The sequence below is a fragment of the Prunus mume genome, linkage group LG2, assembly GCF_029339155.1.
Source record: "Prunus mume cultivar Tortuosa linkage group LG2, ASM2933915v1, whole genome shotgun sequence".
Lineage (NCBI taxonomy): Eukaryota > Viridiplantae > Streptophyta > Magnoliopsida > Rosales > Rosaceae > Prunus > Prunus mume.
In genome coordinates this window covers 37246555-37349748 of record NC_142699.1, presented here as the reverse complement: position 1 = coordinate 37349748, position 103194 = coordinate 37246555, and the positions used below count along the sequence as shown (strand labels likewise).

Here is a 103194-nt window from a genome sequence, read left to right as displayed (position 1 = left end):
CCCTTTTACTTTTGGTGCTTATGGTTTCCTGTTCATGCAGAATCAATTGTTCTCATGGTCTCTCTGTAGCACTTGTGCTGTAAAGAGTCTTCTTGATCATCTATCTGTTAACTCTAAGTGAGATGGGCTTGAATATGTAATATTTATTACCCACTATCTTGCTGGATTTATTTTTCCTGATTATCGTATGCAAGAACCTCTATTTAGGGTGTGTTCTTTTACATAAATTGTATTTACCTTATTAATAATGAAATTCTACTTGTTCTAAATAATAAAAAAGGCTTAATTACACCAATGTCCCCTAAAGCTTCAGTCAAATCCCATAACTCAAAATGGCCCACTTTCATCCCGTGATTGAGGTTTGGTGACCCACTTTGCCCTTGTCGTTAACTCCTTAAAAAAATTTGTTAACTTTGATGACGAAGCATGGGTGTTTTTGTAATTTCATACACATGGATCATTATCCACAAATTGAGTGTGAAGAGTGTGAAGGTGTGTGAAGAGTGTGAGGTATGTGTTGTATCAATGTACATGTGAAGGTGTGTGAAGAGTGTGATATGTAAATTCAGGGAGATAGAGAGAAGGTGAGCTCTCCATCCTTAGCCAAGAAGTGAAGTTGGTTAATGGTGTATATAGTTTGAAGCTCTAAAGAAAGAAGTATAATATAAGAGAAGAAAAAATTTGAGTACTTTCCCCTTCAACACTTTCAATCAATAAAACTCCATTTGCTCATATATTTTCCCTTATTACAAACATCTTTTACCCTAACCACTGTTAATATGCCGTCAACTATTAATACGTAGACTACAAATGTATTGTTACTACTCAGGGCTAACAATTCCAGTAACAAAAGCAATTAAATAAACTTTTTTTCTCCTTTTATTTTTGGTTTTCTTAGCAAACTTCTTGTCCAAAATAGGAAAACACTTTTGTAATGATGTTATTATCTTGCTAAAATGACGATCGAACAACCATACGTTGTTTGAGAACTTCATCATGTTTGATATTTGTCATGACAACAACTAGATGTCTATAAGAGAACCTCTGAGTTATGCTCCATAGCCCTTTAAGTTGGTGTCTTTGCAGTTCTATGTTTTGGTTGTCATTTTGGCCTTTTGAGATCTTGATCGAGACCTTACTAAAATTTGATATCAGAGCATTAGTTTAGCTCCTTAGAAATATAATATTATAATGGTAAAATACCTTGAGGATAGTCACCCAATACAACGCATAAAAAAAAAACAAATATTTTATAACTTGTTAAAATTTTGTTAATTACCATAATGACCAGTTAAGAACGGTGAACCCTTTGCATGTTTGGACCTTGATGGACATCTATTAGAATAAAATGAAGGTGACAAGAATTAAAAAGGTCAAAAAGTTGAATACCAAGTAGAAATTAGGAATCTAGAAGAATTATTAAAATGACCATAAGTAAGTAATTATCCAAGAAGAAAACTCGAAGAACATAATAGCATAATAAGAAACTAGTATCATTTAGAAGTTTGTAAAGAATCTATAGAAGCATTTCAAGAGCATTTAGGCATCTTAAAAGAAAAAGGTAGACTTAGGTAGACTTAAATAATAGGATTAACTAAAGTAAACCCCCCAACCTATAGGGGTCATTGCAAACTCATACTCAACCTTTGTTAACCCGTTTGACTAGTATATGAACTTTGTGAATCCTTTCATTAAACATCCTCCTTCACTCAGTCCATTAGGAACCTCGTTAAGTGATAAGGTGGCCCCATTGACGTGGTTTTTTTGTTTTTGTTTTTGTTGTGATAATGTGGAGCAATTTAAAAGGTGACCATGGTGGCTCAAAGTTAGAGGTTGTCACGTCGGATTCGCGCCCAAATGCAGTTGCACGTGTTGCAATCCCCAAAGTCAATGAAGCCCTAATCCTCAAATTAATCCCAAACTGTCGACATTTGAAGTGAACCCCCGGTCGACATTTGAAAGCGAACAACAACTGAAGGCTGCTTTAAAAACATTCACCAATCAGGGCATCGCGTATGTAACGTCCAAAAAACAAGTTTATGCTCTTGCTTGGTGTCACTATAAGGGAAAAAAAAGGGAGAGGGAAGAGGGAGAGGAAGAGGGAAATGAAGAGGAAGATGAAGAGGAAGAGGAAGAGGAAGAGGGAGTTAAAGAGGAAGAGGGAGATGAGGAAGAAGAAGATGACCCACTAGGACATAAAACTCCGGATTGGCGAAAATGGAAATGGCAGGGCGAAATAGTATACTTCAATACTTGGATGCTAGCACAAGATCAGATATTGAGGACGCGGCTAAAGAGAAGAAAATAAAGTGCAAGGAACATAAGACGGTGGACGCATTCAAGAAGTAAGTGGGCTAGCTTAACTGGGTTTGGGGGAGTAATATGTTGTAGGTTTGTCTTCCTTTGTACTAGGAGTTGTCTGCTTAGTTTGGTTGCTTTAGATTTGCTTAAGTGTTCAGTCTACTGAAGTTTGTATTTTCCTTTTCTCCTTAAGTTTATGTAGGTTTGGGTTGGTGGCACTAGTTACAATCCACATCCATATATCCCATTGTAATATATTCGTATGATAGTAATGATATGTTTGTTTTGTTTATGTATTTGAATGGAAACCAGAAGGAAGAAATGTGATAAGATAACCAAGCCCAAGAGATTAGCTAAAAATAAAAAATACATCTTAAAAAGTTGCTGCAATATTACAGCGTCTGGCTTTACCATTGCTGCATGCATTATTGTTGAACTCGTCTTTTAGGACTTGTCCACAAGCCCTTTCCCTCCCTCCGTCCTCTACTCTGATCCCTCTACCACATATGAGTCTCAACGTACGTTTTGAGTTTGAATGAAAATTTTAATTCTCCTTCAACTACCACACAAACTAATGTTAGAGTAAATGGAAGAGAAAATCTTTTAGCTGAGAAAATCTCTTGCTTTTAATATATGATGATGGTTTTTTTTCTTTTCTTTTCGCAAGCTCAAACATAATTCAAAATGGAAATTGAAAGCTATTAATTAATAAGTTATAGTTAATGGTAGTGGACAGATATGGCATGGGACTGAAGTATAGTTGGTTGGCAATGGAGACTCTGGTTGATAGGGATTCGGTCCACTGTAGAAATAAATTTTGGCTAACAAATTACTAATGCATCAATGAACTTGACATCACTATTGACCAAAATCGATTCAAGCGCATATGTACAGAGAGACTAAGAAGAGTATACTGCAAAACTAGATTGTATATCCATTATAATTAATTATGTTGACACACACATATCAGCCCACATGTAGATACACACACCAGCTGTAGATGGTACCTACATACTTAGTAGAGTACGTAGGTACTCGAGTATATGCATGTAAAATTGGATTTAATTTAACATATTTTTCGCAGGTCAAGACCTCATGAAAGTCCTGTTGAGTGGAAGAGTGACCTTTCTCAAAAATACAGAAGAATAATTTGGAGCATTTTAAATGTTCCTTCTCAAGAGTAATTTGGAACAACTATTATATCAACTCAATATAATTTTGAAGTATTTCATACCATTTTCTTTATTCATAACATGTTGATAATCGTTTTCCCTTACCTCATCAATACTCTCTTCCGAGTTATATTAGTTGTATTCCTTATCATCAACATACTCTATTCCTAGTTATGGATTTAAATAGCTAAGAACCCATTAAGATTTGTGGAAAACATTGAAGATTACAAAAACCATAACCTAATCTTCCGAATCGGCTATGTAATTTATGGTACTTGTTACTAGATGCTTTTTATTAGGAATCTCATTCCGGTCTCAACCCAAGTCTTCCAATCATACAATTAGTGGCCAATTAATTAAAAGTGTTAAGAACGGTAACGAGCACTCAACATGTATAGATAAATAAAATTAACAATATCAAAGAATTTGAGTATTCATAACTAGGCTACATCGTAGCTCTAGTAAAAGAAATTAGTTTATGAAGGGCTTATTGAGAATCGTGATGATTGATGAAGACAAGGAAGGCACCGAATTCTCCAAGTAGAACGCCAAGGTTGCGCAAGCTCTTCGTATTCTCCTTTGGATGTTTTGGCTATGAGTGTCAAAGATTGATGACCTAAACTCCCTATTTATAATACTCCTACAAATCCTACCCACCTAACATATAATTTCAATTATTATAAAAGTATGATTCCTTTTAATATAGGGTCTTCTTTATTTCTCCTTGACTTGGTAAGACTTGAATAATCTTGAACTAGGAAATTTGACAACACTCCTTGCAACAAAAGGAATGACTTGGCTTCTTTTTAATTAATCTCCAATCTTCTTCTTATTGCCTATTTTTACCTCAATTTCTCATATTTCATAATTCTTTCACAAATCTCACAAACAAATTAAAACAACCAATTTAATCTAAGGAAATTAACAAATAAATAAGCAAAGGAGGCATAAAATATAGATAAAATATAGGCTTATCAAATACCACAAACCTATCTTTTGCTGCTGCTCGAGCAAAACTGAAAAAAAAAAAAACCTTAAAACAAACAAACTAAACCAAACCACTTTCGTAGGTAATCTTGATGGCACTTAGTATGTGCCACAAGCCTTTAAACCTCTAGGTGTCCCTAGTAGGAGGAGTTGTGTCTCCTAAGAGTTTACAAGTCACGACACTCATAAACACTCATTTCAAAACAAATTCGTTAAAGCAATACTTCCAACAAATTAATAATAACCAATGAATGCCAATTACAAATCAAAAACTAAAGTTATGCCACTACAAATAAAATGCACCATAGTGTAAAGTGTAAAACCAATACTCCAAGCATTCGAACTTAAAGATAACCACATTCGGCGTGTGTACAAATTTGCCTTGACTCTAGGCCTCACTATATAACTCTCAATTTTCTCACGGAACTTAAGGTTGCACTCTTACCCTATATATGTTAATGAAGTTAGGTGAAGAAATCAAAATATAAGAAACATATGCATCCAAGATGAATAAAGGTAATTTCTAAAAATAGATCTCATGGAAAAGAAATCAAATACTAAGAACCATAGATAATGTACATATCTCCACTTCCAAGGAAGAAGTCCCCAAATATCCGTTAGGGCTTTACTATGATTGTAATGTAGGGCTAGGTTATGGGTTATGATAGAAAAGATAGGAAATACTCGAACTTGAGACATACCAAGGCATTTATCGTGTTATATGGCTTGGCTCTTCAAATTTACTTCACAAAGGCGTCCAGGAGTTTTTATATGCTTCACTTTTTTTTGAATATATATCTTTTTCATATTTTTCTTGAACTTTAAGCACATATTTCCTCAGTACACGCTACCTTTTTTCTTGTCTTCATGTGCCATGGCATCAACCAAGCTATAGGGTATGGCTAAAAATAGGGTGAAATGGGTAAGGAAATATTAGTTATCAGTCACTTGAAAGAGATTAGTTCTTAGGTTTCAATTCAAAAGCCTAATTGAGATCAATCTAAATAAGAAAGGAAGAAAATAGCGAATAAGAATAATCCCAAATGTTCTCTCAATAATGACAATTCGGCTCAAGTTTCTCACAATGGTAGTCTCCATTATTTCTCCACAATCATCCAAGTATAACTACCTTGTCCATCAAAATACTTGAAGCATGACTATGTGAAGTGCTATGATTATGATGCATAAACTTTCATGGCAACACTTTAGTTTAAGAAATATGATCAAACATTACATATACATCACTACTAGTAAGAGAAAGTAAAAGCTTTAACAAATTTTTTTAGGTCAAAGTCAAAGAAATTTTGTGATTTTGCAAACAAAGATGCATGAATTTATGAGTCCTAATTGCTTAAGAATAAATAAATTTCATCAAAAGGAAAAGGACACACCTGGAATAACTCATAGAAATCTATGATCGTAAATCGAATGGATCTGAAATGATTTGGAATGTAATAAATTTTTTTTTTGGAAAATTGACCTTTAGCGACGAAATATCTGATGAACACCGTTGCTGAAATGCTTTAGCAACGAAAAATCTTCAATTTTCTGCCAAACAACAGCTTGGCTTTTTTGGGTTTTAGGCCACTTTTTTAGCTTCAAATCTTCCTAAAACGTTATGTAAACCACTTGAGACCCCCAAACCTATTTCAAATCATCACAATAACCATTCTAAACATGTTGGTGGCTTCAAATTTACCTAAAAAACATCAAAAAAGAAAAGAGGCAAAAAAATTTGATTTTTACCAAATTAAGAACATAATAACCTCTTTTTCTATTTTCTGGGTTTTAAAGTCATCTAATGACCAAAACAACTTCTGTAACAGATCTGGAACATGTTGCAATCATCTTAGGGCTAGAACCAATCTTGATATGTTCTTTGAAACACAAAATCCTTTCTTTGGAACCCAAAATCTTTTTTTTCCCTTTCTTGTTTTCCTTATGACTCAAAATTCAAATAACAACAAAAACAACAAAATTCCACACCCCCAAACCTAAACTAAGCTTTGTCCACAATGTTTAAAGTAGATGCATGTAACAATTAGTAAATGCACAGAAGGATGGAAACTAAAGAGAAAAATAATAATAACAAAGAAAGGAATAAAGGTACCTACTTGGGTTGCCTCTCAACAAGCGCTTGGTTTATAGTTCTCGACTTGAATTTTGGAATGATTATCACTCGAGATCATGGAGATCGAAGGTCTCCATTTGTTGATTGAAATTTTCTTTCAAGTATCTTTTCAAAGTGAGGGCTGGTGAGACAATAATGCTTGGGATGGCCTTGGTTTCCAATGAGTTCATCATTTCGAGCATGTGTGCCTCCCCTCCTACCTCTATCTTATGAACCAAACTTGCTTTTAGAGGATCTATTGGATAGTCCAGTATGAATTGTCGTTGAACAACATGATCTACTGCTTCTAAACAGAAACAATACTCCAAATCAATGGGGTACTTAGTTGCATCAAAAACTTTGAATTCCACCTCTTGATCGGCTTCTCGTAGGATCAAAAACCTTTTTCTATGTCAATTATCATTCTTCCAGTGATGAGGAATGAGTGGTTTAAAATAATTAAATTGTCAACATCTTCTTACATATATAAAACTATGAAATTAGCTGGGAATATGAAGCGATCCACCTTCACCAGTACATCCCCAAGAATGCCGTGAGGATATATAAGTGATCTATCCGTCATCTGCAAAGAAATAGTAGTTTTCTTAATTTCCCCCAAACCAATTCTTTTAGCTATAGATAAAGTAATTAAATTAACACTAGACCATAGATCACACAATTCTCTTTGAAAAGAAATAGTGTCAATGGTGCAAGGAATAAAAAATCTCCTTGGATCCTTTCACTTAGGTGGTAGTTGCCTTTGTATTACTGTGCTACACTCCTCCGTCATTTCACCATCTCAGTATCTTCCAAAGGTTTATTTTTACCTAAGATTTCCATGAGGAACTTTCCATAGTTCAGCGTTTGCTCTAATGATTCGCTAAATGGAATGGTAATTTGCAATTTCTTGTAAATTTCAAGAAATTTGGAGAGGTGTACATCCTTATTATTTTTCTTAAGGCGTTGCGGAAAAGAAATTGGTGGAATGTAGGATTTTGGAGTGAGATTTGTGGATGTTGATTGCTCAGTTTTTGCTGAATTTTCTGTGGAGCTCACGGCAGCGAGTTGAGATGATCCGGCTGTAGAAAGACTATTTTCATAAGCTTTTTCAGTATTTCTCAACTGCTAGTGGTGCTTTTGTACGTCCAAATCTACCACTGTTTTGATGGGTCTCCCATTTCGAAGTGTGATTGCCTTCACATATTCTTGAATTTTTGGATTAATCTCAGGTTGGCTTGGCAATACTCCTTGGTTTCTTCCACTCAATATATTAGCTATTTGGCCTACTTGCACCTCTAAGTTCCGAATAGAAGGGCTCTGATTCTGAAGTTGGGATTTTGGTTTTAGTCATAAATTGGGTGGTAGACATAGTTAACTGAGTAAGAGTATCTTCCAAATTTATTTTCTTCTCTTGAGGAAGAAAACTAGGTGGTGATTTTTGTACATTTTGAGTATTGCTCCATGAAAAATTGGGGTGTCTTTGCCATCCCGGATTATACGTGTTGGAGAATGGATCATTGCCGGGACGTCTATAAGTATTCACCATGTTGGCTTGTTCTTGCAAAAATTCTAGAAAATTAACTCCATGAGGACACAATATGGTGGCATGATCGAGAACAGCACAAATGGAGCAGATCTCTTGTGTTGGTACTCTCCCAATCATAGCAAGTAAGGCATCCAATTTACTAGTTATATCGTCAACCTGCTCTTTAGAAGCAAAAGCATTAGAACTACCAGATTCATAAATTCCGGCATGCTTACCTCTTGCATCAGAATGTTGTGTTTCAATTTCTATCATATGAAACAAAGTTTGACATTCAATTGATCCACCTGCATAGTTATTCACTGCAGCCTTACTTGAAACGGTTAGTGCCTTGTAAAAAATACGCATGAGAACTAGAATAGGCAAACCATAGTGAGGACATTGTATTAAAATATTATTGAACTGTTCTCAAGCTTCTGAAAATGACTCAACGGCCTGTTGACTAAATTGCATGATTTTATCCCTTAGTGCATCAATAATCTGAGTAAAAAAGAACTTCTCCAGGAACTTGTTTTGAACCTCTGTCCAGCTAATCAATAATCCAGTCCGTAAGGAGTTTGGCCACGTCTTTGCTTTATCTTTCAATGTGTAGGGAAAGACTTTTATCCTGAGATGTTCTTCTGTGACTCCCCCTATTAAAGCTATGTTAGAAACTATGTTAAAAATATCTCTAATATGAGCTAAAGGATCTTCATAACTTAATCCATGGAAAGAATGCATCATATTAAGTGGATATTTTTCAATTTATAATACCTGGTAGGTGCAAGGAGAACAATGTTTGAAGGCGATGTCAGAATTGTTGGGATATCGAGGTCTCCCAGTGTTTCATTTGGGACAAGATCCATCTCTTCTTCTCATTGTTGATTCTTCTTTTCTCTATCTCCTGCGAATTGCTCGAAGCTTTTGTTCAATCTCAGGTTCCAATTCAACTAGTTGGCTAATTGAAGAGCGGGTACTAGTCATTCACCGTATGCTAAAAAACGAAGTTGTTGTACATGCAAACAAGGACAAAGGATTGTTTAAATAAGGAAAGAAAATAGAATTGAAGAAGGAAACAACACCCAAACACAATTAGGGAAAGAAACTTAAATTTTAAAACTCAAATAAAATTGGAAAGAAAATTTTATTTTAAAAGGAAAAGGAAGAAGAATTGAAAAAGGAAGTGGAATCCTGATTTGAAGTGGGAATTATATGTTGCCAGGATCCAAGTGGCAGATTTGGAATTGCTGCATAAACCTTCTTTGTTTTACACGGCCTTGTTTCCTTTTCTTTTCCTCCTTTCTTTTATGCTAGGCTATCTTTCTTTTGCTTTTGTTGTTTGTGGTCTAAAGCTTCTCACGTTCTCTCCTTTTGTTTTGTGTTTTTTTTTTGGTGATGAATCAAATGGGACTGCAGAAGTATCTGGAAAAAAAAACTTAACTGATTAAATATTCAAAGTACAACTAGAAAATAAAGCACACTAATATTAACAGACTAAGTCGACCCCCGGCAATGGCGCCAAAATTTGATGTGATTAATTGCAGGTGGAAATATCGCTCAAATTAGTAGAGTATCATTCCAACAAGGATCAAGTTAATCTATTAAATACTAGAGTAATTTATTTCTAATTATATTAGAAGAACCTAAATATGAAGAACAAGTTTGTAGATACACATCAGGTAAATTTAGGGATATATAGGCTAGACTTCTAGCCACAGATTTATAAATTTTAGGAGTTATAAACTTTTTTGAAGCATTTTCATTATTTTTACATAGTTAAATATTTACTATTAGAACAGATTGTCAAAATATTGTTTCTCATTATAATAAATTAATACTAACAAATAAGAAGCCCGAAGTTGGGTTAGTTTTGTAGATTCTATTACATGAAATAGATTTAAACCAGTATTTGAGCATATTAAAGATATGATAATACTTTAGCAGACATCTTATCCCATATTATTAATTAACATGTATGTATTATTTTGGAGCACCATCCTCTGACAGAAAAAATAATGGTACACCATCACAAGGTGGTAATCCATTAAGTATAAGTATTCAAGCAAGACCAGTAGTAAATACGTATTATTATAATGGAATTCCAGTGCAGGAAATTAGAAATCTTGTTTTAAAATATCATACCCAAGCATCATTGGCAGAAAAACAAAAAGTTCTTTTGGATAACTTTTGGAATATTAGAACTAATAATGAAAGCATGAGAAAAGAGCATGAAAAACTTATCAAAGCCTTGAGCAAGATATTTTAGTTTATAATTATGATTATAAAATAGCAAAAACCACAGTTTTTTGTTTTTGTTTTTGTTTTGTTTTTTTTTGTAGGAAAAACATGAGGAGCAAAAGAAAGAGTATGAGGCAATAGTAAGAAATTTTAGAATTATTAATTTAAGATGTCAAAATTTGAGCATGGTTTTACAAGGAAAATAGGCTAATGAGCCCAACTTACTTGAGCACTATAAAGAATTTTCCCTTGAGCAAAAAACTAAAAATCCATATTTTCTTCAAACCCTAGCTTGAGAAAGGTATAGATTTCTACTAGAAGATTTTAAGGGTCAAGTGATTATATTAGAATATGAGAAAAATGCAACCCTTCAATTATATATATATCCAAGCATTTCTTTTCAATTTGAAAAATAATCCACAACCTAGTATCAAAATTATTGCAAAAAGTTGTTCTCATTATACTATTTATTTAGCTAGTATTAACATGATAAAATATAGAGAACTACATTTAGAACATAAACAGAAAACTTTCTTAATTACTCTAGGATTCTTAGCCGAGTATGGTTCCTTAAGTCAACCTTATGTTGAAAGTAGTGATCACTTATCTTCATTTTCTTCCAAAATAAAAGAAGTAATAAATTTTTATTTCCCTCTTTGGAAAAATGTAAAATTAGATTTCACTAGTATACCTCCATAATGGTTTAAAGATAATTTTTAACCCAGATAGAGCATGACATAGTATAATTATTTTTCATGATGAGTTGCTTAGTCCAGCAGAGTCTTTAGATACAAATATTCCAACCAAGCAAGATGTGTGTTCAATTGAGATTTTAACATACTATTGTGAGATAAATAAGTCTTGTGGTATTCAATTAAGACTTTTAAATAATCTAAACGAATCTTGTAGTATTCCATTAAGACCATTAGGATTTTTAAAAGAGAGTGTCAAAATCTAGTGGTATTTAGTCAAGACTTTAAACAAGTAACAAAAAGTCATATTGTATTCAAAAACTTGCTAATTTTAAAGGATTTTTAAAAATGTGGAATTGTGTGGGACTTTTTAGTAGGAGGTTGTTTTGGAATGAGTTGATGGTGGGGAGCAAAGTGGGTCACCATACTATGATCAAGGGGGAATGTAGGCCATTTTAAGTTTGGATGACAAAATGAGATTTGACCGTAATTTCAAAAGACATTGCTGTAAATAAGCCTAAAAAATAAGTGAAAAACAAGACAAAACTTAATAATTTACCAATTCTGGCATATATTGTTCATTCCCCATTTGGCCTTCATTGTTTGGGCGTCCTGCAATAAGAAGATAACAAACAAAGGATTAATAAGATGGTAACAATGGTTAGAAAAAAGATCAATTAATTAAAAACAGGACAAAACCCAACGATTTTTGTTCCATTTTTGTCCCTCCCTCTCTCTCTCTTTTCAACTGGAATAGAGAAACCGAAAGGTTAAAAGGTAAAAAGGCGGTAAACTAAAAGCACAAAAACCTTGTATTAAAAAGAAGAAACAGAAAACCTCGTTCCCGATCACGGATTCTAACAAAATCCTTAAGATTCTGCCACGTGTCCATCCAATAAAATCAGTGTCCAAATCCAAACTCCCAACTTCAACAAACCTCTCACTCAGTCAGCACTCAGATTCTATCATTCTGGGAGAGAAAGAGAGCGATTGAAGAAGCAGGCGCTACCTGGATCACCAAGAAGAAGAAGCCATAAGCAGCTATGCATCCGATAAATGCGATAATGGTGACTCGGCTGCTGACTCGGAACTCGGGCCTCGGATCGGAGGTTGGCGGCATACCCTTCGGATCGGTCTGGTGGTTCATTTACGCGGGGCTCTCGTGCTTCTTCGTCCTCTTCGCCGGTATAATGTCCGGCCTAACCCTAGGACTCATGTCGCTCGGCCTCGTCGACCTTGAGATTTTACAGCGTAGTGGCTCTCCCACCGAGAAAAAACAAGCAGGTTCGTTTCCGTTTCGGTTCAATTTCGGTTTCGTCTCGCTCGTAAATAGCCGACTTATCGGAGTTATTGACATATTTGTGTGCTTTTGTGCTCAGCTCTTATATTGCCGGTGGTTCAGAAGCAGCATCAGCTGCTCGTTACTTTGCTTCTGTGTAATGCGGCTGCTATGGAAGTAAGTAATTTGATCAATTGCAGTCTCTCTGGTTCTCAATGCCATTGTTCTTGGATTGGATTTGGTTTTGTGATAATGAAATTGATTCTTGATACCAGAATCTGCTAAATGTGTCTGATTGAAAATGAAAAGGTTCAAGATTCAATATGAGTAGTATTCTTATTAATGCCAGCTTTTAACTTTGATATTTGCAATCTGCAGGCTCTTCCTATATATTTGGATAAACTTTTCAATCAGTATGTTGCTATCATCCTCTCCGTGACTTTTGTCCTGTTTTTTGGAGAGGTATGCTGTTTTCCGAATTTTTTGATGATTTAGCACTTTGGTTTTAACCTTTATACTCACGCATGATGGGTTTGAATTGGAATTTGGTTTGCTGGTTTCCTTTATTCTTCCAGGTTATTCCACAAGCAATATGCACTAGATATGGACTCGCCGTTGGTTCCAACTTTGTATGTCTTGTACGAGTGTTGATGGTTCTTTGCTATCCAATTGCTTATCCAATTGGCAAGGTATATTTTCAGGCAGATAGTTGATATTTTCATGAATTTGATATGATACCTGCTTTCAATGTTGGTTTTGTAATGTCATCGCTACTCAGTTAATTGTATATGCGGAGGAGTTTTTATTGCTTAATGTTTATGCTTGCTCTGGTATGATCCCCACTTTACGTAGTCAGGAATCCTGAATTTCGATTAAACGGTACTCCTACAACTCCACTATCTTTGCGTGTATATTTGATTAATAAGGACAGGAAACAGAGAAAGGGATGCTTGTTTTATATGTTCGTCCAAATGATGAGGGATGCTTGTTTTATATGTTCATCCAAATGATGTAATTGTTTGATCCACCTGAATAAATTTTGTTCATCTCATCTCGTTTCTCCTTATAATGGTTAAATAAAACTTGTTTGTCATGCAATTGAGCTCTGATGTATATTAGTTCTCATATAATCTGAAAGTGGCCTAGCCAAAGGAAACAAAAACAAAAGAACAGAATTTAATATGCACTAGAAATTGAAAGTTTCTCTTTGATATAACCTTGCCATTCAAATAACGAATTATTGATGATGCTGTTTGATTTGACTTCGACTTGTTGACACCAAGAAGTTTATGTGTTCCAGATCTTGGACTGTGTTCTGGGACATAATGAAGCATTATTTAGGCGAGCGCAGTTGAAAGCTCTTGTCTCCATCCACAGCCAGGAGGTAAAGTGAATCTCTTCAGAATCAATATGTTATCAGTTGGGTAAAATTATCTGACTGTGAAACATATGATAACATTTTTACTTGTTTTCTCTTCTTAAAAATTCCAATATGTTATTGTCACATATAGGAGGGCAAGGGTGGTGAACTTACACACGATGAGACAACGATAATTAGTGGAGCACTGGATTTAACTGAAAAGGTACACATTATAATGGAACTCACATGTCATTTTAGAGGCTTAACTGTTGTAGTTTTCTTTTTTTGCAATTTCTAGTAATGCAGCCATCCAATGTATCAAACAGGAAGCCATTCTTGTTTATTAAACTTCTAATTTAAGTTGAAAATGTCAAAATATATAGAAAAAAATTAATTGTACTCTTTCTTTTGAGGTGGAATAATCAAGCAATACTTTTCATCTCATTTTCATTTTAAAGGTGTCTGAATTCTCTTAATCTTAATTTGAGTTAGAGAAATTAGTAGCAGCTTTAGGGTGACAAGTTGTGATATTAAATTATTCATATTGCATCAGCATGAAATTGTTTCCTCTTAGAAGCTTACTTTGTATTTATTTTTCCTATTTCATTTTTGCTTTGAAGTGATATAAATCTTGATACACTTTCTATCATGTAAACTCAACTTATTTATTTATTTATTTATTTGTCAACAGACTGCTGAGGAGGCAATGACGCCTATTGAGTCAACCTTCTCCTTAGATGTCAATTCAAAGTTGGACTGGTAAGCTTCGCTCCTGAATAAGTCACATTTACCCTTCTTAGTTAATTGTCTCATTGGTTCCTGTAAGAATCAAATGGGCATTATGCAGCCAACATCCTTTTGCATGTATCATGATCGTGATCTAAAATAAGCATAGTGTAACAAATGAGAATTAGGATTCAACCTGTAAAGTTGGGAGACACTGTTAATGATGCTCCGGCTCTATTATTTTCAGAAAGACAACCCATCAACCATTGCTATGTTCAATTTGTCATCTTCTACTAGTAAATTCTACTTAAGATAATCAATAAGTATCCTTTCATATACAACATGCTAGACATGTGATTTGATTGTATTTCTGTTAGGTTTATTAACTTCTCTATCTTTTTTTTTTGCAAGTTTATTTGCAGCTGAAATTGTACAATGAATAGTGTAACTATATTTCTGTTCTTTCAAATTAATTACTCAGGGAAGCAATGGGGAAAGTTCTTGCTCGGGGACATAGTCGAGTTCCTGTCTATTCTGGGAATTCAAGGAATATTATTGGACTTCTGCTGGTGGGTGTTAAAACTTAAAATCTTTGGAGTTTCATATTATGTATCTATTCTAGATTGTAAACTCACTAAATCTGTGATCTGTAATTCTTGTGTTTTTATCCCCTTATTCTCTTTTGTTCGGGGATTAGGTGAAAAGTCTTCTCACTGTACGACCTGAAACAGAGACCCCAGTCAGTGCTGTTTCCATCCGAAGAATTCCACGGTGTGCTTCAACTTCTTTAAATATGCTAATGTTTTTTCAATTTCTTCAATTCCAGTACTGAGTGTGGAATATTCTGTTCTTATGTGTGGGTTGTGTTCCCAGAGTTCCTGCAGATATGCCACTCTATGATATATTGAATGAGTTTCAAAAGGGCAGCAGTCATATGGCTGCTGTGGTGAAGTCTAAAGGGAAAAGTAAGGCTCTTCCACCGATTGATGCAGAGAAAGAAGACAACAGAGTCAGTGACACGGACTCCCAACTGACTACTCCTCTGCTATCCAAGCAAGATGGAAAGCCAGACAGTGTCATTGTTGACATACCCAGGGTACCAAGATCCCCTCATAGCAATAGGGAAACTTTTGCATCCCATGGTGACGGAGCAACTAATGGATTTCCCCAGTTGTCAGAGGATACCGAGGATGGTGAAGTTATTGGTATCATCACCCTGGAAGATGTATTCGAAGAACTCCTGCAGGTAAAGTACATGCAATTAATATTGTCTTCCTTTCAGTTGATGAAAATTGTTCAATTGACCGCAGACTTTATACTATAGTGATGACTTTGTTGACAAATGCAGGAGGAGATTGTGGATGAAACTGATGAATATGTTGATGTACATAAAAGGTATCACAAAGTGGCAACTGTAAATATTTGGTTGATATTATGTATGAGAGTTGCACGAAAGCAGATTGATCTTCTTCTTCTTTGCAGGATACGTGTTGCTGCAGCTGCAGCTGCTTCATCAGTGGCACGAGCTCCATCAGTTCGGAGGATAACTGCGCACAAAGGACCCGTGAGTGAACAGAATAATTTACCCATTTTCAATCTGTTATTTTCATTTGTCAGCATGGTGACATAAATTGAGGGGGTGGGGAGGGGGCATCATTCAAGCAACATTTATGTTTATAATCCTCATTCAAGCAACGTTTATATTTATAATTTAAGTTTGCCTGCGGGATGGGTTTTTTCGGCCTTTCTAAATATAATTGCATATCATTCAAGTTTCTCAAAATATAGCCTCTCCGCACGTGCTTTCGCACTTGCGAGAGCCTTTTTTAAAAAAAATTTTAAATTGATGTTAGAATTAAAAAAGATAATGGGTAGTTGCGTTCCATAAAAATAGGATCCATTATCTGATTTTTCTTTGATTTTTAATTTTTTTAATATGAAAAAGTGTGAATTTACCATATTACCCTCGTTTAATTAATCATTTCAATTCTTAATGTTTGCATTAAGCAAGGCCTTTTGCTTTATATATATAGATGACAATGGTGCTGCAGTTGATTCCATAAGGAAGTATAGAGAATGAAACACTTACATAATATGAGATATCGATAGCCACCTCATTCAGGTCATCACAGTAATGCATGCCTTCTTTGGAGCATTATGTCCTGTTACTTAATGATTGATACAGATAGAGACTGATATGACAAGTAAATTTCCTGATTATAATTCCACTTCGTGACTGGCTTGCATCCTCGTTCAAATGTTTGGTTTGCTTATTCTGAACACCTAACTTTGATGATGGCTTCAAATGATGGGGCTGGGCTGCTGTTATGCTGTTAAACTTCAGTTTTTTTGATACTCAAGTTATGTCTAGTGGTTGAAGCTAACTAATGTATAATCTTCTTGTTGTGATGATGACCTCGGCAGGCCAAAGTAAGCAAGGATTAGCCCCAAAGATATCGGCTTGTGATTTGTCCTCCACAAGGCTACAAGGAGCTTCTGGTGAACCACTTCTTTGAAATAAGAGATGATTCATCGAGTTGATTTGTCATATCCTGAACCCTTTGCTCCTCAGGGAAGTGGCTTTGACCTCAATCTACCAAAAAGTTTTTCTGATCTTTTTTTTTTCTTCCTTTTGTTTTTCGAGGGTGGGGGGAGAGGCGGGGTTCTACATAGATGGATAGGATATGATTTTATGTTCGTTAGCTCATTGAGCTTGTTAATTTGAACTCTTTTTTGGTTAATATCATATGTTAGGTTCGAGCTGCCTCTTAGGTTGGCTCTACTTTTTGTTTTGTAAAAAACAGTATCTGGAATCGTAAATAAGTTATGTTTTCCAAGAGTTCACAGTATTATTTCCTTTCTACTTACTAATTCACTGAAATATTGAAATGTGAGGGTTACAATGGTTTATTCCATGGCCCAGCTACAAAAGGAATAAAAAATCATGAAGAGAATTTGTTCCCTTGTTCTAGTTTAGTTTGAACGAAGAGATTTTTTCTAGAACCAAAAAATAATCCAGGTCTTGCCTTGTTTATTATGGGATTTGAACTCGAAACCTCCTCCAACAAAATGAAGACCAATGTCAGTAGATGAAATGATCGTGGGGCACAGTTGAGGATTGCATTGATTTTGTTCCAATTGTTGTCATGACTTACAAAAAATAGAAAAAACAGTAAGGGGTAAAGAGAAGTCATCCCAGCCACAGCAGCAGCAGTAGATTTTCTTGTTAACTTTTTGTATGAAATTTGAATAGAAAACTCAACAGATCACAAACACATACTTGCCTCAACAGTTAATTAACTTCCCCAATATATCTACAGCTTCATTAAACCCTGTATAGTATGTACCCCTCTTCTTCCTGTCACTCATCCCAGCACAGAAGTATGACAGTGCACCTCCACATGATATAAAGCCGTGTCCGCTGCTCCCTCATCAGCCTCGAGCACTTATCCCACGACCGCTGCTTCGGCGTCAGAACAGAGGACATCCGTCCTTTCATGTTCCCGGACTATAGTCCAGTCCAGTCAGAGAGGCACTTGTATTTTGGTTGATAACTTGCTCATGGAACTTGAGCTCAGCTAGCTGCTTTTTTTTATAGAGAGATAATGATCAGGCAATATCATCAGAGGGTGGGTGACCAAGTGTTGGCAGCTATTAACATGGAGAGGCCCCGCTGAAACAAAGATGACAAGGCAGACACATCAGCTTTGTCTCCCTCCCTGCTCAAGGACTGGTTTTGGAGCGCTTATATCCTTATCTCAGGGCCAACCCACCTAGGCCTGTCTCTGTTATGAGGAGCTGTAATTTGTCCCCACTGTGTATGTGTGCAGATGAAGAAGGTTGAAGGATAGATTGACAAAATCCAGTGCTCTGCCAGAATTACAGGAAGCTTTTGGATGGAATATTCGTTCAAAATTCAAATTTATTAACAACATTAATTTGTACATTTATATTATTACTATAAATTAATACCTCAAACTTGGATTTTTCATGTATATACAGCTCTGCAGATCTGAAATTCATTTGTTAGACGGTTCCTTGCACTCAAAACAAGAAGATTATTTTACACAGTAATTAACTTTCTTACCATATACAATCTAGTATAGAAAACACAAAATTACAGCACACTCAGTCAGCAGTAACAAACTAATTTACCTTTCCCTTTCCCTTACACTGCAAACTAGGTCTCTCTCTCTCTCTCTCTCTCTCTCAGACATGCTTCTTAATTCACAGCAAGCACCTGGCTATATAAATATATCTCAAATTAATATTCATACATTTTGGGACTGCATGGGTCTCATGGACCCACAAATTTAATCTCACCACCTAAATAAAGACATGATCTTCTGATCGATGCACGACCGTCTGGCAGCAGTTCCATCTTCAGCAGGCATGCATGCATGGACTGATTAGCACCTCAAACTTGTTACGTATACGATGAAATGTCGATAATCATAGAAAAAAACAATTAGGGTTCTAACATCATGGAAGGGGGGGCGAGAAAAATGGATGCCACAAATCAAATCAAGAGTACTTGTGGCAACCAAGAAGCATAGAAATGCAGACCCTTGTAATATAAAGCTTCCCTCTCTGTTGCCTCACCATTCTCTTCCACTTGGCAATTCTCCTACCCAAGTTTCCCATAGCTAGCTAGCTCTAAGCTACTTTCACTAATTATAATTATATTTATATTGGGGTCAAATATATCTCAGGTGCATGTCTTGTCTTGGCATTTATCTGCAAGCCAGATATCTTATATCCACATGAAGACTACAGCTTCAACCTTCATGGCCTTCCGTGCTTATAGTCACTGGGTCCACTTGTATCTTCACACCACCTCAATGTCACGTGCTTTCTACAACTCTATCTCTCCCTCTAAATCCGCCTTAAACGTCTTAATCAGATAAACTTTGCCTGCCATTAATTCATAGTTGTCTTGTCCCTCTTGAACTTCAAAGTAGTTTAAAAGTACTTATAACATGGACTTTATTTTCTATTATTCATGTTGCAAATTAACCCCACGTTATTATCCTGCTTTGGACAGCCTCATGTGACTTTAGATTAGGAGTGGCAATTTTGACCACGACTTGGAAACAATAATATAAGTAATTATTTTGATTATTATAAAGGTAGAAGTAGACCTCGAGCTCTGGTTCAGGGGATATGGCAGGTTTGGAACCCTAACCCAGACCAGGAAGGGAACTATGTCCTTAATCCCGGGGCGGCTTAGCAAGCCTTATAAAAGTGGCACAAGTGCTCATAGAATGACTTTGCCTGTCTGAGATATCCTTTGATTCTACCTACTTCAATCAGATCTGCACCAATGGCAAAAGCAGCTACAAGATAGGGGTTATGTGTATTATTTTATGTTACGCATGTGATTTGCAAAAGCATCTGATTCTATTTATACCCTAAACAAGGTCGAATCACGACACGCGCGAACACGAATTGTCACCTCTACCTACGTGAGTTTCCATATAAGTATCTCTCTTCTTTGGGCCAATTTTGGTGACTCCTCCTGAGGCCAAGTCCCAAGTGGCTTCCAAAAGGCGAAGACTGTGACAGAGTGCTTGCTTTGCCAAGCGCCCCCAAGAACATCACAATCGCATTTCCCATTCCACGTGTCTAATCATGTCTCACTGCCCTGTTAAAGATTGGCAAATCAAACTGTTCATAAACCTTATCTCCAAGCAGAAGGCATCAAGGATAAGATCTTTAAGTCTAGCACTATCCTTGTGGACCTGAGTGAAAATGATCCGCTAATGTCTAGCTAACTTGGGTCCAAACCAGATAGGCCCTATGAACAAGCTCAATGAGAGGTCATGACTCATGCAGACACTTGTAGCAGATGAAGCAGAGCTTGGGGACAACGTTAGAAAGCCAGTGGTTTGTTGAGCTACTTTACTTTAAGAGATTAGAAAGAAGAAAAATCCAATGCTGGTGGGGGGTGCATTTTGTTGGGTCTTTGGGGAAGTTGCAATAATTAAGGTGGGAAGTGAAGTGGAGTGAAGTGTGTTCTTTTGATTTTAAGTTTTGGGGATGTGACTAACTGAAACACCACAATCACAAAACATTCCCTTTCAAGAAACACAGCCCGCAAAGAGCTGCGTTTAAAATTAGTGTGAAAGAGAGAAAAAAAGGTTTATCTACAAAAAGATTGTGACAGCCAGGTGGGTTCATGTTTTGCGACTCTTCAGCTACAGTTGAGAGAGATGTCGTGGTGGAGCATGTAGATTGTACTGACTTCTTTGGCAAATGGCAACCAAGGAGAAAAACTGTACTTTTGGCTGGTGGGTGTGTGTATTCATTCGTAGGAGAGGTTAATGGAGAAAAACTTGGGTGGAGACTTCTGTTCAATGGCGCGCGATACTTGTGATTCAATCTGTCTCATGACATGAAAGTCTTCTTTGGAGTTTTTCGCCATGCAACTTGATACAACTTACTTGTCCTGGGCGAACTCCTTGTATAAAGTTCATGTTGTCTTTTGAAGCCATGTTTAATAAAGGAGAAGAACTTAGATGTAACAGGGATGCCCTGTAGCGTTATCCTAAATCTATTGCGTATTTCCATGTTGTAAAGTTAAAACACATGGCAATTGAGTCGGGATAGCATATCCCACAGTGGTATCCCCAATTCCCGGTATAGGTAAGTTTTTCTCCTAAGAGCATTTCTAACAGGAAGGGCTAGCCCAGGCAAGGGGCCCCCTAGGCCCCCAATCCTGTTTCCAATGGCCAAGGCTTGCCATTGCCTGGGCAACTGCTTGGGCAAAATGACTTAATGCTAAGTCAGCAACCAATTTAAATAACAAAACAATTGAAAAAAAAAAGGAAAAAAAAACCCAAAATTTCATTTTTTAAAATTTATTTTATAAATACCTAACCACATTCTTCACTTCCCATACCAAAACTTTATACAAATTCTTCTCCTCATATCTCATGTGAATAGTAATTGCCTTTGAATTGTCATAACAATGGATGGAAAACTAACAAAAAAATTACTAGAGCAGGACATGCACTATTCATGTGAGTACCTCTCCTTAGAAAATTCAAACAAAAATACTGGGGTGGGTCATTAACAATTTTTTTAATTTTGTTCTGTTTTGGTGTGTCTTGGGTGCAAATATAATAACTTTTTGGTTTGGGCTAACACGATGAACATCGAAAAGTTCTTTGGGCCCAGGCTAAGAAAAGCAATGCAGGCCTATGAGCCCATAAAATCTGATAAAATCAGAAGCAAATTTACTTTTATGCTTTCGTATATTCCATCTAAAATCATAGGGGAAGACCCGAGCGGCCAATGAGCATTAAAATTTGAAATTACGTGCGCGAATACACGAGAGAACGCGGAAGGAAAACAAAACCAGTGAATAGCCCACAAGCTACCTACCAGTCCTACACCGTTCTTACCCTTCAACGCCTTCCCAGTTAATAGCCCAGAATTTTCAAGAACAGGACAGTAGGCCCAGAGATGTCGTGCTGCTTGCCTTGCATTGCTGCTTCTACGTGCGGCCTGTGCGGCTCCGTGGCCTCTGGGATTTCCAGGAAATCAGCTAGACTTGCTTATTGTGGTCTCTTCGGCCTTTCCTTGATCGTTTCTTGGATCCTCAGAGAAGTCGGAGCTCCTCTGTTAGAGAAAATCCCATGTGAGTCCCATTCTTCACTGGCCCTTTTCGTTTTTTGAACTAATTTTAATTGGGTATATGAGAAATGATCAGATTTTGCAGTTTTTAGTGTTGCAGAAGCGTGTTAATTTTTGAATTGCATCCAAGTCTGAATTTTATGAGTTGGGTTTCGTTTGTTTAGATTGGTCATGGGGTGCAATTAATTGCCCCTAAATGTAAAGAAATGTAAACTATATAATCGTCTTGATGTTTTGCGTTGTTTTAGATTAAGAATTGGGAAATTCAGTTGCATTTTTCTGATCATAAACTGGCAATGCCATAATTGAAAATCAACGCATTCGTTTCCTGATAATCTTAATGAGTATGACTGAGATTTAGTAGGAAGCTTGTTTCACTGCCCAAAGTATTGTTTGTGACTGTTGCGGATTTGATTTTTGATATCTTTTTGGTATTTGCAGGGATAAGCTCTTCTCAGACTCACACCAAGGAGTGGTATCAAATAGACGCAGTTCTTCGTGTGAGCTTGGGGAATTTCTTGTTTTTCGTCACATTTGCCCTTCTAATGATTGGAGTGAAGGATCAAAATGACAGACGGGATTCCTGGCATCATGGTGGATGGATTGCCAAGATGGTGGTCTGGCTTTTGCTTGTCATTCTCATGTTTTTCCTTCCAGACATTGTCATTACAATCTATGGTTAGTTTGTTTCTCAATTGATTGAATTCAGTTTGAGTCTGATTCATTTCTTTAACCGGGTGCAATTGAGAATGATGTGATTCTGCCTTGTTGATGTGTGTGCTTCAGATGTTCAAAAGAAAAGTAACTACTGGAGTTGTCTTGGCTGTTTTTGGCGTTATGTGAAACAATAATTTGCATGCTGTAGCCCTAATAGCCCTAAAATTTCCCTGGAAAATGTGTTCTTTGCACTAGGATAGTAACATGCTATTTTGAATTTTTTTGGAAATAAGAATGTTCTTTTTCAGCCCTTATTTAATAATTAAAGCTTTGAATGCTAACGGTTCTCACTCCAGCTAAAATTTCCATCGTGCATTTCCTTGGCATATGATAACTAATATGTGTGTTTGAAAATATATAGAAATTTGGATGCTTTTTGTGATTCATGGCTTTTGTGCTGTTTACTAGGGGATGAATTATTCTTTTTGAGCTGTGGAATATAAATAGGACATATGGGATCTTAGAATCAACCATCTCCTTTCTTTCATTATTTGACACAGAGTTGATTAATTTCAATTTAAGTAAGGGAAAACTGCTTTCATGGCCTCAGTTTTACTACAAGAAATAAAATCTACCCATCAGACTATTGAGAAAATAACTAGATAGTTGAATATAACAACAAATTCTTTTATTGGTTGGATTTTAGAACTTCAGGGCTTGGCTTGTGGTATAAGATGAATATACTGATCTTAGATACGATGCAAGGGACCGACACTTCCACGTTATTGGGCCAGTCATGAATCTGATTCCAATGGATGGTTATCTCCCCACCATTTCTCATCTTTAATTCTAAAATTTATATTGTTCCCTGTGCTTGCAGGTGTCCTTTCAAAATTTGGGGCTGGCTTATTTTTACTCGTTCAAGTGCTTATCTTACTAGACTTTACTCACTCATGGAATGATGCATGGGTGGAGAAAGATGAACAAAAATGGTTGGTTTAAGTACTCATATATCATTTTCCCTTTCACGTGTTTAATTTGAGTTCTCACTCTATAAATGTATATATTCCAGGTATATTGCCTTGCTTGTTGTATCAATTGTATGCTACCTTGCAGCATTTACGATCTCAGGCATTATGTTCATTTGGTTCAACCCCTCTGGCGAAGACTGTGGCCTTAATATCTTCTTTATTGTCATGACCATGGTTCTTGCATTTTCATTTGCAGTTATTGCATTACACCCTAAGGTAAAGATAAGATGGTCAACTTCGTTCATTTGTATCACATGTTATGTAATATGTCCTGCATGCCCCATTTGTTATCAATCATTAGATTATTCCTGTAGCTATGTAAATGGCATAGACTTTCAATCCCATGCCTTGCTGATGCTCTTGAAGGAACTAGCTGTGGTTAATAAGGTTAAAGTGATCACAGTATTGCAAATCTAAAAGAATTAATTTTTTCGTGAGAAAAGTCTGTGACAATGCTGACCCAAGGCAGATCATGCAAACCATTAGGACCTAGTCATATTGCTCAAAGAATTAGGTGAAATGGATGAGATCTTGAAGTCCCTATAGATTTAGGGACAGAAACCCACTGAAACATACTGACCACATGGAGAGTTACAAATCATGCGCAATACTTAAAAGACTCTGAATTGCATCAAAAGTTGGATTACATAACTGGAATAAAGCATTGCAAGGCTCCATAGCAAGTTTACCTACACTGTTTAAGAACTTTCTCACTTATATTTACTGAAGGGATAGACTTTCAATGGTCTGGGACTCACAGTGCTTAGTTTTTGAGATGATTCATCATATTTGGTTCTACCATGTAATACTGCTACTGAAAAATTTAAATTGGTAAATGTAGTTTTTTATGGTAGAGAGTGTCACGTTTATACTGAGAATTAACCTGCATGATGATTTTGGCCTGGAAATTTGAAACAGGTTAATGGCAGCCTCCTTCCTGCTTCTGTGATATCTGTTTATAGTGCTTATGTGCTCTACACAGCTCTTTCCAGTGAACCTCGTGGCTATGCTTGCAATGGTCTTCACCATTCCAAAGCAGTCTCTGTAAGTACCCTTCTTCTTGGGATGGTGACGACTGTTCTTTCAGTTTTGTACTCTGCACTTCGTGCTGGATCATCCACAACTTTTTTATCACCACCATCTTCACCGAGGGCAGGTACTCAACTAATTTTTGTAATCCTTTTTATTCAATGGAAGCAATAAAGATGAATTTGCAATTCACGAAAGCTACTCCTATGCTTCTTGTTTATTACATATTAAGTACTTCCAAACTTGAACTTTGTGGCACAGGCGCAGCTGAAAAGAAACCTCTTCTCGATGGCAAAGAGTTGGAAGAAGGGAAAGAAACCAAGGAAAAAGAAGCAAAACCTGTTAGTTATTCCTATACTTTTTTCCACCTGATATTTGCCTTGGCTAGCATGTATTCAGCAATGCTTCTTTCGGGTTGGACCAACTCATCGGAGAGCTCAGATCTGATAGACGTTGGTTGGACATCGGTTTGGGTCCGAATCTGCACAGAATGGGTTACTGCTGGACTATATGTTTGGTCCCTTGTGGCTCCTTTTCTTTTCCCTGATCGTGAGTTCTAGGTTCCTCCCTCTCTCTGTTTCTGAGGTTCCCAGAACTGTCAATATCTTAATCTTGTAATTATCTTATGAGCTTTCTAGATAGTCATTGTTGGGGGTCTGAAGTAAAGTTTAGTTTGAGCTCGGCGATGTTATATCAATATGTCATAGAAATTTCAAGGTGTTTAAGGCATGTTTTGTAGCATATATGGAAGAAACATTGCAATAAAATCAGATGTACATCTTAAATTTGTTCTGTTGAAAGCTCTTTCTGCCTTGTAGAATTAAAGTTCTCTCTATCATGGCATCAATAGACTGATCGAATTTCTGTCGACCAAATGAACCTGGCCCCAAATTTATTTAATTATTTATTGTGTTTAATATAGAATTAAATATTCTGATTGAATGGATCAAATCTTTTTCTTACATTAATTTTGGTGGAAAATCAGTTTGGTTGGACATGAATTTGTCTGATGTATCCAAATTTTTCTTTGTTTTTTCATATGAAACATGTATTAAATATTTTAAGTGGTTAGGGAATGAAATTACCGACTACTATTATACAACAAACTAATATTCGTGGGTCTCAAAACTAAAACTCAAATACCATATTATTTAATTTCACCACCAAGCTACATTCTACCACAAACTGAACAAATTGGCTGCCAACTGCGAGTCGGTCACGAGAATCCTATGTATTATAAAAATTAAAAATAAAAAAACTTGGAGGTATGCTATGGTCAATTGTTTATGCACTCGTGCGTAATTTCACGAATAATTTTTAACTGTTAATGCATGTGAAGTTCTATAGTAATTGTGAGATTTCGTCACATGCACACGTGAACGACTAAGGATAGCAAAAATCAAGAAAACCCTAGCGACAAATAGAAATCCGGACTCTCAATATGATTCATACATGGACCACCCAACTTCTCTCTTTATGTTCTGATTCCTTTTCTTTACTTTCTCAGCTAAAGTTATGGACCATATATACAGGGAGCAGAACAATCAGCTACCCTGTTTCTTTTCTTTTGTTGGGAAAACTTTCAAACAAATCATTGGTCCATTTGTTTGTTCTTGTTAGGCTGATGACAAGAGCATTGCTCTATCATGTACAACGTTGACGTTTTATACTTTGCTTGTGGTTATAAATCCTCAAACAAAAAGCCAAATTTGGTTCTCGCGTTAATTCGTTTTGATTAGTCTCAGACTCTTAGTCCATCATCAGTTCTTGTCGGCATTGAGAACTAAAACATAGTCAATGAGGTTAGGCAACAAAAACAGCTTTATAGGTTGAAACAAGTAAAATGTCTAGACACAAGGGTGAGCCTTACCGAAACCAAACCTCTCATTTTCTTCTGTTTTTGTTTATTTTCTCAAAAGAGTTATTAAAGTCATTAACTAAGTTGATTAAGTTTGATCTATTGTCGAGAAAATAGATGCAATTCATTCGAATCTCAAGCTTTTACACGTGATTCTTATTTAAATATCAAAATACTATGTTATGTCAAACGAACTTAAGAGTCGCTCGTGTAATTTAGATTTAGATATTAAACCACTAAACCCTTACTGAACAAGATTTTCAATTAAATATTCCTTATTAAACTAATTACTTATAGGAAGTTTATAAATACGTTATGAAAAGGAAAAAGGAATATACTTTTTACATAGTTAACGCAACAAGGTTTGGAGGTTCTTGGTATACTCGCTCCAAAAGGCGCGTGAACGGAGGAGCCCTCCGTCACCAGCAACCTTCTTCTCCCCCACTCCCCTCCCCCCATCATTTCCCCGAAGGCCGAAATTCATACATACACAACACAATGCCTCATTTTAATTCTAAATAAATAAATAATAATTCAGTAAATAAATTTGAAACAAAAATAGAGAAACCCCCGTTCTGCGTTTCTCTAACATGCGCCATATGCTATTCGCCACCATCACCACCACCATGCCCTCCTCAGCCGCCGCCACGTCATCGTCCTCCCCAACCCCCAAACCCAAATCCTCAAACCCTAACTCTAACGGAAACCCTAACTGCACCCTCCTCTGTAAGCACTCGCCTTCTGCAACCCTCGACCTCCTAATCCTCATCCTCGTCCTCTTCTCCGGGACCTTCCTCATCACCTCCTACTTCTCCTACATCTTCAATTCCCTCTCTCTCCTCCTCTCCCACTCTAGCATTCACCTCCACCACATTCCGGTCCCTTATGTCGTCGGCTTCGTCGCTTTTTTTGCCGTCGCGCTGTTCATAGTCGAATTTTGCTGTGGCACTAGATCGAGAAAGTGCGACAGGCCTGGGTGCAAGGGTTTGAAGAAAGCCATGGAATTCGATTTGCAATTGCAGACCGAGGAGTGTGTGAAGACCGGGTCGAAAGATATCGATAAGCTGCCGTGGAAGGGCGGGAGCGAGGGCAATCCCGATTATGAGTGTCTCAGGTCTGAGCTGAGGAAGATGGCGCCCCCGAATGGCCGCGCCGTTCTGCTGTTTCGGGCGCGATGCGGGTGCCCCGTGGCCAAGCTCGAAGGTTGGGGTCCCAAGCGAGGACGCCGGCATAAGAAGTGAGTTTTCAGATTTTCATGGAAATGTTAATTTTTGTTGGTTTATCATGTGTTTTCTTGATTTATATTGTTCTTTCATGCTCTTTGTCATGCATGCATTTGGTTGCTTCTTCGATTATATGGATTTGAATTGGATTGAGTACATGTTTTGTTTGTATTGATCTGGGTAGGTTTCAATTTGGAGTGGAAAAGTGTTTATATATGCAACTTAATGGATGCTATGAATTGAACATTTGAACTTTAAAGGGGTTGCTTAATTTTTTTGGAAATTCGTATAAAATGTTTACAGGGTATTGCCAGCTCTCTTGAATTCCAAAGGGCTGTAGAGGTAGAGATTAGATAGATATCCATGCATGAACCTAGATCTCATTATTCGGAGCTGGTTGCAGACTGTACGCTCTGGTTACCTGTTTATAGTCATCTGCAGGACTTTAACATGTAGGTCTGACTCCAACTCCAAGTTTGATATCTCTCATATAATATCTTCAACAAGTCATGTGATCTATATGGAATGATGCTTCATTGATGGCAGCAAGTCCATACTGTAGAAGGTAGAACACAGGGTTTTTTGGAAGCAGGACTCTTTCTGTGTTGGCAGATTTTGCTTTTAGTTTGACCCTTCCATCATTCGTCCACCACTGAAACAATAAACTGCAGATAATGTGTCTTTTCATTTTGTATCTCTGGCTAGATTTGTTTTGTAGCTATGGCATATTGGAGCTGGAATTTCCAAACAATCGAGGCTAGAATAATGATTTGTTTGCTCAATGGAGCCTGAATTATCTAGGAGTTCAATAGTGTATGCTGCATATATGAGTTCAGTTGGACATATATCTTTGGTAGTGCACTGTTAGATTTATGCTTGTGTTTAGATTTATCTGTGTAGATAGCATGCACATGTGATTATTAAACAGGAGAGTACTCCCTAGTAGAGATTATCTTACGATTGGTGTGGGAAGCTTTTAATCAGAATTTGAAGAAGCATTTGTATGATCTTGGTAGACAAACTGGAGCAGAACATGGTTCTATATTGATTTTTCTCCACAAAATTAGTATATACACAAACCTGAGTCCTTGGTATAAACTAACAGGTTAGGATGATGATATGATGATTAAGTTTTCCTTTTCAAAAATGATATGGTGATTAAGTTCATGTATTTGTCTTGATGTTTGTTGGGTACTTCATTTTATTGTTGTAGCCATGATGGGCCATCCCGGTTTAAAGTACCCAGCCATTGCAGGTTCTAGATCTATCTGACCAGCCATTATTGTGTAAGAAGGTAACACCTCATAAGAGGCCTTCACCAATGTATTTGCTGTTTGGGGAAGAGAGTAGTTTGGTCCGTTTCCTAGAACCTTACCTACAATGCAGCTGTCAAATGAGAGCAGGAGTGGTAGTGCAGGAAATAGTGAGAAACCAGCATTATAGTTTAGCAAGAACCCATAGGCTCCTAGGGTTCAATTTTCTTTGTCCTTATTCAGGATGGGTCCAGTTTAAGGGTGTCCTTTGGGCTGCATTTCTGGTTCAATTCAGTTCTAGATCCTAGAAAGATTTTGACAATTAGCTTGATGACTCTGTGCTAATTTCGTTTTTAGTTTTGTCATTGGTTAGTTCATTGTGATTCTTGATTAAATTTCAGTTATTTGCAGTTTGTTTCACTTTATCATTAGAAGATAGTGCCCTAAGCCACCCCCTCCCTCAGTGTATTTGTTGGGTTGTTGAACTATTATTTACTTTGCAGGCGAACTTATTGCTTTTGTAGGCTGGTATTGTTTGTGTCTTAACTATTGTATGACCCAACCCTGAAAGTGTTATAGCCGATTTACTTGGAAATGCAACCGTGCAAGCTATCTATGGCTGCATCTGCATTGTTTAAGGTTGAGGACGATTATAATCTAAACTCTCACTGGTCTTGCAGGGCTCTTGCCAGTATGGTTCCTAATGGAGGAGACAATCACTGATTGTTCGGGATGCTTTCGCCACCAGAGCTCCCTTTACATGTTCTATCATTTACCTGTTAGATTATAGATGTTTTTTTTTTCTTTTTTTTTGTCTGTACTTCACCCTCAATCGAAACAATTCTTTTTCTTTGATCATATATTCTGGTGGCGCACACGCATATGTCTTAAACAAACTTGTCTAGAGAAGCATCATTTCGAGCGATTTCTCACATTTGGAACGATATAACAAATTTAATGAGAATAAATATATGAAATGTCAATTGGATATTTATTTGACGTTAAATCTATCATCCTCTCTACCATGCTTGCCGAGCTAAATGGTTTTGAACTTTTGTATAATCATTTTCCTTTTAGAATCGAGATGAGGTGCACACATGGACATAGCTAATGAGTTGGTTAGAATGGATGTGCTTTTCCATCTACACTTGAGTTCAAATTCCCTTCTCTTATAGTTTAGATTATATTAAAATATAATATCGTTTATATAAAAAGAAATAATAATAATAATAAAGAATTGAGATGACTTAGTCTATGGTTTTTGCCAGTTAGATAGGGCATTGAGTTTGCCTCCTTAAACCTAAATTCGAATTCTCTTTTTCATAAATTAAATTAATTTATAATAATTTAGATTATCACTTGTATCAAAAGGAAAAATAAAGTTTCTAAACCCTTTCTATTTGTATTTGGGAGCTGATGTTGTTGGCACTCTCTAAAAAGTTTCCTTTCATGTTTGCTTAATCAAAATTCACACTTTAAATTCATAAATTCATTTATTAAAAAAAAAATTATAAATTCAAGGACGTGTGCCAACAAAGCTTACGAAAACCTTCTTTCTCCTTCAGTTCAAATCAAACCCCACTCAAAGCGTCTTATGGTCTCATCCCATGCTCATATCTCTAAGACCCAAGTGGTTTCCGGGCTTTCCAAACCTCTCTCGTTTAGGCCTGAAATGGGTCTCCACCGCCACCACCCAAAACCCAGAAGACCATCTGCGTTTGTTCTTCAAATGCAGAACGAACCAAACCCACACCGACTACGAGCTCGCATTGGTTTCGGTTTTGAAGTCCTGCTCATCCCTCGTGGCCGTCTTCCAAGGCCAACAAATCCATTCAATTGTTCTGAAATCTGGGCTCCACTCGAACACCTTCATCAACAACAGCTTGATTAACATGTATGCCAAATGCGGCTTCATCGCCGATGCTGAGTCGCTATTCGGTTCTTGTTCTGAGTTAGACCCGGTGTCTTGCAATATTATGGTTGCTGGGTATGTGAAATCTGGTCAGTTGGACAATGCGCGCCGGCTGTTTGAGATAATGCCCAGGAAAGGTTGTGTCTCGTACACTACCATGATAATGGGCCTTGCCCAAAATGAGTGTTGGACTGAAGCCATTAAGGTTTTTAAGGACATGAGGTCTGCGGGTGTGATTCCGAATGAGGTGACGATGGCGACTGTAATCTCAACTTGCTCCCATTTGGGTGGGATTAGGAATTGTCGAATGCTTCATGCTTTGGTAGTTAAGTTGCAGCTTGAGGGGTTTGTTCTTGTTTCTACGAATTTGTTACACATGTATTGCGGTTGTTCAAGTGTTTGGGAAGGAAGAAGTTTGTTTAATGAGATGTCTGAAAGGAATATAGTTTCGTGGAATGTCATGTTAAATGGGTATGCAAAAGCTGGGCTTGTTGATTTGGCCAGAGAGTTATTTGACAAGATTCATACAAAAGATGTGGTTTCATGGGGTACAATGATTGATGGGTATGTGCAAGTAGACTGGCTAAGCGAAGCTATGGTAATGTATCGAGCAATGCTGCGTACCGGATTGGGACCAAATGATGTTATGCTTGTAGATTTGATTTCGGCATGTGGGCGTTCCGAGGCAATACATGAAGGTGAACAATTTCATGAGAGAATTGTAAAGGAAGGTTTTGACTGCTATGACTTTATACAGGCAACAATCATCAATTTCTATGCAGCTTGTGGTCGCATGAACCTTGCTCATCTTCAGTTTGAAAAGGGCATCATGCAGCATGTTGCGTCTTGGAATGCACTCATTGCAGGATATATAAGAAACAGAATGATTGACCAGGCAAGGCTTTTGTTTAATGAGATGCCTGAAAGAGATGTGTTTTCATGGAGTTCCATGATTTCTGGTTATGCACAGAGTGAACAACCGGAATTGGCTCTGGAACTCTTTCAGAGAATGGTAGCTAGTGGGATCCAACCAAATGAAATTACGATGGTGAGTGTTTTCTCTGCAATTGCTACATTAGGCACATTGAAAGAGGGAAGATGGGCCCATGAATACATACTTGAGAACTCCATTCCTCTTAATGACAATTTAAGTGCAGCACTCATCGATATGTATGCCAAATGTGGGAGTATCCATTCAGCCTTAGAGGTGTTTTACCAAATCCGAGACAAAGCCTCTACTGTCTCACCATGGAATGCCATTATATGTGGGTTGGCCATGCACGGACATGCAACATTGTCTCTCGAAATATTTTCGGACTTGCAATGGCGTAATGTCAAACTCAATTCAATCACATTCATCGGAGTCCTAAGTGCATGTTGCCATGCTGGCTTTGTGGAGGCTGGGGAGAGGTATTTTAAAAGCATGAAGAACGTTTACAACATAGAACCAAATATCAAGCATTATGGTTGTTTGGTGGATCTCCTGGGCCGAGCTGGGCGAGTAGAAGATGCTGAGAAAATGATAAGGAGCATGCCCATGAAGGCCGATATAGTGATATGGGGCACGTTATTGGCGGCATGTAGAACACATGGGAATTTGGAAATAGGAGAAATGGCCGCAGAGAATTTGGCAAGGTTGGATTCATCTCATGGGCCAGGTAGAGTTCTCCTATCCAACATATACGCAGATGCAGGGAAGTGGGAGGAAGCCTTTTCTGTACGGCGAGCAATGCAGAGCCTAAGACTGAAGAGATCACCGGGGCATAGTGATGTTGTATGATGAGGGTGCTGGGGTTCTAAAACGCTCAAAAGTTTTGGTCAATTTGAAGTTGAGGATTGCCGTACAATTGTTATGAAGGCTTTCATTTTTTACCATAAAGAAGTGAAGTAATTTGAGATTTCAAATGTATCACTGCAATTGGCAAGCTGAATTTTTTAAAGGAAGAATAAAGGTAACCAAAACACAAGAAATTATGGCTCGCTTTGAATTATCATTTCTGCAGCTGCACCCATGAAATCAACACCACCAATCCCCAGCAAATCCAGAGCAAGCTCCTCCTCATTCCACTGCCTCAGATTCTTACTAATTGTCTTCAACACATCTACATCCACTTCCAGCATCCAAGTTGGCATGCAAACCACCATCAGGCTAATGAATCCCAAGACATAGGAGCGCCAAGTGGTCTCATCACAGCCAAGAGATATCTGGCCATTTAGTGCTCTTGCAAGAAATTCCATGTGAGTTCCAAGAATCTTTGGACGCCGCTTGGATCCCCAGGATGATGAGTCAACGCCCCATACAAAGCCTCCACATAGAGATGCAAAGTATGCAACCACGTATCCCTTTAGCCATGCAACTCCGTTTGGTTCTCCCTCTTGTCTGGAGCTGTGAACAGATACAAACCATGAAGGCAGAAATTCTTTAAACAATGACTGAACCAGACCTAGGCCTCCAGATAACCACACTAAAGAAGCGGCGAGTGAAGCCACTAGTTTAACCCGAGTCAAGTTTGAATCCATCAGATACTTTCCCTGTATCATTACATTCTTGGCCGTCTTCAGTCTCTTGCATCCCTCTATAGGAAACCCACTGCCTGTTATCTCTCTCACAGAATGCATCAAGAGGGAAACAATCTCTTTGTTTAAGAAGACAATGTCTGATAAATATGGATAAGCATGTAGATAGAGGATCGCTGGGGCAACAGGAGAAACCCTGCCATGGATATGAGATCCAATTCCATGGCCAAGAAGAGCTCCAATACCTCCGTTGTATGAGAGAGGAGTGGAATGTAGGCCAAGTGTGGCAGTGAAGCAGCTCTTAAGAAGCTGGACAAAAGCATCTCGGTGTTGGAGGAAGACAGTACGAGATCCAGAGAAGACAAAGTAGGCACTCCAACGCTTTGCTTTCTGGGTCCAGAGTGAATAAACAATTGGCATGCAGGGCCATGGGCAACCTGCTGCAATGGAGGCCAAAGCCACTTTAGCTAAGTCGAGGTATCGTTTCGAATCTTTGTCGGTTTTATATGTTATAGTAAGGCTCACTAAGGCAGCAAGAGGCAACGGCATTGTAGCTTGAGAGCTTCCATCTGTGACAACAACCATCCTTAGCCATGTTATTGAAGAAATAGATCCTAGAATAGAGTGAGAAGGAACCATTTCTGATGTTATTTGAACTTTTAATATCGACTTCTGGGATTTAAACGATCAAACAGTTGAGAAATGGGTATCTTTTATGTGTACACATTTATGTGATGTGGGAAAAACAAAAAAACCAAAAAAAAAAACCTGAAGCAGCAGCGCTTGAGACCTCAACAGCAGTGGCAGCTATAATTTCCTTGATCTTTTCCACAACATTTGACAAATTTGCATTAGGGCTGGGCCAATCTTTTCCATTCATAAAAGCTGGTTTCCAAACACCCCTGGTTACTTCAGCTGAGAAGTAGCTTACGATGGTTGCCACAGATGCAGGAAGAAAATCAACTAAGACTTTAAGCCCTAAAGATAACAAGAACATCTAGGTCTTAGTAGTGCACATATGAACCGAATTATAATGAAGAGCAACTGTTTTATCAAAACAGGTTGACACATGAATCCAATTATAGGAAATTAGATGAGGAGGCTTAGACTTACCAGTAGCCAGTTTCCGAGGAGAGAGTATCCCATTAGCACAGGCTGTTAAAGCAGCATCAGCTACGAACGGAACAGCTGCCAGAATATCCCAAGCAGGCAATTTACTTAAAAAGGTATGTTCATTTGCTTCTTTAGATGAACTTCCACTTGCAGAAGTATTAGATTCTGCAGACTTTCTTCCTTGCTCCTTTTCTTTGAACATCATGTTCAAAAGCTCATCAACATGGTGATGAACGGGGGTTCCGCGGGGAAGTCCAGAGAGGGTTGAAGCTATGCATGCATTGTGCTGCATGTACCAGGCTTTTACCTTTGGAAACAAATCAACAAAGATAGGTTGTGCAGATGATGAGCTTGCAACTGCTGCAAGTCTCCTTTTATTATGATCCTGGTGGACATTTGCCGAGGATGCTAGGTGGGAGTTTCGTACTAATAGAAGGTATTCTGGACTGATGTTAGATCGAACGGTTGAGACATGTCCTGGTTGATCTGCAAAGCAATAATTAAACCTCCACAGCTTCAGAAGAAGTGTGAATCCATTAGAAAACACAGTATGAGGATCAGAGGTTTCTGTCCCTGTTGTGTTGCTGCATGAGTCACTGGGTACACATGACCCAAAAATCTCACAGATTGTCATCAATGAACATGCTAGTTGTGGAACCTGGAAACAGCAGTCAAAACCAAATGGCATTATTAGTTTTCAATTGGATTATATTTTTTGAATCAAAACTTTCACCATAGTCACTTCATTTTAGGGGAAAAGGACCTTGAGTTGCAAACTAGGGGTCTCAAGTTCGAATCCCCATAACATCATAGTTGTGTGTGTGAGAAATCTCCCTTTATTGTAGTTTCAACTAAAGATATTTAGTCATATACTCATTCTTAGCACTAAAACTATAAATAAATCCTACATCATTTAATTTCTATAAACAAACCCAAAAAAACCCAAAAAATAACAGCTAGCCCTATTAAATTAAATTTTGATTATTAAATTACTTTGATACCCTATTGAGTGTTTTGTGCATTTTTATGAGATTTTGGGGTTGTGTTTGTTTTAAGAAATCAATGGCAGTTTTGTAATTTAAAAGAAGTTTAAAGCCTTTTTGTTATGTCGTAAATGGGCTTTGGGTGTGTTTCTAAAGTCTATTTCATATAAGGCGTTTTTATAATTTGGGCTTTTATATTGGGTATAATAGTGAATCTCCCTTTAAACTATCACTTGTACTAAAAACGAAAGTTCAATTTTGACTAGATTTAATTCCCAAATAGTTACAGTTAAACCAATTTATGTATTTATAAAAAAACTCCACTATTTTCTTCATTATTTATAATTTCATTTTTCTTCCCTTTTCCCAAGTTGTGGAAATAAAATAACCTAAATGTGGAGTATTATTAGCTCATCCAAGGAACCTAGAAAACTCAGTACAATATTGTACTTTATTTAAGTAATGGGGAGATGTTTTGGCTCAATGAAAGGAACATGTACCATGCCAAGTTGTGACAAAATCTTAATACAATCGATGCTTGATATCCCAGCAACAAGCGCATTTAGCAGGGGAGCATAACCTATCAGATGGCTGCCACTTCCAGAATAATTTGCAGGACAAGGAGGAGACAACAACCTAATAACAAAATGAGCAGTGTGTTCCTACATGAAATGTAGACCTAAATGTAATTAGAATGATTAGCTAGTTTCGCAGAAACCAGATTCGATGACGATAATGATCATAATGATGATGATAAAGAAGAAAATTAGAGAATGTAAAGAGAAGGGAAAGGATAAGAATTCATCACTTGAATATTCCAACCCTGAATCAGGGAGGCTCCACAAAGGATGGCAACTGCTGATATCTTGTCTGCATCTGAGCCATTGATGGCTACCTCAAATATTTTCTCCAGCTCTGTTATGCTTCCACCAAAACCATGAGCTTACATTCAATTGCTTTACCTTGTTTAGATTTACACACACACACACAAAGAAGAAGAAGAAGAAAGAGCATCTGTACACCTGGCTTCAGGAATAAAATGGAGACCAGGCCAGAATCAGAAAATCTATAAATTTAGCTAAGAATAACTCATTCATTTACTTAATGAGGCCAAAATCAACATATAGTAGGGCTGGCCTGAGATTTTTGGGACCTGAGGCGACAACAAAAGTTAGGCCATGCATCCACCGTCTATACACTGAGAATAATAAGGGTGTCATGTAAAGACTAGCATCCATGATCACACTAAAATTGATGGTATCATTAAGGCAAAACCATAGAAGCCTTCAAATGAAACTTCCAGGAACTAAGAAAGCAAAACATTTTAACTTAGTTAATAAAATTTAAGAAGAAGAAGATCTAAGTATACCTTGGCGCAGGAGTTGAAACCAATTCATTTGTCAACAATGGAGTAAGCGGCAATCCCTGCATTAACGATGACCAACCAGGCACTTGAGCAGGCTCACGAGGTATTTCATTGATGCATCCTTTCACATAGCCTGGCCAGAAATATGCTGATGTGTCTATTAGATTTCTTGCTATACAAGCCTCAACTATCAGATGGCGCATGTTTCCTGCTGAAATAAGGACATAGAACAAAGTTTAGAGAGAAATACATTTATACCACAAAAAAGCAGTCCCTCATAAAAATGGAGAAGTAGGCATCCTCCGTCATGAAATGGAGAAGTAAACATCCTCCTAAATTCATGTAGGAGGTGATAGATGCTAATGAGTGGGATAATAACAGTATGGTGTCAGAAACTCAGGGCCAAGGGACGAACATTCAGAGGGTCAGAATTACAATGCAATGCCAATTGGAGATTCTCTAGTAAAAAGCTTAATCTGAATGTATAATTCAGGTTTTACTTACAGCAATCACTTGAGATGTCTTTCGTACTGATGTAATCCAAGTATGCACTTTCAACCTTAGTCCCTGAGATAAAGAACATTGCTTTTACAGCAGCCTGATTCGCTGCAGAAACAGCAGAACGAGGGGGAGCCAGAAGTCCTATAAAATTTCCCAGCATCTGTAAGCTTGAGACTAAATCGTCTCGAGACTTCCCCGTGACCTTTTGTTTTCTCCAGTGACTGACAAAGCTATGATCTTTCTTGTCTACTTGTCCACTTTCATCTTCCTCAATGAGACCAGCAACCACAAGAGGGGTGACAGACAGCAACATGCATAAGCGAGAGTCTAGGTGAGGCATAGGGGACTCAAGAGGATCCCTTTCCTGAAAATTAGTAAGAAGTAACATAAAAAGAGAAAAAAGTAAACAAATGGAAATCAGTGTGATATCTCAAAATGACAGTACTATAGACAAAGAGTATCATGGTCAAGCAGTAATAATTTTTAACCCGTTGGACAAGACGAAGTGCTGCAATCCATAAACCCAAAAAGGTGTCATGCCAAGTTGCACAGTTTATGGCTTGAAGGACCTTGATCAAACCTGAGAAGAAACAAACTTTTATTCTCATGCATTGCTAGCAATTGATAAAAGAAGTGATCTACCACAATATCTACTTTACCAGTGATAACCTCAACAGAACTTGTGGCATTGACCTGCGTAACATTCATGGCATCTTCGAGTACCAGATCAAGCGGAAGCCATATAGTAGAGCGACCAATTCCACGGCTTAGTCCCTCAGAAGAATCCATAATCGAATGGCACTTTTGTACTGAACGCAGTTTGGAATTTTGTGGGGTTATGCAAATATCTGAAGCCAGCTGCAAAATTGCCTCAGGACTAGTAACTTTGCTGTTTTTCAATGCTGATGAATTTTCAGCAAGCAGATGTAATTGCTGAATAAAAGCCTCCCAATGTATAGGCCTGAGAAAGGGGCAGCACAATGTCAAGCAAAAATCTCCTTCCATACAAAAAGGCCAAGAAATAAACATCATAAGGTACTTGTATAAAAGGTATATACTTAAAAGGCCCAAAATACTTGGTTACAAGAAAACTTTTCTGGGAGTAAGACTTCCAATCAACGAACTAAAATTGAAGTTGTCCCATTTGCTTTCACTTCCGCCATATGACACAATACCATAGAATGGACATTAAGCTTGAAAAAGAAGAAACAAAGCAGCATACATGTTTCTTTTTGCCAAGTTAAGAATCTTGGAAGTCAATATATTTTGCAGAAATTGCCAGAATAGTTCAATAGCCATCGAAGTATTATGATTCTGTAATCTCTCAAGATGTTCAATCCTCTTCTCACAATGATTATCGGAACCATCTATCTCCATGTCTTGGGGTTTAGTTGGCCATCTAGACTTCTTCTCTGGGGTAAGTTCCAGCAGCCCCTCATCGTCTAACGATGCATCAAGCAATTGCCACACGGTCGAAAAGATGAACCCAACCACAATAGTCCCAGCTTCACTTGTTTGCAGACCAAATATCTTGGACAAATTAAGAATAGCATCTATTGATATCATAACCCTGTATGAAGAAGATGGGTTAAAAGTTGCAAAAGAATTTACCCCAATTACTAATGATCACCAACAAAATTCCATAAAAACACAAAGTCAGCTTCCTTATAGACGACTGAAACTAGAAACTCACTTTTGATAATCAGGCCCATTAATTTGGGATCTGAGTGAAAAAGCATGTCTCTTAAGGAGCTCCATGTAAAGCCTATATGCTGCTGGCTGCACACGTCTATTTGGAATAACCCTGAAAAACGCAACAATTTTCATTTTCATCCAACAAAAAACAAGAAGAAAATTGCACAGCAGTGAACTGACATGAAACAATAACTAAATACATCCTAATACAAAATTCAAAGAAGATCGGAATAAAACCAAGAACATCAAATACCAAAAAGAAAAAATTATTTACAAAGTTTAAAATGGAAAACAGAAACAGAAACACAGACCTGGAGGAAAGCAGAGCAAGAACAAGCATAGAGGGCACCATGTTCAAAACCAAGGCCTTCTCAAGAAACTTCCACAAAATGGGCACATTGTTTTCCCAACAAATGTATGAGACCAACACGTTGGCCAGCTCCATGGAAGGTATGCACACCCCTGCAGAGCTCAGATTTGACGAGACTTGCATTGACCAGAGAAGAGGATCACTACCCTTTTCTTGAGCCTCCTTGGTCTGCTTTATGACAACGTCCCAGACGCTGCTTTGTTCGGACTCGGCCATTTCTCGATCACATTGGCAGGTTTTCTGGTTGTTTTCAGTCATGCAGAGAGATATTTCGGAATTTGGATTGTACAGAATGAGAAGGATATGCAGAAATTGTGTTCAGGTTTTATTTAGTTCACGTTCTGTGACTCTGCATTGTGTGCATGTGTGCCTTTTTGTTCGTGAAACTGAGCGATATGATCGGTCAAACATGGAGAAAGTCAAAACTGGCTGTAAGATTGCCACTTGGGTACAATCTTGTTGAGAACAAATAACCCGTTGGGATTTTAGAGCAATTTTATAGAGATCTTTAAATCTTGGGTCATGCTGATTCATTTTTCTTTCTTTCTAAGGATAACAAAAACTTCTGCACAGTGCACCTTACTAGGTGGTAGGATCTTGGATCTTCCTCATGTTTTTTTTTTCAATGCGTCATTCTTTAAGAAGGGTTGGGGGATAAATAACAGCGTAAGAGAGGTAAGCAAGTCGAATGAGAGACGAATTAATTCTAATTTGAACGAAGATTTTCATATCATCCTCGGTTTCTCATTAACATTTCATATACATCCAACCAAAAAATATTTAGGCAGAGGGAGTGCATATGCGTCTGCAATGTGATGAAAGTTAGGAGGGGAGGGAGACTTGGGTCAAATTGTTTTTAAAAAGTGTTTGCTCTCTAAATTCCTTTTAGGGAACAAAACTCTGAACCTTTCACTGCAAAATAAGTTTGCTGCACAAGTTCCTGGCAATTAAACTAATCTACAACCATTTTTAACATGTACATTTGCCTTCAAACCTTTTTGGGCCATTGGGGTTGAGGGGGATGGGATTTACATCTCATTTTCAACTATGAGTTCAGCAGCCGCACCCATTGTACCAACCCCACCAATCCCTAGCAAAGCCAGAGCAAGCTCCTCCTCATTCCACTGCCTTAGACCATTGCTTAGTCTCTTCAACACATGTACATCCACTTCAAGCACCCATTTTGGTGTGCAACCCACCATTAGAGTTACAAACCCCGACACGTAGGCACGCCATGTTGCCGAATCACAACCAAGCGATATCTTCCCATCAAGTGCACTTGCAAGAAATTCCATGTGAGTACCTAGGATTTTAGGACGCCGTTTTGATGCCGATGATGATGAGTCAACACCCCAAGCAAAGGCTCCACAGAGCACTGCAAAGTATGCAAGTGCATAACCCCCAAGCATGGCAACCATTCCCTCTGACCCTTCTCCCTGCTCAGACCAATGCATGGATATAAACCAAGAAGGCAGGGTTTCTTTGATCAATGACTGAACCAGACACAAGCCTCCTGTTAACCATACTAAAGACGCCCCAAGGGAAGCTGCTAGTTTCACCCGAGACATTGCAGCAGCAAGTGAAACCTGTTCATATCTCATCTCGTTTTTTGTTGTCTTTAACTTCTGCAATCTCTCTTTAGAAAGAGCAGTACATGCTATCTCTCTTACAGAATGCATCAAGATAGTAAGAATCTCTTCCGTCATGAAGACAATATCTGTAATTGACCGGTACATACGTAAATAAAGAATACCCGGTGCGACAGGGGAAATCCCACCACAGAAATGGGATCCAAATCCATGGCCAAGAAGTGCTCCAACACCACCATTGCTCGAGATTGGAGTGGCATTCAGGCCTAGTGTGGCAGTAAAGCAGCTTTTAAGAAGCTGAACCATTGAATCACCATTCTGTAGAAAAACAGTCCGAGATGCAGAAAAGACAAGGAAGTCGCTCCATCGCTTGGCCTTTTGAGTCCAAAGGGATGCCACAATTGCCATACAAGGCCATGGGCAACCAGCTGCAAGGCACTCCAAGGTGGGGCCTGCCAAACTGAGGAAACGCTCTGATGCTCTGTCAACCTTGTAAGTAATAGTAAGACTTACAAAGGCAGCTAGGGGCAATGGAAGTGTAGCTGGAGAGCTTCCACCTGCAATAGTTAAGTCTCAATCAAAATACGAGAGGGGAGGAATAAATAAACTAGCTCTGCAATATGGGGAGAATGGAAAACAAAATCTTTCCCAAAACAATGTAATAGCTTATATTCATTTAATTATCAACTGCAAGCATGTACAGGATGAATGTTGATCATAGATGCTCAACACCACATAAAGTATTAAATAATATAGACCAGGTTTGTCTGAATGTCTCATGAAGCTTCTGTCTATGGTGACCACTGACTAGTGGCAAGTACTATATGTCGATATGCACAAGCCAACCATGCTACAAAAGTCAGGAAGATAGCTTTTCATTCTAGTTATAAGTTGGTAACAAGAGAAAACCTGGAGCAAGGCTAGGGACATGAACACCAGTAGCAGCTAGGATTTTCTTGATCTGTTCCTCCACATGGGATAGATTCACGGCGGGACTGGGCCAATCTGTTCCATTCATAAAAACTGGTTTCCAAATACCCCGAGTAACTTCAGCAGAAAAGTAGCTGACAATGGTTGCCAAAGATGCAGGAAGAAAATCTGCTAAATCTTTAAGCCCTGAAATAGGGAAAACTCTTCAGTTATTTCACATATTAGACCAAGGTATAATAATGACTTCTTTCTTTCTCTTAAAGTTGAGTGCCACATCTAGTAATTTAAAAAAATAAAAAATTGGTTCTTTTATATTTTACAGGTCAAATGAAAATGACTTGAGGTAATATTAAAAATACCCAGTTATATCAAACTCAGTGATATGGTTGCCAGTATTAACTCAATCACACATTCAGGATTAGTTTATATAAAAAAATCAATTCAATTTCCTGGGTATCGCTGTGTGTAAATAACAAAACATCAACAGCAAATGGGAAGAGAAAACAAGGCTAACCTGTAGCCAGCTCGCGAGGAGAAAGTTTCCCATGAGCACAGGCTGTTAGAGCAGCATCAACCACAAAGGGAACAGCTTCCAAGATATCCCAGGCCGGTAATTTAGGTCTTAGAGAGTTGTCTTCATTTCCAGGTCCAGAAGAACTACTACTTGGAGAATTAACAGAAGTTAAAGACTGGCTTCCTCTACTAATCTTTGTGAACATCATGTTAAGAAGCCCATCAACAATCTGGTGGACAGGGGTTCCATGAACAAGACCAGAGAGGGTTGAGGCTATACATGCTTGATGCTGCCGATACCAAACTTTTAATTTTGGAAACGAGTCCACAAATACAGGTTCTGGAGATGATGAACTTGCAACAGTGGAGAGCCTCCTCTTATTTCGATCTTGGTGAGCACTTCCAGAAGATACTAGGTAAGAGTTTCTTACTGATAGGAGATACTCAGGTGTAAGTCGGGATGCAACTGTGGGTACATCTCCCACCCCATGCTCAAGAGGAGGATGATTAAACCTCCACAGCTTCAAAAGGAGAGTAAATGCATTTGAAAACACAGCATGGGCAGAGATTTCTTCTCCCGTTGTTAGAGTCCAGGGGACATTGGGAACACATGAGCCGAACACCTCACATATCGGCATCAATGAACATGCAAGTTGTGGGACCTGGAAAGAAAACTAGATTACATTAGTTTGAAGCTGATACGAAGTTCCTGTCACTAGCACACACATCTCCCCACTCCCAAACCACAAAACAGATATATTATCAACATCACCCAAAGGCTTCTGATCTTTTTTTACAAAGAGGATATTTTGCCACTTTTTCTACTCGAAGTACTTATTGAAGTTTATTACAGTAAAGCACCAATTCAATCCAATTGATATTAAAACTCAAATAACATGAGATCACAAAACATTAGTGATCTTTTTCCCTATCTAAGAATCTACCACCAACCACTCTATTTTCCTGATTTTGGAAAGTAAGAAGATGTACAGCTGAAATCAACAAAATAAAGTCTTTGAACAACTTTTTGGGTCTGCATCAAGGAATTCTAAAACAGAAAAGCTGCCACAGTGCTCCTTTCAGAGCCTTAACACAAGCATCATGTCTTATACTACAATTTCAATTTACAATGTCTTCTCCTTGTCCTTGATGCAATTACTGGTTTCAAATTAACATGGAAAATCCACCTCAAAAGCCAAACTGAATATTGAGGTAGATAACTTAATAATGCTCAATGTTAACTTGAAACAGAATTAGCTATAAGTAGAAGGGTGCTTGATCACTTCCTAAGATGCGACAAACCCTGACAGTATTATTGTAAATCTTCGTGTTTGGTTAAGTAAAAGTTTAACATACATACCAAGCCATGTAAAGAGAAAATCTGAACGCAGTCAACAGATGCTATTCCAACAATGAGGACATTCAACATTGGTGCATAACCTATTAAATGGCTGTCACCCCCAGAATAATCGGCAGGAACCGGAGGAGACAATAATCTAATGATAAAATGAGCAGTATGTTCCTGCATAAAATGTGAACCATAAATTAAAAAAGAAAGTTGAGTGATTCAGAAAAAATGGAAAGAACTCTTAGGATTCAAATATGCAAGTGGGGGCAAAGAATTCAAAATATGTTTAAATATAATAATATTGTTTCTTCACCTGTATATTCCATCCCCTAATGAGTGACGCCCCGCAAAATATGGTAGCAGCAGATATCTTCTCATCATCTGATCCATTGACTGCAATCTCGAATACTTTCTCGAGTTCTGCTAAGCTTCCATCAAATCCATGAGCTTAATTCAGTAGCTTTACCTTTGGGTAAATTTACAAAAAAGAGCATCTGATATACCTGGCTTCAGGAAAGAAAAAGGAGTAACTGAAGACCAGGCCATAGTCAAAGAAGTTAAGAAAATGGTAATCTAAAAGTCATCTATCTACAAAGAGTTCCCCTTTAATATTTTTGCACACAATGACTCCCATAGATATAGGTATTTTGTAAATACGTAATGAATAATGCTACTCTTACCACATCCCTATACCATCTTATGCGGCAGCTGAGGTGGACAGCCACATCAATTAAAATTATTTAATATTTTATTTTATTTTATGATTTATTCCAGTATTTGTTTTTCTAATTGTCTTAATTAAAAAATACACTTCATTGATTTAATTGATGTGGCATATAATATGGACATGCCACATCATGTGGTATAGAAATGTGGGATAAAAATGTGGTAAGTGTAGCATTACTTATACGTAATTATCTTGAATATATTAACTATTTCTTTATTTTCCGATCGCCTGGAAGGGACAAAAGGATCATACAATGCTAATGACCAAAGGTATAACCATCCGTATGCAAAATTGGTTAGATTCTCAAAATTCTTGTGAGCCAAATGTAAACTTCCATCCTAATTAGTGCATTAAGCATGAACTCAAAAATTAGAATTTAGAAATTGGCTATTGATGGGCCCTTCTGAAAAGTGGTAATCTCTGATTTAAGGAATGAATACATATACCAGATAAATTCAAAAACTTCATACATGTACCATATAAACAATTGCTACAAGCCAGAGAGGCAGGGACCAAAACCTTGTCAGAAATGATTCACAGGGGTAAAACTCTAAAAACTTGTGGAAATGAAGTCCCAACATCTTAATTATAACATGATTTACTAAATGTAACAGATTTAGAAAGTTAAAAGCTAGCATACCTTGAAGCAGGACTTGAAACCAAAGCATTAACCACTACTGGAGTAAGCGTAGCCCCCAACATAAATGATGACCAACCAGGCACTTGAGTTGGCACACCATGAGGTAACTGGTTGATACGTCCATTAACATAACCTGGCCAGGAATATGCAGATGTTTCCAGTAGATTTCTAGCAATACAGGCCTCAACTATCAAATGACGCAAGTTTCCAGCTGTAAACAAACACATAAACTTAAGATTAGAATACCTAACAGATATACACCGACTCCACAAAACAGTATACAGAAGTTGCTTATGCGATGGACCATTACATCTAAACCAAAAAGAACAATATTAAAAACTAGAAACAGGACCAATATGGGAATAAAACAAGACTAAAAGAAAAAAAAGACAAGAATACAAGAATGGAACAACCATGGACAACGGTGCGCTATACAGTTCCAATGGTTTTATCTATAAATAAATTAATTAAATTAAATAAAAAACATAACCGAGAAACATTCAGCAGAGTAACTTTTCTTTAAAGAGCAATAGATATTTGAAAAAGGAAATAAGAAGATATTTTTTGGAATACACTAAGTGAACAGCACTGCCATGCCCCCGAATGGCCATTTGGCCATTTATTTCATTGGTGTGCTGGTTCCCTTTTTATAACAAGACACACTCATAGAATTTTCTTTATGTTGAACAGAGACTCATTGACAATGAATGCGAGCTAGATATTACTCACAGAAGTTGATAGGCATGTCTTTCATACTGATGCACTCAAAGTATGCACTCCCAATACTGACACCTGAAAGAATCAGCATTGCTTTTGCAGCAGCCTGATTGGCAGCAGAAACAACAGACTGAGGTGGAGTCAGCAAACCCTGATAATCACCCAGCATCTGTAGGCTGGAGACTAAATCATAGCGGCGCTTTCCCGGAACCTCTTTTTCTTTCCAGCAATTGACAGAACCATATTCTGTTTCGTTGGTTGGTGCAATTTCCTCCTCCTCAATCAGATCAGAAACCACCAGTGTTGTGATGCACAATAGCATGCATAAGCGAGTGTCAAGGCGAGGCACTGGGCCCTCTATGGGGTCCCTTTCCTGCAATACATAAAAAAAGCCTATCAACAAGAAGCCATAACTAATATAAATTTTAGAAATAACAGTTCCCACTTAAACCTATAAAATAACACTTGCTTCATTCAATACCGAACAGATTAAGTCTGGTCCTAACAGCTTAAGTTTTTTAGAGCAACAGTGAACCAATAAATTTATCAATGGTATGACAACAGAAGATTAGAATATACATATATATATACAGTCCCCTTCTATTGAGGGGCATCCTTTAGGGTACCCTACGATTTTTTTTTTCAACGATCCAAACCATCTATTTTTTAAGTCTACATTCATAGATCATCCTTGCAAAAAAATTAGACAAATCGGAAACCGTTTCGACATCCAATTGTGTCCTACAAAATCAATAAACACGGTGCTTCAAGAAAGTACTAAAATTTCAATAACTCAATTGAGTGGTCAAATGATATTGGATTCAAGTGATTTTTTGTAGAGATGATCTTTGAATGATTATCTAAAAAATAGATGGTTTGGATTAGTGGAATACAATGCGGAGTGGGCCCTACGTCCCTCAAACAGGGATCCCTCAATGGAAGCTCTCTGTATATACATATATATAGATACAATTGTTGATGATCCGCAGCTCTTGGGATTAATGGTAAATCAACAAATTTATCATGGAGCAACTTTGATGTGTTAGGGTTACCAATAAGATAATCAGCCATTAAAAGCATTTATGTGTAACTTTTAAAGTTGTAGAACTTTCTAACAAATCCTGCCAGTTACTGATCAAAGTTGACGGAAGTACCCAAAATCAAGTAAGTTGCTCAAACTTCTATGACATATATGGGTCTGGTCTTGAAGAGAGCTAGTAGAATGTTTTAAGGAACTATTGACGTTCATGTTCCGGACCAATACCAACCATTCAGAAGGAAATTTTTTAAATTTATTCAAAACCGATACGAACCCTTTGTACAAGACGAAGAGCTGCTATCCAAAGGCCCAAAAAGGTATCATGCCAGCTTGTGCCATTTATTGCTTGAAAGGTTTTGACCAAACCTACAAAATGAAACCTTGATTTTTCATCCTAACAGAAACTGGTCTCATAAGAACCAATAGTAATTTAAAATACTATTTAATTTCAAGCACAAGGGATAATAAATTCTGTGTTTACCAGTAATTGTTTCAACAGAACTTGTTGCGTCAACTTGATATCCATCCATTGCATCTTCTAATACAAGATCAAGAGGAAGCCACAAAGCAGAACGACTATTCCCATGGCACAGACCAGCAGAAGAAGCCAGAGATCCAGAAGCCATAACTGCATGATACTTTTGCGAAGAAGCTGTTTTGCATTCTTGAGGCAAGACGATGTGACTATCTGAAGTCAACTGTAGAAGAGCCTCTGGGGTAAGAATTTTTGAATTTCTTAATGCTAATGAGTTCAATCCAAGCAACTGTAATCGCTGAATAAAACTAGTCCAATGTGCAGCCCTGAAAAAGTGAGATCAAATGTTAAACAATGGCTTGCACTGAAGGCAAAGATCAAGCAGGAAACTGATCAAAGTACTGGTGAAAGGAAACTTAGTAATTGATTTTAAGACTTTCTGGCAAATGAAATGAAAAAAACAAGACCATACAACTGAATCTGAAATTATATAGAAGGAAATCTGTTGAGAGAACATTCAAAAAATGTCATGTACATATACAGGATGTTTTAGAGGATTTACTAATCTTAAATACTAAGAGGATTTACTAATCTTGAATACTAAGACAGGCCATCTGATGCTTGAGAAAACCAAAAGTCGTACAAAATAATTTTACTTCAAAACTTCAAAGGAGAATGGAGAAAGAATAGCAGTAATCGTTAAAGGGGACAAGGACTTACAAGTTTCGGTGAGCCAAGTAAAGAATTCTTGAAGTTACTTTATTTTGAAGAAATTGCCCAATTATCTCAATGGCCATGACAGTATTTGATTCCTGCAATATCTCATTATGTTTGTTCCTCTTCTCATAATAACTATCGTGGCAATCTATCTCCATTTCCTGAGGTTCAATTGCCCATTTAGACTTCTTTTCTGGGGTACAGTTTAGCAATCCTTCATCATCTAATGATGCATCAAGCAATTGCCAAACAATTGAAAATAAAAACTCAACCACAAGAATCCCAGGGTCACTTGCTGGCAGACCAAATATCCAGGAAAGATGAAGAATAGAATCTATCGATTTCATGGTTCTGTAAGAATTATACAGGTTAGAAATTCGAGATACAATAATCAATCCTTATTAGCATCATCTTCTGTACAGTGTAAGCAAATAATCTCATCTGTACTAGATATCAGAACTTACATTTGATAATTTGGTCCTTTTATCTGAGACTTCAGGGTAAAAATGTGTCTCTTAAGGAGTTCTATGTAAAGCCTATATGCCACCGGCTGGGAGCGCCGACATGGAATGACCCTGTAGAAAGAGTGGTAGACAACAATAAGACCATTAATTACTAGGGCATGAGAATTTCCCTACAACGCAAGAAAACAAGCAGTGTATCACAAGTGAGAACATAAGAGGCTATTATAATGCATTATGAACACTGACCTTCAACCCCCCCCCCCACACACACACACACACACACAAAAGAACCGTTAAGAAAAAAGTAAACACAACTTGATCTGGAGAAACAAACAGAACATTAGTGGCAAGCAAAATGCAGCCTATATTAGTAATCTAATCTGCATCTGCATGCCAACTGATTCTTCAGATAATTTTGTGTAAATACATTATAATCAAGGCCATACTCATTCATCAACACAGCACATTGTAATGCATGAATTTAACTGATTTCACAAGGAAATCAAGATTGCATTAGGACGTGTCACGTGTTCAAGCACTCTACTCCACTACTCCAATAACTTGGCTCGGTCTTTTATAATTTATTAGCTTCTGGGAGACATAAAAGAAAATATGATATTCAGAAGAAGACCCACAATTAACTTTCTTCCTCCGTTTTCTGATCAGCCAAATGTTGTGGTTTCTGTTCTTTCTAAAAAGAATGCGGAGAAATATCAACCATACAGAATTAGCCGGGACAGAGAAAATGGACATTGAAATTCGAGAGGAAAAATTTCTTTTCTAAGAAAAAAAGAACAAAGTACAAAGTACAAAGAGAGACATGTGAGCCCAACACACCATTTTTTAACATGTGGGGAAAAGGTAAGAAAGGTCTGAAATTTAAGGTTTAAAGAAAATAAAATGTGTAATCACAAGGACTTACTCCACTAGTAAACTGAAATTCTGAAACACAACAATACGGTCCAGTTTGGCCAAGATATCTTTTATGTCGAAAACAAGGACACAACATGATTAAGATTCTGTTATTACTTTCCTTTCCGAAACAGTCCAAGGAAAAATAAAAGATGAAAGCTTTGAACAAATTGAGACCCTTTATATGATCCCAACTGAAAATATATCAAAAGAATCTAACTATAACCGAAACACCAAAAAAAAAAAACTAAAACCCAGAAATCAAAATCTTCAAACTGCAAAACAGAAAACAAAAGAACAAACCTTGTTGAAAGCAGAGCAAGAACAAGCATAGGGGGCACAATTTTCAACATCAAAGCCTTCTCTAGAAACTTCCAAGTAATGGGCACGTTATTGTCCCAGAAAATGTAAGAGACCAACACATTGGCAAGCTCGACTGAGGGCATTGATACTCCCCTGGATTTCAAGTTTGAGGACAACTGTATAACCCATAGCAGAGGATCACTACCCTTTTGCTGTGCCACTTTGGTTAGCTCCACCACACTGTCCCAGATACTGATTGGTACGGACTCCTCCATGTCTGAGCCAGATTTGGATGTGGGTTTTCTGCTAGTTTTGGGTTGGTGGTAGTCTGGTAGAAGAACAACAGAAAGGTGGTGGCTTTGAGTGAGAGAGAAATAGAGTTGTTTGCACTGCGTTTGTTTTTCTGGTTTTTTGAGGTGTGCAAAATTGTGTATAAATGGTTAGAAATGGGAAAGTCAAAATGGGCTAGGGGTAGTCTTGGGATTAAATATTCTCCTTCTATACATGACAATGGCATGTAGGGGCCGTGGTTTCATTAATCTAATAAGATTCCAGTAATGCCACATTTATTACATTTTTATCATATATTTCTATACTACATGATGTCTTATTTTCATATCATATGCCACATTAATTAAATGAATGAAATGTATTTTAATAAATAAAATTAGAAAAACATAAATAAGTAATTTACATGATGTGGTATGTACACATTAGTTGTTACATCATGTCGTATGAAATTGTGATATAAAAATGTGATAAAATTAGTATTATTCATAAGATTCTCATTAACATCTCCATTTGTTGTGAGATGTGGCTTATAAATAGGAAGATGCCCGAGAATTAATGAATAGAAGTGATAGTCTAAACAGTGTTAGAGGGGTTCCTTACACATCACCAAAGTGCCATGAGGTTTCAAATTTGAGACCATTCATTTGCAAGTCGAAATCTTTTTTTTTTTTATCAAAATCTTTTTTCACTCCCTAAGTCAAAACTTTTTTTCACCGCTAGACCCCATTTGCGTCATGTGTTTACTTTTGTATTAGCAGAGATTGACACGTTTCATTTAGATAAGATGAGGGTTAAATTTGTCATTTTAACATTTTTAAGATTATCTTGTACTTACAAATGTTAGAGCACTTTCATGTCCCACCAATGTATTGGATCTGCTCAACTTTTCAGTTGGAACTAAGCAAGGGGTAAAATGTAATCTTACTATTGATCTTTCTCATGATGAGACTATGGACCCATCCATGACCTGGGCCACCAATGATCACCAACCCATAAGGTAGAATGGGTTGACACCAGGAGATCCTAAATTATTTTTAAAAAGTATTATTTTTATACTAAATATTTTCATGCTTCATCGGTAGATGATGGATCATTAGTGGTTAGGGTAGGTGAGGGATAAGGCCACAAGCACAAGAAGGATGATAATATCCCCACTAGAGACTTTAGAATTGGTCCACCTCCAAGTGACAAAAGTGGCAAATAGAATTGGTATATATTAAGATTGCGCTCAGGCTTTAGGTATGGAAAAGTAAAGAGGGTGGTCCTTCTTTCTTCCTACTTTTCCATTGATTGGGAAGCTCTTGCTATGTATGCGTTATGCATATCTTAGTATGGGTAGGTAAGCACTAGTGCCTCCATCAGTTAAAGCCGTTTAGCCACTTTGAAATGAGATATATAATTAGGGCCATTGCTGTTCTTGGATAATCTCAAAGTCTCAACTAATATGGTTCAACCTCCCACAACAATCCTAACTAGAATAATTCTTCATGGGAGAGATGGGATTATAGGTTGTGGAAAACGTGGGCTAATGAGAATCCAATTAAGACAAATGATGAATAAATGTCACTAGACCAAATAGTTATTAACGTCATTTCATACTCTTTCAGATGCTCTAATCGTGTTTATAAAGCACACAATATGAGAAAAGGAAAACCTAATTAGGGAATTTTTAAACTTTTAGGATGACTGTCACATTAAAGGCTTTAACCCAAACAAAATATTTGGATGACTACCATACTTACTCTACTTGTGTTATAACATGAATATTTATTTATTAATAATATATCATAAGTACATGAGATATCAATTGCGTCGTCTACCCACATTATAATGCATGAATTAATAAGACAATGTTCGTAAAACTAAATTATTTCTCTGACTTATGAGCCAATCAATGGTATTCTATTGGGATAGATATGACTTACGAGAAAAAAAGGTGAGGTAGGTGAAATGGTCCAGTCATTGAGCAACCGCATCATGGGAGGTTCAAAGTTGTTATGATCGGATTTGAAGCTGGTAAAATGGGACAGGTAATGGTTAACATTGACAAAGCCACACCCACATGGATAATGATGTAAATTGCAAGGTGTTAAAAATAATCAACACATTGATTAACTTTATTTAAAAGGAGTAGTTCATGATTCTGATTCTTTGTCTTAATTAACTTGATTTATGTAGGATTGTTAGGGAGAAAGGCATTATCATCTTTTCTATAGACCATACAGATTGATCCAAGTGTGCCTCTCAGAAGACGTTAGCTTACCAACAAAAAATCAAAGCGGCCAAGGCAAGCAAACGTAAGAAAGGAATAAAACTATGGAGCTACAAATAAAACCTTTTTTGTTTAAAATGAATAACCCATCACTTTCTCTTTAAATTTTGGTGCATGAATGTTGATGGGGTACCTAATAATTACTAGGAAATTTGGATAATACCAAAAAAAACAAACCAAAAAAAAAAAGTAAAAACGGAAAAAGAAGGTGGATTGTTTGGTACCTAATTTTAGTGCCCTGGTGACCTCAAGCAGACACCAAACTCAGAGAGAGAGAGAGAGAGAGAGTGCCTGCTTTCTGTCCATTGGGCGTGCCATGGAGACCAAGTTGTAACATGGAGAAAGCAACAAAAGACTAATTGGGAGCATTAGGGTTTGTTGTTAGGTGTTCAATGTGTCTTAAACTGAGTGCCTTTAGCTCATCTTCCTTTGATCAATTCAAGAAAATTTAGTGACAAGTTGATCATCATTTCAGGACAATGAGGAACAGTTCATCCTAATGCTAGTGGGGGATTAGCTTGCATATAACATTAAGGTGAAATCAAATCAACCTTTCCAAAACCAACAATATAGATTATTTAGATCCTTATCAAGAACCCCAAAAGAAGAAAACATAAGCTTGTGGTGGATATGATTGCTTTTATATTAGCTTAGGCATAGATTGTGACTCTTGAGGTGGATTATGTTTAAGCATCACTCAACTCTAGCCAAATCCAAAGGACAATAAACATCATTTTCATCAGTCACTCTCACAGAACTATGCCTATGGTCTGGATCCAACAATATGCTCCTCTCACCTTTTTTTATTTTTTATTTTATAGAAAAATTTCCGTTCTCTAAGAGGATGCTACCACTAGTCGCGCGTGTGCCACACTCATCAATGGTTGGCAATACATCACATGCCCATGCGGGACTGAAGCTTTCACATCGCTTTTTTCTATGCAAACCTCCATAAATCCAGATCCCAATGGTGAAAAACTCATGGCACCAATCTTAGGGAAAAATTGGCAAGGTTGCTGCCATGTGTCTGCAGACACACACAAATACAGGCATAATTCACACAAAAGGGTGCACCACATGCCACACTCATAATGCTAATAATGATCACAGCACTGATGAAAGTAGCAGATTCATGCATCATTTTGCAAACACAATGATGAGATTGAGATATGATGCACATTTCACATTTTCCACCAGATTATAATGAAATTTTAAATTATAGATAACAAAATTCTTTACTGATAATGACAACCACCCCGAGCTAAGGGCGGCTTGGCATAAATTAATACAACTTCAGTCAGACTATGACACATATATATCCCTTGAAATACAACATACAAATTGCTGGCACAAAGAAGAGTGACAAAATTTTGATTCCAAATCCGGCATTTCAGTACAATGCTGGAGAAAGTTGCAACAAATTGATGACTAGAAGTCTGCGTCCATCTTGAAGATGAAATTCTTTCCACCATCTTGGAGGCCTGACATAACAGATGCTTTTTGATAGTCACCCACCCTTCTTTCAAAAAAGTTCGTCTTTCCTCTGCAGAAAGGGAAAAAAAAAAAAAAAAACAAGATCAAGATCAAGATGCCAAACTAAGTGGTATGACATTAAGCTAATGACTGACCATTCCTACAATCCCACATACTTTGATAGGATGCCAGCGGCTTAAGTTCCCTGGAGTTTTTCCCAAGTTTATATTTCACATGGCGAATAGTTAAAAACAGTGAAAGTTTCTTTCTAAGTTTCCCTATCCAATGCAGTCATAATAACCCACCAATCCAGTCATTAGCAGCAAATAAATAAATAAATAAGACCTTACAAACCCAGTGAAATATTCATGCAGGATGTTCACTTGTAAATTATCAGTAAACCAGTTCTAAGAATAGATTAAAGCAGGCATAAACCACATTCTCAGAAATACTCACTGCAAAGAAATAAACTCCATCCAATCAAAAGGATTGTCCACATTGTACTTCCTCTGGTACCCTAATGCAACCTGGAAGGTAGGGTATATTCTATCACATTCATATTGACATGTAACACTAACAATAACTATAAAAATTAAACACAACTCCCCTAAATCCCTAGGAATTAAAGAAAGAGAAAAAAGGGAGGAACAAATCATCAGAGATATACCAAGAGTCGATCAGCAACAAATTTTATGTACTGGCTCATGAGATCTGAGTTCATGCCAATCAATGCACATGGGAGGGCCTCACAAACAAACTCGGTCTCAATCTCGACAGCTTCATGTACAATGCCATGAACTTTTTGCCAAGGTAATTGCTTCCGTAACAAACTGTAGGCAATAGCAACAAAATAACTTTCTGTCAGTTGCTTATTGTTATTTTATCAAATTTATTGAATTCCCTGATTCTGTGGGGACAAAAGGAATAAATCAAGGATTTCAGCAAGAAACTCCCTATAAGTAACTATTATCTTTTTCTTACAATCAGATGCGAAACTAGAAATTCAAGAACCCTTAAAAAATAAAGAAAAACATGAATTACCTGTACAGAAGACAAGCGAAATCACAATGGAGGCCCTCATCTCTGGAGATAAGCTCATTTGAGAATGTCAAACCTGGCATTAAGCCCCTCTTTTTAAGCCAGAATATGGCACAGAAGCTGAAAACCTCAAATGAACAATAAACAAAGGGGAAAAAGGTGAAGAAAACAAAAGAAAAGTTGTATCAAGCCTCATGACAAAAATCCAAGAAAGAAAAAGGGGTATGTGAGTGCACGCTACCTTCCGGAGAAGAAGATTCCTTCAACACATGCAAAAGCAACAAGTCTCTCTGCAAATGAATTGGAACTGCACATCATGCAGAACAAGAAATTGTTTTAGGCAACAGGTTCCTTGCTTTTAATCAAATAGAGAATATGCATGAACTACAAATGAAGCTTGATGACTACGATCAGCTGGTCTTAACAACGACAACTTTTAAAGTTGCAGTATGCAGTATGCAGTAGATGGTATGAAGTTCAAATATAATGTGATATTTACATATGATACAGCAGAGCTCTTAGTTTTGTTAGAAACTAAATATTTTGTCAAAATATATAAATTCCCAATTAGATATAATTTTAAAGATGTCTCCCCCACCACCCATCCCATCTCACTTCCCATGCGCAAAACCTCCTCGTTAGAAAGACCAAGTGTTGTATTCAAAAACTGTAGGCTGTATAACTTTTGTCACTCCTATATGCACACTTTGAACCTACAGACACAACATAGATATCACACAGGAGGAAGTTCAAGTTATTGCATATGTGATTTCCGTTTGATAGAAATGGCCCTCCTACACAACTCAAGACAAACAACCCATTCTCTACTCAGGCCATATTATAACGTTGAATTTTAAAAGTACTAAAGAACTTCAAGGTTAACACATCAAGTACATGATTTTACAAACGCATTTAAACATGATTGCATGTATCAAGTACAAATAAGTCCAGCCACACAGGAAATATAATCTCCTTTATTAGCAATTATAAAGCACTCCAAACCCAAAGATTTGCCATCTTTGCTTATACCAGGAATACAGAAGAAGAATGCACACATACCTGTGTATCCAATCCAACGCCCACTTAGCCTTCCTAGAGACGCAAGGAATGCTTTCAATTGCATTGAACAATCTATGTTTCTCCATTGAATCCTTGATATATGTCTCCAAAAGCAAGCTGTACATCTCTGATGATAGACAGTATTTAAAAAAGAGCAAAGAGAAAACCCCTTAGGCAGGTGGCTCAATACATTATAAATAGAGGAAACAACAGAAACCATGTTAAAAGTTCTACCAGAATGAATATTCTCCATTGCAAGTTGAAATCCATAGAATGCCCGAGCCTGAGAAGAACGAAAAGCCTTAGTGTTAGTTGGTCAACTAGGAGAAAATAAAAATGGATTTTAGTCTAATTATGGGGCAAATCATCAACAGTTCAAAAATTATAGGCTGAAATAGGAGAGAGGGAAAATGTTTTGGGAAATTCAAACACTCTTCTTCATATAAAGAACAGATCATAGCAGACAAATCACCTCTGGAATCTGAACATCGTTTAGAAATCTTGCAGCCAAATTCTCCAAAACAATCCCATCAGATGCGGCAAAAAATGCCAGGACATGACTTACAAAGTGCTTTTCGGAGTCAGACAAAGCATCCCACTGATGTACATCCTGGGAGAGATCAACCTCCTCAGCTGTAAGCCAATTAACATGTCATTAGAACATGCTGTGGTAAAAATAAAAATAAAATAATAATGAAACTACTCAACAGCAGATACGAAATCAAGTGACTGAAATATAGGCCTTAAGTACACATTGTAAGCAATAATTCAACCACGCCTGCCAAAGACTAGATATGCCGAGCAGAATTGCAAAAGCTCATATGTTCAAGATTGTAGATTCAGGATTCTCTGAGCAAGGCACTACATGCTAGTGCTATTTACCATGGGCACAAGCCAAGTAAATCACAAGCACTGCTACCCATTTAACTCTATCTGACATCAGAATACCTTGGTCTTGAGAGGTCATATAGCAGCCGAGATTTGCAGCCGCCAATGGGTTTGGATTTACGTAAGGCTTTATTATTTCTGGTTCATGCACGATTCCATAAATAACCAAATGTATAATGTTCTTAGGAGAGAGAACAAAGGGAAATAAAGCACAAGAAAACATCAAATGTGCTCCCTTTCAGAGAGACACAGCAAACGCCAACAAGTATAGTCTAAAGTAATGTTGGGGACCCAATAAAGGAAAAAGAAGACACTACTTTCATGAACCCACAGTAACAAGTCCAACAACTGCATAACCCAACCGAATTTTGAAACCAAAATAAAAGAATTAACAAATCCCACTTCAGATTTCTTTTGAATTATACTCTCAATTCCAAGGAAGCATACCTCCATTTCCAACCCAGAAAAACAAAAACACAAAAACAAAATCCAAACAGGGCAAGAACCGAGTTTTCAAAGTACAATTCCATGTGAACATGTTTTCACATTAAAAAACCAAATATCAATGAAATTGGAGAAACAAACAGATACCCATTTCAAAACACACACCGATAAACAAGAAAACACCAAAATTAAGAAGAAATATGAGAATCTTTCTTCTGTGTTTTAAAGACATATAAAGAGGAAAAATGAACAAGTACCAGTCCAAAAACTGGCCATAGCCTTCTTGTACATCTCCCAGATTTGCTTGTACCTAATAGGAAACATACAAAACCTCTCAGATTGCTCCATCAATATTGGCTCTTGCTCTGTTTCTTCTTCATGCTCTTCTCTGCCATTTGTAGCTCCCTCTATCCCATTTTCCAGAGAACCCATTTTCGCTGGGTCTGTGGGTTTAGAGAGAAACCCTACAAAAACCTCCACAGGAGAAACACTGACGAGGTTGAATTTGACGGGATAGCGTATCAGACAAGGCCGGTCTCCTATGCTCCGGATAGATTTTATTTACTTTTTATTTATTTATTTATTTAGTTCTTTTTGTTCGTTTTGGTGTGCATGGTGGTTATTGGTTAATGTTTGGGATTCAGTTGGACTATGCGACAGGCTCGGCATTTCTACATTTTACGACGACGTATTGGAAGACGGTTATATTTTGGCGGGGTTGAGTTGGATTGGGCCACTGGCTTGCAATATGAGAACTGGACTATAAAATCTTATAACCCAACTAGCTTGGGTCTCTGATCCAAAACTCAGCTCAGTGCATGTGTACTCTTTCCCTAAGTACCCGAAAATGTTTCAAATGTGGGTTAGTTAGTTAAGATAGTGAGTTCGGTCTCTTCCATCCAAGTTCGAATATCTTTTATATAGATTAGATTAAGTTAGAGTAATTTGCACTATCACTTAAAAAAATTCAAAAAAAATTATTATATTTTGATTGTGTCAAAACCCTTTTTATATGTTTCATTTTTGGGGGTGTTTTTTTGGACCCAAAATGGAGGTTTTTCAACAACTAAAATCCTAAATTTTTTGAAATATGAGAAGAGTATTCTGAATGTATACCAGGGTTGATTCTAAGATTTCGTAAGCTGAGGTAAACTTTAAAATAACACTCTTCTATAAAATAATTGTTTTTTTTAATTTGGCTGCATATATAGTATATGGCAAACTAATAATCTAAATTATAAAGGATGAAGTTTCTCACCCACACATTACCAAAGTGTTAAGAAATTTGAACCTGAAACCACTGAACTACAAATCAATGCTTTCTTATTGGCACAGCAGTCATTTTGTTAACATTTGAATTTACTACTCTTTTATAGATTTCATGAGTTACTAACATTAAATTAGCATATATTGACCTGTTGTACTTCATAGGCCAAGCCGCCACGTCATTGGCCAACTGGGCTGGACATGTTTAACTAACCAGGTTTCTTCTGCTATGTGACGTAAGAAATGACGTTTGTCAGTTCAATCAGCTCTCTATATTGTTAGAATTCTTAGTTTGTATATGTATTTTCAGATTAGGAAGAGATGTATTTTCTGAAGATTTCAGCTAGAGAGAATGAAGAGAAATGAGGAAGGCACTGTTCTATTGAATTCTTACAATCTGCAGCTTACATAGTGTGTCTGACAAGAGAGAAATGTGATTCTCTTCTAACAGAATTACAACTGTCACCCTATTAGGTGCTTACACGTGTCATACCAAATCTAAGCTAGAGAATCCACCTAGACTATGATCTAATGGTTCTCATTACATCATTTAAAATAGACAGAACAGAAAATAGAAAATGACTTCTGCCTAAGAAATCAGGCAGAACATGACTTCTGCTCTAAGAAATCAGGCAGAACATGATTATATTTCAACACTCCCTTCTAATCCTTTAGCTGATTTCACTCCAAGCAAGCTTCTCAACCTCACAAACCGATCCTTAGGCAGAGCCTTAGTCAAAATGTCTGCTATCTGATCTTCTGTCTTGCAGTACACCAGTTCGATTTCTTTTGCTTGAATGGCTTCCCTTATAAAATGAAATTTCCTGCTGATGTGTCTTGTCTTTTGGTGATGAACTGGATTCCTTGCCATTGCAATTGCAGAGGTGTTGTCACATAGAATTGGAGTCCCTTCTACCTGTTCTTCACCAAAATCTTCAAGCACAAATCTGAGCCACTTAGCTTGTGAAGTTGCTTCTGCAGCGCTCACATACTCAGCTTCGGCTGTAGATAAAGCAACTGTGTTTTGCTTGATGGAAGCCCAAGAGAACATGCCTGAGCCTAGTGTGAAGGCATATCCTGAGGTGCTCCTCATATCATCCTCACTCCCAGCCCATCACTGTCACAATACCCAATTAGAGTAGCTGTTTTCCCCTTTGCAAACTCAATTCCAAAATCTAATGTGCCTTGTATGTATCTCAGCACCCTTTTAGCAGTTCCCATGTGTTTCTTTGAGGGATTGTGCATAAACCTAGCAAGCAAGCTAGATGCAAACATGACATCTGGTCTTGTGGCAGTCAGATAAAGCAGACTCTACAATCTGTCAATTCATTTTCATCTGCTGCTTCACTTCCATCTTCTCTACACAATTTCTCATTCACCACTAATGGAATTGCCACTGACTTGCAGTCTCTCATTCCAAACTTCTCAAGAATTTTCATGGCATATTTCTTTTGATGAATGAAAATATGCTTATCAGTTTGTTCCACTCCCATGCCAAGAAAATGGTGCAACATACCCAAGTCTGTCATCTCATAGTGTTGCATCATATCTTGTTTAAACTCTTCAAGCATTTTAGGACAGCTTCCAGTATATATAATGTCATCTACATAGAGTGAGACAATGATAATACCTGAGGTGTCACTTGTTTTGATATAGAGAGTAGCTTCACTTAAGCTCTTCTTAAAACCTGCAGTGTTGAAATAGGCATCTATTTCATCATACCAGGCCCTTGGGGCTTGTTTCAGTCCATATAGAGCCTTGTTCAACCTGTACACCTTGGTTTCCTTGCTCTCTTGAACATATCCTTGAGGTTGTTCAACATAAACTTCCTCCTTTAGAATGCCATTGAGAAAGGCAGACTTCACATCCAGTTGAAATAGGTTCCATTCCTTTTGTGCTGCAAGGGCTATCAAGGTTCTGATGGTGTCAAGTCTTGCCACAGGGGCAAATGTCTCATTATAGTCGATTCCAGGCTTCTGTGAATAGCCTTTAGCCACAAGCCTAGCTTTATTCTTCTGCACAGTACCATCTAGGTTCAGTTTGACCTTGTAGACCCACTTAACACCAATTACTGGTTTGTCAAATGGCCTGTCAACTAATTTCCATGTATTGTTCTTCTTAATCATCTCGAATTCAGCCTCCATTGCACTTCTCCATGATTCATCCAAATCTGCTTCTTCAAAGCTGTCAGGTTCTACAATGCACATGTTGCATTGTGTCATGATGTCATTAATACTCCTCCACTTGTGAGGTGTGTGATCAACCCTTTGAGTCTCATCAAGCATTTCTTCCCCTTGAGGTGCAATTTCTTCTTCCATCTGCATTTGAGTATCCAAAAACTGAGATTGTTCATCTAATACCTTCTGTTCAGTTTCTGCAGTACCTTGATTTCCATCTGGCATAGGCATTCTCACATCTGCATTGCTAGGATTCTCCCATGTCCATGAGGCTTCTTCATCAAAATAGACATCCCTAGACAAGATAATCTTTCTAGCCTTAGGATCATACAGTCTATAGCCTTTTTCACACAATCCATAGCCCACAAAAATGCATTTGTGACTGTTTTCTTCCAACTTGTGTCTCAAAACAGAAGGAATAAGCACATGACATAGGCATCCAAACACTTTCAAGTGTGCAATACCTGGCTTTCTTCCTGTGAAGGCCTCAAATGGTGTCATTTTCTTAAGAGACTTAGAAGGACACCTGTTGAGAAGATAGACTGCTGTATGAACAGCTTCTGCCCAAAACTCATATGGAAGTCTCTTTTCATGTAGCATAGACTTTGCCATCTCAATTACAGTCCTGTTCTTCCTCTCAACAACTCCATTTTGTTGAGGGGAATATGCTACAGTCAGCTGCCTTTGTATTCCAGCCTCACTGCAGTATGCAAGAAATTCATTTGACATGAATTCTCCACCTCTGTCACTTCTAAGTGATTTCACCTTGTGTCCACTCTGCAATTCTGTCATTGCTTTGAACTTCTTGAAACATTCAAAAGCATTGGATTTATTTCTGAGAAGATAAACCCAAGCCATTCTTGTATAGTCATCAATGAATAACATGAAATATCTGTTTTCTGACATTGATGCAATCTGCATAGGACCACAGATGTCAGTGTGGACTAATTCAAGTGGAAACGAGCTCTCCAAGTAGATTCTGCAGAAATGAGTCTCTGTCTGCTTTCCCACTTGCAGCCTTCACAAACTGCAAAATCCTTCTCCAGACTAGGCAGTCCATGAACCATGTCTTGATTTGCCAGCATCCGATGCTTTGATCATTAAATGGCCCACCTTTTATGCCAAGTCTGCAAACTGTGAGTCACACTTGCTCTCAGCACCAACTGAGTAGCAGGTACCATTGTGAGAGAGAAACACCTATTGATAGTCATTGGAACCTTAGCTATAGGATTTTGCAGTGACCAATCATCAAAAATTGTCACCATTCCCTTTCCAAATACTAAACAATACCCATGTTCCATCATCTGACCAACACTGAGCAAGTTCTCTTCTAAACCAGGCACCAACATCACTTCTTGAATGTGTTTTCTGCCTGTCTTGGTTTCTATCACAAGTGTGCCTTTTCCTACAACTTGAACTGTCTCTCCAGTCCCCATTTTCACCTTGGAAGTTACATCCCTTCGAATATCTATCAATAGCCTTTCATCTCCAGTCATGTGGTTACTGCAACCACTGTCCACATACCAAGAATTGTTCAATTTCACATCTGTCACGGCATTGCATGCATAAAACAATGTTCCAGTTACTTCAGCCTGATTGGCATAATTCACCTTCTGCACAGGTTGATTTTCATGGCAATTTCTAACCATGTGACCAAACTTTCCACATCCTCTGCATTTTGGTTTTCCTTCAAACCAGCACTTGCCATAGTGCAGTTTTTCACAGTGCTTGCAAGGTGTTTTAGTTCCATCATTTGATGCATTTGGTTTGGGATTAGAATTGGACTTGTTATTCCAATTCTTCCCATTTCCCTTCCAGTTCCTCTGAGACTTGTTACCTCCAGAAGAACTTCCATTCTTAGAGCTTTTACTCTCTATGTTCAGGCTAGTAAAAGCCTTTTCTGTGGAATTTTCAGTGTGCCTATCCAACCTGAGCTCAAAGTTCTTGAGAGACGCAACCACTTCTTGAATTTCAAGAGTGTCAAGATCCTTTGAATGCTCAATCACAGAACATATAGAGTCATAAGATCTAGGCAAGCTAATAAGTAATTTCTGCACAACTCTTTCTCTTGGTAACTCTTCACCATAACTTTTCATTTGATTAATTAGATCAAATAGTTTAGCAACATAACTAGAGAATGACTCACTATCCTTCATACGAGTGTATTCAAACTCTCTACGTAAGCCTTGTAGCTTCACACTTCGTACCTGTTTATCGCCTCTAAACTTCGCTTCAGAATATCCCATGCACGCTTTGAGGTTTCTTCATTCACTATTCTGGGAAAAATTTGGTCTGAGACTGCACCTTGGATCAGTCCAAGTGCACGAGCATCTTTCATCAAAATCTCAGCCGTTATAGACTTCTCTTCTTCAGCAGCTTTAGATCCTTCTTCCTTTCCTTTTTTTTTCTTTGGATCTGAAGCATCAAAACCATTTTCAACCAAATCCCACAGTCCATGAGATTTCAGAATGGTCTTCATTCGAATGCTCCAAAACTCATAGTTTTCTCCATTGAAAACTGGTGTACGAAGCTCAGAAGAGCTTGATCCTGCCATGTTAGACATCAGACGCAGCTAGAAAAGCTTCGTGAAATTTTGAGTGAGCTCAACGTCAGCCCAGCCAAACACCAGCTCGATCTTCACAGATTCACGCCCAACAAACAATCGAACCTGGCTCTGAGGCCATGTTAGAATTCTTAGTTTGTATATGTATTTTCAGATTAGGAAGAGATGTATTTTCTGGAGATTTCAGCTAGAGAGAATGAAGAGAAATGAGGAAGGCACTGTTCTATTGAATTCTTACAATCTGCAGCTTACATAGTGTGTCTGACAGAGAGAGAAATGTGATTCTCTTCTAACAGAATTACAACTGTCACCCTATTAGGTGCTTACACGTGTCATACCAAATCTAAGCTAGAGAATCCACCTAGACTATGATCTAATGGTTCTCATTACATCATTTAAAATAGACAGAACAGAAAATAGAAAATGACTTCTGCCTAAGAAATCAGGCAGAACATGACTTCTGCTTCTAAGAAATCAGGCAGAACAGGATTATATTTCAACATATATAACCTCGCCTCCCTCCACGTTTTTGACTTCAACTTCTGCTTCTCACTGTCTGAAACTGAAACACTGTGTGAATATCTCAAAGTCCAAAATGTCAAGTGCTGAATGCTTCAAGAACCCACCAGTACTGGGCCCAACATCTGGAGCAGGGACTCTCCTAGAACTTGGGGGACTTAAAACGTACTTCACTGGCCCAAGTGAATCCAAGCATGCCATCCTTCTAGTCTCAGATGTTTTTGGTACCAACCCATCAACATTTTCTTCATTAATCTCTGTTACACAAGTTGATTTTGATTCTTCTTTTTTAGCTTAAATTTGGAAAGACATGGGAGTGTGTTTTTGAAAACAATGATGGGTTATGAGTGAATTGTTTAGAAGAAACTCTGTTGATAACTGGGGCTAATAGCAGATTAAAAGCTAGTTGGGTTTAATACTAGTGGTTTTAAATTTAACAACATGTTGGTTTGCTTGTTTTTGTTATGTTTTTGCAGGGTATGAAAACCTAAATTTAAGGTATGGTTCTCTTCTCCCCAATTATGTCAGGATCAGTGGTTCTACTTTATTAATCAATAAAAATGATCAGATTCATAAAAGTATGCTTCTTTAGGGACAAGTTATAAAATTGACTGGTACTTACTCTTGTTTTCTAGTAAAGAATTATATTAGTCTGCAATCTGCATAAAAGTGCCTTGCTTTGACAGAGAAGCAATATATATATGAGGGTCTTTGAATCACTCCCCTTAATCAAGATTGCCATTTGAGTTGGGTTTCATTTGTCCTGATATGATAGATATCTGTAGCCATAGTCATTACTTATTCAATGAAATGAATGTTCACATTGATTGCTCTGGAAAGGAAACTTGCGGATAAAGTTGCTGCAGCTGGATTTTTTGTGGTAATTCCTGATTTCTTTTATGGTGATCCTGTTAATCTTGACAATCCGCAATTTGATCGAGAGTCGTGGCATAAAGCTCACAGCAGGGTAAGCCTCTTTCTTGATAGAAATAGATACAATCTTTGTAAATGGCAATTAGGATCCTTAGGAACAAGAATCAAGAAAAATGAATTGTACATTTATGGTTTACAACCAAAGCAGAAAAGGAACAGTTTATATATTGGTTATGTCTTTTGGACTGCTTTAGGAGAAAGGATATGAAGATGCCAAACTAGTGATTGCTGCTCTGAAGAGTCAAGGCATTTCTGCCATAGGAGCTGCAGGCTTTTGTTGGGGAGGTAATTAAGCCTTCTAACTTTAGGGTAAACTAGTTGTCTATAGAGAGCAGAGAGTGGTTTAGCTGATAAAATGTGGCTTGCATTGCATCACATTTGCTTCAGGGAATGTGGTGGTGAAACTAGCAAAGACCAATGACATTCAAGCTGCTGTAATTTTGCACCCTGGTCGGTTGACAGATGAGGAAATAGTTGGTAAGTTTCTTGCTTTTAAACTCATCATCAGAAGTACTCGTTACCAATTAATTAGCAACATGCTTGTACAGAGGTTAAGGTTCCAACTGCAATATTGGGAGCTGAGATTGACAAAACTTCACCCCCGGAACAAATGAAACATTTTGGAGAGATTTTATCAACTAAATCTGAGGTAAGAATCCCTCAGAAAAACTACTCATATTTACTATGGTACTGCTGGCTCTCCTTTCCAGCATCTAGATGAAGCCTAGGTAGCATCCTTTAGTTTCAAGACTTAAAATTGGTACTCAAAAAGCCTTTGTTAAACAAGAAAATAGAATCATCTCTTTCAAATTCCAACTTCTGTGGAAGTAATAAAATAAACTTTCTGCCAGTTTTTTATTTTTTATTTTTTATTATAAATATTTATAACTAAAGAAGTTATCTTTTTACATCAGATATTCATATTAGTTTTGGCTTTTACAGATTCTACCTTTGGTATCAAAATTCACTCTATCATTTATATTGTTTTCAGTTTAATAGCTTTGTGAAAATATTTCCTGGAGTGGCTCATGGATGGACAACAAGGTACAATGCTGAGGATGAATCAGCAGTCAAGAGTGCTGAAGAGGCTCATTTGGACATGTTAAATTGGTTTACCAAGTATGTCAATTGAAAAAGATTGTTGGTACCAAACTACCCAAAAGAATTGGCAACAGGGTTGCAACTATTGTGGCATGTATAAAGATGATGAGCTTTTGAAGCCTCCACAACCCTAAGGGCCTTGGCAAACTCTCTTACTTCATGATAGAGGTGAAATTTGAAGATGTGGGCAGGTGGGTGAGAATAAAATGATGTATCCACATAGTCTTTCTAGGCATTTCTTAGAGTTTGACTGGACTGAATAATAGTATATGATTGTGTATGAAACATTGAGACTGAGCAAGTGGCCTGTACTATTAGCACACATAGCAAATGGTTTGGTTTGTAAAATCATATTTGGAAAGTTCAGAATGAGCCAAAAAAATTTCTACCTATTTAACTAATAAATTTTAATTTCTTTTTTCAAGGTAATGGAATTCATAATTTCTTTCTGTTGAGTGTGATTTTCAAGTTACAGTTCATATGATCACTCATGATGTTGTGAATTCACACTCTGTTTAACTTAACTTTTTATCGGGAATATAGTTATGTTGCCTAACTTATGTTTATAAGGAGCACAATCATGTTCGTGTTGTTATCATCTAAATGTTATGGGGCACAATTTGTCTTTGGGTTTGCACAGTTTTGATGTCCTCTTCACTTCTTTGCTTTTATTTTAGATGATGATAGATTAGACCGAATATTGATCCGAAGTGCTCTTTGTTAGTTTATTTATTTATTTTCGGATTAGTCCCGCCTTGTGACCAAAAACATGAAATTGATGACCAAGTTCCATGTTTCCGAGTTTCTATAAACGTGTAACTCAGCCACGCATATACTTCCAACTTTTTGGTGACGTTTGAGATGATGCAAACAAATGGGGCACCACCTTTCTTCTTAAAATTTCCAATTTTAGGCTGTTGTAGCTGCAAAGTTCGATTTTGATTCTGACCCAAAAAAAATAAACAAGACAACACCTTTCCAAGTTCCTAATTACTTAGAAAGTTCATGCCTTTGACACACAGTGGTGTGTGTTTGTGCATTTTGTGATCAGAGAAGAAGAAAGGATGTCAGGCCCTCAGTGCTGCTCAAACCCTCCAACCATCAACCCATCAAGTGGCTCCGGCCATGTTGAAAAGCTTGGTGGTCTCGACTCCTATGTCACTGGCTTCCCTGACTCCAAGCTTGCTATTCTTCTCGTCTCTGACATTTTTGGTACTTGCCCACCATTTCAAAAACCTGTCTCTGTTTTTTTCTTTTCGTTTGGTTTAATAGTTTGCATTTTTACTTCATTGTGTGATATGGGTTTTGTTGTTCTTTCCTTATTGTGCATTTGATGGGTTTTTGGTTCAATGGGCACTGATTTTTAGGCTGTGCATGTTAATGGATGCTCTGATTTTGTTTGGTTTACTGCTGAAGTTTGGTGGAATCAGTTTATGTCATTTTCGTTTCCCCTTTCCCTTTGTGGGTTATCTGCGTCCTTCATGATGTTTGATAATCTAGCTTCAATTATGTTCAATTTGGTTATGAAAATACTTTTATGATATCAAAACTTTATTTTCGCCTTTGTGTGTACTTTTAGTGGGATACTTATCTTTTTTTTATTTTCTCTGTCAATTGAGAAAGAATGTTCTTTTTAAAATACGATTATTCATTTGTATCTGATTATCCAAATCATCTTATATAATTGTTTGCTGTGATGTTATATCACCACACTACTTTTAATATTACATGTTGCTTTGTCATGCAGGATTTGAAGCTCCAAACTTGAGGTAGGACTTATTCTCATATATGTTTCACATTGTTTACAGCGTATTTATTGTTAGTGCATATAGTTCGAACAGTCCCTTCTCTAATATCGACTCCTGGCCAGCAGTTACTCTTGCTGATTAAATTTGATGACTTGGTGTGCACTTTGGAATAATTTGCTTGAAGAGTACAGTCATTGAGGGTTTAAAAAAGGTTATAATGTAACTAAATCTTGAAAAATAGTTACAAAGCCATTAGTTTCAGGTTGTCTATCAGATATAACAACGGTCGAATTCCCTCCCATTAGTTTCAGGTTGTCTATCAGATATAACAACGGTCGAATTCCATGCCTTTTTTAGGTTTTCTGATGCTTTGAAGATCCCTTCCTTTATTTAGAGTGTTCACTCTGTAATATATATGAGGATGAAAATTTATCCTCGCAGTTACTGACATCAAAGATTTTCTTTGAAGGACAAATGTGTGTAGAATCGCATTTCCATGATTCCATAATCTTCTACACTCTTGAACTAATGCAACCTGCCTTCCATTTTGAAGGAAGCTTGCTGACAAAGTTGCAGCCGCTGGGTTCTTTGTTGTTGTCCCTGACTTCTTGTACGGAGACCCTTATGCACCTGAAGATGCCAATAGACCTCTACCTGTTTGGATAAAAGATCATGGACCGGTCCGTTCTTTTGCTATTACTTTTACTTTTATGTTTATCTATTTTGTTGTACTTTTACAAGTATCATTGAGTTTGCATAAAAATTTCAGATTCTTATGTTTATGGATTCTGCTTGGCAGTCATAAGAAAGTTTGGCAGTCCAATAACTGTTGTTATGTTAAACTTTTTAAAGTTGTTCACTGCTGGGACATTTTGCGACAATGTTAAATATGTGTCCCTGATAATGTGGTATTACAAAAGTTGCTATCAATAATGGATTATTCAAGTATTGTAAAAAAAATTGGCGTCTGAATCTATTTTTGTTGATAGTCCAAGGGATTTGAAGATGCAAAACCAGTTCTTGGAGCTTTAAGAAGGAAAGGTTTTTCTGCAGTCGGTGCTGCAGGCTTCTGTTGGGGAGGTGAGTTAATTTTCCCTTCTCATTAACATCTTCATCACTATGTTTCATTTTGCCTTGCATTGAAACAAAAATGTCTCCTGTTTAGATTTTTTTTTTGGTGCTAAAATTTATGAAGTCTTTTTACTTATCACACCCTCATTTCATTAGTTCAACCCATATGGAAAATATTGTTCGATTGACATAGATTTTTGTCCTGTTCTCAGGTAAGGTTGTGGTTGAACTTGCAAAGCACAATTTTATCCAAGCTGCTGTTCTCTGTCATCCTTCATTTGTCACTGTGGATGATATCAAGGGTAAGATTTCTGTATGTAATATTCAGAAAATTCCTACCTAGTTAGTATAATTATCATTTTAAACAAGTATCACAATTAGGGTGCTACACCTGTTCCCTCTATGCCTACCAGCAAATTTTGAAAAGAAAAAAAACATATATATATATATATGTATATTCTTCTCTCACTAATTATTGTTTTCAAGTGTGCAGATATTTGAGGAAGATTATAAATAAATAAAACAAGGTAAAAATCAGTCACAGTTTAATGATCTATTCCTGGAACTACTTTTTTCAGCTGTTAAGGTTCCTATTTCTATACTTGGAGCTGAGATTGACCATATGTCCCCACCTGAAGTCGTGAAACAATTTGAAGAGGTTTTAACTGCAAAGTCTGAGGTAGGAGTATCTTTGATCCAAACAATCTTCATTACTAGTGCCTTTGTTTTTCTTATATATTATGGCGTATAATTATGCCATGGCTTATAGTTATAGGTAGAACTTTTCCTTACAAGATCAGATACCATTTTGTTTGAACTTCAAAAACATTTTACTTTTGTTCTTTATTCTTTAAGAAACGATAGGAAGATACCAAAAACACCCCATTCAAATTAGGGTTCATAGACTGTCAAGACCTTGATGGGGAAAGAGGCACCACTGTGGTAGCTAGCTGGTAGTGAGAAACATTTCAAATTTGTTGAAACAACTGTTGGTTTTATGTAATCACAGGTTAAAAGCCATGTGAAGATATTCCCGAAAGTGGCACACGGGTGGACCGTTAGGTACAATGTTGAAGACGAAGCAGCTGTTAAGTGTGCTGAGGAGGCTCATCAAAACTTGTTGGAGTGGTTCTTGAACCATGTCAAGGGAATCAGATCATCACTGTAGTGTTTCTTGAACCATACCTGGACTTTTATGTTACAATATATGTATTTAAAGAACTTTTTGGTTGTGGCTTGGGCCTCTGTGTAGCTAGAAAAAAACACCGACTGCATATCCTGATCCTTTGCGTTTCTCCGCATCCATCTACCACTGGAAATGTCCTATGCCTTGCCAAAAATGAGAGTTATACAGACATCATAATTTTATAATAATTGATGCGCCATCTTTTTTGGGAAACAAATAATATTGTGGAATGAGGAATTTGAACTCAGCACTTCGAGCGCAGGGTGAATGCCTAAGCTATTAAGTCCTTTGCAATAAATTGATGCCCTTGAATAAAAAAAAAAGACATTTGTTCCACCTTAGAATTCTAGTTCAATCATTTTCGTTTTTTTGGTGTGGAAGGGATAGGGAGGCCGATACATTCAACACTTCAGAAACTCACCAACTTTGGTGTTACGGAATTGTCAAGTTAGGACTTCCTTCAATAGAGTGGTGACTTGAGTGTTTTTTATTATTTTTATACAAGCAATATTAAGGAGAAGGGAGAAATTGAACCTAGGACCTCAAGTGTGAAGAGAAATACTTACTATTTAAGCTACCAACTTATTATGGTAATACCACTGAGGATCCTTACATGCATATTAAGCAATTTTTTGAAATATGTGCTACGATCAAAATTCATGGCCTTGTTGCAAATATTAAAAATTGAAGATAGAGTGTTATTAAAATGGGTAAAGTTAAAATATATATAAAACACTATAAATGTTTTTTTTTTCCATACAAACCGTGTAACACTGTAAGTGACAGAATTTTGTAAATGACACTATGAAAATTGTGAAATAATGCCTATTTTGGTGGAAATTAAATTCAGGAATTTGATACTCCAATTTTCACGATTTTTTCCATACATCATTTAATAAATTCCGCGCTTAAGTTGCCAAACAAGGAAATTGTCAATTTTTTCTTTTATATTTCTAAATTTTAATTAAATTCTAAATTATTTTCTCTTATTTAAACAGAAAATAGGATTAAAATGGTGAGAAAAAATATTTGCTATAATTGGAGGTGGATACGAATCATTGAAGTTATACTTTTTCAATTCCTCCATAAATTTCCACCTTTTTTCTTTTTTTTTTCTTTTTTTTTTTTTGGTGGAACCTGGAAATCAATACCAAGGATAGCGCAAGTAAATACAGCAGCAGGAGTCCAATTAGTGGGGGACTACAAGCACGCATACAACACAGCCAAATACCAATCAAGATACAAGATAAAGCAGAAATGCCAGATAAAGAAAGAAACAGACTGTGCCATAGATGGACTCAGGCTTTCGACGTTCTCTGCCCATAAATTTCCACCTGGCTTCTTAAATTCCAAAACTTTGACTAGTCGTTGTCTTTTTTTTTTTGGTCGAAAGTCGTTGTCATTTAGTCAAACGTGCACACCTTTTTTCATTTTTCATTTTTGTGGTAGTTTAACCTTTTGCCTTCATCCGTTACCTTTTAGCTCATTCGAATAGAGAGGCATAGAGAGCGTGTGTGTGCATTTTTGGGGTCTAGAGAAAAACAAACAAATGTCAGGCCCTCAGTGCTGCTCGAACCCACCAACACTGAACCCATCCAGCGGCTCTGGCCATGTTGAGAAGTTCGGTGGTCTGGACACCTATGTCACTGGCTCCCCTGACTCCAAGCTTGCTATTCTTCTCGCCTCTGACATTTTTGGTACTTTTCCTCCCACCCAAATCTCAAAAATCTATCTTTCTTCATTTGTTTCAGTATTTTGCATTTGTTTCTTCATTATATGATATGAGTTCATGTGCCTAACTGTGTATTTGAGTGATCTGTTGGTGTTTTTGGTTTATTGGGTACTGGTTTTTCAGTTGTGTTTGTTAATCGCTCCTCTGAGTATGTTTGGTTGACTGATGAAGGAATTATTTTCTGAATTTTCCCTTTTCCCCTTTCGTCTTTGGATTATCTTTAAAAATAAAAATAAAAATCTTGCTAGTCTGAATTTGGTCATGAAAAAAAAAAATTGATATTCGTAACTGCTTTGTGATGAAAGCTTTATTTTTTGCCTTTGTATGTTTACTTGTGTCCCCAGTTTCTGTTTCTTTCTTTCTTCCTTCTTTCCCCGTTTGTTCCCAGTTGCGAATCCGAAACTGGGGTGAAGGAAGTGGCGGTATTAGTGTAAAATAATTGAGTTTCAATTCTTCCTTTCTTCAACTTCAAGGCATACCTCTACTATAATTGCTTGCTTTGATATATTATCAGGACACCGCACCACTTGCTAATAGTACATGTTGATTTTCCATGCAGGATATGACGCGCCCAACTTAAGGTATGACTTATTCCCGCATCTGTTTTCCTGTAGCTACTTTATTTCTTTTGCATAGTGTGATAGATAAGTTCTCTGAATCGATTTTTCTTGAATTTGAACTTGTTTCTAAATGTTTTCCCTTGTCTAATACCAATTCTGGACCACCAACCACACTTTGCTGATTAAATTTGATGTCTTAGTCAACACTTCGAAATAACTTAATTAAAGAGTACAATCGTTAAGGGAGAAGTTAAAAAGATTATATTAGATTTATGTGTAACTAAATTGTGACAATAGTTACAACCATTAGCTTCAGACTGTGTATCAGATGTAGCAACTGTATTTTGAGTGTGGACACTGTACCATAATGAAGGATCGTTCGTCCTTTTAGTTTCTAACATTGGAGATTTTTTTCGGAGAACAGTTGTGTTATTCACCTGATCAATCATTATATCATTTGTATGATTTCATAATATGAGATACAACTAATGCCACTTGCCTTCTGTTGTGAAGGAAGCTGGCAGACAAAGTTGCAGCTGCTGGCTTCTTTGTTGTGGTTCCTGACTTCTTTTACGGAGACCCTTTTGTACCTGGAGATGATGGATCCTATGCCAATCTACCTACTTGGTTAAAAGATCATGGACCGGTGGGTTCTCTTATTATGCAGGCCAAGATTTCTTTTGTTTATTTATAATTTAAGTACTTTTACAGTGTGATTCTTGAATTCACACAAAAGTTTCAGAACTTTTTGCGAAGTTCTAATTTTGGCTTTCTTTAAGTTGAAAATGTGTGTGGGTTCAGCTTAGAAGTCCAATTATTTTCTTTTGAAGTTCATATGGTTTTTAACTGCTGCTTCCACCTTTTTGACGAAAAGGAAAAAAAAAAAAATCTGATTTTGTGGTGTTTTAAAATGCAACTGTTGAGTGTGCGAGTATTGTTAAAATGTTGAGCTTCCGAACAGGACAAGGCATTCGAAGAATCAAAGCCAGTACTTGAAGTTTTAAAAAGTAAAGGTGTTTCTGCAGTTGGTGCTGCAGGATTCTGTTATGGGGGTGAGTTCATTTTCCGTTTCTGTCATCTTAATTTTTTTATTTATTAGTTTCTTTTTTGGTTTAACAAAATGTCTCATATTTCTGCAGTTGTCTTTTCCCTTTTTGGATTATTTCTCATTCTTAATTCATTAGTTCAATTCACCCAATATTGGAAATATTGTTTCGGTTGACATTGAATTATTTATGCTGTTTTCAGCCAAGGTTGTTGTTGAGCTTTCAAAGCATGACTTTATCCAAGCTGCTGTTCTGTGTCATCCTTCATTTGTCACTCTGGATGATATCAAGGGTAAGATTGTTGTATTTAATATTCAGGAAATATTTACGTAATTAGTGTAATCATATTGTAATAATTATAATCAATAGGGTGCTTCTATTTGCAGCTAAAATGTCACTTCGCACTCGCTCTCTCTGTGCCTACCAGCAAAAATAAGATTTTTTTTTTTCCTTTCTACACATAAACCCTGTTACCCCAATAATATTGTTGGTGAGAATAGCACTGCAAAGAAAACACAGAAAAAAAAATTGTTTGAGGGGATGTTTAAGTAAATCTCTTTGAGGGTTATTTGGTAATAAGAACTTTCTTGACACTAAAAAATGAAAATAGGAGCACTCGAATTGTTATTGATTTCGACTGGGGAGATATTAAATGAAGAGAACTCTGGCATTCTAATTGTTGAAAAAAATAAAGTAAAAACAATTCAGTCACGGTTTATTGATCCATTCCTGGAATTGCTTTCAGCGGTTAAGATTCCCATTTCGATACTTGGAGCTGAGATTGATAAGATGTCTCCACCTGAAGTCGTGAAACAATTTGAAGAGGCCTTAACTGCAAAATCTGAGGTAGGTTATATCCTCAATCGAAAGTCTAATGTCTTTGTTGATTTTAATCATGGACATCCCTTAGTCCTTGAAATGAATTAAGATTTTGTCAATCTTTAATATCGTGCTATATGTAGAATTATGTCATGACTCATAAGTTATGGGTAGAACTTGGCCTTACAAAATCTTTCAAAACCACGGTTCGACTTGTGCCCACTTTTGTTTTTCAGTAACCATTCTTCCTTTTAAGTGGGCACAAGTCAAAATGTGATTTGCTATCTCAACTTGATGGAGAAATGACTATCTATATGATGTGTCATGCATTGTTCGGACCAGTCTTGTACCATCTTGTATGAGTTCCCCACCTTATCATTACTGATGATCAACATTTTATTTTATTTTTTGAGAAATTTTGGGAACAGAACAAATGCCTGCTTTAATTTAACTCAAGACCTTATTGATGGGTTAAAAAGTACCACTGTTGTAGCTGGTAGTGATAAAAATTTAAAGTTAGTAGAATAACTGTTGGTTTTATGGACACGCAGGTTGAATGCCATGTGAAGATCTTCCCAAAAGTGGCACACGGGTGGACTGTGAGGTACAATGTTGAAGATGAAGCAGCTGTTAAGGCTGCTGAAGAGGCTCATCAAGACTTGTTGGAGTGGTTCTTGAACCATGTCAAGTGAATTCTATCATCACCATGAAGCGTTGCATTATCACTTAAGATGAGAACAGTTTGGACCTTATTTTATCAACTGCACTTTATTTACTATGGATCACAATAATGCCTGCAGTTTAGGTACCATTATGTGTAAATTTAGTTGCTTGGAGGAGAGTATAGGTTTGAAATGCATTGTTTAAAGTGAATACCAAATGGGATATTCATCATTCAAGTAAGAAACTGTCATGTAAGATGAGAACTATGTGGCGCTTATATTTTTGCAAGAAATGGTGGAGTTGAAGTTGTAGATGCGGACCCTCATTTTCTGAAGCATCTTAAGTTTGGCTTTTGGTGAGTGGTATGATTCTTTGATAGATTCCAACTTATGCTCATAAAGAATGATTTTTTAATTATTGTAATGGGTTTGAAGTTTTGTTCTTTTCGACTTTTCGCATTAGGCTTAGGTCATTGATGACATCATTTCAAGTGGCCCCGCTCCTAAACAAATATAGAGAAGTTCCAATGTTTATGCACACAACATTTTTTTTTTATAAATAAAAAAAAAACGTACACAATATTTTAATGTATCCACAAACCAAATTTATCATTTCATTGTAATTAGGTCGGTTGTGGTTTTCGTGTGAAACCGACTCGATTTAGACCTAACCCCTACACATGTTGAACATTCAAGTCATTTTAGCGGTCTAACAAAAATTAGTAGAAATTAGCTAACGTTAGTGAAAACAGGGTTAAAGTTCAAAGACCTCAAATGAATCCGGCCGTTAGACAGCGGGAATCTTAATCAAACTATACAAAACAAACCATTTCTCTAATTTGGCATATAGAAGGAAGGCAGAGTCAACTTAATCAACTCAAAATAGAAACCGTTGGTTAGCCAAGCGACATTGCCAATTTGCCATAGCAGGAGGACGTCTTCTTCGTTGCCAAGCTCACAGACTCCAAGCAAGCAGCTTGAACCCATTGACCTTTCAACTTCCCACCACAAGTCAAAAGCTGATAAATTTGTTGGCCACGTCCGAGCTTCCAAAACTTTTATTGACCGGAGAAATTCTTTTCCTTTTTATTACACCTCTGCCGTCCTTGCTCAATTGAACACTGACAAAGAGTCTGTGCTTTGTGACTCGGAGAATAAGAAAGAAATCATGTCAGGCCCTCAGTGCTGCTCAAACCCACCAGCCCTGAACCCATCAAGTGGCTCCGGCCATGTTGAAAAGCTTGGTGGTTTCAATTCTTATGTCACTGGCTCCCCTGACTCTAAGCTTGCCATTCTTCTCGTCCATGACGCTTTTGGTACTTACCCATCACTTCAAAACTCTTTCTTTTTTGTCTTGTTTTAGTCCTTTGCATCTTGTGTTCAATATATGATTTGGGTTTATTTGCCTTACTGTGTCTTGGAGGTGTCTTTGTGCGTTTTTGGTTTAATGGGTGCTCTGAATATGTTTGGTTGACTGATCAAGGAATCAGTTTTTGTCATTTTCCCTTTTTTTCCTTTGCCTATGTGTGTGGATCATCTTTTCTTTTCTGTGCCCTGATAATGTTGAATTTGGTCATCAAAATGAATATTTGTAACTGATTTGCAACATGCCAAGGCTTCATATTTTTTTCCTTTGTGTGTTTACTTCGTCTTGTAATCTACTATTTACTTGTTAATATTACACGGTGTTTTGCCATGCAGGATATGAAGCTCCAAAAGCTAGGTATGATTTATTCCCATATCTGTTCTCTGAATTACTTTTTCTTGGATCTGTACCTTTCTTATGTTGTCCATTGTCTAATATCAACTTTGGGCCTTGAATCAAACTTTCTGATTAAATTTGATGACTTGTTGGATTCTTTGAAATATTTTACTTGAAAAGTACAATTTTAAGGGTCATGATAGGTCTATATGAAACTAAACTTTGAAGAACAATCATTAGTTTCAGATTGTCTATCAGATACAGCAGTTATCCAGCTTCCTACCTCCTGATGCTTAGAAGACGTCAGAGATTTTATTTTCGAAGAACAATTGTGCTATTCACCTTTAGTTTGCATGTTTCCATATACCATATGCCATTTAACCAAAGCAACCTGCCTTCTCTTCTGAAGGAAGCTCGCGGACAAAATTGCAGCTGCTGGGTTCATTGTTGTGCTCCCTGACTTCTTCAACGGAGACCCTTTTGATGGGAACCTTGCCTCTCTCCCTGTTTGGATAAAAGCTCATGGAGTGGTTGGTTCTTTTGTTTTGATGCAGATCTCTAAATATTTTGTTTATTTGTAATTTAAGTACCTTCACAATGTCACCCTATGTGATTCTTGAATTTACATAAAACTTAGATACTTGCTGGGAATTCTCATTTTGGGCTGCTTGAAGTTGAACATGTGCGTGGATTCAGTTTGGCAGTCCCATTATTGTTGCTGTTTTAAACTTTATATGGTTTTGAACTCTAGGTTGTTTCCACCTATTGTGACAAAAAAATATACTAGGATCTTAAATTGTGGTGTTTTAAAAGTTGATATGGAATTGTCGAGTGCACAAGCATTGTTAATACTTGTAGCTTCTGAGCTCTTGTTTTTATATTGCCAGGACAAGACAATCGAAGATGCAAAACCAGTAATCGAAGCTTTAAAAAGTAAAGGCGTTTCTGCAATTGGTGCTGTAGGTTTCTGTTGGGGGGGTGAGTTCATTTAGATGAGTTTTCCACTTTTCATCCTCAATTCATTGATTCAACCAATATGTCACATATTGTTTCAGTTGACATTGGTTTATTTCCCAGGCAAGGGTGTGGTTGAACTTGCAAAGCATGACTTTATCCAAGCTGCTGTTCTGTGCCATCCTTCATTCGTCACTGTGGATGATATCAAAGGTAAGAATTTTCTTCACATTAAAAAAGATCTTAATAGAAGCACTCAAATTACTGTTCAAGTGTGGAGATATTAGAGGAAGAGGAAAAAAAATGTGGTTTTTCAATTTTCGCAAGAAAGATTAACAATATTTTAGTCTCAGTTTATTGATCCATTCCTGGAACTGCTTTCAGCTGTTAAAGTTCCCATTTCTGTACTTGGAGCTGAGATTGATCAGCTGTCTCCACCAGAAGTCCTGAAGCAATTTGAAGAGGTTTTATCTGCAAAACCTGAGGTGGGAAATATCCTTCATCAAAAGTCTTATATAATTTTAATGATTTTAATCATGCACGTTCCTTGGTCCTCGGGATGACTTCTGATTTTTTTTCGTTTTGTTGAAAACTTTATACTTGTCGGAATGACTGTTTTATGGAACTGCAGATTAAAAGCCATGTGAAGATATTCCCAAAAGTGGTACATGGATGGACCTTGAGGTACAACGATGAAGACGAAACTGCTGTTAAGGCTGCAGAGGAGGCTCATCAAGACTTGCTGGGGTGGTTCTTGAGCCATGTCAAGTGATTGGCATCGTCAGTGAAATGCTTTGTTGACACTTCAGAAGAACACAGTTTGGTGTAGCTTAATTATCTTGTCAGTTGCTTTTTGTATCATGGGTAGATTATGCCCTGCACTTCTATGTATCAATATTTGTATGTAATTGTCAGGCGCTTGGAGTAAAGTTTGAAATGCGTTGTTTTTTCTATACAAGCAATGTTGGTGAAAAGAACATAGAACCTTGAATGTAGGGCTAAATCTTCATAACTATTTGATCTACAAACTCCTTAAGTTAGAAATGAGTTATGCAAATACCCCTGACCTGTAGTGGTTACTTCAAAACAAGTATTTGCTTGATCAATAGGGATACACTTGGACATAGGATAAACAGCCGTCGGTTATAGCGTAATAAAATTGTGTTCACATATAATATCAAATCTTAATACAATAGGCGAGTATTTCCTATTTTGATTATAGTAAAATAAAATAATAAAAAACAGTTTCAACCATTTTTTAAGCTTACCAAGATTTGTTCAGTAATGGCGGCGATTATAGCTTTTTATTCCCTATTTTGATTATAGTTTTTTTTTTTTTTTTTTTTTTTAAAGTTTCCTTTTTATATTTTAATTTAATTCATGGTTGTATTGGAATATTTAAGGGAGTTTTAGTTTTAACACACAATATAGTTTACTAATTTGGTAAATAGGAATTCAATTTCAGCTAATTAGGATAAAGCCAAAAGCCAAAATATAGTACCTACTTTTACCATAATATAATTAAAGAACATCAAAATTACAAAATATGCCATTATGCCATTATTTTTAAATTTCAATATTTAATTTTAAACCAAAATTTATAGATGTATAAAGATCAGCAAACGACATCACAACACCAAAAACTTAACGCGAAACAACATCTCCTCAAATTGAATGCTAACCCATTTGCATTGGCTTTCACCTCAAGAAACCGCCTTTCCACAGTTTCCTTCACACTATTCCCAAAATACTTAGAGATGATCGTTCAACGCTAAACCATTCGCATCACCGACGACCACCAACGATCAAAGCCAATTCTCACTCTCTCTCTCTCAAAATAAAAAATTAATAAAACCGTAAGAAATTGAACGCTCTAAGACACATTTGCCTTCGTTTTTAGGGATTAAGGATTCTAGAGATTTTAGCTAATGTTCATTCTGCATTTGGAAATATGGATGACTCTTTGGATTAATAACTACTCTTGGTTTAGGTTTTGCCTTCGTTTATATAAGGATTTTAGAGATTTTACCTACTGTTCATTCTTCATTCTGCAATGTAGTTTAGGTTTTGGGTTCTATTTTAGTTTCAAAACCTCTAAAAACCAAAAAATTACCAAAGACAAAGAAAGAGCATCAAATATTTTGGTTTGCTACATGCAATTTCCGTTAATGGACTGTATTTTCCGTTAATGCAATGTAGTTTATGTTAATGCAATGCAGTTTCCCTTTTGTCCAATGCAGTTTCCTTTATAATTCTAACCCAAAAGAACAATTATTTCATCTTTTAATTAGAATTAAACTGAAACTAATCTTGTGAATTTCAGGAATTCAAATCCACAGCCATAACTTTTGGTCAGGACTCCGTGATGAGAAAGTGACAAACTGTGATATCAAAGATATTGTATGGTACTTGGAATTGTCACAAAATGTAAATCTAAATTACTAATTCTAAATACACACTGCACTCCAGTTCTTATTTGTGCCTCCTATATTACCCATTAACAATTTCCATTTTTCTCCAATCAATGTGAAACAGGTTATTGAAGTCTATATACAAATTGAGAAGGAGAAAATAGGGCCCATGCAGATAGATACTCCACAGTACATGTCTACATGCACTTGGGTAAGAATTATTTTCAAAATTCAAAATTGATTAAACAGAACTACATTGCAGTTTTTGAAAAAAATATGCTAACCAATTGCCATTCAATTCTTGCAGACATACATGCAAAACTACATAGAGCCAGCTTGGCATAGAGTCATGTATGAACTCTTGTTGGAAAAACTCGAGAAATGCAATGTGTTATTCTTCCTAAGGGCACTTCCAGCAGTGAAACTCTTGCCATGGCAAGGGGAAGCTAGGGCTGACACTATTCACGAGAATAGTGTCTGCCCTTGCAAAAAGTAAGTTGCACTTCCAGCAGTTGTCATGGCAAAGGGCAAGTACTATTCAATTTTATTTTTTTTTCACAAATTTGTTTACCTAAACAATTAATTTGAACAATATTTTCGGATGAGATTTCCTGATAAAATATTCATATAAGATTTTCATATAAGATTTTCTGTTTCAAATTTCAAGATAAATTTTTGTTTCAAATTTCAGATAAATTTCAAATTTTCAATTTCATTTAAATTTCATTCTGAATTTCAAATTTCATATCAATTTCATTTGAATTTCAACTTTTCATTTGAATTTCAATTTCAGATAAATTTCATCCGAGTTTCAAATTTCGGATAAGATTTTCACCTTATAAAATTGCGCTACGTATCATCTGAATTTCAAATTTCAAATAAATTTTCATTTGAATTTCAACTTTTCATTTGAATTTCACATTTCAGATACATTTCATTTGAATTTCAAATTTCGGATAAGATTTTCACTCTATAAAATTGCGCCACGTGTCATGTCTATCCACCTAAATTTTTCTATAAAACTAAGGCTCAGCTCACAAACCTCTCACACTACATCTTCTCAAAAATTTCATTTCTCATATTTTAGATTTCATATTTCATATTTCATATTCCATTCACAATGTCAGACATGGAGGAGGTCTTGGAGAGGCAAGAGCAAGAAATAAGAGAAAAAAGGCGTAGACGAGCTACAAGCAAAATAGCACAGAGAGATCTAGATCAGCAACTTGTCATGGCTGTGACTTTGCTTGATGAAGAAAACCAGAGTAGTAGGTCGTGGCCCGAATGTTGATAGACATAGGACATTATCGGGTTAAGAATCTTATGGAAGATTATTTTATCCCAACATCTTTGTACTCTAACGTTCATTTTCGAGGGCGATATAGAATGCAACAACATTTGTTCAATAAAATCATGCATGATATTTGCAATTATGATGAATACTTTGTTCAAAAGAGAAATTGTGCTAGTGTTTTGGGACTGCTTCTCGAACAAAAGTTCACAACTGTTATATGAATGTTAGCGTATGGTGCATCTGCGATCGTAGATGAGATTGCTCGGATGAGAAAGTCCACGCCTTGAAGAGTTTGGTTAGATTTGTGATGTAGTCGAAACTCAGACACGGACTACTGCACCAACCCATGCCTGTGGACCGCAACGACTTCTGCTGAATGGAGAGGATTTGAATGATTGGTAGCATCTGCATGCACCGACAATGGAAGAATTGTCCAACCGCTTGGCAGGGAGATTATGGAAATCGGAAAGGCCAAAAAAGCATCATCCTTGAAGCCGTTGCAGGTTTCGATACATGGGTTTGGCACGCCTTCTTTGGAGTTGTTGGATCTCAAAATGACTTGAACGTCCTAGGTCAATCCCCGGTGTTCAATGATGTTTTGAGAGGAGAAGCCCCGAAAATCACATATGAAGTCAATAATACCGTCTCCCAAACTGGGTATTATCTAGCTGACGGCATCTACCGAGGTGGACAACATTTGTGAAATCACTTCCACATCCCCGAACCCAGAAGCAAAAATTATTTGCTACATATCAAGAGGTTATAGAAAGGATGTGGAGAGGTGCTTTGGTATCCTCCAAGCTCGGTGGGCGATCATTAGGGGTGCGGTGCGTATGTTTGATGAGAAGGTGTTGAGGAGCATAATGATGACATGCATCATCCTTCCATAACATGATTGTGGAGGATGAGTATGATTACGAAGCTGAAGAGGTGTACGAACCGGATCCCATGAACACGGCCTTGACCAGAATTTTATGAAAAACCCATAGGGCCAAATGGAGTACCAGTGGAGCATGAACCATTGGTTAGAGATGGTCTTTTCATGAACCGTATGATTGATCGATATACAGAGATGCAATCTTCGTATATTCATGAACGCCGTCAAGTTGACTTAATGGAGCATTTATGGGCGGTGAAAGGCAATGACGGTGAATGAAGTGAAGTGAAGAACATTTTTAAGATTTTAATATTTATGTTCTATGTTTAGTTCTGTTTGGATTTTTTTATGCTTTGGTTGTGGTTTGTTTGTTTTTATATATTTAGAATGCTTTGGTTGAATAAAAAGGAAGTTTTTTTTATTTAATAGTTTCCACATTTTACTGAATTTCATCTCATTACCCAATATGGGATCATGACTAATTTGGACCCAACACTCACACAACAAGACATCTTCCATGATGCTCCATGCCCCTCTGGTTTCTTGAGAAAACGCCATAATGATAGAGAAAAATTAAACTTGAAAGTGAAAATAATTTAGAGTAGAAAGTGAATGATAGTTTGAGAAGGAGAAGATGTATGAGAATTTGTTGTTAAAAGTGAAGAGTAGGTATTGGTATTTATAGAAAAAAAATTCAGTATTTTTTGGGGTTTTTAAAAAAAATTGGAGTTTTTAAAAAAAAATTTATGATTTTTTTCATTATTTTTTGCCTTGAAAAATTCCAGACCGTTGGATTGGATGACAAGACGAAATCGGAAGGACCAGATTGCGCCACGTAGCATAGATCCATTGGAGGAAAGCTAAAGTGCGTGCAACAAAAATTTTTTAACGTTGGTAAAAATTTGAAATTGCCCTGCGATGTCACACTAGCATCGAATGACGTCAATCGCGCCTTCGGGCTAGCGCTCAGCTCCCCACCTTCGCCAGCCAGTGCTCGTGGACCGCACCCTATCCGGGCCAGCCTTTGTTGCTTGGAAAATGGTTTTGGGCTCTTGTACCCCCCCAGCCCGAGCTCTAGGGGGCTACTGGAAGTGGCCTAATCATTTCAAGCTCCGAGTTCCACTACACCCTACTCGCATTTCATAAACTAGAACAAAAAGTGGAGACACTACAATCCACTCAGGTCATTGGGATCAAGAAAAGAAGAAAGATCCATTGACATTGCTCATCAAATTGTAAGTGGAATGAACCTATCTTAATTTCTCAGCACAAACACAAACTGCAATGCAGTGCATTATACCTACCGCCTAATTTCATACCAAAACTATAACATGCAATGCACTAATTACCCTTTCTTTCTTCTTCTTTTTCTTCTTCTTTCAACAAGTTAATGTTGTTGAAGGGTGGCTAGAATACGTGAAACCTAAAGCACAAGCTTTCTTAGAAAGTAGAACAATAGCAAAACTTGTGAAGAAAAGGGATGAGCCCCCTACACCTGTAGCCAAAGAGATGTCAACAAATGAAGAACTCACTCTGAATTGGAACATGATGTAACAAAAGGAAAAGGAAATGAGAAACTACACTGCAGTTTCTGGTCAAAACCTACAACAAACGAGAACTGCAATGTAGTTTATGAAAAAAAAATATACTCAAATGTGAAAAGAAACCAAAAGACAAAGCCATGATCAAAGTACTAGAACTAAGTTCAAAACATATTTAAGTAGATCAGCAATTGTAACATTCCAATAGACTTGCAAAAATTATTCTGAAATCGAATTATGAAACATAAAAACTGCACTGCATTTTCGGTCAAAATCGCAACAAACGAAAACTGCCTTGCAATTTATGAAAAAACATCTGCTCAAATGTGAAAAGAAACCAAAAGGCAAAGCCATGATCAAAGTACTAAAACTAAGTTCAAAACACATTTAAGTCCAGGAGCAGTTGTAACATTCCCAAGGACTGGCAAAAATGATTATGAAATCGAATTATGAAACAAGAAACTGCAGTATTGTCACAAACTACAACAAACGGAAACTGCAATGCAGTTTGTGAAACAAAATATGTTCAAATGTGAAAACAAGCATTGAATGGCAGTTAAAAATGAATATCTACTGATGAAACAATTGCATAATTTTCATTAACTTTATAAAAAAAAACCATAATATTCAATTAGAAGCTGTGTAGCCAATCATAAGCAACTAAAAACTGTAATGCAATGTTCGTAAAAACTGAAATGCAGAAATTGCCTATACATTCACTAAACCATATCTAATATAAGCAATCATCAACTGAGAAGGAATGTTCATATCACCGCCTTGCAAGTCTTCTTGTTGTGCCCAGCAAACACTGCATTGATTGCATTTCAATGGCCTTGTACCTTCACCAAAAGCTTTGATCCTCTTCATTGGTGGTCTTTTAGTGGGCCTCTTTGTAATTGGCGGAAGCACATCTGCATCAACAGAACCGTTGGTTCCCAAGCCTTTCCCAATATCTGGAATAGGAAGAATAAGAATCTCATAGGCTTTTCGAAAGAAGTCAGACATGTAGTAACACTCAACGTAATCATAAACTGAATCTTTCTTTGCTAGAATTGCAGCCACAACATGCGTATAAGGAAAACCATCAATTGGCCAAAGACATCAAGAACATGTCCTAATGCCCAAGATGTTCCATCATAGAAAAATCAGCAAATACTTCAAAAACAATACAACTAGAACGACGAACAGCCCAAGTCCTACCAACCTCCTATTTTCCCACAGTCTAGTTTCCATCTTCGGACACAAAATTGTTGTCCACTTCTTAGCTTCAATTCGTAATTTCTTTTGATATCCTACACACAAATTTTTTGGGGTTGAAATTTTACCAATAAATAAACAATCTAAGACTATAATGAACTTCACATATGAAAATAATCACAAAGTTTTATAGGTCTATAAAAATGGGTACAATGAGAAGTTAGAATGTTAAAATTTTACCAATAAATAATCTAAAACTATAATGAACTTCACATATGAAAATAATCACGAAGTTTTAGAAACACTGGCACATATGCATATTTAGTACCAGTTGTATAAATCTATAAAAATGAGTACAATGTGAATTTAGAATCGAAAAATGGAAACAAAGTGAAGTTACATTTTGATGAGTTTGCTGCAGAGATCATAGTAAATTTAACTAGATTAGTTTCCTCCAATAGCTTATTAGAACTCATAGTTTTCATTGAAAAAAATATATATGCTTACATCTGTCATTTTGAGGTTTGTTTTTCAAATCACATACTTAAGATAAGGCTTCACGAACGAGCAATGAGTCAGTAACTCAGACACTTCTTGCATGTAAATTGTAATAAGCCAATCACAAAAATGAGAATGAGAAATGCAGACATGTATTTGTTATGAGATACTCATGTATTCCCTTGGGCATGGTTGGACCACTAGGTAATATGCTGAAGACAAAGCATCCACTAATTAGTCTTCTGACAGAGGCTCCACACCAACACTTGCTGGACTGGTTCTTGAATCATATCGAGTGAATTTGCACATTTTCATGTTGTCCCTTTCCTCACATCAACTCTGTACCGTCATCACTTACATTTAAATTTGTTAATGCTTCCAGTTTTCAGCATCTGAAATTTTGTAGGGGTAGGAGATGCCCCCTTTTATAGTGCCTATCTTATCAACTGGTTTGTTTAGTGGTTGCCTGTAACCAATATATACATGCATGCACGTAGTAAATAGTAAATACTAGTTGTTTGGAGCAAAAGTTTGAAATTTATCATTGCATTGTTTATAGTTATATGGATTTTATTACCCAGCTGATGGACAAAAGCAAATTAAGGAATCAATAATTCCTTTCGTTCATATTGGTTCATGAAATTGTCAAATCAACAGCATTAAATGCGTATTGTTGAATATCTTGAATAGTCCTTTTTATCACACAGGAAAAAAGAAAAGGGAAAAAAAAGAAAAGAAAAAAATAAACACAGAACAATAGCTTTGAAAAGAAATAGAAAAATGTCATTTCACAAAAGGGTGCTGATTTTCCAACTTCCCTTTACTTTCTTACTAGGAAATCTTTGAATATTTGTATTATTATCTTCTAATTGAGATGTTATATAGTCTAAGTTTTGTCTAATTATTTTTAGGGAATTTTTCTGAAAATATTCTAATAATTGTTGAATTATTCTGTTAAGTTTATTATGTTCAAATTTTATACTTTTTACCTGTCTAATTAAAAGGTCAACAATACTATTTTCTAATGGACTGTTACTGTTGTGTAATAGATGTTTGTGTTCTTTGTGTGGAAAATAACAAACTAATGTATTATTATCTAAAGTTAACTTTCTCTTTTGTTGTTCACTGATTTCTAAATTAAGGTACTTTATCATATAATTAAAATTTATCTAAGTATACATTTTTCTTTTAAGATGCCTAAATGCTCTTGAAATGCTTCTATGGATTATTTACAAACTTGTAAATGATACTGGTTTCTTATAATGCTATTTTGTACTTCTAATTTTCTTTACTTAGTTCTAGTGATTTTATTAATTCTTTTAGATTCCTAGTTTCCTTTTGGTATTCAACTTATTGTCTTTTTAAGTCCTATAACCTTTCTTTTATTCTAATAGGTGTCCACCACGGGCCAAACATGCAAAGAGTTCATTGGTGATTCTGGTAATTAACAAAATTAACAGGTTATAAAATGTTTTTTTTTAAATATAAGTTGTGTTGATTGTCTTATGTCCTCAAGGTACTTTACTATTATAATCAAATTATTAAGGTGCTAAATTAAAACTATGATACCATATATAATTTTCCTTTATTCTTGATCAAGGTTTCCAAATGCCAAAATAACAACCAAACATCATGCCTATAACATGGAACTGCAAAAAGGCCAACTTAAAGGGCTATGGAGCAGAACTCAGAGTTCCCTAACAAACATCCTGTTATTGTTATGACAAATATCAAACATGATCGTGCTCAAACAATGTATTGATCATCAGTTTAGCAAGATAATAACATAATTATAAAAGCATTTCCCTGTTTTGGACAAGAGGTCTACTAGAAAACCAAAAATAAAAGAGAAAGGGACTTACTTAATTGCTTTTGTTGCTGGAATTGCTATCATCGAGTATCAACAGTGGTCAGAGGTATTAACAATAGTCGGAGTAAGAGAGTGTAATAAGAGAAAGTATATGAACAAAGGGAGCTTAATTGATTGAAAGCTAAAAGAGAGTACTGAGATTTTTTCTTCTCTGGTATAATACTTCTCTCTTCATGAGTTCTACACTATATACAGCAACCGACTGTACTAAGGATGACTAAGGATGAAAAGAGAAGCCTCTCTTCTTTCTATCTCTCTGAACTTACATACACACTTCACAAACACTTCACATGCAAATTGATGCAAAACAAATGTATTCACATGCATTTTAAGACAAAATGCACTAAAAAAATATGTACAAACAAACAAAACATTATTACTGACACTATCATTGCCCAGTAACAACTGTTGGACAAAAACAAATCTTCACATGTTGGTATGGTTTCTTCAAGACAAAATCTTCACATGTTGGTCTTCGGTGGAGGAAAGAGCCCTAGGACTTGCATGTCTTTGGTGCTAAAGAGAAAGGGTTTTTTTTTTCATCTGTTTGAAAATATTTTGGATTTGTTTGAGAGCTGGGTGTTTGTTTTGGGTTTTTCACTAGATTCCCTAAAGAATATTGGGAGCTTTCATTTTAAATCATTGATATAATTTATTAATATAGAAGAGCGGAATACAATTTCACCTAATTAGCATAAGGCCAATGTTTAAAAATTAGGATCTAATTTTACAATCATGCACTGAAAAGATGTCAAATTTACGAAAGATACCATTATTAAATGCTGCCAAACTTTGCTATTTCATTTAAACATACCCAAGCCCAAAACAAACACCCACACGCCCACGCTGAAATTCACACCACAACATCTAACCATTCCACCCATCTTCTCCACAACGTCCGAGTCCATTCTTCCCACTTCACTCTGAAAATATCTCGCAAAAAGCGCTCACCATTTTGCTATGAAAATTCATTCTCTGAAATCGAAAATAAATCAGAAAGAACAAGCACCAACATCCACGAAAAGACGTTGCAATGTGTAGTGTAACAAGATGACTCACCCTTTTCACACGCTATCACTTCCTTATTTCCACAAAATTGACCATTATACTCACTGCTCACACATAAATCCTTAACAAAAATATCCAGTCTTTGCATTAGCTATCGTCAAATATGCCACCATCATGTCTAAATCACTCTATATTTCTATTACACAACTAGAATAACCAAGAAGTGAACACCTCAACATGAAACTACTAACTTCAAGCCACTAAACCGAGACACACGGTCTTTGAAACATCAACAATAGATGACTCCCTTTGAAAGTAGAAACATAATTGTTTCTGACTTATATGTGTCTTCTTAGCTAAATCCAAAACAAAAGTTGATTTCTATGCACTAAAATCCAAACATAAATACTCTAGATATTAAATCCTCAATTGACCACATAAACCAACATCATATTGATCACCTTGCTGATTGAGTCTAGGTTGAGATGCTCGGCGAACACACTATTCAATGCAAGTTTGAGTTGAAATGCTCTGTTGAATCCCTCGCTGATACACTATTCAATGCAAGAGTTGGTTCAAGGCTTTATATGTCTAGCCCTTCTTTTGCTTATATATGTATATTGACCTCTTTCCCAAGGAGATATACAATTACATGGAATCAAACTAACCATCAGAACGTGGGAAAGAGAAGTTCCTTTTCTAGTGATGGAAATCGGCAAAACCCTACTCAGAGAAGAAAAGTTTACTATAAATTTGAGGGTACCCTACACACATGAATGATCTTTTGGTGTCAATACACTCAAGTCATTTATCAATCAAATAATCTTAAACTATAATGAACTTCACATATGAAAATAATCACGAAGTTTTAGAAACACCTGGCACATATGCATATTTAGTACCAGTTGTATAATCTTCATCTCTCTATAAAAATGAGATTTAAATTACAATTCTTGTGAGAATTTTAGAATCGAAAAGAAATGGGAGAAAACAAAGTGAAGTTACATTTTGATGAGTCTGCTGTGGGGAAGCCCTTCCATCACAAGATAAACACAAAACGGGCAAACATAGTAAATTTAACTAGATTAGTTTCCTCCAATAGCTTATTAAAACTCATAGTTTTTCATAGAAAAAAAATATATATGCTTACATCTGTCATTTTGAGGTTTGTTTTTCAAATCACATACTTAAGATAAGGCTTCACGAACGAGCAATGAGTCAGTAACTCAGACACTTCTTGCATGTAAATTGTAATAAGCCAATCACAAAAATGAGAATGAGAAATGCAGACATGTATTTTTTATGAGAAACTCATGTATTCCCTTGGGCATGGTTGGACCACTGGGTAATATGCTGAAGACAAAGCATCCACTAATTAGTCTTCTGACAGAGGCTCCTCATCAACACTTGCTGGACTGGTTCTTGAATCATGTCGAGTGAATTTGCACATTTTCATGTTGTCCCTTTCCTCATATCAACTCTGTACCATCATCACTTATTTATATTTGTTAATGCTTCCAGTTTTCAGCATCTGAAATTTTCTAGGGGTAGGAGATGCCCCTTTTATAGTGCCTGTCTTATCAACTGGTTTGTTTATATAGTGGTTGCCTAACCCATATACAACTGATTTGTTTATATAGTGGTTGCCTGTAACCAATATATATATATATATATCCATTACATTGAAGGATTAACCTTATTTGATGGACACCTCTTGTATAGGCCTACTTTAGATTGTATTTCACTAATTCAAATTGTTATTTTGTAGATACTCATTCAAAGATCATCTCTACAAAAAATTACAATTGAATCCGAAATCATATGACCACTCAATTGAGTTATTGAAATTTTAGTACTATCTTGAAGTACCGTGTTCGTTGATTTTGCAAGACACAATTAGATGTCGAAAAGGTTTCCGATTTGTCTAATTTTTTATAAGGATGATTTATGAATGAAAATCTAAAAAATAAATAGTTTGGATTATTGAGAAAAAAAATTGTAGAGTATCCTAAAGAGCGTCCCTCAAATAAAATTATTTGAAGAATTCCTCAATAAAAAAGAACTAATATATATATATATATATATATGCATGCACGTAAATGCTAGTTGTTTGGAGCAATAGTTTGAAATTTATCATTGCATTGTTTATAGTTATATGGATTTTATTACCCAGATGATGGAACAAAAGCAAATGAAGCAATCAATAATTCCTTTCGTTCATATTGGTTCATGAAATTGTCAAATCAGCATTAAATGCGTATTGTTGAATATCTTCAATAGTCCTTATCACACAGGAAAAAAGAAAAGAGGGAAAAAAGGGAAGAAAAAAATAAACACAGAACAATAGCTTTGAAAAGAAATAGAAAAATGTCTTTTAAAAAAGGGTGGTGATTTTTCAACTCACTTTTTCTCCACTTACACTTCTTTTTATTTTTTATAATATTTTTTTAATCAATTTTGTTCTTTTTTTGTTTTTTCTCTTTCATGTTCTACCATCACCCTACATTAAAGTTTTGATATGGGTACTCAATCAATGAAAGTGAAAAAAAACTTAGGCTTTTGGATATCTCCATCATCACTGTAACACAACAATAAAACCCAGGCTTTTGGATTCCCCTACAGACTTGGAATGCCCAATTCTTTTCCCTTCTTTTTTTCTTTATCTTCAATTCCTGGATGTTTGTACTTTCTAAGAAGGTTCCCAAACAAAATGAAGGTATGAAATGATCTCATATGAAACAAAGAGAACTCCATTAATGTGAATTTGAAACTCATAGTCTCAAACTCAATTTTATTTTCCGAAATTCTGAGAACTCAATTCATGTCCACAAGTTCATCAATTTTTTTTCATTCAATATATATTTTCCAAATGATTATGAAGGAGAAGAGAGGGAGAAGAACATGGAAAAAGAAAAGGGATTATGAGATCTAGGTCCAAAACGATTAGCTGTCATTAGGTTTCTCCTTGTGTTTTTTGTTTTAGATGTAGGTCTTTGACATTTTTTTTTGTTTTGTTTTGTCGATTTTACCCTTTGAGGTAAATAAGAAAAACACATTGAAAATCTAAATTTAATGCATTATTTCCTTATAATTGAATTCCATAATTTAAATTTTGAATTCTTTCCTTGATAATATTCCTAATATATACGAAAAATACTTAGTGATAAATCGTGTTACCTATAAGTTAGGAACATAAATTAGAAGACTACCTATAAGTCAAATACAAATTTATAGAAAAAATAAAATTGTATATTACCTATAAAAAAAAAGGTAAAAAAAAATACTATTACACATTGCCGAAAATATGAAAAAACTTATGCAATAGGCAATAGGAAATATGACATAAATGACTATTATCATATTCAAGTCATAAGGGGCAATATTGGAACGAAAAATGATTTTAAAAATAAAATAATAAAAAGATTACATCATAAATTATTTAAAAAGGAATGTAATTTTATGTGGCACCAAATCCGAGGATTAAACCCAACTCCTCAATAGAATTTAGATCTATATCAACTTCTCTAAAAAGGGAATGTAAAAATGTGTAATTAGATGCATTTCTGTTTCTTGGTGGCCACCTAAAATTTGTTTCCTTTAATAAAATAAAAAATATAAAAAAAACTATGGCTCCAAGGTTTATTCTTGGGGCATGAGTTTTTGCAGATGGACCGTGTAATTTTGCCTAGACAAATATACAATGTTAATTATTCTTACTCAATTAAAGAAATAAAAAAACTACAACTAGAGTGTAAGTTGAAAAATTAAGTATAAAGAAAAAGAAACAATATAAAAGTGAAGTAAAAAATAAATTAATGTAGGATAAGGGTAGAATAAGAAAAAAAAAACAAAATTTATTAAAAAATATTAAAAAATAAAAGAGAGTGTAAATAAAATAAAAAATGAGTGGGAAGATCAGCTCCCTTACAAAAAAAAAATAAAAATAAAAATAAAAAGTTGCACACCACATATGATTGAACCATAATGCATCATCAGCACCATTTATACCAGTAATATGTGATTATATAGAACAAAAGTTTAACCAATATAATAGTGGAGTGGGCATGATATGCACCATATATCCAAAAAAAAGAGGAGAAATTGATTGGGCATGATATGCACCATAGAAACACATCCAAAATCAACCCCAAAGTCAACTTTTTGGGTGTGTTTAAAATGGGTTTTAAGTGTGTGAATGATGGGTTTTGGGTGTGTTTATTGTTTAAATGTCTTTTTATAATTTAAATTTTGGGTGTTTTAGTGTATAGGCCTGGAGACAGCTGCACCTGCCTAGGAATATGGCCGCCCGCAAAGTAATACTATTCCACTAGTCTCCAAAACTAAATTCGTCGTTGACCGAAAAAAAAACTAATTTCGACAATTTTTTCAATAAATATATTTTGAAAATTCTGTCTTTCTATCTTTCTAGTCTAACTTGTTTAAGTAGCGGGGAAGAGCGTGTGGTTGTTGTGCACCTTTTGATTCAGAGAAAAGAAAATAATGTCAGGACCTCAGTGCTGCTCACACCCACCAGTCCTCAACCCATCCAGTGGCTCCGGCCATGCTGAGAAGTTTGGTGGTCTCGACTCATATGTCACAGGCTCCCCTCACTCCAAGCTTGCCGTTCTTTTCCTCTCTGACATTTTTGGTACTTTTCCCACCACTTCAAAATTATTTTTCTTTTTCCTTTTAGTTTAGTAATATTATGTGTTATTTTTCTTCATTCTATGATGTATGGGTTATTTGCCTCACTGTGTATTGCTTTGAGATCATGCAGGATTTCAAGCTCCAAAATTAAGGTATGACTTATACTCCCAGTTTTTCTACAGCTAATTTACGTGTCAAAGGAGCATACTGGAAGAGCAGAAGAATCACTACTTTTTGCATCTTATATATACACTCTGTAGCTAATATCACATGCTTTCTGTTGTGAATTCGAAGGAAGTTTGCAGACAAAGTTGCAGCTGCTGGGTACTTTGTTGTGGTCCCTGACTTCTTCTATGGAGATCCTTTTGTAGTGGCAGATGATGGCTCCTTTGACCGTCTACCTGTTGTGGTTAAAAGATCATAGTCCGGTTGGTTATTAGTATTAATTACTGTTGTTGTTTTGAACTTTATATATGGTTTTCAACTGCGCCGGGGTACAACAATTGTTAATAAAAATTACTGCTCAAGTCTTGTTTTTCGCATGGATAGGAGAAGGGACTTGAAGATGCAAAGCTAGTAATTGAAGCTTTAAAAAGTAAAGGCGTCTCTGCAATTGGTGCTGCAGGCTTCTGCTGGGGAGGTGAGCTTGTTCTCTTTTTCTGCAAACTTCTTTGTTCCTTTGTTTCATTTTTCCTTGTATTAAATTTAAGTTTATTTGTTGAAATGCTCCATGTGGTTTCCAAATAGTCTCATTTTGTCCCCTCACATTTCAAATGACTCAATCTCCCTACCTTGAACTTCCATTATGTGACCAAGGTTGCCCTATTCCGTTAGTTTTCAGATAAACACCGTTAAATCAGCTGAAATGGCATGAGTATTTTAGTAAATTTAACTATTCAAATATTCAAATTTAATATAAAAATTGCTTGAAAATATTTTAAATAGGTAAAAAAATAAAGATAAAAATGTCCTTTTTTTAATCCCTAATCGTCAGCTCCCACCACCTGCTCCCTCATCTCAACCACCCCACAGTCTCTCTTCTCTCTCTCTCTCGCTCTCCCCAATTGTCAAAAGGCTCAAAACCCACAAACCAAATCATTAAATTAATTTCAGATTTCGCATATGTGGCAGTCCAGATCTCCCTTGGTGACTGCCAAAGAAAGAGAGAGAATTGAGAAGAGAGAGAGATAGAGAGAGAGGAAGGTTGTTCCGCTTTTTTTTTTTTTTTTGGGTACCTTTGTTTTGACAGAAGAATGGGGAAGGGTGGTTACTTGGGTTGGTTGGGCGATGGGGCTAGTTGAGATTAGGGAGAAGGTGTAGGGGGCTAAAGATTGAGGGAGAAAAAAAAAAGTAGTTATTTTTATCTTAATTCTATTTTAAATAATTACAAGCAATTTTTTATATTTATTTTGAATTTTGATTAGTTAAATTTATCAAAATACTCATGCCATGTCAGCTGATTTAACGGGTTTTTTTATGAAAACTAACGGAATGGGGCACCTTTGGTCACAGAATAGAAGTTCAGGAGGGAAATTGAGTCATTTGAAACATCAGGGGCAAACTGAGATTATTTGGAAACCACAGGGGCATTTCAAAAAATAAGCCTTAAATATATGTATTCATTTATTTTATGAGAACTTTTTAATAACAACAAGTTTTATACCTGCGGTACAAAAAATTCTCACATCTGTACTGTTTTGATCACAGCCAAGGTTGCGGTCGAACTTGGAAAGCATGACCACGACTTCATCCATGCTGGTGTTCTGTTACATCCTGCATTTACCACTGTGGATGATATCAAAGGTAAGATTTCTGTATATAATATTCGCGTATGGATATATTTGAGGATCGAATTTACAGAAAAAGTCGGTCTTAGTTTAATGATCAATGCTGGAACAACTTTCAGAGGTTAAGGTTCCCATTGCCGTACTTGGAGCTGAGTTTGACCACATTACTCCACCTGAAGTCTTGAAGCAGTGGGAAGAGGTTTTAATTGCAAAAACTGAGGTATAGGAATTACATCCTTCATCACATTAGTCCTATGATGTTAAAATTAACGTTTTGAGTTTTTTTTTTTTTAAGAAATGATGGGAACAGAAGAAACACAATCAAAATAGTCCTATGATGTTAAAATTAGCTGGCAGAGATTAACATTTGAAATTGATTTGAATGAGTGTTGGTCTTGTGGAATTCACAGATAAAAAGCTACGTGAAAATATTTCCAGAAGTGGAACATGGATGGACGACGAGGTACAATGTTGAAGACGAAAAATCTGTTAAGTCTGCTGAGGAGGCTCATCAAGACTTGCTGGAGTGGTTCTCAAACCATGTCAAGTGAATCACTCAAGATGAGAACCGTCTGGAGCTTTATTATCAACTGCTTATTTGGATCAATAATGGTTTTTTATGTAAACCAAGATGTGTGTTTAAGTATCAGCTGCTTGGGATATTAAGGTTGAAATGCGTCATTGCATTGTTTAAAGTTAGGGTTCTACAGCCAGCTTTTGGCATCAATATACCACTGTTGAGAACGCAGTAAGCAAAACAAAACAGAAACAAAAGAAAAGTGGTAAATTAAGTCACAACGGGTTTGACTTGGTTATATACATTGTCAGCATGGGCAAAGGAATATAATTACAAGGTTTATCATGTTTTTGCTCTTTGTTGAAACCATAATAGTATATACGTGTATTATTCGGTAAAATTTTTAAAAATATACGATGAAAAATTCGGCCATTATATAGGAAGGTTCAAAATTATTTATTCAATGTTCATGTGTAGTTATTTTTTCCAAAATAATATACATTAAAAATTACTGATAAAATACACAATTTGCATTAAAAATTTCGTATTTTTTCGTATTAATACTTGAACTTACTATCTAAGCTTGAAACGAATGTTCTCCATGTTGGGAGAATGATCACAAAACTGAAGAATAGGATAGAAATATAAAGTAAGGCAAAGAGTGTTTGTAAAACAGAGAATTAGACAAACTGATTTTATTAACTTCTTCGATACAACAACAGCCTATAACATTGGCTATTTATAATTACATTTACACCTTTACATAATAAGACACAACTCTTTAATTAATTCCCAGAGATACAGATGCAACTCTTCTCATACAGTTAAGAGATACAACTCTTCATAAGAAACTTGTAGGAAAAGATACAACTAATAATTTTATTTTTTAAATTTAACTGTAGACGATGCATTACTTTTAACACTCCCCTTAATGCATTTGTCCTGCACACTTAATTTATCTCGGAATAAATAAAACTTCTCTCTAGGAAGTGCTTTGGTGAAAACATCTGCAATCTATTCACCAGTGCCACAAAACTTTAATTCAATCTTTGTCTTCAACTAATTTTCTAATAAAGTGATGACGAAGCTCAATATGTTTTGACCTCCTATGAAAAACGAGATTCTTTGTCATTGCAATTATCAGTTGGTGATTTTTGAACTTGATGAAGATCTACCAAAAAATTTCTTTGCTAAATTGCATCACACATTGTACTTGTGGCAAAAATGTATTCGGCTTCTGCTGATGATAGTGCCACAGTACTTTGTTTCTTTGATGACTATGATAGAGCCTTGTTTCCTAAGAAAACACATGTCCATAGGTGCTCTTTCTATCATCAATTGCACCTGCCCAGTCATTGTCTGTGTAGCCAACTAACTGTGCTTCCTTCTCTTGTGTATATCTAATACCATATCCCTTCGTTCCTTGTATATACCTGAGTATTCTTTTTACTGCAGCAAAATGATGATTACTTGGATCACTCATGAATCTAGATACCACACTTACGGCATGAACAATATGTGGCCTTGTATTTGTAAAATAAATTAATGAACCAACCACACTTCTATATATGGATGCATCAAACTTAGGTGCTCCATCGTTACTTATAAAATTCAAATTAATTGTTATTGGAGTATCCATTGGTTTGCTCTTCAACATATTGAATTTTTACAACAGATTTTCAACATACTTCTTTTGAGAAATAAATAATCTGATTATTGAACCTGTATACCAAGAAAATATCTCAGTGCCTAGATCTGTCATTTCGTATTCCTTCATCATGTTCTTCTTGAAAACTTCTACCAACCTTAGATTTGTGCTTGTATAGATCAAATCATCAACATAAAGGCACAAAATCAGAAAATCATGTGTACCTTCTTTCTTGAGATAAAGTGATGGCTCACTTAAGCTTCTAGTAAATCCAGTTTGCATAAAATAGTGATCAATTTTATTGTTCCATGCTTGTAAGCCATATAAGGCTTTACGGATGCGATAAATGTTATCTTCCCTCCCTTTCTCAACATAAACTTGAGGTTGCTCTGCATAAACCTCTTTGATGAGTCAATTTTATATTATATATTTAACCTCATTCTTAGTATATTTTGGTTAATATTTTGGAAGAATTTTGATACTTTGAATTATATTTCTAATATAGGTCTTTCAACTTCCTCTGGAGCAAAACATAATCAAATGGACGAATTTTGGAGTAATTCCAAGGAACTCACTTCTACCAGTGACCTTGGATTTGATGCTTGTGATGGAGAGTGTTCGAATATTTTTATCTTTAAAACGAATCATTTGAGACTAACATGGGCAGATTAGGCATCCAATTTGGACTTTATTTCAGTCTTATTTTACTTTAAAATCTAGGTTTTAGGAGGTATTTAAGGTTTTGAATTTAAAGGATCTCCTTTTACTTCTTCTTTCTAGGGTTTTGATTTTCGAGGTGTTTTATTCTTACTCATTCGAATGATATGGATTTCAATTATGATTATGTGTCTAACTTAAGCTTCATGAATATGTAGTTTTATTAAGCTTATGAATGGATGCATGTTTGCTTTGAATTATTAATCAGTTTAAAACTATTTATCTATTTTAATGATCACCATTAGGATATGTAGACAAGTAATTTGATAGTGATCAGGAGGGCTTTTGTGATTAGTAATTGTAAGTAACATCCAGGGTTGCAGTTTTTCTCACAAAGCTTAATGAGTTTTGCATGTGCGGATTGCATGTTAGATAACGCGCTTGAACATCACATGCATAAGAAAACCTAACCTTCAAAGCTTTAAGTAATTGATAGAACGGACCTTGCTAAATTGATAAATCGTTTTCTTCGTTATTATTTCCAAATCAGATTTCTTTTACTGTTAGTTTAATCTTTTCAAATTCATAAACTTAAAATCTTTGATAAAATCTATTTTAGTTATTAATTAAGAGTTAGTTTAATTACAGATTAGTCAAACAATCTTTGGGGACAACGACTTGAGTTTATACTACAATTACCTTGTATTCTTGCAAGTATTTTTAGTGATTTTAACCTTGTTTGCGCACTAAAAATCTTATCACTCTTCTTCAAGTTCTCCATTTAAAAATGCAGATTTGACATCCAATTGATAAACCTTTGTCTTCAGTTGTGCAGCCAAAGTCAAAACATTCCTTATAGTCTCCATTCGAACTACCCGAGCAAATGTCTTATTAAAATCAACTCCTAGTAGTTGAGAGTATCCTTTTGCAACCAAGCGAGCCTTATGCTTTTGGATTGAACCATCTTCGTTAAGCTTTGTCTTATAGACCTATTTAAGTTTAATGATATCTTTTGATTTGGGTCGATCAACAAGTTCCCATGTTCTATTTTTCTTCATAACTCTTATTTCCTCATCCATTGCATCTTGCCAAATATTTTCTTTTACAGCATCTTCAAATTTTTGAGGTTCAATGGCACTCATAACAACTTCATCAGTGGACTCATATAGATCCTCCATTAAATGTATTTTCTCGATTGGCCTTGCACTTGAAACTGGTGTTTTTAGAGGAACTAAACCTGGATGAACGTATTATTGTACTTGATATTGGACTTTGAAGCATCTGAGTTTCTTTTGAACTTGATGAATGTGGTTCCTCAAGAAAATCTTGGCACTTCAGTATCATCATTCTCCCATTTTCAAGCCTTCAGTATCATCATGTATTCCCCAAAACATTTGAAATTTGTTTGAATGAGTTCGGTCTCAAGGTTGAGGTTTGGGCTTTTATAAACAACGTCAGGATTGCCAAATCCACCCAAATTTTATCACTACACCCAAAAACAGTTATGAAGATTCCAACTTTTTTTCTGAAGAGTACGCAAAAATAGTTCATCAAAAATTAAAACGAGCACGAAAGTATGCCTTCAGAAAAGAAACGAAAAAGGAAAATATTTCCCATTTACAGAAATTATTTGAGATGAACGTAGCAAGAAATAAAACGCTCCATGGAATATAAGTGGTGGCGGTCCCCAAATCGGACGGTCCTGGAAGCGGAGCCACTAAAGGGCACAGCTGGATTCAAAAGTTTCTGTTCTGCGCTTATCGTGGTCCTGATGAGAAGGAAAGCGGACGCTCTTAGGAACAGCGTGGAGGACACGCTTGGCCAGCAGACGACGCAACGCGGACTCTTGGTTGTGGGTCCCCTTTGACACTGTCACACTGTTACATCGTGGAAAAAGCGCGTGGAATCATCACGTTTTCAATTTTAATTACTATTTTTTTATCTGTTTTCTAATCATATCCGGCTTCCCGCGTACTCTCTCTAAAATGCACCTCTACTTTTTCAATTACTACAATTCTGCCATTTGTGTTTTTCCTTTTTCCTTTTTTAACCTTACATTTCTAACAATAGTTTTTTTGTGTGTGCTTTTTATGAACTATTTTTGCATGTATATCAAACTGTAATTCACAGGAAAGAAGAGTATCTCCTTACCGATAAGGAGGCAAGTAGTATCTTTTGTTATATCATTGTTGTTTTTCTATTTTTTGGAAATAAAATTAGGAATTAGTATTATTTTTGGGTTTAGGTTTCAACTAAGAAATTTAACTTATGAATTTTTGTTTGGGTAAAGAAGAGAAATGAATTGAAGTAAAGTTCTTAACCGTTTAAAACACGAACTTCCATCTCAATTCTTGTATCAATCAAATCATAATGTTTGATTCGTTTGAACTCCCACGATGCTGAATTTGATCAGTTTCTAATTTTGGCCTTCCACATTTACATGCAAGTTCTGATTTTCTACATCGTATCTTGTTTGCTCCATTTTCATACCCTATTATATTAGTATTGCACTCATTATGTTTTCATGTTTCATCTTGTTCAAAGCCTTTTATGATTAAAGCATAACAAGTGGTGTGTGCCACATCACATCACAACATGCAACTACAAAAATGCACTAATTAAAGATACATTAACAAAAGTAAAAGGGAAGAAAACAAGAAAAAGTTGGATATTATTGTGGCTTATTTTCAGGAGAAGTTCTTATATAACACACTCACATGGATGAGATAAATATGAGTTCGAATATGATATATTAAGGAATTATAGGTTAATATAATTGTAGCTCTCTCTTAATCACATCGAGACATTTTGAAATAAAAATAATCACTCTTTAATGGGTTTATAGAACGTGATCATATTTGTATGAACCTATGTGATTAAATTTGAGACACTATCGAGACAAAGTTGTGCATGAGATTTTTCAACACTCCCAATTCATGAGTATAAAAGATTCTCCTTTGGAGATCCCATGTGATGCACATGCACCTGGGCATCAATGCATCATAGTGAATGTTTATATTCAGTGAATTATGAGTTTATATAATTTAATACTCCATTTCCAGTTACCAATGGATAAATACCGACTCATTCTTGCATCGAAATTCTGACAGATTTATTTCTTTATTTACTTGGTTTTTTTTTAATAGTCCACTGTTCACCAGTTAGGTTGGAACAAATAATACTATTACTAATTAACCAAGTAATTGTTAAATGCAGTTCCTACCTATTCGTCGATGAATCTCTAAAACATTATCGTTAGCATCACCTTTTTATTATTTATATTTGGTAATATCATCGTTTTTGTCATTGTGCTATCATCTTAATTAAATAATTTTTTTACATCTTTATTGAAAATAATTGTTTTTTTACATGTATATTTTGTCTATAAACTTGTCCAAATGACCTAGGATGATAAGCTTATATGAGTAGAGTGCCATGATCTTGTTGGCATCCATCCACCGCTACGTGATAAACTAGAAATAAGAAGTGTTTATTGTGGGAACAAATATTTCGGCAAACAATCATGAGGCACCACGTGAACAATGAGAATATTCCCTAGGTCAATAATTGTGCTCCATTTAATTGGTCAATTATTTTGACTTAAAATATGAATAATACCGTAAATTAGGGATTTGATCTTCATTAAATCTATAATTGATTCAATCTCTCTATTTAAGGGAGAGAATAATTCCCTTTCATATGAGAATTATTCTCTGAAAAACCCTAGAAGGCAAGAGCACTATAAATACATAACTACACCAAACACATGAGGTAATTCCAAAAAAACCCTACAAACTTTCTCTTTCTAGCCACTCTCTCTCTCTCTCTCTCTCTCACTGCTCCGGCCACCCAGTTCTCTTGAATTATAGAGAAAATTCTGACCTTCTCTGTTATTTTCGTTTCTCAAGATCATCTAACTTACTAAGGCATCAGAGGGCCTTTGGCCAACACTCCCTGGGTGTGGTCTATTTACTCCAGTCTATTTCACAGGGATTGAGGAGGAAGATAGAGAAATAAGCTAGAAGGGTGAAGAATCTCTTGCGAATATTCTCCCGTAAAAATTTGCACAAACATTTATATCATATCTAACTAGTCAATCATTCCGTGACATGTGGAACGTGAAACATGGAACCCACAAAAGGGCCCACAAAGCTCAGTCAAAGCATTGAGGCTCATAAAATGACCATCGATAGGGAAAGCTTCGACAACTCTACCTTCGTACAAATCATCGGCAGGTTGAGCCTTCGGCAACCTATCATGCTGATCCGGCCAAAGAAGTCACATGTTTTACCAAGTTGGACAAAGGACAAGTGGTAGCCTCTCAGTTAATGCCTACAGTCCCACATCGAAATCCTACTCAAGGTGCACACTTCCCAAGATATAGAAATAGGGACATAAGTCCCCAAAATGAGGTAATTGTTATATTCGGTTACTTAGCCCTTACTCTGTTCAAATTACTCTTCACTCTGTCCTTAAGCTAACTTAAGCATTGGAAAGTCTTCGGTCGATACCACACCAGTGCTCAAGGTCTTATCGTTGCTCTTTGTCTTGAAGATTTGCCTCATCTATCGAAGAGCCAATGAGGTCGAAGGTGACACAACATCACTAAGTTGGGCCCAAAAATGCTCGTCCATTTTTAGGCATCAACAAGAAGTGAATAGTATAGTTTGTTATATTATATCACAATCATTCTTATGGCTCGGCTAATAAACATTTTCTTTTTAGTTTTTAGTTTTTATCTTTTATTGGCGATATAAAGAAAATGCATAGGAGAAATGAGGGATGAAGAAAAATGGAGAAAGGGTGGTGGAATGGATGTAGAAGAAATGCACATGGAATGGTACAGAAAATGAAAACTATAAACTAAAACAATTTAAAGGTGGTTTCTATTTTTCGTTCTCATATATTGTCCTTCATTTCTCTCTCACCCTTCTTCATTCCTTCAAAAAAAAAATTAAAAATTAAAAATAAAATAGTTATCAAACCCACTTTTAGAAAACGCTTACCTAATTTCGATGTCCTAGCTCTCTAAAGTTTATTTCTTTAATGGTTATCAAAAGTTACCTCCTCTAATGAGTGTAGAGATATATTTATTTTGGTCTTTATCAATTATTGTTGAAAAAAAAATTTGTTTTAATTGCTATAATTTACAAGAATAACGAACACAAATTATGTTCGAACTTTCACAACACAAAAATGAAAACATAAATATAACTCTCAAATTTACGTATAATATGAAGAAAAATATTATTAAAAAATCTACTAAATGGTTTGATGTATATATAATGACAAAGGTGCCTATCTTTATTTTTTTGAGAAATTTTGGTCACTAGTGCTACAAAGGGCCATACAAACTAGCCACAAAGGAACATTAAAATAACATCAAAATTAAGACAATTTTGTGCACCTACATTAACAATCACACATGATCGAAAAAATTCTGGCATAGGCATCTCAACTAAGATTGCAAATTCAAAACAATAAAAAAGATATAAACTTGAAGGAAAAAAAAAATGTTCAATGCCCATATGAAAAGCTACAAATTTATAAATAATTTTTTTTTAAAGGGAAATTTGCATAAATGTCATCTAAGACTTTTAGGTTTGTGTGCTAATACCACATGAACTTGTAATTTTTATTTTTAACCACCTGAACTTTGTAGAGTGTTGTAATCCACCACCTATGTCTAACTTTGTTAAAGCTTCCGTTAAATTTAAAAGCATTTTTGTCAATTCACTCTAACTAAAAATAATTATTATTAAAAAAAAAAAAAAAAAGTTAACCTGATTACACAGCAGCTTCCAAATAAAATAAATAAATAAATAATTATA

General features: G+C 36.3%; 11 protein-coding genes, 1 non-coding gene and 1 pseudogene across 16 annotated transcripts; 10 read left to right on the top strand and 3 right to left on the bottom strand.

The window, feature by feature from the left end:
- Nucleotides 1-8477: 8477 nt before the first annotated feature.
- On the top strand, nt 8478-8584 carry LOC148920223 (small nucleolar RNA R71). The gene has a single exon (XR_016124830.1). It is a non-coding gene; the product is annotated as a small nucleolar RNA R71 (small nucleolar RNA).
- A 3365-nt stretch (nt 8585-11949) lies between these two features.
- On the top strand, nt 11950-17226 carry LOC103322848 (DUF21 domain-containing protein At4g14240). Its single transcript, XM_008224790.2, has 13 exons — nt 11950-12306; nt 12402-12478; nt 12680-12763; nt 12877-12990; nt 13602-13685; nt 13813-13884; nt 14353-14420; nt 14869-14956; nt 15085-15158; nt 15261-15633; nt 15736-15782; nt 15870-15951; nt 16812-17226. Exons 1-13 carry the CDS (start codon nt 12066-12068, stop codon nt 16830-16832), a joined length of 1425 nt encoding a protein of 474 aa, XP_008223012.1. The 5' UTR covers nt 11950-12065; the 3' UTR covers nt 16833-17226.
- A 4472-nt stretch (nt 17227-21698) lies between these two features.
- Nucleotides 21699-25527, top strand: LOC103322850 (Serinc-domain containing serine and sphingolipid biosynthesis protein). The gene is made up of 6 exons (XM_008224791.2): nt 21699-22029; nt 22467-22703; nt 23563-23674; nt 23755-23929; nt 24632-24869; nt 25004-25527. Exons 1-6 carry the CDS (start codon nt 21855-21857, stop codon nt 25300-25302), a joined length of 1236 nt encoding a protein of 411 aa, XP_008223013.2. The 5' UTR covers nt 21699-21854; the 3' UTR covers nt 25303-25527.
- A 1424-nt stretch (nt 25528-26951) lies between these two features.
- Nucleotides 26952-30082, top strand: LOC103322851 (uncharacterized protein At5g19025-like). Of its 2 annotated transcripts, none has more exons than XM_089047464.1 (2): nt 26952-27837; nt 28127-29750. In XM_089047464.1, the coding sequence occupies exons 1-2, from the start codon at nt 27191-27193 to the stop codon at nt 28161-28163; spliced, it is 684 nt and encodes a 227-aa protein (XP_088903590.1). In that variant the 5' UTR covers nt 26952-27190; the 3' UTR covers nt 28164-29750. The 2 variants fall into 2 exon arrangements, with proteins under 2 accessions (XP_088903590.1, XP_008223014.1); XM_008224792.3 differs by lacking the exon at nt 28127-29750 and adding an exon at nt 29757-30082 and having other exon boundaries at nt 26958-27837.
- A 490-nt stretch (nt 30083-30572) lies between these two features.
- On the top strand, nt 30573-34274 carry MEF18 (mitochondrial editing factor 18). The gene has a single exon (XM_008224793.3). The coding sequence runs from the start codon at nt 30684-30686 to the stop codon at nt 32766-32768; it is 2085 nt and encodes a 694-aa protein (XP_008223015.1). The 5' UTR covers nt 30573-30683; the 3' UTR covers nt 32769-34274.
- Nucleotides 32836-40234, bottom strand: LOC103322955 (mediator of RNA polymerase II transcription subunit 33A). Its single transcript, XM_089045094.1, has 12 exons — nt 39475-40234; nt 39162-39272; nt 38691-39038; nt 38128-38429; nt 37957-38048; nt 37472-37832; nt 36971-37178; nt 36410-36524; nt 36102-36263; nt 34619-35276; nt 34274-34483; nt 32836-34074 (listed from the first exon to the last, which is right to left on the bottom strand). Exons 1-12 carry the CDS (start codon nt 39789-39791, stop codon nt 32960-32962), a joined length of 3999 nt encoding a protein of 1332 aa, XP_088901220.1. The 5' UTR covers nt 39792-40234; the 3' UTR covers nt 32836-32959.
- A 149-nt stretch (nt 40235-40383) lies between these two features.
- RFR1 (REF4-related 1) lies at nt 40384-50319 on the bottom strand. Its single transcript, XM_008224796.2, has 12 exons — nt 49908-50319; nt 48693-48803; nt 48232-48579; nt 47518-47837; nt 47311-47402; nt 46010-46370; nt 45281-45491; nt 44227-44341; nt 43926-44087; nt 42567-43227; nt 42032-42238; nt 40384-41679 (listed from the first exon to the last, which is right to left on the bottom strand). The coding sequence occupies exons 1-12, from the start codon at nt 50180-50182 to the stop codon at nt 40562-40564; spliced, it is 3981 nt and encodes a 1326-aa protein (XP_008223018.2). The 5' UTR covers nt 50183-50319; the 3' UTR covers nt 40384-40561.
- Nucleotides 50320-53656: 3337 nt separating this feature from the next.
- On the bottom strand, nt 53657-57945 carry RNR2A (ribonucleotide reductase 2A). 2 transcript variants are annotated; one of them, XM_089046727.1, is made up of 10 exons: nt 57630-57945; nt 56989-57066; nt 56513-56673; nt 56275-56323; nt 56041-56167; nt 55223-55288; nt 54985-55101; nt 54611-54773; nt 54400-54470; nt 53657-54013 (listed from the first exon to the last, which is right to left on the bottom strand). In XM_089046727.1, exons 1-10 carry the CDS (start codon nt 57802-57804, stop codon nt 53899-53901), a joined length of 1122 nt encoding a protein of 373 aa, XP_088902853.1. In that variant the 5' UTR covers nt 57805-57945; the 3' UTR covers nt 53657-53898. The 2 variants fall into 2 exon arrangements, with proteins under 2 accessions (XP_088902853.1, XP_008223019.2); XM_008224797.2 differs by lacking the exon at nt 56989-57066.
- A 5976-nt stretch (nt 57946-63921) lies between these two features.
- Nucleotides 63922-66355, top strand: LOC103322855 (endo-1,3;1,4-beta-D-glucanase-like). The gene is made up of 7 exons (XM_008224798.3): nt 63922-64121; nt 64374-64395; nt 64738-64864; nt 65025-65115; nt 65218-65307; nt 65379-65479; nt 65822-66355. The coding sequence occupies exons 1-7, from the start codon at nt 63974-63976 to the stop codon at nt 65960-65962; spliced, it is 720 nt and encodes a 239-aa protein (XP_008223020.1). The 5' UTR covers nt 63922-63973; the 3' UTR covers nt 65963-66355.
- Nucleotides 66356-66859: 504 nt separating this feature from the next.
- LOC103322856 (endo-1,3;1,4-beta-D-glucanase-like) lies at nt 66860-69982 on the top strand. The gene is made up of 7 exons (XM_008224800.2): nt 66860-67143; nt 67679-67700; nt 68233-68359; nt 68669-68759; nt 68963-69052; nt 69329-69429; nt 69760-69982. The coding sequence occupies exons 1-7, from the start codon at nt 66996-66998 to the stop codon at nt 69916-69918; spliced, it is 738 nt and encodes a 245-aa protein (XP_008223022.2). The 5' UTR covers nt 66860-66995; the 3' UTR covers nt 69919-69982.
- A 1426-nt stretch (nt 69983-71408) lies between these two features.
- LOC103322857 (endo-1,3;1,4-beta-D-glucanase-like) lies at nt 71409-75067 on the top strand. Of its 2 annotated transcripts, none has more exons than XM_008224801.3 (7): nt 71409-71633; nt 72228-72249; nt 72742-72874; nt 73190-73280; nt 73477-73566; nt 74020-74120; nt 74645-75067. In XM_008224801.3, the coding sequence occupies exons 1-7, from the start codon at nt 71486-71488 to the stop codon at nt 74783-74785; spliced, it is 726 nt and encodes a 241-aa protein (XP_008223023.2). In that variant the 5' UTR covers nt 71409-71485; the 3' UTR covers nt 74786-75067. The 2 variants fall into 2 exon arrangements, with proteins under 2 accessions (XP_008223023.2, XP_088901218.1); XM_089045092.1 differs by having other exon boundaries at nt 71503-71633; nt 72183-72249.
- A 296-nt stretch (nt 75068-75363) lies between these two features.
- Nucleotides 75364-78348, top strand: LOC103322858 (endo-1,3;1,4-beta-D-glucanase-like). The gene is made up of 7 exons (XM_089045093.1): nt 75364-76071; nt 76457-76478; nt 76867-76987; nt 77345-77435; nt 77535-77624; nt 77796-77896; nt 78043-78348. Exons 1-7 carry the CDS (start codon nt 75924-75926, stop codon nt 78181-78183), a joined length of 714 nt encoding a protein of 237 aa, XP_088901219.1. The 5' UTR covers nt 75364-75923; the 3' UTR covers nt 78184-78348.
- A 14193-nt stretch (nt 78349-92541) lies between these two features.
- On the top strand, nt 92542-95268 carry LOC103322859 (endo-1,3;1,4-beta-D-glucanase-like; annotated as a pseudogene). The gene is made up of 7 exons (XR_016124225.1): nt 92542-92755; nt 92885-92906; nt 93049-93182; nt 93304-93394; nt 94462-94557; nt 94661-94761; nt 94952-95268. The product of XR_016124225.1 is annotated as an endo-1,3;1,4-beta-D-glucanase-like (transcript).
- Nucleotides 95269-103194: the final 7926 nt, after the last annotated feature.

Bases quoted from the DNA above. Each gene is read 5' to 3' on its own strand.
- LOC103322848 (XM_008224790.2), top strand. From the start codon at position 12,066: ATGCATCCGATAAATGCGATAATGGTGACTCGGCTGCTGACTCGGAAC. The intron at 13,885-14,352 runs GTACACATTATA...ATTTGTCAACAG, and splicing joins CACTGGATTTAACTGAAAAG to ACTGCTGAGGAGGCAATGAC. The intron at 15,634-15,735 runs GTAAAGTACATG...TGACAAATGCAG, and splicing joins TATTCGAAGAACTCCTGCAG to GAGGAGATTGTGGATGAAAC.
- LOC103322850 (XM_008224791.2), top strand. From the start codon at position 21,855: ATGTCGTGCTGCTTGCCTTGCATTGCTGCTTCTACGTGCGGCCTGTGC. The intron at 23,675-23,754 runs GTTGGTTTAAGT...TATATATTCCAG, and splicing joins GAGAAAGATGAACAAAAATG to GTATATTGCCTTGCTTGTTG. The intron at 24,870-25,003 runs GTACTCAACTAA...TTTGTGGCACAG, and splicing joins ACCATCTTCACCGAGGGCAG to GCGCAGCTGAAAAGAAACCT.
- LOC103322851 (XM_008224792.3), top strand. From the start codon at position 27,191: ATGCGCCATATGCTATTCGCCACCATCACCACCACCATGCCCTCCTCA. The intron at 27,838-29,756 runs GTGAGTTTTCAG...CTGGTCTTGCAG, and splicing joins CGAGGACGCCGGCATAAGAA to GGCTCTTGCCAGTATGGTTC.
- MEF18 (XM_008224793.3), top strand. From the start codon at position 30,684: ATGCTCATATCTCTAAGACCCAAGTGGTTTCCGGGCTTTCCAAACCTC.
- LOC103322955 (XM_089045094.1), bottom strand. From the start codon at position 39,791: ATGACTGAAAACAACCAGAAAACCTGCCAATGTGATCGAGAAATGGCC. The intron at 39,273-39,474 runs GTCTGTGTTTCT...TGCGTTTTTCAG, and splicing joins CTTGCTCTGCTTTCCTCCAG to GGTTATTCCAAATAGACGTG. The intron at 37,833-37,956 runs GTTAAAAATTAT...ACTAATTTTCAG, and splicing joins CACTTCGTCTTGTCCAACGG to GAAAGGGATCCTCTTGAGTC.
- RFR1 (XM_008224796.2), bottom strand. From the start codon at position 50,182: ATGGAGGAGTCCGTACCAATCAGTATCTGGGACAGTGTGGTGGAGCTA. The intron at 43,228-43,925 runs GTATGTATGTTA...TTTTCTTTCCAG, and splicing joins TTTTCTCTTTACATGGCTTG to GTCCCACAACTTGCATGTTC. The intron at 42,239-42,566 runs GTTAGCCTTGTT...TCCCTATTTCAG, and splicing joins TCCTCGCGAGCTGGCTACAG to GGCTTAAAGATTTAGCAGAT.
- RNR2A (XM_089046727.1), bottom strand. From the start codon at position 57,804: ATGGGTTCTCTGGAAAATGGGATAGAGGGAGCTACAAATGGCAGAGAA. The intron at 56,168-56,274 runs GTAGAACTTTTA...GTCTATCATCAG, and splicing joins AATGGAGAATATTCATTCTG to AGATGTACAGCTTGCTTTTG. The intron at 54,774-54,984 runs GTAATTCATGTT...TATTGCCTACAG, and splicing joins TTCGCTTGTCTTCTGTACAG to TTTGTTACGGAAGCAATTAC.
- LOC103322855 (XM_008224798.3), top strand. From the start codon at position 63,974: ATGTCAAGTGCTGAATGCTTCAAGAACCCACCAGTACTGGGCCCAACA. The intron at 64,865-65,024 runs GTAAGCCTCTTT...GGACTGCTTTAG, and splicing joins GGCATAAAGCTCACAGCAGG to GAGAAAGGATATGAAGATGC. The intron at 65,308-65,378 runs GTAAGTTTCTTG...ATGCTTGTACAG, and splicing joins GACAGATGAGGAAATAGTTG to AGGTTAAGGTTCCAACTGCA.
- LOC103322856 (XM_008224800.2), top strand. From the start codon at position 66,996: ATGTCAGGCCCTCAGTGCTGCTCAAACCCTCCAACCATCAACCCATCA. The intron at 68,360-68,668 runs GTCCGTTCTTTT...TTTTGTTGATAG, and splicing joins GGATAAAAGATCATGGACCG to TCCAAGGGATTTGAAGATGC. The intron at 69,053-69,328 runs GTAAGATTTCTG...TACTTTTTTCAG, and splicing joins CACTGTGGATGATATCAAGG to CTGTTAAGGTTCCTATTTCT.
- LOC103322857 (XM_008224801.3), top strand. From the start codon at position 71,486: ATGTCAGGCCCTCAGTGCTGCTCGAACCCACCAACACTGAACCCATCC. The intron at 72,875-73,189 runs GTGGGTTCTCTT...GCTTCCGAACAG, and splicing joins GGTTAAAAGATCATGGACCG to GACAAGGCATTCGAAGAATC. The intron at 73,567-74,019 runs GTAAGATTGTTG...AATTGCTTTCAG, and splicing joins CACTCTGGATGATATCAAGG to CGGTTAAGATTCCCATTTCG.
- LOC103322858 (XM_089045093.1), top strand. From the start codon at position 75,924: ATGTCAGGCCCTCAGTGCTGCTCAAACCCACCAGCCCTGAACCCATCA. The intron at 76,479-76,866 runs GTATGATTTATT...TCTCTTCTGAAG, and splicing joins TATGAAGCTCCAAAAGCTAG to GAAGCTCGCGGACAAAATTG. The intron at 76,988-77,344 runs GTTGGTTCTTTT...TTATATTGCCAG, and splicing joins GGATAAAAGCTCATGGAGTG to GACAAGACAATCGAAGATGC.